General features: G+C 35.9%; 7 protein-coding genes and 3 pseudogenes across 10 annotated transcripts; 6 read left to right on the top strand and 4 right to left on the bottom strand.

Moving 5' to 3' along the window:
* The first annotated feature begins 2,686 nt into the window (after positions 1–2,686).
* Positions 2,687–5,082, top strand: LOC102621990 (cytochrome P450 71AU50-like). Its single transcript, XM_006464260.3, has 2 exons — positions 2,687–3,591; positions 4,291–5,082. Exons 1-2 carry the CDS (start codon positions 2,710–2,712, stop codon positions 4,903–4,905), a joined length of 1,497 nt encoding a protein of 498 aa, XP_006464323.1. The 5' UTR covers positions 2,687–2,709; the 3' UTR covers positions 4,906–5,082.
* A 7,925-nt stretch (positions 5,083–13,007) lies between these two features.
* On the bottom strand, positions 13,008–60,103 carry LOC127903723 (pollen-specific leucine-rich repeat extensin-like protein 2). 2 transcript variants are annotated; one of them, XM_052444354.1, is made up of 2 exons: positions 60,034–60,103; positions 13,008–21,043 (listed from the first exon to the last, which is right to left on the bottom strand). In XM_052444354.1, exon 2 carries the CDS (start codon positions 19,521–19,523, stop codon positions 18,111–18,113), a length of 1,413 nt encoding a protein of 470 aa, XP_052300314.1. In that variant the 5' UTR covers positions 19,524–21,043; positions 60,034–60,103; the 3' UTR covers positions 13,008–18,110. The 2 variants fall into 2 exon arrangements, with proteins under 2 accessions (XP_052300314.1, XP_052300313.1); XM_052444353.1 differs by lacking the exon at positions 60,034–60,103 and adding an exon at positions 22,757–22,921 and having other exon boundaries at positions 13,008–21,738.
* Positions 23,388–25,776, top strand: LOC102613052 (cytochrome P450 71AU50-like). Its single transcript, XM_006493807.4, has 2 exons — positions 23,388–24,465; positions 25,046–25,776. Exons 1-2 carry the CDS (start codon positions 23,584–23,586, stop codon positions 25,658–25,660), a joined length of 1,497 nt encoding a protein of 498 aa, XP_006493870.1. The 5' UTR covers positions 23,388–23,583; the 3' UTR covers positions 25,661–25,776.
* Positions 23,389–97,270, top strand: LOC102611953 (cytochrome P450 71AU50-like). 3 transcript variants are annotated; one of them, XR_003062890.2, is made up of 5 exons: positions 23,389–23,458; positions 93,308–94,314; positions 95,249–95,865; positions 95,996–96,749; positions 96,938–97,270. XR_003062890.2 is itself a non-coding variant. In XM_006493805.3 (4 exons), the coding sequence occupies exons 2-3, from the start codon at positions 93,433–93,435 to the stop codon at positions 95,861–95,863; spliced, it is 1,497 nt and encodes a 498-aa protein (XP_006493868.2). In that variant the 5' UTR covers positions 23,389–23,458; positions 93,308–93,432; the 3' UTR covers positions 95,864–95,865; positions 96,938–97,270. The 3 variants fall into 3 exon arrangements, 2 of the variants coding, with proteins under 2 accessions (XP_006493868.2, XP_024949483.2); XM_006493805.3 differs by lacking the exon at positions 95,996–96,749; XM_025093715.2 differs by lacking the exons at positions 95,996–96,749; positions 96,938–97,270 and having other exon boundaries at positions 95,249–95,977.
* On the bottom strand, positions 35,094–35,877 carry LOC107174721 (pentatricopeptide repeat-containing protein At4g19191, mitochondrial-like). The gene is made up of 3 exons (XM_015525837.1): positions 35,760–35,877; positions 35,533–35,671; positions 35,094–35,421 (listed from the first exon to the last, which is right to left on the bottom strand). Exons 1-3 carry the CDS (start codon positions 35,875–35,877, stop codon positions 35,094–35,096), a joined length of 585 nt encoding a protein of 194 aa, XP_015381323.1.
* Positions 43,864–56,054, top strand: LOC102617748 (cytochrome P450 71AU50-like; annotated as a pseudogene).
* On the top strand, positions 61,056–66,551 carry LOC102617462 (cytochrome P450 71AU50-like; annotated as a pseudogene).
* On the top strand, positions 69,344–71,456 carry LOC127898892 (uncharacterized). The gene is made up of 2 exons (XM_052431399.1): positions 69,344–70,181; positions 70,294–71,456. The coding sequence occupies exons 1-2, from the start codon at positions 69,344–69,346 to the stop codon at positions 71,454–71,456; spliced, it is 2,001 nt and encodes a 666-aa protein (XP_052287359.1).
* LOC102612441 (pentatricopeptide repeat-containing protein At4g19191, mitochondrial-like) lies at positions 79,161–81,417 on the bottom strand (annotated as a pseudogene).
* LOC102611459 (pentatricopeptide repeat-containing protein At4g19191, mitochondrial-like) lies at positions 96,757–99,716 on the bottom strand. Its single transcript, XM_052444352.1, has 2 exons — positions 97,806–99,716; positions 96,757–97,159 (listed from the first exon to the last, which is right to left on the bottom strand). Exons 1-2 carry the CDS (start codon positions 99,650–99,652, stop codon positions 96,988–96,990), a joined length of 2,019 nt encoding a protein of 672 aa, XP_052300312.1. The 5' UTR covers positions 99,653–99,716; the 3' UTR covers positions 96,757–96,987.
* Between the last annotated feature and the right edge of the window lie 13,228 nt (positions 99,717–112,944).

Genomic DNA, 112,944 nt, shown 5'->3' with positions numbered 1-112,944 from the left:
TTTTAGTTTTTAGTTGTAGCATGGATTATCAACATACTCTTTGTAACAGTTATAATTTTATTTTTACCCGCACAACTTTTGATGAAAAAAGTCTTTCGCCCCGACAATAGTCTTTATTCTTTATGTTTAATTACTATATTATCATTTTTTTTCAGTTTTTTTAAAGTAATATTTATTTAAGAATTTAAATTGACTGCAACATTTGTTTAACATGACAATAACAACTTTACATAAATTTTTTTCACTCTAAATTTTATTTTTCTCAAATAAGATTTAAAAAAGAAACACTAATGCACCATTATTACTTTTCAACTTCTTTTTTTAACCCCTCTCTTTTATTATGATATCTACAAATAATTTGAGGTTAATATGTCCTCTTAATTATCAGTAGAGTGGATTTAACTTATTTTGAACTTAGATTTTGATTTATATATTCAAATTACTTCGTATCATTGATTTAGTAGATTCAAATAATTTTTTAATTATAAATATTAATATTTTGTTAAGTAATTCAGTGACTAAAATTTATTTTTACTTGTATAATTTTTTTAATAAATTTAATGTATAGTAATGACTCCATAATTTTGTTCATAAACCTTTATTTTTTTTGGTTAATTATTTTCTTAGGAAAAAGATTAAACAAATATATAAAGGGTGATTGTGTTACAACTTACAAAGAGAATTTAATAAAGCACAAAAGAAGAAAAGGGACACTTATCCCCCTTAGAAGACGACTCACACTAGCACTGCTCATGTTTGAAAATATTAATAAAGAAGAAAAAAATTAAAATCTACGAGACAACTGAAGAAAATAGTTATTAGCAAGGAAGAGGGTATTGAGAATGTCATAAAAATTCAAAGAGCTATTTGAAAAATAAGAAAAACAAACTCAAATACGTACGATTAATAGACAACTAACTTCATAATTAGTAAACATAGTTGTAGTAGTTAACTAGTTGTGTTGTAAACGAATTATTCTGGAAAGTTTCGATAATTTTTTTCATTGCAAGTATTAATAGATTAGAACGATATTAAAAATAATGTTATTCAACAACTTGCAATGTTTTTAATTTACTGGTGGTCAAAATTAACCTGTCTTCACGTGACTCTTTCTGTTCCTCCGGCAGCACTTTAGAATCTTTTCACATAATTATCATCTGATTTTATTAATTAGTGTTCGGATTATCCTAGTGACCTAATTTTAGTATCGATTTCGAATAAGTTAATTTACATGAACCAGGAACAATAGGAAGAGCCGACGAGGGGAGTTATTTTCTTGATGTCTTCTAGTTGTCTTCAATTTCATTGTCAATTTGGCTTGAAAATTTTTGTTTTTATTATATATTAAAAGCAACCTGATTCCCTCTCCATCTACGAGGTTCAGAGATCTAGGCTATTTATTTTCACACAAGAAATTTTACTAAATAGCACCCACAGGCTTGAATCTTGAAACACATGAAAACAAATAAGTTTTCATTCTTCTCTAGCTAGTTCAATATGCATTGGAATTGAAAACCCCTCTTTAGCTCAATGGTTGACACCATTTTTTCTTGTACTTTTGACCAATGATTCAAATCTTGTGGTAGCAAGAATAAAATTTTTCTTTTGAGTTAATACTAAGTATCTCTCAATATTTATTTTTTTTGATACAAAAAGGGCTAAGTTAAAAACTAAGCAATGACCATTCGTGGATAAGCAGTCCCAGATACATCATGCAGCAGCCACTCTTCAGTTCCGGACGGAGGCGTGGGAAACACATGGACCCCAAGAGGCAAAAGAAGAGCTTGGTTGGCAAGATAATCAGCTGCAAAATTTGTTTCTCTATAGCTGTGAGACAGAGATACCTGCCACTCCATGTTAAGAAGTCTTTTTATACCCTGAATGAGAGAGGAGTTAGCATTGGGATGATTGGACTCTGTGGCTAGGATCACAGTAATGCATCGACTATCAACTTCAGCAAGTAACTGTCTAATCCCAATATTCCAGGCAAGCTGCAACCCTTGAAACAGACCCCAAAGCTCCGCCCCAGTAATAGTACAATTGCCAATATTCATACCAAAGCCGTGAACCCATTCTCCGCAATAATTTCTAATGAGGCCACCTGCACCTGCATTTCCTGCAATTTTCCGAGCACCATCTGTATTTAGTTTAAAAAAAGGCCAAGGTGGGGCCAACCATTTCAACCATTTGACTATCCTTTCATGGCCTGGTCTCAATATTTAAGTCTAAAATTGAATCACATCTAATATGTCATTCAACTCTTAGATGCTAAGTAAATTAATAACTAATTTAAAAAAATTATGAGATTCATCATCAAATAAGTGAATGTAAGTTCTTGACATACTCTTATTGTAATATTAAAAGAAAATAATATACTTGGATTTAGTTGAATTGGATCTCTGATTCAGTCAATGACTCATCAGTAAACTAAAACATAATAAAGTAAAATAAAACTCTAGAAAATTCTAACAGTTTTAACAATGCAACTGCTTAACCTTAACGAACACAGTACCCATACACAGCGCCAAAAACAAAGCAACTACTAGGAATTCAGACACCCATTAGTCCCATATTGAACTTATCTCCATTTTTGTTTTTTCTTTTGCCTTCAGTTATCCAACAAAAGAATAAATATCCCAGTTGCATCATTTCTGCCTCTTCATCACTTAAACCTAGGAGTCTTAATTTTCCTAGATTTGATATATCATTATGTCGTGGTTGTGGACTTCACTTGCTCTAGTTACAATTTTCTTTTTCCTCCAAGCATTTTCATGGAAAACAAGCACAAAGACCAATAAGAAATTGCCTCCTGGGCCAAAAGGGTTTCCAATTTTCGGATGCCTTCATTTGTTGGGCCAATTTCCTCATAGAGCTTTGCATAAACTCGCCGAAAGATATGGCCCCATCATGCACTTACGCTTAGGCTTAACGCCTACAATTGTCGTCTCCTCACCTCAAGCAGCTGAGCTTTTTCTAAAAACACATGACCTTATCTTTGCGAGCAGGCCTCCCCTTAAAGCAGCTAAGCATATTTCTTATGAGCAAAAGGGTTTAGCACTTTCTCCATACGGGTCTTATTGGCGAACAATCCGAAAAATATGCACTCTAGAGCTGTTGAGTAGCTTCAAGATCAATTCTTTTCAGGCGATGAGAAAAGAAGAGCTTGATCTTTTGATTGCATCCATCAAAGAGGCGGCGTGTGCTCGTTGTGTTGTAGATTTAAGTACCAAGGTTTCCGCTATGAGTGCTGACATGACTTGTAGAATGGTGTTTGGGAAGAAATATTCGGACGATGAATTCGATGAGAGAGGGTTTAAGACTGTGATTCAAGAGGGCATGGAATTGGCTGCAAAGCCAAATCTGGGTGATTACATTCCGCAAATTGCAGGACTTGATCTTCAGGGCCTGACAAAGCGTATGAAGTCTGTTGCCAAGGTGTTTGATGGGTTTCTAGAGAAGATTATTGATGAACATGTTCAATCTAAGGATGAAAATAGAACCAAGGATTTTGTTGATGTGATGTTGAGCTTTGAGGGATCGGAAGAAACCGAGCACAAGATAGAACGAGAGCATATTAAAGCCATAATCTTGGTAAGCAATATCAAATTGGCACCATTAACGTATCTTTGTCAATCAGGATGCTTTATACTATGGGTCGAGATTATTAACAGTAGAACACCGATGAACTGGACCTCCCGGTTCGGGTTGCTTTTTTTTTTTTTTTAACACTGATTTCCGGTCCTTGATGCGGTCTTTAAAGAATTGAATTATTTGGTCGGTTTTTATAATTGAAAAATTACGAACACATAGAACACATAGAAAGGGCACCGAGGGTTTTTTAATTACTAGCTAGTTTAAGTTATCTTGTTTTGAAATTGTAACAATTATTTGCATTTTGTTTATTTCATTTTTGTCTCCATTTTAGCTTGTTTATTGACTGAAGAATCCTATTTATTTTGCACGTTAAAGGGCATGTACGTTTAAATAATTCTTTAAAACTATATATCATAACTTCAACTTTTAGGTAAACCAATGATCCTCTTTATGTGTTGAGCTTATGTATTATCAAGGACCTAAATCCTCTCTTCGTGTGAGCTTTCGCATCAATAAATATAGATATGTGATTGATAGTAAATAACGGAATAGTTCTTGACTAAACATGACTGACAAAAGCCTGTGACAAAAGGATCAATCCTCAAAAGATTATGAAAACACAAACAAGAAGATTATCCTGATTCATTAATAGTTCTAAACATTAATTTTTGTGATACATGTTTACTTTATTTTCAGGACATGCTCTCAGCTGCAATGGACACTTCAGCAACAGCAGTCGAGTGGGCACTTTCAGAACTCATCAAGCATCCTAAAGTAATGAAGAAACTTCAAAAGGAGCTAGAAAAAATTGTGGGCTTATGCAGAATGGTTGAAGAATCAGATTTAGAAAACCTCGAATACCTTGACATGGTTGTCAAGGAAACCCTGAGGCTTCATCCTGTAGCGCCATTGCTAATTCCACACGAATCTACAGAAGACTGCACAGTTAACGGATTCTACATTCCTAAAAATTCACGAGTAATTGTAAACGTTTGGGCAATTGGAAGGGATACTGAATCTTGGAGTGATCCTGAAATATTTTTTCCAGAAAGGTTTGTTGGAAGTAGTATTGATCTACGTGGACACGACTTTCAGCTTTTGCCATTTGGTTCTGGCCGGAGAGGGTGCCCTGGAATGCAATTAGGACTCACCATCGTTAAGCAAGTGATTGCACAACTTGTGCATTGCTTTGATTGGGAGCTTCCCGGGGGGATGTTGCCAACTGAATTGGACTTGACAGAAGAGTTTAGTCTTGTCACTCCTAAGGCCAAACATCTTTTGGCTATTCCAAGTTATCGCCTTAACATTTAATTACAATGTTGTTTGTTTAATTATGGGTTAACATAAAATAGTTGTTAAGAAAACAAAAACAAAACAAAAAAATAAAATCATTTGTTACTCAACAATTACTTGAAAGAAGATTGTTCTTAATATTTGAAAGATTGTATCTAACTATTTGAGTGTGGGTTATAAAATGCGTGGCTATGTAAGATTTGTTCGAACAATTTAGAGGTGCCATAACCCTAGAAGACGACATGATGGAGCTTATGAGTCTCAAACAGGGCAAGGGCCGAGGAGATAACCCTTAGAGATTTTGTGAAAAGATACCATAGAATAGTTTTGGAGCTTGGTGTTTTCAATCATCCTCAAGCCTTAAAGGGATTAAAAGAAGGAGTGAAGATAGGTAGATCATGGTATAACTTGAGGGTGCCAACAATAAACTATTACTTAGCAGCCTATAGATAGATATACAGATTGAAGAAGAGAAAGTACTCAGAGTCAGAGGCAAGCAGCTTGAAGAATTAAGAATATGGGAAAGAAGAGCTCAAAAGGGAAGTATGCTATTTAGGTATTATAATACAATGATATCAAGCAAAAGCAAAGCCATAGGACCTACCCCCGTACTCACGGTAAAATGCGCATAGTAGATCTTCTTTATTTCACCAAACAGAAATCGGTTGAGATCCAATCATCAAAAGAATGCTCTTTCAAATTGTAAACTGATCATACTTGCTTGTTGATGGCGTGGTGAGCAGAAAAAACAAAATACATTATTTAAGGCAAGTAAAAGTTTCAAGTCTCAAAATCTGCTCGAGGTGAGACAAGAAGCCTAAAGTTGCCAATAAGCTCAACCAAAAGTAGACGTGCAGAAATATAATAGCACAAAATCTTTTCAAAGCAAGCACAAGTTTGAAGTCTCAAAACTACCCAGGTGAGATAAAGGGACTAAACTTGCTAATTTAGCTTGGCCATGAGTAGGTGATAACTCTATGAAATGAGAGTTATCATGGCATTTGTAAACTTAAATCATGATTACTTAGAGAGCAAATGACATGTTTTCATTGCATTTTAGTTATATTTTGCATAAACATCTATTTTAGTTTATCTTTAATCAATTTTGTTTGATTTAGAATAATTTGTGTGCTTAAATCTGATACATAATTATAGGTGACTAGAAGCTCAAATTTCAAGGAAGGAATGCTGCTACAATAGGCTTGCAAAAATGGGAAAAGAACTTGGCTACAGATTGAAACAAGTCTAAAACAATACAGATGTTGTAGCCGTTGCTTAGCACCCGTTGATGGAACAATCCTAGAGCATTGACAGAGAAAATTTTGTGTGAGATATTTAGAAAATTATGATCAGGAGTTTCCAAATTTGGAAGATTCGCGCTCTGTTGCTCTAATACTCAACTATAAAAAGAGCACACATACAAGGAAAAAAAGGAGCCGTCAACCAAGGAGAAAAACTGAAAAGAAACAATAAGAAAACAAAATTCAAGAGAGAGATTGAGGACTCTCACAGAAGAAAAATTACAGAGATCAACTAGAAAATCAGTCATTCTTCTTATTTTCGTGTTTTCTATATTATTATGCGAATGTATTTGATGGTTGAAATTCTTTCATTTATTTTTCTAATGGAAGTCATGAACTAAATTTGATTGTAGTTGAGTGATAAATGAACTTAATGGATGTTTGACTTACATAAGTGTGTTGCTCGGTGTTTGCTATTGTATTTTATCTTAATTGATTTATTTTCATTCTCTATTTTGGCTGACCACCCATTTAAGGATACTAGCTAAGAAAGAGCCTTAAAAATGTCTGACTTAGTGGATCTCATTAAGACAATACTTGGTTTTAGATTGAGTTTCTCAAGTTGAGTAATCTCAATTTGAATAGGGTCATGCTTAATATAAAATTAGTGATGAACTAGATATAAGGATTCACCTTGTAGGACAAATAAAACCTAGATCGTTTAATGTTATATTTAATGTTGGCATAACAATTGGTTACTGTTAGGTTGCATTAAATTAAAGATATTCAATAAGCGACAGCTGAGGATGCATGAATGATTCTATCCAGTGCTGTAGTAGATGATGTAGCAACGGTATTGTAAGTGAAATAATAGTCAACACCATTAAATGAGTTTATTCACTCAACCACTCTATTTCCATTGGTTTTATCCTTATGTTTGACGTGATAATTTTCTTTACTGCATTTTTTTATTGCATTTTTATTTTAATTAGTTTATTAGTTTTATTAGTCTCTTTATTTCCAATTAAAATAAAATTGCACTGTTAAGATTGCTGTAGCAAATCTAATAACATTAATTCATGTGGAGACGATCTGAATACTCATTAATATATTACTTACACTTGCATTGACACCAATAACATTAGAAATTACACACACTATAACGGCATGAAATCTTTCTAGGGAAAATGAAGGTTTCAAGTCTCAAATTCTACTTGAGTGAGACAAAGAACCCAAACTTTCTAATTTAGCTCGGCCAAGATTAGATGAGCAGAAATATAAAAGCATGAAACCTTTTTAAAGCAAGGGTTTAAAGTCAAAACTAGTTGGGTGACACAAGAAGTCTAAATTTGCTAAGTTTAATCGGCCTTGAATAGGCGAGTAAAAAGTTCCAGCTCCTTAAGCCTTTTCTACAAACTCTCTTTCTCCACTAAATCAACTTCTGCCCTCTTATCAAATTAAGCCCTGAGGGTCTCTATCTCTTTCTAAAACTTGTTTCCCATGGCTGGAACTTCTTCTCCTTGCTTAATTAGCTGGTTGAGTTGCTTTTTGAATTTGTAATGTAGATATTTGGCCTAACAAAATATACGGGCTGTTAAATGTTTTAATCTATGAGTAATATTTTAGTTAGGTAACATGATGCCTTACCTCTTGGTCGTGCTCCATCAATCGTTCTCAAGCCCCTATGGTAGATGACTTGTTCAGTTCCTCTGCCTTCTCTTTGGTCATATAAGCCTCTACATAATGCACCACATGCTGAGTATGTTCAATCCTCTCTCCTTTTTCTCTTCTTTCTACTTCTATAAAGTTCTGAACTGGACTTGTTGACGCAACACTGGGGATCAAGAGTTGGAAGAATTGTTACTGTTGTAGTCGAGCGAGCAATGATTGAAGATTTTTGTGTTGATGTCCCCGAGATCGGTAGAAATACGTTCTGATCTCTTTCTTCTAATTCCTTTCTACTTTTTTCTTCTTTTTTCTTTTGCTTTTCAACCTTTCTAGAATTCTAATGACATCTTGCCTACCTCATGGAAATAGTATTAGTCATATAAAAATCAAAGATTGAAATTTACTTTAAGAAAATTTTACCTTTTCTTTTTCTTTGAATAACTTGTTGCACTCTAGCCTCGTGCAAAGGGACTAATCTACATCCTGGAAGCTTTCTAACCTTAGAAGATCTATCGATATTGTCTTCGACTCATCCCCCTCACAAACCTGTGCAGGGCATTGAACAAGTCATTTCCTAAATACATTTTTGTTAAAATTAAAAGAAAAGAATTTATTTTTATAAGAATCAGACTTGGCTGCCCAAAAATACATGGTACCCCATACTTCAGATCCTCCGAAAACCAGCCCCATTCTTCATAAACCTAGAACCATCGATCTTTGAAGTCTTTGTTGGTAGTCGATAAATCAAGGATCAACTTTTTGGCTTTAGGTCATGCTGATAAGTAAAACTGGCCATTGTGCTTCTTCAGGTTACTTTTCAGTTTAAAGCATCTTTTTAGCTCCTGAAATGTGAGTTCGAGTAGACTACTTCTTGCCCGTAATACATACATACCACCTAAAACTCTCCACCCATTTAAAGCTAGCTGACAGAGAACTAAACCTAATAAACTTAGCATTTTCGCAAATATTGCATAGGTAATCTCAACCCACAGTCAAAGAATTTTCTGCAAATAGCTACTGTGTCATTCAAGGGGTTACTTGGTTTCTCTCCTCTCCTTGGTAATCTTATTTCTACCTCACTAGGGATGTGGTATTTCTCCTTTAGGACATATTGGTCACACTCCTGAAGGATAGACTCTATCTTATCCGCATAATAATAGTCTATGGGTTTAGTTTTAACGATAGGCACTAGATCTCGTTTTACTCGTCTTTTCTTTTTTCTCCGCCTCTTATTACCCTCATTGGTTCTTCATCCTCTTCTGTCGTGGTATCGTTAATTTCGTCTGTATATCATTTGTCTAAACATAGGGCCATCCTCGATTCCTTTAGAATCTAACTCCGTCCTACTTTCTATGGTTTCTTCACCAAAACCTCTCTTGTCAAAATCTCCAAAAGCCTAATCTGAGCACTATCCCAATATATTCTAGGAATCACTGCGTATAGAATCTCTATCGCTGTCATCCTATTAGCGAAAGCTGACAGTTTTTCCCAAATGGCACCCAAACACCCTTAGTATCTAAAATTGCACTATATCTTTCTCTATGATTTGAAATCAGAACAAAAAGGAGAGTAATATCCATAGGCTGAAATAGAAATTGGGAAGAAAGAAAACGGCACCAGTGAGTTCCATTAAGATTGATCCTCTCTATCTAAGTTGTTGAACACTTTTGATTTTCTCTGTTGTTCTTCCTTATCTTTCAATTGTATTTGAAATTCGAACTAATTTGGGTAACAAAAAAAAAAAAAAATGAAAGTAAATCGAGCCCTCTCGTTTTGAACATGTTTAGTTGTTTACTTCCAATGACCGGTTGAATTTTTAAATTAAATCGGCGTCTCTCGGTTACTTCCCCCCATTTTACTCTAGCCACTTGATTTTCAGTTATCGTTTAAGAACCTTCCACGTGGACATTATAATAGGATATGACATGTTCAAAGACGTGTTCATGTCATTTCATATTAGTGCGCACAAGTCCCAAAGTTCATGCCGCCTGATTTGTCCCACGTTACTTTTTCTCTGCCAAGTTTATTCCATGATGATTAAAATCTCTCTGGATTCTTCGTCTTGATAATCAATTTCTAACTTATCTTATCTGACTATTGCATCAGGTTATTAGTTTACTTGTCCTCGTACTCCGGGCATAGAACGGGCAATCCAAGGGACTAATTGTTGCATCTATTTTCCTGAACACTTTTGTTGGGTTCAAAAACCTAATATGATCATAATTGAAATATCATTCTTCGACTTTGATTATACATGTGTCGTATCCTCAAAGTGTTCCAACACGACATGGATTTAGAGAAATCTCCCTATAAGAGGTCATCCTGCTTATGAGGTAAGGTCATTAATCAATAATCAGGCATCCTATTTATTTTGCACGTTAAAGGGCATGTACGTTTAAAGAATTCTTTAAAACTATTTCAACTTTTAGGTAAACCAATGATCCTCTTTATGTGTTGAGCTTATGTATTATCAAGGACCTAAATCCTCTCTTCGCGTGAGCTTTCGCATCAATAAATATAGATATGTGATTGATAGTAAATAACGGAATAGTTCTTGACTAAACATGACTGACAAAAGCCTGTGACAAAAGGATCAATCCTCAAAAGATTATGAAAACACAAACAAGAAGATTATCCTGATTCATTAATAGTTCTAAACATTAATTTTTGTGATACATGTTTACTTTATTTTCAGGACATGCTCTCAGCTGCAATGGACACTTCAGCAACAGCAGTCGAGTGGGCACTTTCAGAACTCATCAAGCATCCAAAAGTAATGAAGAAACTACAAAACGAGCTAGAAAAAATTGTGGGCTTATGCAGAATGGTTGAAGAATCAGATTTAGAAAACCTCGAATACCTTGACATGGTTGTTAAGGAAACCCTGAGGCTTCATCCTGCAGGGCCATTGCTAATTCCACACGAATCTACCGAAGACTGCACAGTTAACAGATTCCACATTCCCAAAAAATCAAGAGTAATCATAAACGTTTGGGCAATTGGAAGAGATCCTGAAGCCTGGAATGATCCTGAAATATTTTTCCGGAAAGGTTTATTGGAAGTAGTATTGATCTACGTGGACACGACTTTCAGCTTTTGCCATTTGGTTCTGGCCGGAGAGGGTGCCCTGGAATGCAATTGGGACTCACCATTTTTAAGCAAGTGATTGCACAGCTTGTGCATTGCTTTGATTGGGAGCTTCCTGGGGGAATGTTGCTAACTGAATTGGACATGACAGAAGAGTTTGGTCTTGTTACTCCCAGGGCCAAACATCTTTTGGCCATTCCAAGTTATCGCCTTAAGACTTATAATTTTGTTTGTTTGATTTCTGGATTAATACAAAGTAGTTTTAAGAAAACAAAACAAAACAAATTAACACATAAAATCATTTGTTACTCAACAATTATTTCAAAGAAGATTGTTTCGTAATATTTGAAAGTAGATTTTGTACCTAGATATTTGAATTTTGCAGCATCATAATTATTCTACGAGGTTTTCATCAATTTTTAATATAAGTAGCAGTAGATTAAAATAATAGGCGGCCCCAAGCTTTTTTTTTTTTAATTTAAAAAGATTTAAAGACCAAATTAATTTCTTGGTCCCTATCTCTCCCAATTCTCAACCTTGGATAGCTAGTCAACTAAAACAACTTGATCACTCAGAGCTCAAACGTATTATTCATTCAATAAGCTTAAGCTTATTAAATAAATAATACGATTATCGGTTAACAATTTTTAGTGTTAGGGCCAATTTGTTGCTATTGGGAAACTTAAAACTGATTCTGAGATGTTAATGGTTAATTTTGAAAAGCAGTAGAGGATCTTCACATTTGTTACATTTAAAAGAAATATATATCCTTATCTAAATAGGAAATAAACTCAATGAACTAATGAGAATTAATTAATTTTTTATTATCAATTCTTTTAAGATAAAAAAATAAAAGAAATATAATTAACAATATACAAATATCAAACGTTACATAAAAATAATCGAAACTATTACATGCATACATGTTTACATTTTTTAGTTTTTTTAAAAGGTAAACGGGTTGGCATAGCCCGTAGCCCAAATCTATTGTTAAACAAAATTCCTTCAAAATCCACTTGGCCAACCCTGGGGACATATATATATATATATTTATTAATTTATAAATAAATTTTATTCAGCATTATATATATTTTAACTGTTTGCAATCTTACAACTATTTAATAATAAAATTTATCAATTATGTTTAATTATTTTTAAAACTCATATCACTTTTAAAAATAAAATTTATTTTATAAACAACTAATATTTTTCACATCTAATTATTTCTATAACACTAGTAAAATCAATTATTTTAGAAGCCATTATCACACTCACACTTATTTCATTTTTACAGGCGAGCTAAAAATCAATCTGTTTTCACATGACTATTTCCGTTTCTCCGGCAGCAATTAGAATCCTTTCACATAATTATCATCTAATGTTATTAAATAGCGCTTTGGATTTTCCTAGTGACCAAATTCAAGTATCGTTTTCGAGTAAATTAATTTACATGAAATGGGTCTCAATTTCATTGTCAATTAATTTGACTTGAAAGATACAAAAGGAAACAAGTTTAAAATATGGCTTGGAAGTTCAAGACAGGTTTCAACAGACTTCTTATTGTAATATTATGAAAAATATGCTTAGATTAATTCAGTGACTTAGGTGATAAGACTAAATAAAATAAAATAAAATAAAACTTGAGAAAATTCAATAATTGTGACAATGCAGCCGCGTTACCTTAATAAATATTGATACAGTGCAATATATACATTGATTCAAAAGACACCATTATTCACATGTTGAACTTATCGTCATCTTATCATCATTTTTGTTTCCTTTTTTCTTGTATCTTGAATTCTATTAAGAAACTGAAATTGATGGATGATGCAACTAAAGAGAAATTGAGGAAAATTTGGAAATGTAATGTCACACAAAGGGACATGAAAATTTATTTATGTCTACAAGCAAAGACAGAAGAAACCACTATTTAATTGAGGATTACAATACTTCTCCTAAATATAAGGAGAGAATAATTACATTACTTCTTATACTGGGAGAAAACAGCTCTATGATTTAAAACTAGAAGAATAAACCTTAAGGAGAGACTGATTTTTTTTTTTTAGATAAATGCTCGAATAGTCCCTATATTTTAGTTAAATTATCGGTTTAGTTTCTATATTTTAAAAAATATATGTTCAATCACTTTGGCATACTTACAAGAATGAATTAGAAGTATATTCATCATTATTATCAGAACTTAATGTTTTAATCTTTCTACCAATTTGAGTCTACAATAGTTTCTTACATTTTATGAAATCTATAAAACCTCATCATTTGCTCGCATGTTGTACACCCACACATGTCTAGACAAATCATCAACAAATAGAAGAAAATAATGGCTTTCAACCATTGATGCAGTTTTGGTTGGTCCACATACATTACTATGAACATATTTAAGGATCTTATGAGTATCGTAATTAGTTGAACCAAACTTAACCCTTGTTTTCTTGCCTCCCACACAATGCTCACAAAACTTCATTTTACAAGTATTGGTACATTTAAAAGGCCTCATTAAAGTTTGTAGATTTTTTTTCCAGCACGTCCTAGTCGTACATACCATAACTTAGTGGTGTCACTGTGTGCCTCAAAAACATTAGTTTTATCAGTTGTACTTCATTTCAAATAGTATAAATTATGACGTCAAACTCCTTATAGAATCACCATAGCTCTGTATGTAAATTTCATTGTGTCATCTTCAATGGTAACTTTTTATCCTTTAGCTTTTGAAGCACTTATAGAAATTAGATTTTTTCTTAATGCTGGAATCTATCAAACTTCTTTTAATTCTCTAACTATTCTATTGAACATTTTTAAGTCGAATTGTTCTTATCCCCATCATGCGGTAAGGTTGATCATTCCCTATTATAACTGCACTAGATTCTAAATTACAAAAATCCGTAAACCTTTCCCTCATGGAATACAAATGATAAATTGCTTCGGTATCAAGTATTTACTTGTTCAAATTAACCACATATGATGCAGGCATGATACTTAGTGCATAGTCATAATCTTTATCTTTACTTGCCATATTTACTGCCACTTGTTTCCTATCTCTCTTCTGAGCTTTAAGATAATCTTTCCTCCAATGACCCCTTTCATGACAAGAGGCACACTTGAGTTATATTTATGCTTTTTAGACTGCGAATTCTTTCTACCATCTTCTTCCTTTTCTCTACCGTCCTTTCTCTTATTAACAAAACCTCAAATGATGCTCTTTTGAAATGTTTATCATTATTACAAATTTTCAAATTGGTCAGTGTTGTGCAAACATCCATGAAGATGATTATGTTTTTCTCGTATAACAAAGTAGTCACAAAATGGTAATATTCTTCTAGAAGTAAGTGTAGTAGAATTATAACATTAACTTTATCATTAATATATTCATCAAGATTCTTCGAATCTGCAAGAAACTTTTCAAATCTTGAGATATGGTCGTGCATTTACACCCTAGGCTTTATTAAAAAGCCATATACCTAGCTTATTATATGAAGGCGATTTTCAAGACTTTTCAGTAGGTACTTTTCCTCTAATGTACGCCACAAAGTCATTGCACACTCCTTATTTTTCACCACATATTTTACCTCCTATGTCAAACAATATCTTATCTAACCACAGGCTTCCTTGTTCATACAATCTCAAGTTTTTTTTATCTTAGAAGTATCTTTCATTTTCAAAATAGCATCAAGATCGATTTAAATAAAGGCATCCATAACTTCACGCCTCAAACTTTTCAACATCGATCTTTTGGCCTCCTATAACATGTGTTGAATGGTAACGTGACAAGTCTCACCTTTCACCTGACATGTTTCCTGAAATAGTCTGAGTAGATCTCTGTCCACTTTTAGAAGTTTTACCTTCTACGATTTTCTTAATAAACTATTCCCACTTGATAAATCAGTACATATGGAAAAATGCAACAGGAAAGTTCTTAAGAAAGACAGTTGGAATCACACTAGTCCCACTTAAAACCCAAAATCCATAGCCTTTTATCGCCTTTGTGACAGAACTTTCACAAACATGCACAAGTCCACACCACTATATAAGCTACTAATCCTCCTAGGTACAAGCTCTCCGAATTCGTGAACAGTACCGTACACCCCAAGTATGAACCTTTCTCTGATACCACTTGTAGGCTCTAATGCAACTTATTGTGTGTGTAATGTGGAATCAAACGCACCAAATAATCACAAAAATAAAGGACACAAGAATTTAACATTGTTCAACAATTATACCTACGTGCATGGGAGCAAGATGAAATAATTGTATTACTAACAATTATTAAAGTATAATATTTGAGTAAAGAAACCTCACTTTCCAGAATTCAAATACACTCAGTACTCCACACACACTTGAAAGGAAAATCTCTCAATTGCTCGTACTTTCCAATTGCTCACTATAAAAAAATTCTTCACTTGAATTATTTCTTTTAAATTTGGGATACTTAGAATGAAAGAAGTGTCTTCTATTTATAGGAAAAATAATGACACTATTGCACCAACCTCGCCCTTGTCAATTTGACAAATCCACCAATATTTGGCTGATTTGTCAACAATGTTATGCACCGAATTTGGTCTACAATATTCTTGACTTCATAAGATGATTATGTCGTGATTATGGACTTTGCTTGTTCATGTCGCACTTATGGAACTTTGGTTGTTCTAGCTACAATTTTCTTTTTCCTCCAAGCATTTTCTTGGAAAACAAACACAAAGAACAGAAGGATAGTACCTCTAGGGCCAAAAGTTTTCTAATATTTTGATGCCTTCATTTGTGAGGCCAATTTCCTCATAGAGCTTTGCATAAACTAGCCAAAATATATGGCCCCATCATGCACTTACGCTTGGTCTTAGTGACTACAATTGTTGTTTTTTTACTACAAGCAGCTAAGAAATTACCCAAAACACATGACCTTATTGTTGCCAACAGGCCTCATCTTCAAGCTTCTAAGCATGTTTCTTATGACCCAAAGAATTTTGCAATTTCCCCATATGCATCTTATTGGAGAACAATCTAAAAAATATGTACTCTAAAATTGTTAAGTATTGAATAAGTTGAAGATATCTGACTAGCATGCAACCTTTGACTTTGGCACCAAAGTAGAATGTTGAATGAAAATTTATATTCTCTTTTAAAGCCCACCATTGTTGATTTGTGGACGTTACTTGGTCTATAGATTGGAGTGCAAAGGAAGAGTATTCGATCCCATTTTCTTGAGTTCCCAATCTATTTGAGAAGTGATAAAGTCAATGGTTAAAGATTGAGAGTATGTTGAGAGCTTTAAACTCTTGGTTTAATGAATGAGAGATTGGGTGTATTGGGGTTTTAGTGGTAAGCTAAAATACTCTAATATTTGTAATCTCCATTTAACTAGTAAGGCTTTACTTTTCTATCTTTGCCCATAGACGTAGGCAAAAAGGCAAACCATGTAAATTCTGGTGTCAATGTATGATTATAATTTCTCAATTTCAGTTTAATTGTGTGTCTGCTTCATCCATTAATTTCTTTACATTAAATAGTGTCAAGATCAATTATTTCCAACTTATAAGAAAAGAAGAGCTTGATGTTTTAACTGAGTACACGAAAGAGGCAACGTGTGCCCAATGTGTCGTCTACATAAGTGGCAAAGATTCCATTATAAATGCTAACATGACTAGTAAAATGGTCCTCAGGAAGATATATTAGAATGATGAATTCGAAGAGAGATGGTTTAAGAATGTGATTCAAGAGAGCATGGAATTGGCTGTAAAGCCTAACTTAGGTAATCCTCAAATTATAAGACATCATTTTCAAGGCATGAAAAAGCGTAAAAAGGTTGTTGCCAAGGTGTTTGATGCTTTTTTAGGGAAGATTATTGATGAATATTTTCAATCCAATGATGAAAATGGAACCAACGATTTTGTTGATGTTATGCTGGGCTATGAGGGATCAAAAGAAACCGAGCGCATGATCGAACGAGAGCAAACTAAAGCCACTATCTTGGTAAGTACAAAGTAAATCACATTCTTTAAGTAAATTAAATTTTCCCTTGCTAGGTATAAAGGTTTTGCCACATTTAAACAACTTGTGCATTGCTTTGATTGAGAGCTTCCTGAGGGAATATTGCCAACTAAATTAGACATGACAGAAAAGTTTAGTTCTATGACTCATCAATTGAGCCAAACATCTTTTGGCTATTCCAAGTTTTTTTTTTCACTCTATGGGGGGTTAGGCGAGACCCCTACCTGCCATTTAGAATATATAAAGAAAATACATGTGGAGGGGGACATAAACCAAAATCTCCAATCAAGAGAAATAAATATAACAGTAAATGAAATGATTTAGACATAACCTAACATAAGAAAAAAGACTAATGCAGACGGTGATAATATTTTTTACGATACTTGCGGCCGACAAGTAATTTAATGCCTTTTTTTGAATGACCGACAATGTTAAAATCAAGGCTAGAGTCAATTCTCTCAGAATTCTTAAGAGCAGACAAAAAAATTGTCATTATTCGCTAAGTGATCGTGAGAACTATCATCATTATCAGTATGAGAATTATAAAGCCTAAAATCTGTGTTGGATGCTCGATGAAGATGTGTATTGTACTCACCTGGTTCTTGGATCCTAGAATCATGAGTCGTGACATCTTGGCGAATCGGCTCCTGAATGGAAGTAGAGTTTATAGCGTTAGCTCAGCTCTCTGTAGGTACAATTGGAGACCCGTGTCAGCAATCTGCTTAGTGATGGATAGCTCAGGTCGTGGAGTATCCAAGGTTTGGGGAGTATGTGACGACAAAAATTCTAACTTCTTATTATCTATTCTGGTCTGCCAATTCCCACTGGGCCGCTGGAGACGGAGTCCCAGATTGGCCATGTAACACGTCTCAATGGTATGGCCAAGGTGTTTGCAGGAAGCATAGTACAATGGAATTTTCTCAAAAATTACACTCTGCCAAAATCTAGAATCTCCTATACCAATTCATATTCTTGGCAACAGAAGTTGAGTGACATCATACTCCACTAACACCCTGGCTACATAAGGGCGAGCTAAAGAGGCAATAGCTTGGTCAATTCACAATGGCTTACCAATAGCAGATGCAATAGAAAATAATGTTTCCTTACAATGCATGAGTGGATAGGCAAGTAAGGAAATGAAATCCAAACTGGGACTATAGGGGACTCCTCGGAACATCGAAAATCGGTGGTCCATTTAAAAATTCTCATGGCACTCCCATTGATGTATCATGTTTGCCTAACCCATAGGCGGGAGTAGTCCTCCTCAATATCCAATTGAATTAACACATGTCGATTATCTAAAGGGGACACCTTGAAAGTTCCCTTTAACCTCAAAGTATTAAAAAATTTATGAATTAATTCCATACTTGGTCTATTATAGGAAAATTTACCTACCAATATCAGCTTGAAAGGAATGACCATCGCTTGAATTTCTGTAGTGGAAAATTGCACATTAGGCTCTCCCTCGAACAAAGTGACGGTCTTGATCGGAATCCTCGAGTTGGATAGGCCGTTCATAATATCTACCAAAGATATTTTAGTGGGTTTATTTTGATTCAGATTAGGGACATATTTCAAATCTGAGGCATAGGAGAGTGCAGATGTGGGCTGATTGGTATTTTGGATTAATGGATCATTTTGGAGGTTATTTAATAAAAGTGTAGAGGGCATTCGTGAGGGCTGGGTGTTGGGATTTATTTTGGAAATGGATTGGGCTTGGGTTTGACTAGTAGGAAAAGTGTGTGGGGCATGGAAAGTGCTAGTTGGAGACATACATGGGGAACACAAATCTTGTGTTGCCGAAAGTGTTCCATGGGCATGGGAATTACCACCCACGTGCAGACTTTTGAGCTGGTGTTGGTTAGATGTTTGATGACTTTGGCTGGGTTCTGTGGTGGTTGTATGCAACTGGCTTTCGGTTGGTAGTTGTAGTTGGCCGTGAGCACTGTCCCAAATGCTTGCTTGTGATTTGCATGTGGTTTTTTGTCGTGTGGGAGTTGTTTGTGTATGTGGTGATTGTTGTTGGTTGGTGGTTGTAGCTTGAACCAAATCTTGAGGCAAATAGCCATAGAGTATAGGCTGGTTTTGATGGTGTATAGGGGCTGTGACAATAGGGTGATCTCCCGAATGGTGTGTGGCTTGTGTTGGTTGCGGGCTGGAGGCTGGTGGCTGGTTGGCTTGAGGTGAAAATCCATTCACCAAATCTGGTGCGACAGTAGGGTGCTCTCCCGAATGGTGTATGGCTTGTATTGGTTGCGGGCTGGAGGCTGGTGGCTGGTTGGCTTGAGATGAAAGCTTGGAGTTGGCTGTTGAAGGGGTGGCGATGACGGTTGGAGATGGCTGTTGAGGGGATGACAATGGCGGTGTGTTTGCGGAAGTTGGGGGCTGTTGGGGTTGGGCTAGCGTTTGACTCTTGTATTTTGATTGAGTTTGCCTTTGGGATCTCCTAAGAAATGGAGGTTCATTTCTGGAAGTGGGGGGAGGAGCCGGTGGTGGATGGTTGCCATTTTCGTTAGCCGGCGAGATGAGAATCAGCTTGTCTCGAGCAATGCTTTCTCCTCCATTTTCAAGTGAATGGAGAGGAGATTTTGCTATCTCACGGCAGCATTCATGGTCATTGATGTCACAAGTGATTGCCATTTCTTTTTGTTCACTTACGGCATTAGATGTGAGTGAAGGTTGTTGAATTTTCAAGAGGATAGCGGCAGTGGACGTTGGTGGTTGGTGTGCATGGGGTTGAATTTGAGATGGAGGGTCTGTATGAGAGTGGTTTGGTTTGATTCGCGGTGATGGCAATTGGACATCCGGCGGTGGTTTGTTGTTGAATTTTGGGGGTTGTCTAAATGATTTCTTAGGAGGGTACAAACTCCTGATAATTCATTCTTCGGCGGAGAGGGTGTAGACTAGTGATGGCTGGTTGCCATCACCGGCGGCCGGGGAGGCCATTAAGGCCGGTTAAGGCTTTTTGGTGGGGGGGGGGGGGGGGGGGGCATGTGGGCTTTACAACTATTTTTGGCTATTCCAAGTTATTGTCTGAACATTTAGTGATAATGTTGTTTGTTTGATCTCTAGATTAGCATAAGGTAGGTGTTAAGAGAAACAAAAACAAAACAAATTAATAAATTAAATCATTTGCGACCCAACAATTATTTTAAAGAAGATTCCTTACTAATATTTGAAAGTAGATATTGTACCTAAATAGTTAAGTTGTTCGGCATCATAATTATTATAGAAGGTTTTGGTAAATTTTTAATTTCATAAAATCATGTAACTCCCGCGAGTCGAACTAAGGTGGCCAGCCAAATTAAACCACTTGAACTTAGAACTTTAACAATATAATTCATTCAATAAACTTAAAGCTTATGAAATAATTTATACGATTGTTACTCAATAATTTTTAATGTTAGGGCCCATTTGTGACTGCTATTGAAAAATTCAAAAATGATTTTAAGAAGTAAAAAATCATTTTAATAGTTATTTTTCTTGTCTATCATTTTTTGAAAAAAAAAAAAAAAGATAAGAGGGGTAGGCAAAGTCAAAATCCATTTTTAAATCGGGTGACTAGCTAAATAAAGCTACTTAGAAGTCACCTAGCCAAGCTCCTCAAGACTTATATTTGCATGCTTATTTATGTTTGTAAGTCGATTTCTTTTGACATTATGTCCTTATTAACCATTTGTGATTTTACAATAATAAAATAATAAGATTTACTAAATATATGTAATTACTTTCAAAACTCACGATACCTTTAAAATAAAATTTATTTAACACATAACGAATACTTTTCACTTTTAATTATTGTTATGACACAGCTAACAACAATAATTTTAAAAATTATTATCAAACTCTCACCCTTGTTTCATATATACAGGTGAGCAATCTATCTGTCTTTACATTACTTCTTTCCCTTTCTCCAGCAGCAATTAGAATCTTTTCACATAATTATCATCTAATGTAATTAACTGGCGTTTTGGATTTTCTTAGCGACGAGTTCAAGTACCGGTTTCCAATAAATTGATTTACATGAAATGTGACCAATAGGAAAAGAAGAGCCATTATCAAACTCACCCCTAGGATTTGGCTTGAAACATATAACAAAAATAATAAATTGAAAATATGGCTTTGAACTATCGATCATTCCTTATCCTAATAGTTGACACCTCTATTCATTACTGTTAAGAATGATCGTTCAAATTACTAGGTTGTCATAGTAAAACTTTTCTTCGGTTACAGCCCAGTAAAATGTTAGGGAAATTGATGGGTGAAGTAGAGTTACAGTTAAAATGAAATTGGAAGAAAATAAAGAATAAGCATAAGGAGGACACTAGAAAATTACGTGGTTTGGCTTTTAGCTTACGTCCATGAGCGAAGACAGAATAAAAATATTTTACTAATGAAATGAGAATTACAAGTATTGTAATATTGTAACTCACTTCCCAAAACCCCAATATACCCAATCTCTCACTCACTAATTACACAAAAGTATTAGAGCTTTTAATCTCTCACACAACTCATAATTTTTTTTCTCTCTCTCACAAAATGGAATTTCTCTCAAATCTTGGATGCAGGAACCAAAATGGGAGCTTCCTTCATATAGCCAAAATTGAATATTATTTTAATATTTTGTTCACTCTTCTCGTGGCTTCTTTAAAGCCGTGTTCCATCCCTCTTTTTTTCTTTCCATTTTAGCGTGCCAACCACCATTTGTCGAGATCAACTTTTGCAGCATCTTCTTCATTCTTTTTTCTTCTTCTTTCTAAAATGCATCTTCAACGTCAAAGTCGTGTGCCACCACTTTTGCTTCTTCAAAGTTCCTACAGCTCTCTTTGATTTTTCATTGTTGACAGCCACTTTTCTTGACAACCAACAGGAAAAGAAGAGCCATTATCAAACTCACCCCTATGATTTGGCTTGAAACATATAACAAAAATAATAAATTGAAAATGTCTTGGAACTATCGACCATTCCTTATCCCAATAGTTGACGCCTCTATTCATTACTGTTAACAATGATAATTCAAATTACTAGGTTGTCGTAGTAAAACGTCTCTTCGGTTAGAAATGGGCTTCTCCATAATTTTTTGGAATTAATCTTTAAACTGAGTTTCAGATGAACTACATATCAAGATAGGTTTCCACAAACTTCTTACTGTAATATTAACAAGAATAGGCTTGGAATTAGTTTTATTGGAAATGTGATTAATTTAATGACTAGTAATAAAAAAAATAAAATAAAGTAAAACTTGATAAAACTCAATTATTGTAACAACGCAGCCGGGCGCTTCACCTTAATGAATATTAATACAACGCTATATGTACATTGCTTCGGAGGTCACCAGTCACCATACTAATATTTCCCTCTCTCACTTAAAACTGGGGAAAAAATTTTTATAAAAGAGGAACTAATTTTTCCCTCTTTGTAAGCTCACAGCCCTCTCTGCTTTTCTTGTCTCTCTGTCGACTATAAAGAATTGGAATGCAGAGCTCTGAAAAGAGCCGTCCTTCATAGCCAAAGCGTTGGCTTCAATTTCAATAATTTCAGCTTCATGATTCAAAGGATGCGGCACCCTGGGGCAGAATTTTGATTTGGTAGTTGCTAAAAAGTTATAATGTAAGTTCAGAATTTTGGTTAGGGGGCTAATTCGATCATGGCACAAAAATTGAAGTTTATGTTAAATATTTTTAATATATAAACAAAAAGATTTTGCAACATAAATAAAATAAATACTATTCAAATCTCAAATGTATAAAAGTAAAAAATAATTATATCTTTTACCATCTAATTCAATCATAGATCAAGAACGATTTAAAGAAATAAGTGCAAATAATATAAACTTTAAAAAAGATGAAAAGAATAAGACAAGGTAACCAAACCTTGAATCTTGAGGTGCAATTGGTGATCTTGTGTGGGAGAATCAGAAATTGTTAATTTATGTGAAATGAACTTGAAAAAAGAAATAGAAATGAAGATGAAGACGCCAAATCTAGAGTCTTGATTTTCATTGAAGCTTTGTCATTGCCTGATTGAGGAGAAAAAAAAAGTTGGATAATTTTATATAAATAAAAAGTAAAATATAAGGCAAATTTTTTCCAAGGGGTTGCCAGTCATTAATGGGTACTTACTTTCTATCATTTAGGATGTGTTTGAGATTGAGGTGTTGTAGCTTTTAAGTTGCAGCTACTGTGAAAAAAAAGATATAACTATGAAACAAAAATTAATAAAATATGTAGTAAATATAAATTTTAAATAATAATTTTAACAAAATTATTAAAGATATAAAAAATTTTCATGATACAAGTGAAAAAATACATTAACATAGTTTACAAGGTACAACAGTTAGTGTTTACCAAACACTTTAGCACTGTAACTTGGAAGCTACAACTGCCTAACCTCAATCTCAAATGTACCCTTAATCTATTATTTTAAAATTTTCCGAAAATTTGGGTACAAGAGTAGTTATGCCTCTCGCTGCAACTCTTTCTTTAAAATTGTCACTTTCTCCTATGAAGTCCGACAAAAACGGCAACAAATAACAACAATGGAAGCAAAAGAAGGATATCACAAAAGCTAAACACCTTCACTAACTCTCTTGACTGCAAACAAATTCTCCAACTATAAAAATAAATGTCCCAGTTGCACCATTTCTGCATCTTCATCAATGAAAACTGGAGTCTCAATTTCCTAGCATTAATAGATCATCATGTCGTGGTTATCGACTTTACTTGCTCTAGCTGCAACTTTCTTTTTCCTCCAAGCATTTTATTCGAAAGCAAACAAAAAGAATAGAAAAATATTACCTCCAGGGCCAAAAGGGTTCCCAATTTTCGGATGCCTTCATTTGTTAGGCAAATTTCCTCCCAGAGCTTTGCATAAACTAGCCAAAATATATGGCCCCATCATGCACCTACGCTTGGGCTTAATGACTACAATTGTTGTCTCTTCACCACAAGCAGCTGAGCAATTTCTCAAAACACATGACCTTATCTTTGCCAGCAGGCCTCCCCTTCAAGCTAGTAAGTATATGTCTTATCAGCAAAAGAATTTTGCAATGGCCCCATATGGGTCTTACTGGAGAAAAGTCCGAAAAATTTGCACCCAAAATCTGTTGAGTAATGCCAAGATCAATTATTTTCAGCCTATAAGAAAAGAAGAGCTTGATCTTTTGATTGAGTACTTCAAAGAGGCGGTGCGTGCCCGTTGTGTGGTTGACATAAGTGCCAAGCTTTCGGCTTTGAGTGCTAACATGACCTGTAGAATGGTACTTGGGAAGAAATGTTCGGATGATGAATTCGATGAGAGAGGGTTTGAGAATGTGGTTCAAGAGGGCATGGAATTGGTTGGAAAGCCTAATTTGGGTGATTACATTCCTCAAATTACAGGACTTGATCTTCAGGGCCTCACAAAGCGTTCGAAGGCTGTTGCCAAGGCATATGATGCGTTTTTAGAGAAGATTATTGATGAGCATGTTCAATCTAAGGATGAAAATAGAACCGAGGATTTCGTTGATGTGATGTTGAGCTTCGAGGGATCAGAAGACACCGAGAAAAAGATCGAACGAGAGCATATCAAAGCCATACTCTTGGTAAGCACATCAAATCGCATTCTTCAAGTAAATTAAATTTGCCCCGCTATGTATAAAATCTGGCTACGCCTAGGACACTGGATTTTCGTACAATTAAGTAATTCTTTAATCCCATAACCAACATAAGTTTCAAGAGAACCGATGATTTCTAGACTCTTGCTGCACATATTTTGAATAATTTTTCCCCCTGCTTGAGGGGACCCATTATAAGCTCTTAGATTAAGTCTAAAACGAAAAGGTATTTTTATTTTAGCTACAAAATTATCCGATTCACGTTTCTTTCGAAGGAGAATTAATTGTCAAATTTTGGGTCATCTATTTTTTTATCAGTTTCTTGGATGTTCTACGTACTTTATTAACAAACCGATATTTCCTCTTCATATGAGATAATAGAACCAGAATCCATCTTCGTGTTGGCTTTCACATGAGTAAATACAGACATGTGATTCATACATAATATCAGAATTGATCTTGACCAGTAAACATGAATAGCAAAATACATATGACAGAAGATCATCTGCATGAGTCATTTTTAACCCTAAACATCTGCTTCATTTATTTATGGTTTCCTCAATTTCAGGACATGCTTGCGGGAGCGATGGACACTTCACCAACGGTAGTCGAGTGGGCACTTTCAGAACTCATCAAGCATCCTGCTGTGATGAAGAAACTACAAAGAGAGCTAGAAAATATTGTGGGCTTAAAAAGAATGGTTGAAGAATCAGATTTGGAAATCCTAGAATACCTAGACATGGTTGTCAAGGAAACCCTGCGACTTCATCCTGTAGCGCCATTGATGGCTCCACACGAATCTATGGAAGACTGCACGGTTAATGGATTCCACATACCCAAAAAATCGCGAGTAATTGTAAACGCTTGGGCAATTGGAAGGGATCCTAAAGCCTGGAATGATCCTGAGAAGTTTTTTCCGGAAAGATTTATTGGGAGTAGTGTTGATGTTCGCGGACGTGACTTCCAGCTTTTGCCATTTGGTTCTGGCCGCAGGGCTTGCCCTGGAATGCAATTGGCACTCACCGTCGTTAAGCAAGTGACCGCACAGCTGGTGCATTGCTTTGATTGGGAGCTTCCCGAGGGAATGTTGCCAACTGAATTGGACATGACAGAAGAGTTTGGTCTTGTGACTTATCGGGCCAAACATCTTTTGGCCGTTCCAAGCTATCGCCTTAGCACTTAATGATAATGTTGTTTGTTCCATCTCTGGATTAGCCTAACGCAGTTGTTAATAAATAAAATTAAAATAAAACAAACTCAAATATAAAAGGTAATAAAGTTTTTATTTTGTTTTTATTATTTTTCCGCCACAGTGTATTCACAAGCAAAAGTGAGGGATCTAGCAGTTGGTAATAAAGAAAATTAAAATAAAGCAAACAACTAAAATATAAAAGGTAATAAAGTTTTTATTTTGTTTTTATTATTTTTCCGCCACAGTGTATTTACAAGCAAAAGTGAGGGATCTATTCAGAGCCTACTCCCAAGCCATTTCCTCAGCATTCTGAGGAAGAACAATAACATAGTAAACGAGATGAAAACACCAAAAGACTAGTGCATCCCATTTTGTATGTGTGTGGGGTTGGGGTCAGGTAACCTAGATAAAAATAATAATAACAATAATAAAAAATTCATGTTCATATCATGATAGAATCACATGTCAATTTCATTTTCCCCTTAAAGGTTTGAATAGGATGAGAAATTTTAGCCACTTAATATCTTCTACTGTTACTAGAATTCAAGTAATCATGACGGCAAAGCATCCCCGGGCTAAATCACGGTGTTTCCAAGTCAATACTCACACACAAAATATAAATATTTTTTATTCTAGAATCCCAACAGAGATAATGAAACAAACACTTCCTGTCAAGAAGATAGGTCATGAATTTAATGACTGATTCTAAAAACTTCTAGAGAACAAGTAATATGTTGTTGCATGGGGAAAAAAATCAGCGTTATAAATCAGCGTTATATAATACAAACAGATGACCTAAAAGAAAAGCGAAAGCTAGACTTTTTCAAACCCGAAAACCATGCTTCTTGAGAAAGACCCCCCCTCCACCGATAATTGACGGTCGTTCAACTAAGAAAGCAAGGTTTAGGGCTCAAGGTGAAGATGGAGATAAACCGGAGACCCTCTCCTTTCGAGATAAGTTGATGGAGTCACAGAAATTTATTAAAGAGGATTTGGTGGGACGGACGGACGATCTTGATTTCGAACCTGAGGATCCATCTCTTTCTCTCAAAAGGTCCATGCCCAGTTAGTTAAGCCGTGCCAGAACTCGGTTGTGATCAAGCTTTTAGGAAGACGCATAGGGTATAGAGCACTTGCGTCTCGACTGGAATCGCTTTGGAGTTCAACCCTAAGATTCCATATCATTGACCTGGAGAATGTTTACTTTCTAGTCAGATTTAAATCGGAAGGGGATGTTGATTTTGTTCTGGCACAAGGACCATGGACAATCATGGGACACTATCTTATTGTTAAACCATGGAACCCTCACTTTGATTGTTCTACGGAGGAAATTGAGTCGGTCATAGCTTGGATCCGGTTGCCTGGGATGGCTCTCCACTACTACCACAAGAGCATTCTAAGGATGCTTGGCCAAATCATCGATTCAGTTGTTAGAATAGATTATAACACCGAACCTGCGGCACGAGGGAAATTCACTCTCATTACGGTGGAGGTTGCACTTAATAAACCCCTGGTTGCACAGTTCCTTCTGGATGGCAAAATCCAAAAGGTGGAATATGAGTGCCACTCAAATATATGTTTTACTTGTGGAAAATATGGACAAAACAAAGATTTGTGCGTCGGATAACTTTAAGGACGGGTGAAACTTGGAGGATATGGCTGGTGATGCTCAGACTATCAATAATTGCACACGGCCATTAACGGTGGCCGGAAATGTTACCCAAGGTAGCCTAAAGTTTGGCCCTTGGATGGTGGTAACCAAAAAAGGGAGGTCTCGAACTGAGAAAGGCAAGAAGATTTTGCGAGATGTGACATGCGGCCATCAGGAAAGTTTCGGTAAGGAATCCCGGTTCGAAATTTTGGCTACCATGAATGAGGGGGTGACGGATCCCGATGAGAATATGGCATTATCTGCTTCCATTACTGAAACCCACGTACCAACAAATAAAATCCCTAGAAAAGCGACCTTCCCAAAGAACCAGCCTCTAAAAATGAAATCCCCACCTCATAAGCCCACTGTTGACATTCTAGAGAGAGATCACCTTCCCCAAGACAAGTCCAACACAGATACCCTGCCAAATAAAATTTTTGACCACACCCATGCAATTTCCACGTCAAGCGACCAAGCCCCATGCACCAAGCTAACCCAAGGGTTACCACTTCGGCATCCACTACCCTGAATCCCATGTAACATTCACGTAAGTCTACCAAGTCCCACGCAACGCAAACCAACTCACCTGTTTCCATTTCCAACATCCCCAGTAGCCTCAATCCCATGATCATACGGCCATCTCTTTTGCCGATAGTTGACCAAAAGTTGACTCGAGTCTTTCCCAAAGTTTTTTGACGTGCCGGATCCATCCGTGCATTCAGAATCTCAAAATTCTTACTCAATTTGGGAGTTATGGCAAATGGTGGTATGATGTCATTTCAAGTTCCATAATTAAAAGGAAGTAAGTTTGACAATTGGAGTGTTAAAATGAAGGCTCTATTGGGTGCACATAACGTATGAGATGTCGTGAAGAAAGGCTTTATTGTGCCAGAAAATGAAGCCACTTTAACTGCGGCGCAGAAGGAGAATTTAAAAGACTTGAAGAAGAAAGATAATAAAGTAAAGTATCTCATTTTTCAATCATTAGATGAAAATACTTTTGAAAAAATTGCTGGTACAACATCCTCAAAAGAAGTATAGGAGAAACTAGAGACCTCTTACAAAGGAGCAAAGCAAGTAAAAAATGTTCGTCTCCAAACATTACGAGGAGAATTTGAGTCCTTACACATGAAGGCGTCGTAGTCAATTTCTGACTATTTTACTCAGGTTTTGACTATTTCCTATGAATTAAAAAGAAATGGCGAGGAGTTAAAAGAGATAAGGATCTTTGAAAAAATACTTCGATCAGTAGACTCGAAGTTTGACCATATTGTTGTGACAATTGAGGAAACAAGAGATCTAGAGGATATGACAATCGAGCAACTTCAAGGAAGGTTGCAAGCCTATAAAGAAAAACTAAAAAAGAAGCAAGGAATCGAAGAACAACTTGTCAAGATGGAAGTCAATCCAAAGAAAAGAGAAGAAAGTTCCGACAATGAGAGAAGACATTATGTCCGAGGTAGAGGTCAAGGACGAGATAGATGACATGGTCATGGTCATGGACGAGGTGGGAATTTCAACAACTCCAATTATGCCAAAGGAGAAAGCTCAAGCAGAGGATGAGGTAGAGGCAATCCAAGATCGAGGTATGACAAATCCCAAGTACAGTGCTATAATTGTCAAAAGTTTGGGCATTATGCTTCAGAATGTAGAGCTCCAAGCACCAGAATTGAGAAGAGGGTGAACTATACTGAAGAGAAAAATGGTGAAGATGTCACACTTTTACTAGCACGCAATGATACAAGTGGAGGTCAAGAAAATACATGGTATCTTGATACAGGTGCTAGCAATCATATGAGTGGAAACAGAAGCATGTTCGTGCAACTAAGTAAATATGTGAATGGTAGTGTCGCTTTTGGAGATGATTCAAAAGTACCAGTGAAGGGTAGAGGTAACATTCTTTTTCGTACAAAAGATGGTAGTCACCAAATAATTTCGAATGTTTACTATATGCCCAATATGAAAAACAACATCCTTAGTTTGGGTCAACTTTTAGAAAAAGGCTATGATATTCACTTAAAAGATTATAGTCTTTTCCTAAGAGATAACAAAGGAAATCTAATTAAAAAGGTGAAAATGTCGAAGAATAAAATATTTCCTTTAAATATTCAAAATGATGTTGCAAAATGTCTCAAAGCCTGTCGCAAAGATCTATCCTGGATTTGACATCTTCGATATGGGCATCTTAACTTTGGAGGATTAGAGCTACTATTCAAGAAAAACATGGTGAAAGACTTACCATACATCAATCACCCTGATCAACTTTGTGAAGGATGTTTACTTGGCAAGCAGTTCAGAAAGAGCTTTCCAAAGAAGTCAAACTCAAGAGCTCAGAAGCCACTCGAGCTCATTCATACTGATGTGTGTGGTCCATTCAAACCAAACTCTTTTGGTAAAAGTAACTACTTCCTTCTCTTCGTAGATGATTTTTCAAGAAAAACTTGGGTGTATTTTTTTAAGTAGAAATCAGAAGTCTTTAAAGTTTTCAAGAAGTTTAAAGCTGCAGTGAAAAAAGAAAGTGGATACCAAATTAAAGCCATAAGATCTTATTGAAGTGGAGAGTTCACTTCTAAAGAATTTTTAGAGTTTTGTGAAGCAAATGGAATTCGACGCCCTTTGACGGTTCCAAGATCCCCTCAACAAAATGGTATTGCAGAAAAGAAGAACATAACCATCTTCAACATGACAAGAAGCATGCTCAAGAGTAAGAGGCTACCTAAAGAATTTTGGGCCGAAACTATTGCATGTGCAGTCTACATATCCAATCGATCTCCAACAAAAAGCGTGTGGGGCAAGACACCACAAAAAGCTTGGAGTGGAAGAAAACCTAGCATCACCTATCTAAGAGTTTTCGGAAGCATTGGCCATATACATGTACCGGACGAGAGTAGAGCGAAGCTGGATGACAAAAGTGAGAAGTTCATCTTCATTGGCTACGACAACAACTCTAAAGGATACAAGCTTTACAATCCAAACAACGGGAAGATCGTGATCAGTCGAGATGTAGTTTTTGATAAAGAAGGAAAATGAGATTTTGGCTCTGGTGTGGATGACTTCAACTTCTTTCCCATTGAAGAAAATGATTATACACAAATAAAATAAGTAGAAGAACAACAAGAGCTAGCTACTCGACCTATGTCACCAGCATTAAACACATGCGGAGATTCATCGCCATCTTTCTTAAATGAAAGAACTGAAGAACGTATAATGAGTCTTCAAGATCTCTATGAGATAACTGAAAAACATGATAATCTCACTCTTTTTTGCCTTTTTGCTAATTGTGAGCCAGTCAACTTCCAAGAAGTTGCACTAGATGAGAAGTGGAGAATTGCAATGGAGGAAGAAATCAAAGCCATTGTGAAGAATGATACTTGGGAGCTTACTACTCTTCCCAAAGGTTACAAGGCGATCGGTGTCAAATGGGTGTACAAAATAAAAAGAAATGTGAAGGGAGAAATTGAAAGGCACGAGGCGAGGCTAGTTGCAAAAGGCTATAGTTAAAAGGATGGCATAAACTACGACGAGGTATTTGCTCTTATAGCCAGACTTGAAACTATTAGACTTATTATTTCTTTGGCTGCTCAGAACAAAAGGAGGATTTTTCAAATGGATGTAAAGTCTGCTTTCTTGAATGGATTCCTTGAAGAAGAAGTTTACATTGAACAATCATTAGGCTATTTGGTGAAAGGACATGAAGACAAAGTTTTAAGATTGAAGAAAGCTCTTTACGGGTTAAAGCAAGCACCAAGGGTATGGAATAGCATAATTGACAAGTATTTTCAAGAGAAAGGCTTCACCAAATGCCCATATGAACATGCTCTCTACGTCAAAGAAAATTATGGAGACATTTTGATTGTGTACCTGTATGTGGATGATCTCATCTTCACTGGAAGTAATCCAAGCTTGTTTGAAGAGTTCAAGAGAGTGATGATCAAAGAGTTCGAGATGACTGACATCGGACTGATGGCATATTACCTCGGCATTGAAATCAAGCACAAGGAAGAAGGCATATTTATCTCCCAAGAAAGCTATGCAAAGGAGACTCTCAAAAGGTTCAAGATGAATGATTGCAATCCTATAAGCACACCAGTGGAATGCGGAGTCAAGTTATCAAAACATGATGAAGGCGAAGATATAGATCCAACATTCTTTAAAAGTTTAGTTGGAAGCCTATGTTATTTGACATGCACGAGACCAGATATCCTTCATGCTGTTGGACTTGTGAGTCGATACATGGAGAATCCAAAAACCATTCATTTTAAAGCTGCAAAAAGAATCATTCGCTACATCAAAGGTATAATTAATTTCGACTTGTTATACTCATTTTCTAATGACTACAAGCTTGTTGGATATAGCGATAGTGATTGGGGTGGAGATGTAGATGATCGAAAAAGCACTACATGATTTGTGTTCTTCATGGGAGATACTGCTTTCACATGGATGTCAAAGAAGCAACCTATTGTCATGATATCCACTTGTGAAGCTGAGTATGTAGCTGCCACATCAAGTGTTTGTCATGCAATTTGGCTCAGAAATTTACTGAAGGAGTTGGGTTTGACACAAGAAGAGCCAACCGAGATTTGTGTTGATAACAAATCAGCAATTGCCCTATCCAAGAATCCAATCTTTCATGATCGAAGCAAACACATAAACACTCGCTATCATTTCATAAAAGTGTATTGCAAGAAAAGAAGTGCAAATCAAGTATGTAAAATCACAATATCAAGCAGCTGATATCTTTACTAAGTCACTCAACCAAGATGACTTCGTAAAATTCAGAAGTTTGCTTGGTGTGGGTTGTTGGGTCATAAACTTGATCCAAAATGAATAAATTCAAGCCCAACTCATGGAAAATTCCATGAGTAGGTATGGTTGGTGAGGTTTGAATTACTTGTGGTAGGTGTGGTTAGTGAAGTAGGTGAGTGGTAGATTTTAATGAATGGTGATGATTTATGTAGTAGTTAAATAAATGAATGGTTGTGATTAATTTGTATCATGTATAATACCCCCTCTCCCCTTTGGTTTAAGCATCAAGTGAAGTAACAAAATCTCTAAGGTGTAGAGAGTGAAAAATAAGAGTTGTAATTGGTGAGGAGTGTTATTGAATAAATAAAATAGTGTGTTTTTTGTGTGTTTTATTTATTAATTCTCCAACACCCACACCACTCTTTTCTCAGCCCCCTTTTCTAAAATGAGTTTCATCACAAAACATTCATTTTTGTCCATTAAATATCCAATATATTATTTTTTGCACGAGCAATATATTGTTTCTTTGTAGCCTTGCAACATTTAAGAGTATTTTGATTTGCTTTCGTTGATACACAATACAAGTAAACAAACAATTGCTTCATTATATCCTAGAGACATATTTGCTTAACCCATGTACATCACTCAATTGGTAGGGGTGAAACAACGTCTTAAGGAAAGTGACATTTGTACCGTGCCTTGAAATACACATATTTTCTATAGTTTACCTATTACTATTATTTTCTTCCTACATAAAGAGTTGTAAACACAATACTTTACACAATAAAGTTCCGCCAATATTATTATTGTAATTATCTACATTTGCCATTTGTTGTGAAAAAAAATTTAATATACTCGCAAGTGCACGAATATAAAAATAGAATAGTGATAACGAGGTCGAACTCATAAGGATTACTATAAATTGAAAAGTCTAATTTAAATCTAAAATTAATATTCATCATAACCTAGTTGAGCAAATTGAGTTTTTAAGGGAAATAAAACTAATTAAAATAAGAAAACAATTAATTGAAGCAAAGAAGGATTCAATAAGATAAAAATTACTAAAGTTTCAGAATCTACCACTATTCAATTAATAATTATCTAATTGTTAATTAATTTCCAATTTTAGAGTGACAATTCAAAATCAATCTATATCATCCCATGGATATAACAATTAAGATCAATTAAAATTAATCTTGTGTAGGTTCTTTTTTTGCTTAATAGTATGATATCTAAACATCTCATGTAAACATATTGAATAATAAAGAGTTAAAGTTTTACTAAGCACTCTGTGTAAACCATTTAATAAAAGACATAGAATCAAAGATAATCATTTATCAACTTTATAGATCCAAGCATAGATTTCGTCAAATATTAATCCTAACAATAAAAAATGCATGACAGAATTGGTGAAAAAATTCCAACAAATCATGTGAAACAAGAATCATAAACATTAAAGAATATGTGTAGGGAATTAATTAAATGAATTTCATTGAATAGAATTTCATCCTTAACCTCAGTAAAAAAAAATTAGCTACATATATTTGAATTGGGAGCAACGCAAAACAAAAATTCAGCCATGGGGAATTAAACTGCTACTGCCGTTATTTTCTTCTCTACCGAATGCTCCTCTCTCTTTTGGCTTCCACGTTTCTCTTGCTTCCTCCGGTGGCTACTCCCCCTCAAAAGCCAAAGTTTCGTTTTCTTTTTATAGTCTCCAAAATGGGCCACCGACCTTTTCAATTCTAAAGCCGAAAGGCTTGGTCTTTTAATTTGTTTTGTTCTCACTCACGTGCTCACCACTTGGAATTGTAATAACCCATTTAATTTAGCTAATATTTCTCATGTCATTTAGCTATTAATTCGGCTAATGGATTTAATTTTTTTTTTGGACTTTATCATTGCGGCAACGAGCATAAGTAATCTTCAACTCTCTCCAGTTTTGATCCCTTTAAGCACAAATTATTCTCAACCATCAATTTATTACCCTGTTCCATAAACTAAATTAATTAATTAAAAATAACTAGAAAACATATAATAAAGATAAATTATGTCCTATCACCACTCCCCACAAGCACATACGACCAACAATTTATACATAAAACTCACTTTATTAAACATTAACAAGTTTTGAAACTCATATATCTGAGTTTTATAATTGTCCACACTATCTTTTCGTTTTGGCAAACCTCGAGAAAGTTTATTTAAAAATTATCAAAACAATAAAACTTTATTTAGATCCTATATATGACTAGTTTGAGCTTGTTACAGGTGAAAGCCAGAGATGGTTGCATGTATGCAAAAATGAGAAGGTATCAGGCTCACCCTCTCCATGCGACCAACCAGAATGTCATCAATTTTGCACTCATTTGCATCCCAAAACAACTGCTTGGGGTGCATGCCATCAACCAAATTGCCATTGTTATTATCTTTGCAAGGAAGGTGCTCATCCTCCAAAATATTCCAAGACAGCTAACCAGCTTCCTCTTAATCCTTAGGATTAGAAACATGTTAAAAATAAACTTCCTTACATGGGTGGGAAGACTTTTTGTCATGCTACTAATAATTGAAAGACTCAGAAGAAAATTGAATGTGATTTGATTCGTTACTGAATTTTGTTAGCGGTTCTATTTTTCTTCCTTTTGTAAGTTTAATGAAGATGATCTATACTTCCCTTCGTTATACTTTTATTTATCCTACAAAAGAATGTAACTTAAAAAAAAAATAGCTGCAATACTATCATATTTTTAATGGATGAAGCCATAGAAATGCCCTCGTATAAATGACTGTAATTGTACGTGCTATACAGTAGTAATACTGTACACTTCAATCTCCCCAAAGAAACTGGAAGTGTAGTAATACTATAAAACATCAGAAATAATTCAATTATACTTCTTCTGTAATTGTACGAGCTATAAAATCCGATCATAAAATTCCTTTAACATCAGAATGTGAAATGAAACATGGTTCACAAGCAATTTTCTACATGTATCTATCTCCAAAATCCAGATGCTAAATTTCCAATGCCTAAGGTATACCGGTCAAAATGATAAAAGAGTCATCCTGCTTCATGTTCTGGTCTCCTTTCTGAGCATATCCCCTAATCATTGCAGTCCAAGGAAAACCAGTTGTGGCACACATGCCATCAAACAAAAATCTAGCGGAATCAATATGTCCACACTTGCAATACATTGAAATCAGTGTAATAATCACAGATACATCTAAATCAAAGCCAAAATGAATTCCATGAGAGTGAACCAACCTTCGTTGCACTAACGCCTCTAGGCACACACATGATGAAAGTATGCTAACAACTGTAGTTACATCAGGACTAAATCCATCATACATCATGTCCCTATAAAATTTAAGAGAATCATCAAACTCATCACCATACGTGCATCAGGCAATAATAGAATTCCATGAAACAATAGTCCTTAAACCTTCTTCTATCACACGAAACACCAACTCCGCCGTCTTCAAATCATCACATTTAACATAGGCAGAAATCCATCTATTACAAACTGACACATCAGCATCAACTTCGATACGAATGCCAAACGAATGAACGCTTTTCAAAGGTTCAAATGCTTTGCATGTATGGCCGCCTGTGTCAACCCCATAACCGTGACAAAATCAGCTTGGATTCCAACAAGCCTCATATTATGAAAAAGACACAATACTTTTTCAAGAAACCCATCTGAGCAAACCCCACAAGCATCGCATTCCACGACGCCACGTCTCTATAAGGCATTTCGTCAAATATATTAAACGTGCAATCTAACCGATTACGTTTCACATACATATCCACCATTGTTGTTTGCACAAGGATATCGGACCAAAAGGGTGATTTCACGATGTGGCCGTGAATCATTTGGAAGCATATAAGATCAGAGAGCTTAGCACAAGCCTTGGCTATGAAGGGAAATGTTAAGTTGTTTGGTTCGATGTCGTTTTGTTTCAATTGGCGAAAGAGAAGAAGGGCTTTGTGGGCTTCGTTTTTGTTCACAGCTTCTCTTATTTGTGAGGTCCACTGATTAATCGTTGAACTTCTCTAAATTTTGTTGAGACGTGGTGGAAGTGAAGATGCGGCCATCATTCATTGTGCTGGCGGTAAAATTAAGTCTGTTACTAACCGCTTCTAAACGTTTGGGATCTTAAAGTGTGGGAAAAATTCGGAAAAATTTTAAAACTGCAAGGTTTTAAAAACTTACAACTTAAAGCGTTTAAACCGTACGGTTTATGTGTTTTCCCAACGCTCCCCACTTTATACTTTCGGATTAGAGCATTTATATATATATATATATATATAGGACAAGGTTTTTCTGATTTTAATTATTTCGCTTAAAACATTTTGACCCATAATTTTAGCCATTGATTATTTTAAATCTAATGGCGGTGATAGAGCAATATCAAATTAGCATTATAAGTTTGTCTTTGTTAATTAGGATGCTTAATAATATGGTTCTAGCTGATTACCTGGGGGTGAGTTGAAAAGCGATGAACTAGTCTGAACCTGCCGGTTCGGTCGTTTTTCAATGATTTTAGTCAGGTCGTTGTTCGGTTCTTGAAGAATCGAACTCCTTGGTCGGTTTTTATAATTGAAATATTGCCAACACATAAAAGGGCACTAAAGATTTATTGATTGCTAGTTTCATTTTTTTTTTTAAACAGTAATTATTATTTACATTTTTTTAATTCATTTTAGTCTCTGCAATAACTTGGTTGCTTTACCAACCCTTTTAATTTGAAATCAATTTCTCACGCTGGAATGCACATTTAACTAATTCATACAAAACCATATATCATACCTTAACTTTTAGGTGAAACCAATGATCCCTCTTTTATATGAGCTTATGAATCATTAAAGGACCAAATCTTCTCATGTTTCGAGCCTTCACATCGACAAATATAGATATGTGATTGATAGTAAATAACAGAATAGATCTTGAGTACACATGATCAATTAAAAATATGTGACAAAAAGCATATTGTTAAAAGATTTTGTTAACACATATAAGAAGATGATCCCGATTCATTAATAACTCTAAACATTAGTTTTTGTGTTTTCTTTATTTTCAGGACATGCTTGCAGTAGCAATGGACACTTCAGCAACAACAGTCGAGTGGGCACTTTCAGAACTCCTCCAGCATCCTAAAGTAATGAAGAAACTACAAAAGGAGCTAGAAAAAAATTGTGGGCCTAAGCAGAATGATTGAAGAATCAGATTTAGAAAACCTCTAATACCTTGACATGGTTGTCAAGGAAACCCTGAGGCTTTATCCTATAGCGCCATTGCTAATTCCACACGAATCTACCGAAGACTGCATAGTTAACGGATTCCACATTCCCAAAAAATCAAGAGTAATTACATACGTTTGAGCAATTAGAAGAGATCCTGAAGCTTGGAATGATCCTGAATTTATTTATTTTTTTTTTTCCGGAAAGATTTGTTGGGAGAAGTATTGATCTCCGTGGACGCGACTTTCAGCTTTTGCCATTTGGTTCTGGCCGCAGAGTGTGCCCTGGAATGCAATTGGGACTCACCATTGTAAAGCAAGTGATTGCACAGCTTGTGCATTGCTTTGAATGGGAGCTTCCTAGGGGAATGTTGCCAATTGAATTGGACATGACAGAAGAGTTTGGCCTTATAACACTTAGGGCCAAACATCTTTTGGCTATTGCAAGTTATTGCCTTAAGATTTAATTATAATTTTGTTTGTTTGATTTCTGGATTAATACAAAGTACTTTTAGGAGAAAAAAGTTAAACAAATTAACATGTAAAATCATTTTTCACTCAACAATTACTTCAAAGAAGATTCTTTTGTAATATTTGAAAGTAGATTTATTACCCAGATATTTGAGTTTTGTAGCATTATAATTATTCTAGAAGGTTTTCATAAAATTTTAATTATAAGTAGCAGCAAATTAAAATAATATTAAAAATAATTGGACAGCTGAGAGCTTTATATATATTTTTTTAAAGTTTAGAAAGGTAAGGGAATGGGCAAACACCAAATTAATTTTTTGGCACCAATATTCTCTCCCAATTTTAAAATTTGGATTGCTAGTTAAAAAAAAAAAAACAACCTGATCACTCAGAGCATCAATGTTATTATTCATTCAATAAACCTAAGCTTATTAAATAATTGATATGATTATTACTTAATAATTTTTAGTGATAGGGCCCATTTTTTATTATTGGGAAGCTTAAAAATGATTTTGATAAGTTAATGGTTAATTTTGAAAACCAGTAGAGAATCTTCACATTTGTTACATTTAAAAAAAAAATATCCTTATTTAAATAGAAATAAACTCAGTGAATTAACGAAAATCAGTTAATCTTTTAGAGTGATGATACAGCCACAAATTCTTGTACAAACTAATGTGGTATTAATTCATTGGTTGAATGAAAATATAAAATAATAGAAATAAATCATGTGGGTCAAGAGATATTTAATTCAACCAATGAATTAATGTCACAACAGTTTATACAAATTAAATTTATACAAGAGTTTGTGGCTATATCATTACTCAATCTTTTATTATCAATTCTTTTAAGATGAAAAAATAAAAGAACTATAATTAACAAAATAAAAAAATCATATTTTTTTTTTTCAAATGTTATATAAAAATAATCAAAAGTATTACATACATACATGGTTACATTTTTTAAATTTTTTTTTTAAATGTATAGGGGCTGGCATGGCATAAATCTATTGTTAACCATCTGTCTCCCCGGGATTTGAAAAGGATGGTCGGCTAAATTAAATTTCTTGAAATCTAATTGGGCTAGCCCCTGGGAACATATAAATATGTATATAAATCTGTAAATAAAATTTGTTTAACATTATATACATTTTAATCGTTTGCAATCTTACAATAGTTTAATAGTAAAATTTATGAAATATATTTAGTTATTTTTAAAATTCACAGCACTTTTAAAGACAATTTATTTTAAAACTGTTAAAAAGTCAAAGCCGTATGGTGGCTTTGCCACGCACACGGTTTGGACACTTTTTGCACGCGGTTTGAATGTGTTTTGAACGTGGTTGGGACACATTTGGGACGCAGTTTTCTTGATATTTGTTTCATGAATAGTGCCAACATTTTTTTCTATAAATAACTAAGCATTCTTTATTTGTTTAGTATCCCAAAAATTTGTTAAGCTTATAAATCTCTAAGCTTTTGAGAGAAGTATGTCTGGGGAATTTATTTTTCCTGCAGAGTGTGAGAGAACTAGGTATATTTGGATTTTTGGGAAGTGAGATTTGTTAGTCAAATATTTTTACTCTATTAATTGTTAAATAAACAATTATTCTTTTTTGCCTCCGTGTATGTAGGTTTAATTACCGAACCACATTAAATAATTGTGTCCTTTATTTTTCTGTAATTAGTTGGTGCGCTTAATTCCGCATTCTGTGCACAATAAGTGGTATCAGAGCTGACGGTTCGTACTTGGGGGATATGGTATTGTTCACGTAAACAATATTGTTCACGTAGATGAAACTATTGCCATATACATTACTGTTCATGTATGGTACTAGTCACGAATACGATGGAGACGACCATTTGTACTTGGGAGACAGTCTATTGTAAAGTAGTGTGTAGTTTTGCATGTTTAGGAAAGTTCTGTCAACAAAGCGATAAGAGCCAAAGGAGTCTGGGTTTTAAGTGGGATCATTGTGACCCCTCCATTCTCCTACGAAATTTCCAAATGCATTTATTCATGCAAAATTAACATCATAGAGGTTGTTTTTCAAGTGAAATAGTTCGTTGAGAAAATGGTAGAATGTGAAACTTCCAGAACTAGGGAGAGATCTACTGAAACTATTTCAGGAGACACTTTAGGTGGGAGGTGAGATTTGTCAAATCATCATTCAACATCTGTTATAAGAGGCCAAAAGATCAATGTTGAAAAATTTGATGGGAAAATCAACTTCGGCATGTGGAGGAGCGAAGTTATGGATGTCCTTATTCAAATCGATCACGATATTGTTCTAAAAAATAAAAGACACTTGTATGATGAAGAAACTTGGGATCGTATGAACAAGAAAGTTTGTCGTCAGATCAGATCTGGTTTGACCAAGGAGGTGAAATACTTGGTGAAAAATGAGGAGTCTGCGATGACTTTGTAAGGTACATTGGAGAAGAAGTACCTATATGGCTTTCGAATGAAGCCAGGGGTGTCAATGCACGATCATGTCTCAAGATTTGAAAAGTTACTTGCTGATTTGAAAAATCTTGATGAAGATATTAAAGATGAAGTCAAGGCTATGACTCTGTTACACTCACTACCAAATGAATATAGTCATTTTGTGAGTACCTTAATATATAAAAAAAGCGTGATCATCTTCAAAGATGTTTGCACAGCATTGACCAATTTAGAAATTCAGAATAATGATAAACATTCTGAAAGTGCATCGTCTGAAGCTTTGTTTGCTAAAGAAATGACGATAGAGAAAAAGAAGAAGCGTGGTGGAAAGAATTCTGGATCCAAATCGAGAAGTAGAAATTAGCTTGGGATTAGTGTGCCTTTGGTCATGAAAAGAGTCATTGGAGGAAAGATTGTCCAAAGGCTCAAAAGAGAGATGGGAAGAAACCAGTAGCAGCAAACATGGGACGTGAGGATGGAGACTTAGACTACTCACTATCTATTACATTTCGGCATATGTTGCAAGTTCAAGCGAATAGATACTTGATACCGGAGCAACCTACCATTTGTGTCCCGATAGGGAATGGTTTACAGATTTCAGCGAATTGGAATATGGTGTAGTTGTGATAGGGAATTATTAACTTTGTCGCACGATAGGGATAAGTACAGTTCGACTCAAGTTATTCGATGGAATGGTCAAAGAACTTAAAGAGGTTAGATTTATTCCAGATTTAAAGAAAAATCTAATTTCTGTGGGTGTTTTGAAAGGTAAAGGTTACAAGATTACTATCGAAAATGGCACAATAAAGTTTACCCATGGGGCTATGGTTATTCTGCAAGGAGTTCGACGTAACAATTTGTACTATTTGAAGGAGGTACAACTGGTGAAGCAAATGTTGTTAAAGAGCACAGTGACACCACTAAGCTATGACATGTACAATTAGGACATACTGCAAAGAAATTTTTGCAAACTCTGATGAGGTATGGACTCTTAAAATGTACCAAAACCTGTAAATTAAAGTTTTATGAGCATTGTGTAATAGGCAAGAAAACAATTGTCAAAATTTGGTACGGCTAATCACGATACTTGTGAGATCCTTGAATATGTTTTTAGTGATGTATAAGGACCAACCAAAACTGCATCAATTGGTGGAAGCCATTATTTTGTTACATTTGTTGATAATTTCTCTAGACATGTGTGGGTGTATACCATGCGAGCAAAGGATGAGGTTCTAGAGATTTTCATGAAATAGAAGAAACTGGTGGAGATTCAAACTAGCAGAAAGATCAAAGTATTGCATTCTGACAATGGGGGTGAATATACTTCTGATCCATTTCTTACAAGTATGCTAGAGTGAGGGTATAAAAAGACATTTAACGGTGAGACATACTCCGCAACAGAACAGTGTGGCTGAGCGTATGAATCGTACTTTGCTGGAGAAAGTACGGTGTATGTTATCTAATACTGGTTTAGATAAAAAGTTTTAGGCTGAGGTTGTGAGTTACACAAGTCATTTAATAAATCGGTTGCCTTTTGCTGCAATTGGATGTAAAACTCCTATGCAAATGTGGTCTGGTAAATATGCACAAGACTATGATTTCCTTCGTATATTTAGGTGTCCAAGTTTTTATTATGTCAAAGATGGTAAACTAGATCCTCGTGCTAGAAAAGCTATCTTTGTGGGATTTAAATGTGCAGTAAAAGGCTTCAAGCTATTTAGGATCTCGAAAATAAAAAGTTTGTGTATAGCAGAGATGTCACGTTTGATGAAACTTCAATGATGAAAGCTTCAAGTTCTCAACAGGTGGATAAGAAGACCACAAAGGTATTGCAGCGGTAGAGTTTGATGCAACTCCATATGTACCAGTTAGTACTACATTAGAGAAGGGTTCAACTATAGATGTGACACACAGAGTTTAAGAATAGATTGTTTATTCTAATGTCCCACAAAATAAAGAAATAATTGGTGATGTAGATAATGATGATTCTATAGCAACAAGGAGGCTAAGAAGAGAGATAAAGAAACTCGAATGGCTTACTAAAGACATGATGATAGCCTATACACTTCTAGTCATTGAAGATGACATCTCCAATACTTTTGGTGAAGCATTACGTAGCAGTGAAAGTAATTAGTGGAAGTTAACCATGGAGGAAGAGATGAAATCTCTCCATCAAAATCAGACTTAGGAACTTGCAAAGTTACCAAAGGGGAAAATGGTTATTGGCAACAAATAGGTCTGCACTAAAAAGTAAGGATCTCCAAATTAATCAACTCTTCGATACAAGGCAAGGCTCGTTGAAAAAGGTTTTGCTCAAAATAAAGATATTGATTACAATGAAGTTTTCTCTCTAATTGTGAAACATATTTCCATTTATATCCTACTTGCCTTAACTGTAGAATATGAGTTAGAGTTGGCTTAATTAGATGTTAAGACGGCGTTCTTACATGAAGATTTAAAGGAGGAAATCTATACGACTCAGCCTTGTGGTTTCAAAGTTGCTGAAAAGGAGAATCATGTATGTAGATTGATTAAATCTTTGTACGGACTGAAACATTCACTAAGGCAGTAGTACAAGAGATTTGATCAATTCATACAAGGGCAGAAATTCACCAGAAGTGAACACGATCACTGTGTTTACTTTAAAAGACTACTAGATAGAGCTTTCATCTATTTGTTATTCTATGTCTACGATATGCTTATAACTTCGAAGAATAGAGATGAGATTTAAAGACTGAAGAAGCAATTGGCTTATGAGTTCGAGATGAAGGACTTGGGTGATGCACAAAGAATAATTGGGATGGAGATTTGTAGAGACAAGAAGAATATGAGCATGTGATTGACTCAAAAGCCTTATTTGAAGAAAGTGCTAGAAAGATTCGATATGGGTGACAAAACTAACTCGGTGTGTACACCTCTAACTCCTCACTTTAAATTGAGCTCTTCTTCATGTCCTTCTTCCCAAGAGGAGCACGATTACATGGCTCGTGTTCCATATGCTAGTGCTGTGGGTAGTCTTATGTATGTTATGGTTTGTATAAGGCCTGATATATCTCAAGCAGTGAACATGGTTAGTAGACACATGCACAATTCGGGTAAAAACTATTGGCTTGCAGTAAAGTGGATTCTTTGGTATTTGTATGGCACAATTAATATTGGGTTATGGTTTAAGAATGATGGTGGTCAACAATGTATTGAGTATTGTGATTCTGATTTCACTGGAGACCTAGACAAGCGAAGATCAATAACAAACTACGTGTTCACATTTTGTGGAGGTCTGATTAACTGGAGGTCAGTTTTGCAATCGACAATTGCTCTGTCCTCTACGGAAGTACAATATATGGCAGCAACTGAGGCTGTCAAGGAGGCTATATGGTTGAGAAGCTTGTTGGGTGATTTTGGAAAGATCCAAAAAAACATTGAGGTCTTTGTGATAACCAAAGTGCGATATTCCTTACAAAGAATTAGACGTATCATGCTCGAACGAAGTACATAGATGTGAGATATCATTATGTTAGGGAGATTATCAAGAGCGGTAATGTGTTATTAAAGAAGATCGATGCCAGAGATAACCCATTAGATATGTTGACAAAGGTGATTTCGAGAATTAAGTTTCAACATAGCTTGAAATTGATTTAAATCCATGGATTATGTTGAGGTGTTTCCTTTGGGAAACAAGAACTACGGCAGGCTTGATCCCAACTATTGGGTACGTAAGCAGTCGGATAGATGCAGCCAATGTAGATCCTTTTGAGGATCATGTGAGAGATGAAGTTTGGAGGATTATTGTCAATCGGCTTATATTTGGATAAATTTTTGCCGAGATGGAGATTTGTTGAAAAGTCAAAGCCGCATGGTGGCTTTGCCACACACACGGTTTGGACACTTTTTGCATGCGGTTTGAATGCATTTTGAACGCTGTTTTCTTGATATTTGTTTCATGATTAGTGCCAACATTTTTCCTATAAATAACTAAGCATTCTTCATTTGTTTAGTATCCTAAAAATTTGTTAAGCTTATAAGTTTCTAAACTTTTGAGAGAAGTAAGAAAAGTATGTTTAGGGAATTTATCTTTCTTGCAGAGTGTGAGAGAACTAGGTATATTTGGATTTTTGGGAAGTGAGATTCGTTACTCAAATATTTGTACTCTATTTATTGTTAAATAAACAATTATTCTTTCTTACCTCCGTGGATATAGGTTTAATTACCGAACCACGCTAAATAATTGTGTCCTTTATTTTTTTGTAATTAGTTGGTGCGCTTGATTCCGCATTCCGTGCACAACAAAAACAACCAATACTTTTCACATCTAATTATTCTATAGCACTAATAAAATCAATTATTTTAAAAGACATGATCAAACTCACACTTATTTCACATTTACAGGTGAGCTAAAAATCAATCTGTTTTCACATGATTATTTCCGTTTCTCCGGCACCACTTAGATCCGTTCACATAATTATCATCTAATGTTATTAAATAGCTTTTTGGATTTTCCTAGCGACCAAATTCAAGTATTAAATTAATTTACATGAAATGGGACCAACGAGAAGAGAAGAGTAATTTCATTGTCAATTAATTTGACTTGAAAGATACAAAAGTAAATAAGTTGAAAATATGGCTTGGAAGTTCAATACAGGTTTCAACAGACTTGTTATTGTGATATTAGCAAAAAAAAATGTTTAGAATTGTGATTAATTCAATGAGTTAGGTAATAAGACAAAATAAAATGAAATAAAACAAAACTTGAGAAAATTCAATAATTGTAACAATGCAGCCGCTTTACCTTAAGAAATATTGAAACAGTGCCATATATCCAATGCTTCAAAAGACAGCATTATCCACATGTTGAACTTATCGCCATCTTATCGTCATTTTTGTTTCTTTTTTTTTTCCTTGTATCTTCAATTATATTAGGAAATTGAAACTGATGGGTGATGTAGTTGAAGAGAAATTTAATTAGGAAAATCTGGAGAAGCAATGCCATACATAGGGATACAAAAACTTATCTATGCCTACGGGTAAAGATAGAAAGATTTATTATTTAATTAACGATTACAATACTTCTTCCAAATACAAGGAGAGAACAACTGCACTATTTCTCATTTTAGGAGAAACAACTTTATTATTTAAAACTAGAAGAATAAACCTTACAAAGCAGAAATTGATTCTTTTATCAGGTAAAAGCTCGAATAGTCTCTATATTTTAGTTTAAATACTTTTAGTTTCTATATTTTGGAAAATATCTCAAGACACACTTACTAGTAAATATATGACACCCTGAACCTTATTTTTTCTTTTCTTTTACAATAATACCCTTACTACAATTTTGAGGACATAATAATTAATCAATGGAAAATTTTAATTAACATAATAATCCATAATTATTTATTCCTAAATTAACCAATAATTGTTAATCTGCATGAACTGTATTTTTCAAACCCTTACAGCAATCTTCTAATTATTTAAAATAAATTAATTGTAGCTAACTTAAAGTAATGTTTAATACTCTTACAATTATAATCTTGCTAATAATTATTTATAAAAAATAATTTACCAAATTAATTTTAAAAGTAAAATAGTAAAAAATTACATTATTTTACTTTAATTTTTATTGATAAATTAATTAATATCCCCAAGAATATTGTTGCAAGAGTATTATTATAAAAGAAAAGAAAAAGTAAGGGCATGAGTGTAATATATTTAATAGTAGGGGTCTCTGTGATATTTTTTAAAATATAGGGACTAGACCAACACTTAAGTTAAAATATTTAAGTTAAAATATAAAGACTAAATGAGCATTTACCTTTTTTTTTTTTTTTAGAAGCTCACAACTCTCTGCTTTCTTCTCTCTTTATCGAATATATATAAAAAAAAAATTGGGATGCAAAGCTCTCAAGAGAGCCTTCCTTTTATAGCGAAAATATTGGCTTCAATTTCTTCAGCTTCATAACTCAAAGAATGCGGCACCTAGAGCAGAACAAAGATTTTGATTTGATGTTTGTTCAAATGTATATTGCAACTTTTGATTTTCAGTTAGTATAAAATTTGAAGTCCATGTTAAAATTTATGAATATATAAAAAAAAAACTATTGCAATAAAAATAAAATAAATGCTATTCAAATCTTAAATATATGAAAATACAAAATAAGTGTATCTTATGTCGTGTAATTCAATTACATAGAAAAAAAAATTATAAATAAGTAAAAATAATATAAATTCAATTATAAGAATAAAGGAGAAGACAAGGAAACCAAACGTTGAATCTGAAGGTACAAGGCTTTGTAGGAGAGAATCAAAGAGAAAATTGAATGGCTCGTCAGTTTATGTGAAGTAAACTTGAAATAAAAAATAGAGATGAAGACGACAAATCTTGAGACTTGAGTTGCAATAAGGATCTTTGATTGTAGAGAAAAATGTTAGATCATTTACTTTTTGTATTAGTAAGAAGTAAAATAATAAAGACGACTATAAAATATAAGGTAAAATTTTCAAATTGAAGGACTTGCCAGTCATTAATGTGTAATCTCACTTTGTAATATTTTATCTAATATTTTAAAATTTTCCAAAATTTTGGGCTCTAGAGTAGTTTACGCCTCTGGTAGTAACTCTCTTTCTTTAAAATTAACAAAATGTGGCTCCACTTTCTCTTTAAAATTCAGCAAAGACAGCAACAAATGATAAGAGTGGAAGCAAAAGAAAGAGATCACGAAAGCTTACCACCTTCACTAACTCCTCTTGACTACCAAGAAATTATCCAAACATAAAAAGAAATGTCCTAATTGCATCATTTCTGCATCTTCATCACTGGAAGCTGGAGTCTTAACTTTCCTAGCACTGATAGATCTGTTGTGCTTTGATACGAATTGCTCTGTGCATAATGTGGAATCAAACGCACTAAATAATCACAAAAATAAAGGACACATGAATTTAACATGGTTCGGTAATTATGTCTACGTCCACAGGAGCAAGAGGAAATAATTGTATTATTAACAATTATTAGAGCAAAATATTTAAGTAAAGAAACTTGACTTGCCAGAACCCAAATACACAAAGTACACTCTCACACCACTACTACAATAAGTGAGATAGATGACATTCAATAGACGACTCACATCTAAACAATTGTTATCTTTTCTTTTAGATGACTTTTTCTATAGTTAGAGAGTCATCTATAATAATTTTAATTTGATAGGAAGTTAAAAGATGACTCATTATACAAAAACACGTCATATTTTATAAGGTAAACATATGACTCGTAATTTAAAAAACGTCATTTTTATATAGATGCATAAATAAAAAAATCACCCTAAGTTCCCTCAAATCCCTAATTTCTTCGAGTTGTACCTCTTTCTCTCTCTCTCTCTCTCTCTCTCTTTCGTCTTTCTCTTCTCAAAATTCCTTCTCAAAACTTATCACTAAAAATACCACCTTTTACAACTGTCCCCAAATAATCAACCCTAATTTCATCTCTTCTACCGTTACTATTCTAAATTTACAGCCGCCGCTCTTGAAGAGTGAAGAAACGCAAAGTGGGAGTGAAGAGAGAGAAAATGGTGAAGTAAATCTCAATCACGAACCGTGAAGAACAAGTCAAAAATTGAAGATTGGGAAGTTTGGGTTCACATCTTCCAGAAAAGAAATAAAGCATTTGACACTTTTGTTTTTAAAAAGCTTGGATCTTTACAATGAGGTGTTTTCTATTTCTTTAATTTGTTTAATTCATTGAAAAATAATGATGATTCGTTTATTTGGGGATAGTCACGTGAATGAGATCTTTGTTTTTCCTTTCTTCATGATTCATGTTTGAATGTTAGATCTGGAATCAATACAGTGAAATAGAAATAGTAGATTTTGAAAATTTGAGTAAATGTCGGGTATTTCAAGGATGGGGTTTTTCATTTATTAGTATAGTTATTGTTGTTGCTATAATTATTATTATTTAGATTGATTGAAATTTGGATATATATTTAAAGGGAAAGGAGAAAATTGGATATTTAGATATTTATTTTACTGTAGTAAAAATTGATTAATTGTTTATAAATTATAACAATCAATATGTTGATTCTTTAGTGTAAGTAGTCATAGTTTCATAAAAATGAAATCTACTTTGATTTAGTACATGATTTGTGACTCTCGAGATGATGAAATCCTTGCTAAGAATAGTTTTATAATGCCATTGTTATCACTTAAGTTGATAAGAGAAACAAAAATTATGAAGGCTAGTTGAATTACTAACTTCGCAATACTAGAAAAAATTAAATTCAGGTTACTAATGATTATCGGATTTGGTAAGTCTAGTCTCTAAAAGGTAAGAGCAAGAAATCGCATTATAACAATATCAAGTTTATTAATTATGCTTAGCATTTAAATTTTTGTTATAAAGAAATGCTATTATATTTTGACATATATAGTGCACATCTCTTTATGAACTTAACCAATGTTTGAAGAACTTTGTATTACTGTAAGTTCTAATCATCCCTTCTTCTTTTTTTTTTTAATAATTATATTGTTAATCGTAATGCACTTTTATGTATATTGTACATGGTTGGATAAGGTATTTATTTAAAATGTTTTGAAAACTTTAATAGTGTTGTGTCCATTGATATTGGCTATTTTGCATATGGTAGTTGGTTGGATAAGATGCTTGCACCTAAAGACAATGTTCATAAAGTCAATAGCAACTTAACGAGCAAAGTAGATATAGAAGAATAGTTTTGCCTAAATTCAACAGATAGCTCAATGAGTTTGGCAAGATATGTATATAAATTATAAGTAATTTTTATTTATTTGTATCTTTCATATTGGTTATGTGCACACATAATTGTTGTATTATTTTTAACTATTTTAATTTAGTGTTGCAGTATTGTTGCTGGATTAAGAATGTTGATAGTTGCCTCGGAGATGGAGTTTTGATGCTTGTGAAGAATGTACTTTTCTTTGTAAAGAATTTTTTTTTTAATGTACAATGTAATGGATACCCAATTTGGGATGTGTCAAAATGATAGACTTTTTATTGTGATACAGGAATTATTAGTAATTTGAATTTTAAATACTATTTGTTGTACAATAAATTTATGTACTTCTCCAGAGGCTTGATAATGCAGTTTTTGCTAATCCATATTAGCTTAATACGAAAATTAGGCAGTAGATTCAGATATTTCAAAATATTTTATAATTTAAAATGACATTAATTAATTTAAAAATATTACCTTTATTATTCAAAGATGACCCCCAATACAAAAGCTAGTCATTTGTTCAAATAAAGTTGACAGCTGCTAAAAAAAAGAGTCATCTCTTTAGGAATTATGGAGTACAAATATATTATTTGATGACTGCTATTTTATATAATGAGTCATCTATAAAGCAATATAGATAACTCATAAAAGACGTCATCTATTATTATCCACTTTAGATGACTGTTATAAAGATGACTTTTTTTATTAGGTCATTTAATACTTATTTTAAAAGTCATATGTATCGTTTATTGTAGTAGTGCACACTTGAAAGAAAAATCTCTCAATCACTCGCACTCTCCAATTGCTCACCATAAAAAATTCTTCACTTGAATTGTTTCTCTCAAATGTGGGATAATTAAAATAAAAGAAGTGCCTTCTATTTATAAGGAAAAAAATAGCACTATTGCACCAACCTCACCCCTGTCAATTTGACAAATTCGCCAACATTTGGCTAATTTTCAACAATATCATGCACCGAATTCGGTCTACAATATTCGTGACTTCACAAGATCATTATGTCGTGGTTATGGACTTTGCTTGTTCATGTCGTACTTATGGACTTTGCTTGTTCTAGCTACAATTTTCTTTTTCCTCCAAGCATTTTCTTGGAAACAAATGCAAAGAACATAAGGATATTATCTCCAAGGCCAAAAGTTTTTCAATTTTTGGATGCCTTCATTTGTTAGGCCAATTTCCTCCTAGAGCTTTGCATAAACTAGCCAAAACATATGGCCCCATCATGCACTTACGCTTGGTCATGATGACTATAATTGTTATTTTTTCACCACAAGCAGCTAAGTAGTTTCTCAAAATACATGACCTTATTGTTGCCAGCAGGCATCCGATTCAAGCTTCTAAGCATGTTTCTTATGACCCAATGAATTTTGCAATTACCCTATATGGATCTTATTGGAGAACAATCTAAAAAATATGCACTCTAGAATTGTTAAGTATTTAGTAAGTTGAAGACGTGTGGCTAGCATGTAATACTTTGGCACCAAAGTAGGATGTTGAAGAAAAATTTATATTCATTTTTAAAGCCCATCATTGTTGATTTGTGGGCATTGTTTGGTCTAAGAATTGGAGTGCAAAGGAAGAGTATTCAATCCCATTTTCTTGAATTCTCGATCTATTTGAGAAGTGATAGAGCCAATAGTTGGAAATTAAGAGAATGTTGAGAGCTTTAAGCTCATGGTTTACTAAATGAGAGATTAGGTGTATTGGGGTTTTGGTGGTAAGATAAAATACTCTAATTTTTGTAATTTTTGTTTAACTAGTAAGGTTTTACTCTTTTATCTTTGCCCATAGACAGAGGCTAAAAGGCAAATCACGTAAATTCTGGTGTCAATTGATTATAATTTCTCAATTTCATTTTAGTTGTGTGCCTGCTTCATTTATTAATTTCTTAATATTAAGTAGTGTCAAGATCAATTATTTCCATCTTATAAGAAAAGAAGAGCTTGATCTTTTAATTGAGTACACCAAAGAGGCGACGTGTACCTGATGTTTCGTTGACATAAGTGGCAAGGATTCTGCAATGAATGCTAACATGACTAGTAAAACGGTCCTCACAAAGAGATATTTTATTGATGAATTCATTGAGAGTGGGTTTAAGACTCTGATTCAAGAGAGCATGAAATTGGTTGTAAAGCCTAACTTAGGTGATTACACTCCTCAAATTGCAGGACTTCATCTTCAAGGCATGACAAAGCATAAAAAGGATGTTGCCAAGGTGTTTGATGCATTTTTAGAGAAGATTATTGATTAATATGTTCAATCCAAGGATGAAAATAGAACTAAGGATTTTGTTGATGTTATGTTGAGCTTTGAGGAATAAGAAGAAACCCAGTGCATGATCGAATGAGAGCAAACTAAAGCCCCAATCTTGGTAAATACACATCAAATTACATTTTTTAAGTAAATTAAATTTGCCTCTATTAGATATAAAGGTTTTAACACATTTAAGTAACTCTTTAAGCCATAATCTACATTATAATTTAAAATTTCAAGAGAACTAACGATTTCTAAACATTTGCTTATGTTATTTATGCTTTCCATAATTTCAAGACATGCTTTCAGTAGCAATAGACACTTTATCAATGGTAATTGAGTAGGCACTTTCAAAACTCATCAAGCATCCTACAGCCTGCAAAGAGAGGTGTTGCGGAAGACGGGTTGAGTAATTACCAATATTCTGGTGACTGGGACTTCTAGAGAAATATAAGCAAATTTCAAGAGAACTAATGATTTCTAAACATTTGCTTATGTTATTTATGGTTTCCATAATTTCAAGACATGCTTTCAGTAGCAATAGACACTTTATCAATGGTAATTGAGTAGGCACTTTCAAAACTCATCAAGCATCCTACAGCATGCAAAGAGAGGTGTTGCGGAAGACAGGTTGAGTAATTACCAATATTCTGGTGACTGGGACTTCTAGAGAAATATAAGTATGGTAATAAACAAATGCAAAGAAAATATGACATAGTAATTTACGTGGTTTGGCGTAATGCCTACGTCCACGGGCAAAGACTGCAAGATAAGTTTACTAACAAATAGGAATTTACAATAGTGAAAAAAGCTCTCAAAACCCACAACCCCAATACACCCAAGTAGAAACCTTACTAGAACACTAAGTGGAAGCTCTCTCAAATCTCTCAAATTGCTTCACTTGTAATTGCTCTCAACACTCTCAATCAGGATGTGTAACAAATGAAGAATGATCATTTTATTTATATGGAACATTGCCCACCTAACACAAGTTTCAATTTGGCTTCAATTTGCCAAATTAAAAAAATTTGGCAATCGGTGCCAACTTTGTCATGGAATTGTAGTCAAAGTCTACATGCTAGCTCAATAAGTATATGCTTGAAATTTGCATGCTAGCTGTCTCATGCAACTACTCAACAATTGTATTCTTGAAGCTTGACTTTTCAACAATTCTCCACCTCAGTGAAAATTTTTAAATTTGCCTTCAGTCTCTACTTTCTCCAACTACTTTTAAACTCGTAAGATATTGATCAAGTTTAGACAATGCTAAAACTTGCTCACTGTCACTACCTTGATCAAGATATATGTGGGATTCTCTACAGTCATGATTTTCTGAAGAAGCATCTTTCCCTTATCAATAATTTCCCGCATAAAGTGAAATTGTACATCAATATGCTTCATATGTGCATGATTAACTTGGTGTTTTGTTAAGTGAATATCACTTTGACTCTCAAATTATACATTAATGTACTCTTATACCAATCTTAAGTTCTCAAGCAAGCCTTGTAACCAAATAGCCTCTTTAACAGCCTCTGTAATTGCCATGTACTTGGTCTCTATGTGGTCGATAGTACAATTATAGATTGTAGTGAAGACTTCCAATTGATTGGCCCTCCAACAAAAGTAAATACATATCCAGTGATTGACCGTCATTTGTCCAAATTACCAATATAATGAAAATCAACGTATCCAATCACACGTTGACCAAGTTTATCATTTCGTTTAAATAGTAAGGCAACATCCATTGTCTTCTGAATGTACCGCAAAATCCATTTCACAACTTGCCAATATCTTTTACCAGGATTATGCATAAACCAGCTCACTCTACCAACTGCATCTGAAATGTTAGGGCTTGTACACACCATTGCATACATCAAGCTGCTCATTGCATTTGAATAAGGAACTTGTAACATGTATTCTTGTTCCACATCTGTCGAAGGAGATAATTGTGTAGAAAGCTTGAAATAAGAAGCCAACAGAGTATTCACAGGTTTTATTTGCTCAATCATTCCAAACTATTGTAGTACCTTCTTCAAATATTACTTCTGAGACAAGCTAATTTTGCTACAATCTCTGCATATCTCCATGCCAAGATCTTTTATCTCAAATTCTTGATTGAGTTTGAGTCTTCAACTTTTCAATCCCAATCTTTGCTCTTGGATGCTATTAGTACACCACCGACATACAATAGCAAATATATAAAGGATCCCTTTTGTGGCTTGCGAAAATAGTGCATACCTCTCAAAATAATGCATACCTCCTAAAGAAACTGTTTTGGTAAGTCCCCGTACATCACTATGAACATAGTCCAGAATCCCTTTTGAATCGTGAATTGTAGAACCAAACTTCACATATGTCTGCTTGTCCATAACACAATGTTCAAAAACTTCTAATTTGCAAGAATTTACACTTTTTAATAAGGTTTGATTCACTAAAATCTGTAAAGCTTTTTCACCAGCATGTCCCAAACGCATATACTACAACTTGGTTGCTTCTGAATCTACATCATTTTTAGTAATTGTTGATATTGATCTAATAATTGTATTATTTGGAAATAGTATAAGTTATTTCTTCTTGTGCCTTTCAGTTATTACTTTTAAAAATCCATCTCTCAGAGTAATTATAAGCCATTGAGATTTTAGGACTCCTAACGAGATGAGATTTTTCTTCGAACTTGGTATGTAGCGAACGCCTGTCAAGACTTGGATTGAGTCACCATGATTCTTCAACTCGATTAAACCTATTCTCATGGTTTTACAGGCATTGTCATTGCCCATAAAAGCAACTCCACTGTCCAGCTCTTTGAAGCTAGAAAATCAGCCCTTGTTAGGATACGTATGATAAGTACAACCTGAATCCAAAATCCACTCTTTTGAGTGACATGTCAACGTCATGCCAACCAGACTAAAGTCTGACTCCTCATCATGATTTGCCACACATGCATCAGAAGTTGTCTTGCCCTTTTGTAACTTAGGACAATTCTTTTTCTAATATTCTTTCTCACAACAAAAAACACACTCATCTTTGGCATGCCTCCCTTTAAACTTGCTTATTTTTTCAAGTTTGTGGCTTTATAAAGGACCTCGTGCTGTCAATGCTTCTGTAACTATAACTCTATGATCCTTTCAATCTTTCTTTTTTGTCTCAGAATTGTACAACGCACCACTTAGAACATCGAATGTGGCACTGTTCTTCCCATGAAGCAAAGTGGTAGTGAGATGATCATATTCATCGGGAAAGGAATTCAACAGCAATAATGCATTATCTTCATCCTCAAATTTCTCATCGAAATTTAGTGAATCCACTAATATCTTGTTGAATGAGTTCACATGGTCATTCATCGACACGTCAGGTGCATACGTAAATCGATAGAGTTTTTTCTTCATATAAAGCTTATTTTCAAAGCATTTCTTCATGTATTTTTCTTCCAACGCCTCCCATAATTTCTTTGCTAATATCTCCCTCATGACAGAGTACTTCTGATCTTTAGCCAGACATAAGCGAATAATATCATATGCCTGTCAATTAATTTTTATCCACTCCTTACCATCCATCTTGTTAGATTTTTCTTCAAGAGCAATTTCCAACTCTTACTAACATAAGACATCCAACACCTCACATTGCCACATACCAAAATTATTGGTACCATCGAATTTCATCACTTCAAACTTTACATTAGTCATAGTAGTCCACGTTGATGAAGATGATGACGACGGCTTTGCCATCCTTCTTAACTCAAATAATAAGTGCCTTCAACAACTATTTACACTTGAAAAACACCCTCTATGATGTTAATTTCACTTGAACAAAGTCCCCAGGAGAATGGAGGGGTCACAACGGTCCCACTTAAAACCCAGACTCCTTAGGTTCTTATCGCTTTGTTGACAGAACTTTCTTAGACATGCAAAAAATACACACTACTTACAATAGACAGCCTCTCAAGTATAAATGGTTGTTTGTACCGTATCAATGAACAGTACCGTAAACATAAACAATACCGCATCTATGAAAAGTTTCGTATATGTGAACAATGTCGTATGCCCCAAGCATGAACCTTCGACTCTGGTACCAATTGTTGCAGAAGCGCGGGTTGAACAATTACCAATTTTTTGGTGACTACGACTTTTGGAGAAATATGAATGCAGTAATAAACAAATGCAAATAAAATAAGACACAATAATTTATTTGGTTCAACATTATGCCTACGTCTACGGGCAAAGACTGAAAGATAATTTTACTAACAAATGAAAATTTACAATTGTGGGAAAAGCTCACAAAACCTAATACACCTAAATGGAACCTCACTAGAACACTCAAGTGAAAGGTCTCTCAAATCTCTCAAATTGTTTCACTTGTAATTACTCGCAACACTCTCAACTGGGATGTGTAACAAATGAAGAATGACTCTTTTATTTATAGGGAGCATTGCCCACCTACAACAAGTTTCAATTTGGCTTCAATTTGCCAAATTAGAAAATTTTGGCAATTAGTGCCAACTTTGTCATGGAATTATAGTCAAACTCCACATGCTAGCTCAACAATTGCATACTTGAAATTTGCATGCTAGCTGTCTCATGCAACTACTCAACAATTGCAAGCTTGAAACTTGGCTTTTCAACAAGAGGTATGAAATATTGTGGGCTTAAAAAGAATGGTTGAAGAGTCAAATTTAGAAACAAAACCTCGAATAATTGTAAGTGGTTGTCAAGGAAACCATGCGGCTTCATCTAGTAGTGCCATTGTTAGTTCCACGTGAATCTACTGAGACTGAACAATTAATGGATTCCATATACCCAAAAAATTGCAAGTAATTATAAATGATTGACAATTGAAAGAGATCCTGAATCCTGGAATTATCCTGAGAAGTTTTTTTTTTTTGGAAAGATTTGTTTGGAGTAATGTTGATGTTTGAGTGCAATTTATGCACTAGTTTTGTAATGTTTACTTCCTTTAATATCGATGTTTTGTACTTAATAATAGTGATTTACTTGTGTCTTATTTTTGTAGGTGCAATTCTATTGATTGGTGCTAAAATTGAGATACAACATGATTTTTTAGGATGATTGTTTTCCTTGAGAAATTATGAGTTTCAGAAGAACTTCATTGATAAGGCTTGGGCGCGTGCTGTCAACTAAGGACCTGCAGTTTTTAGTTTAACGTGTTTTGTCTTTTTGGGTATTTTTGTAATTTTGAATCTAATATTTAGATAATATTTTAGATATTAGTATTTCATTTTAGGAAAAACTCTATAAGAGAGAGGAGACGTGAAAAATGGGTAGGGGTAGATTTTTGAAAAAGGAAGAAAAAGAAACCCTAAATCTAAATTTTTCTCCTCTCTATGAAGAACTAAACCTATTATTTTGGTTGAAAGTTAATGAAGCTTTGATTCAACATTACTGTGAGATCTTTCTTATATTTTAATTGTTTTATTACTTTTTGGGTATTTGTTTATTCTCTAAATTATTGTCATGATTATGTTTGTTAATTAGATAATTGGCCACTATTTAATTATCAACTTAATCTATTGTCAATTAAAAGATTTATCATGTGAAGATTTTAATGTTTGTGACAAATAGCATAGCAGTGCGTTGTGTTATGAGAATAAACAATCTAATTTAAATGAACCATCGTATGCGTTTGTTGATTAGGATTTGGGTCTCTCTAGTTTTTCAGACTGTCAATTGATTAAATCCTATAATCATATCTAGGGTTGTCTATTGATTAGGGAAATAACCAATGGTCGTACCTTGGTTATCGACTAGTTAAGGAGAGATTGGCTATTAAAAGGTCTCAATAGCTATAACCGGTCTATTCATAAGTAGTAATGATTTATATTTGAATCAATAATCAATAGTCGAATCAAGTTGAGTTAATTCCTTCAACCAGAGCTTCTCCCAATTTGAATTACAATTTTAATTTGTATTCTTGTTATTTTAATTTGATTTTATTATTGTCAACAATCCCCCCATTTTGCATTTTTCATTTTAAAATGATTTAAATAATTATCGATCTCTGTGGATACGACCCTGTTCAATCACTATACATAATTTATTTAGAGTATGTATTTATTTTTACTAGCTTCGACAACCATCAGTTGATCTTCGTGGATGTGACTTTCGACTTTTGCCATTTTTTGTTGGCCTCAGCTTGGACTCACCATCGTTAAGCAAGTGACTACACAGCTTGTTCATTGCTTTGATTGGGAGCTTCCTGAGGGAATGTTGCCAACTGAATTGGACATGACAGAAGAGTTTAGTCTTGTGACTCCTTGGACCAAACATCTTTTGGCTATTCCAAGTTATTGCCTGAACATTTAGTGATAATGTTATTTGTTCAATTTTTGGATTAGCATAGAGAAGCCGTTAAGAGAAACAAAAACAAAAGTATATTGTTGTGCAAATTTTATTTAAAGAAGATTGCTTACTGTTATGCAAATTTTATTGAACTCGCAAGTGCACGAATCTTTTGTAGAATAGAGTAATGGAGACAAATGTCGATCCCACGAGGAGGTGGATTTTAATTGTGTATAGAATTAATTTTGTAAATGGGTGGTTGGATTTGTGGTGAAAATGATTTGGATTATCCTAAAATTGGAATTGAAATGGCGAAAATAAATTCTAAAATTGGAATTGAAATGGCGAGAATAAATTGAAGAGAAATCTATTGAGATGACGTACTTGGGTATCTGGATCCGTATCAACATGCATCATGGGCTAAATAATCCTTATTAATGCCAATTAAATCATGAGGGGGGAATCCACACCTCATGAACCATGCTCTAATCAATATGGTGCTAAGGGCTTATCGTGCCAAATAATAATAACATTGTACTAGGGGGCCGGTGAAACTAAGGCGGTACTAGACAAGATTAGTATTATTTATCGACGAGAAGTCAAAACATCCACAAAAATTAGAGGGGAAGAGAAAGTAAATTTACCAAATAAAGCCCATGACACATGTTGAGACTTCACCTTCAACCCAAACTTGAAAGAAAATTAGCTACTCATAATTGAACTATGGGTAAAATAGAAATTTATTAAAATACATAGAAAATACAAGATGGAGAAGGAATTACAGAAAATGGATCCCAAAAATAGATTCAGAGATATCAAATTAGGGGGGGAGGGCCCTTTTTTATAGATACATGGAGTAAATCATGGCCATCGGATTAAAAACAGTTTAGACGCTCAGGATTGCACCACGTCATCAGTCAACAGTACGCGGTTTGACCATGTGGATGAACAGTAACACGGTTTGACCCAGGTTAAACAGTGACGCAGTTTGGTTAAAAATAATTCTGTGTGATGCATGTATCGTACGCAAGATTTTTGGTCCACCGATATGCTGCCATGTCACCATCAACAGTACATAAGAATTTTAGTCCAACAGGATCGTGACACCTCATCAGTCAATGCCATATCATCAGTCAATGCCACATCATCGATCTGTCTATGTGAACAATGTCGTGAACAGTAACGTAGACAGTACCGTACACGTGAATAGTACCGTACATGTGAACAGTGCCATTTTTCCTTTTATGCCCCTCTTAAGGTTTTCGACCGTCCTGAGTTCAAAAGTGATGTCCGTTTTGCCGTCTGATCTCTCGTTTATTGTGAAATGACTATGATGCCCCTAAAATACATAAAATACTTAATTAAAATATACACGGAATTAAATCAAAAGAAGGTTAAATACATAAAAGTAAAGGTGTTAGTAAAACTTGAAATGTAAAATGACGATTTTCTCCTTTATAAATATACATTTTCTAACACTCAACACTTACTAATATTTGAAAGTAGATATTGAACCTAAATATTTGAGTTGTGCGGCATCATAATTATTATAGAAGGCTTTGGTAAATTTTTAATTTCATATAATCTTGTAACTCTTGCGAGTCAAACTAAGGTGGCCAGACAAATTAAACTATTTGAACTTAGAACTTTAAAAATATAATTCATTCAATGAGCTTAAAGCTTATGAAATAATTTGTACGATTGTTACTCAATAATTTTTAATGTTGGGGCTGTTTGTGACTGCAATTGAGAAATTCAAAAATGATTTTGAGAAGTTAAAAATGATTTCAATAGTTAGTACTCTTTTAGATCATTTTTTGAAAAATTATCTCATTTTGTAGTAGATTTAAGAAGGGGGGGGGGGGGAGACATAGGGGTAGGCAAAGTCAAAATCAAATTTTAAATCGGGTGACTAGCTAAATAAAGTTGTTTAGAAATCACTTGGCCAGGCTTTTGGAGACTTATATATGCATGTTTATTTGTGTTTGTAAGTAGATTTCATTTAACATTATGTCCTTATTAACCATTTGCAATCTTACAATAATAAAATAGTAAGATTTATGAAATCTATGGAGTCACTTTCAAAACTCACAATACTTTTAAAATAAAATTTATTTAACGCATAACAAATACTTTTCACTTCTAGTTATTGTTATAGCACAACTAACAATAATAATTTTAAAAATTATTATCAAACACCCACCCTTGTTTCATATTTACAGGTGAGCTATCTATCTATCTTTAGATGACTTCTTCCCTTTCTCCAACAGCAATTAGAATCTTTTCACATAATTATCATCTAGACTAATTAACTAGCGTTTTGGATTTTCTTAACGACCAAGTTCAATTACCGGTTTCGAATAAATTGATTTACATAAAATGTGACCAACAGGAAAAGAAGAGCCATTATCAAACTCACCCCTATGATTTGGCTTGAAACATATAACAAAAATAATAAAGTGAAAATATGGCTTGGAACTATCGACCATTCCTTATCCTAATAGTTGACACCTCTATTCATTACTGTTAAGAATGATAGTTCAAATTACTAGGTTATCATAGTAAAACTTCTCTTCGGTTAGAAATGGGCTTCTCCATATTTTTTTGGAATTAATCTCTAAACTGAGTTTCAGATGAACTACATATCAAGATAGGTTTCCGCAAACTTCTTGCTGTAATATTATTAACAAGAATAGGCTTGGAATTAGTTTAATTGGAACTTTGATTAATTTAATGACTAGTAATAATAAAAAATAAAATAAAGTAACACTTGATAAAACTCAACTATTGTAACAACGCGCAGCCGCGCGCTTCACCTTAATAAATATTAATACAATGCCATATATACGTTTCTTCACAGGACACCATTCTAATATTCCCCTCTCTCACTTAAAACTGGGAAAGTAAAATTTATAAAAGAGGAACTAATTTTTCCCTCTTTATAAGATCACAGCCCTCTCTACTTTTCTTGTCTCTCTGTCGAGAAAAAAGAATTGGAATGCTGAGCTCTGAAAAGAGCCGTCCTTCATAGCCAAAATGTTGGCTTCAATTTCAATAACTTCAGCTTCGTGATTCAAAGGATGCGGCACCTTGGGGCAGAATTTTGATTTGGTAGGTTCTAAAAAGTTATGTTGTAAGTTCAGAATTTTGGTTAGGGGGCTAATTCGATCATAGCACAAAATTTGAAGTTTATGATAAAAAAATTTAATACATAAACAAAAAAGAGTTGGCAACATTAATAAAATAAATACTATTCAAATCTTAATTGTATGAAAATAAAAAAAATAATTATATCTTATACCATCTAATTCAAGGAATAAGATCCTCTCCTAATCTGAGCTTTTAAAGATCTTCTGTCATGTGTCTTTTAGTGATAGTGTATGGGTAAAATTTAACTTCTTTTAATTTTTTATTTATTAATAATCAATCAGCAATTGAGTTATTTTTTCAAGAGAGAATCTTAATCCCTAATTCAATCATAAATCAATAACGATTTAAAGAAATAAGTACAAATAATAAAAACTTTAAAAAAGATGAAAAGAATAAGACAGGGTAACCAAACCTTGAATCTTGAGGTACGATTGGCAGTCCTGTGTGGGAGAATCAGAAATTGTTAATTTATGTGAAATGAACTTGAAAAAAAAAAGCCACTAGGCTTTATCCTAGTGGTTACAACCCATACCTCACAATTGTGAGGTAATGGGTTCGAACCCCCACAATACATTGTGGGAGTTTAATTTTCTTTCTCAATTTAAGTGAAGACAGTCTTCTCCCCTTCAAAATATGGAGTAGAAGTCCTTCGAATATTAGAGAGAGTAAAAATATGGGCGGGTTTCATAAGAATTTATGTAAATTAGTCACAGTAATAGTCTAATTTTTAAATATCAGTTGTAATCTCATGTAATATAAGTTATACTCTTGAGTAGGGATGGCAATTTCCGAGTCCAAGTCTGGGTTCTGCTGTTCCGGATCCGGACCCGGACACAAAATTCTCATAACCGGACCCGTATTAAACCCGGTTATTTTTAATCCGGGTCCAGTCCGGGCTCAACCCGAAAAAATCTGGGTTTCCGGATTCTGGGTTTTGAACCCAGATTGTTTTACTTAAGCTGCTGGAAAAAACACAAAAAAACAGAACACAAATAAGATTTCTAGAACCAGATTGCTTACTTTATCCTCCTTTCCAACAAACAAACAAACAAGCAGACCTTTTCATCCAAATTGCACATACAACAATTGGAAACTAAAATCTACGAAAGTAAAAGCGCTACAAACTTAAAAAGATTAGAATGCTAAAGCACCATTATTATCAACAAGAGGGCAGTACAGTTCTCATTAAATTAGCACTAAATTTACAGTAACCAACAACTAAAGCAAAGCCGAGACTCACAAATATTCACAGCGGTAGCTTAAGGATATGCTGATGAACACAGAACACAACCGCGACTGAGGTGGATTTCAACCACTTTTGCTGGCCGCGACAGAGTGAGAGATGAGACGAGTGATGCTGATGAGTGATGACAGCCGCACCATAAAGGTGATGACAGGCCACGCCGTGAAGGATCTGATCTAATCTAAAGAAGAGAAATTACGGAGAGTTGAAGAGAGAGTGAGAGAGATTAAGTGAGGAACGGGTGAGAGAGATTGAGAGAGGATTAGAGGAACATATGAGAGATTGAGAGAAGAGAAATTACAGTTGAAGAGAGTGAGAGATCGAGAGAGGAACCGAACGAGAGAGATTGAGAGATCTAGGGCTCCATTTTGTTTTTTTTTTCTATTTATATTTAATAAATAATATCCGGATCCGGGTTCCAGATTTGCGAGTTCACCTGAAACCGGACCCGGACCCGGAAGTATGCGGGTTCTCAAAAACTGATTCGGATTCTGCATAAAAATTATTGCGGTGCGGGTTGAATCCGGACCGAATTTTCCGGGTTCAGTCTGGGTCCGGGTTTGGTTGCCATCCCTACTCTTGAGTAATAGTCTCATGCAATAAAAACAAAACTTGAAAAAAGAAATAGAATTGAAGATGAAGACACCAAATATCTAGGCGGACTTCATAAGAAATAATGTAAACTAGTCATAGTAATAGTCTAATTTGTAATCTCATGTAATAGGAGTTGTACTCTTAAACAATAGTCTCATGTAATAAAAAAAACTTGAAAAAAGAAATAGAACTGAAGATGAAAATGCCAAATCTAAAGTCCTGATTGAAGTAAAAAAAAGTTGGATAATTTTATATAAATAAAAGGAAAATTATCATTGCACCACTTTTATTTTGTCTTATGTTCATCCAACCACTACAAAATTCTGGCCACTTTTGCATTAACACTATTAAATAATTTTAATAAAATGATAATTTTATCCCCAAATAAATTAAAAGATCATTTTATTTTATAAAAACTTCAAAAAATAAAAAAATATATAATGATAAAAACATCCCTAAATTTAATAAAAATAAATCCCAAAATTAGAATTTTATTTTTAATATAAAAATATAATTATAAAACTAATTACAAAATTTTGGGGTTTAATAAAAATCACCTAAGTTATTAAAATTTTAGGATTTATTCTTTTAAGAAATAAATTCAGTTATTTTAATAAAATTTTACAAAATTATAATTTTCAATAAATAAATTCATTTATTTTTATTAAAATTTTGTAAAATTATAATTTTTAATCAAAATAATTGTTAAAATTTTATAAAATCTAAATTTAGTAAAAATCCATTGAGCACCTCTATTTGGGATTTATTTTTTTATGAAATTTAGGGATATTTTTATGATTATAATTTTTAATTTTAAAAGTTTTTATAAGATAAAATAGTCTTTTAATTTATTTAGGGGTAAAATTATCATTTTATTAAAATTATTTAATAGTATTAATGCAAGAGTGACTAGTTGATACAAATGTGAAAAGAAATGTGGTGCAAAATTCATGTTAAAACTTTATAATGGTTGAATAAACATAAGATAAAATAAAGGTGGTGCAATGATAATTTTTCAAAATAAAAAATAAAATAATAAGGACGCGAGACTAAAATATAAGGGAAATTTTTTCGAAGGGGTTGCCAGTCATTAATGGGCACTTACTTTCTATTATTTAATCTATTATTTTAAAATTTTCTGAAATTTTGGGTACAAGTGTAATCATGCCTCTCGCTGCAACTCTTTCTTTAAAATTGTCTCTTTGAAGTCCAACAAATAACAACAATGGAAGCAAAAGAAGCATATCACAAAAGCTAAACACCTTCACTACTAAACACCTTCACTAAGGGATATCACAAAAGCTAAGCACCTTCACTAAACCCCTTCACTAAGGGATATCACAAAAGTTAAACACCTTCACTACTAAACCGCTTCACTAACTCTCTTGACTGCGAACAAATTCTCCAACTATAAAAATAAACGTCCCGGTTGCACCAATTCTGCATCTTCATCACTGAAAACTGGAGTCTCAATTTTCTAGCATTACTAGATCATCATTTCATGGTTATGGACTTTGCTTACTCTAGCTGCAATTTTCTTTTTCCTCCAAGCATTTTCTTCGAAACCACACACAAAGAACAGAAAGATATTGCCTCCAGGGCCAAAAGGGTTTCCAATTGTCGGATGCCTTCATTTGTTAGGCAAATTTCCTCCCAGAGCTTTGCATAAACTAGCCAAAATATATGGCCCCATCATGCACTTACGCTTGGGCTTAATGACTACAATTGTTGTCTCTTCACCACAAGCAGCTGAATTTCTCAAAACACATGACCTTATCTTTGCCAGCAGGCCTCCCCTTCAAGCTACCAAGTATATTTCTTATCAGCAAAAGAATTTTGCAATGGCCCCATATGGGTCTTATTGGAGAAAAATCCGAAAACTTTGCACCCAAAATCTGTTGACTAATGCCAAGATCAATTATTTTCAGCCTATAAGAAAAGAAGAGCTTGATCTTTTGATTGAGTACTTCAAAGAGGCGGCGCGTGCCCCTTGTGTGGTTGACATAAGTGCCAAGCTTTCGGCTGTGAGTGCTAACATGACCTGTAGAATGGTACTTGGGAAGAAACGTTCGGATGATGAATTCGATGAGAGAGGGTTTGAGACTGTGATTCAAGAGGACTTCGAATTGGTTGGAAAGCCTAATTTGGGTGATTACATTCCTCAAATTGCAGGACTTGATCTTCAGGGCCTGACAAAGCGTTTGAAGGCTGTTGCCAAGGTGTTTGATGCGTTTATGGAGAAGATTATCGATGAGCATATTCAATCTAAGGATGAAAATAGAACCCAGGATTTCGTTGATGTGATGTTGAGCTTCGAGGGATCAGAAGACACCGAGAAAAAAGATCGAACGAGAGCATATCAAAGCCGTAGTTATGGTAAGCACATCAAATCGCATTCTTTAAGTAAATTAAATTTGCCCTCGCTATGTATAAAATATGGCCACGCCTACGCCACTGGGTTTTCGTACGATTAAGCAATTCTTTAATCCCATAACCAACATAAGTTTCAAGAGAACCTATGATTTCTAGACTCTTGCTGCACATATTTAGCTTGTAAAAAAAAAAAAAAATCCTGGTTTCCGGATTCCGGGTTTTGAACCCGGATTGCTTTGCTTAAATTAAACAATAATGTCTTGGTTAGCTAATTTAGCTTGATAAATTTATTTAGAATGATAAAAGAAATTTGAAATTGATTTTTTTTTTATTTATGCACTGAAGATTCATTTTTAATAATAAAATGGATAAGGGAAGTATGAGGGGGTTTGAAAGTTGGGAAGCCAAAATTTTCAAAACCGTGTGGGCATGTCTTGTGCTGGACAGAAGACAGCTGCGATTGAGAGGATTTCAACCCTTTTTGCTGGTCGCGACAAAGAAGGCTAGTGATGCTGACGAGACAAAGAGAGCCGCGTCCCGAAAGTGGTGACAGCCACGTCGCAAAGGTGGTGACAGCCGCGCCGCGAAGGTGGTGATAGCCATGCGATTTGAAGAAGAGAAATCAGAGGAGAGTTGAAGAGAGAGTGAGAGATGCTAGGCGGCTAGGGCTTCTTTTTGTTTTTTTAATTTTTCTATTTATATTTAATAATTTCCAAAAAATTAATATTAAAATAAATAATATTCGGATCCAGGTTCCGGATTTACGGGTTCACCGAAACCCGGATCCAGACTTGGAAGTCTGCAAAATTTCATTCGGATTCCGCATGAAAATTGTTCCGGTGCGGGTTGAACCCGGTCAAGATTTTGCGGGTTCAGTCTGGGTCCGGGCGGGGTCCTGGTTTGGTTGTCATCCCTATCTGCATGAGTCAATTTTAACCCTAAATATCTGCTTCAGTTATTTATGGTTTCCTCAATTTCAGGACTTGCTTGCGGGAGCGATAGACACTTCACCAACGGTAGTCGAGTGGGCACTTTCAGAACTCATCAAGCATCCTACGGTGATGAAGAAACTACAAAGAGAGCTAGAAAATATTGTGGGCTTAAAAAGAATGGTTGAAGAATAAGATTTGGAAAACCTAGAATACCTAGACATGGTTGTCAAGGAAACTCTGCGGCTTCATCCTGTAACGCCATTGTTAGTTCCATGCGAATCTATGGAAGACTGCACAGTTAACGGATTCCACATACCCAGAAAATCGCGAGTAATTATAAATGCTTGGGCAATTGGAAGGGATCCTAAAGCCTGGAATGATCCTGAGAAGTTTTTTCCAGAAAGATTTGTTGGGAGTAGTGTTGATGTTCGCGGACGTAACTTCCAGCTTTTGCCATTTGGTTCTGGCCGCAGGGGTTGCCCTGGAATACAATTGGGACTCACCGTCGTTAAGCAAGTGACCGCACAGCTGGTACATTGCTTTGATTGGGAGCTTCCTGAGGGAATGTTGCCAACTGAATTGGACATGACAAAAGAGTTTGGTTTGGTGACTCCTCGGGCCAAACATCTTTTGGTTGTTCCAAGCTATCGCCTTAGCACTTAATAGTAATGTTGTTTGTTCGATCTCTGGATTAGCCTAAAGCAGTTGTTAATAAATAAAACAAACGAATAAAATATATATGGTAATGAAGTTTTTATTTTGTTTTAATTATTTTTCCGCCACAGTGTATGCACAAGCACAAGTAATGGATCTATTCAGAGTCTACTCCCAAGCTATTTCCTCAGCATTTTGAGGAAGAACAATAACATAGTCAACGAGATGACAACACCAAAAGACTAGTGCATCCCATTTTGTATGTGTGTGGGGTTAGTTGGGGTCTGGTAACCTAAATAAAAATAATAAAAATAATAATTAAAAATTCATGTTGATATCATGGTAGAATCACATGTCAGAATTTTAATTTCTTTTTTCCCTTAAAAGGTTTGAATAGGATGAGAAATTTTAGCCACTTGATATCTTCTATGGTTACTAGAATTCAACTTGTCATGAGGGCAAAGTACCCCGGGGCTAACATCACGGTGTTTCCAAGTCAATACTCACACAAAATATAAATAATCTTTGTGTTACTCAAATGATCTCTAAGCAGGTGGTCGTTCCCAACATTTTCTATGCTTTAGTTGTTGCTGTTAGGGAATTATTAAGTAGAAACTGACAGATTGCTATCACTCACATCTTTCGGGAAGCAAATTCAGCTGCGGACTTCATGGCTAATATGGCTCATTCAATTCCTCTTGGATTGCACGTATTCTCTAGTCCACCTGTAAGTATTGATTCTATTATTTCGCAAGACATGTTTGAGGTTACTCAACCCCGTTTTGTTCCTGTTTAGCTCGTCTTGACGAGCCCCCTCTAATAAAAAAAATGTATATAAACATTTTTTTTATTTTAGCACTTCCTGTCAAGTAGATAGGTCATGAACTTAATGATTGATTCTAAAAACTTCTAGAGAACAAGTAATATGTTATTACACGGGGAAAAAATCAGCGTTATATAAATTATTGCAGCAATTTAGGCACTAGAACTTCAAGATATGCTACGCCAGATCATTTTCATAAATTTCTCGGATTTGCCTTCCTTTAATAAATATAATTTACTCGAAGCCAAAGCACGCACTCGCCCTTGTATATAAGGGAACGCTTTCTCTTAATTTCTTCAATTTTATCCGGAATAATTCAAATTCGTTTCAATCAAAGATGAGGCCTCTTTCTGTAGCTTTAATCCTCTTCATCACTTTCATCTCCTTTAATCAAGGTAATTATTTATACATAAAACTCACTTTATTAAACATTAACACGTTTTGAAACTCATATATCTGAGCTTTATACTTGTCGACACTATCTTTCCGTTTTGGAAAACCTGGAGAAAGTTTGTTTAAAAATTATCAAAACAATAAACTTATTTAGATCCTATATATGACTAGTTTGAGGTGTTGTTACAGGTGAAAGCCATAGATGGTTGCATGTATGCCAAAATGAGAAAGTACCAGGCTCACCCTCTCCATACAAGCAACCAGAATGCCATCAATTTTGCACTCATTTGCATCCCACAACACCTGCTTGGGGTGCATGTCATCAACTAAATTGCCATTGTTATTATCTTTGCAAGGAAGGTGCTTGTTGATGCTGAAATCTGCTCGTCCTTAGACCGACCAGATTCTTTCACCAACGTTTACGTTATTGACTGTTGCTCGAACCACTCAGGCTGGAATCACCTTCTTTTCCCTCGCTAGACCTGCGTTCACCAAAAACGGATCAGAGACGCCGGTGGTTTTGCCGGCGTAAACCCTCCGATGCCTAAGTTAGCACAAGGTGTTTACGGGAAAACAGTGTAATATGATTTCAAGAAATTTGTAAGGAAATGGCCTGGTTGCAATTTGGCAGCGTTTCCCCTCTCTCCCTTTTTTTTTTTCTATCTTCTTCGATGTCTTTCTCTTTTATAGCCGCCCTTTGTCCCACGTTTTCCGTTTGCCCCTGATTCCTCCTTTTTCGGGTGGTGGTAGCCCCTCATGGGACTCTAACTGTTAGATTGTGGGCAAACGTGGATCTCGCGTGTCCTTCAACCGTTCTGGGAGAAACGCAACTACCGCGGTTTTGTGGGATCGTGTTCCCGCTTTCCTGGGGATGAGTATTGGCTCGGCATATATTTCTGGTCGGTATGTTTCCCTGGTTGTTCTCTCCTCTGATCGGCTCATGCTTGCCCATATGCTCTGCTCGTATATAAGAGATGAAGCAATCCGTTCTGGGATGGAACTAGTTGCATGGCCGACCTGGTGTTCTTCATGCACTCAACACCAGTCCCCCAGTTTCTGGTCTGGCGAGTGAAATGAGTTAAGAGTAGAAACTGATGGTCAAATCACACCAGCCCAGGGAGCTTCTCATCTGACCCTCTTTTTACTGAGACGGGCCTGACCTGATGTATTATTTTTCTACTGAGGAGGCCCCGATCTGAGCATGGGCCTAAGTGACCTGTACATAGCATATCTGGGCTTACATCTAACCTGGCCCCTTGTAACGGTTGGTGACGCGGCATCTCCAGACTCTTCGTATTTGAAATTTGAAACGACGGGCTATCCGTCCTCGATATATGGGGGGGGTGAGCTGGCATATCCCATCACTTAAATGCTTCCCTTTTCCCCTTTTCGTTTTAAATCCCTAAACTGGGGTCTTCATCATTTTGTTATTCGTTTCTCCGCCGTCAACCAAATTCTCTCTGTACTTTGCTCACACTTCCAGCGTCTGGAGTATCCATTCGCCGGGTGTTTTCTGTGTCACGGCGGCGCTATCAGTGTCAGTCTATTCCAGGTATAGTCCTTTTAACTTCTCCTCTGGTTGTTGTTGATTGGGTTCTGTGTTGCCTTCTTTGTGTCCATATACTCGAGTTTTCTCTGTTTCCTTTCTGGGATTCCGGTATGTCAAATCGGAAGAGGAAGTTGATTGTTGATGAGGGTGATGAAGAGTCAGGGGACTCAGGCTTCGATGTGCCAATACCCACTGATAACTTAGGACCCTCCAGTAGTGTAGGTCATTCCCATGGCAGGAGTACCCTTGAATACCCACGCCCTTTGGTTATCTCTCCTTCCCCCGAATTAGAGCTTGTAGGGAATAGAGGTGGACCTGCGTCGGGCTCTGGTGAGAATCACAGTTCTGGTGGGGTTGGGTTCCCTGAAGGAGTAGGTGATGGTGAGGGAAGCAGCTCCGGACCGAGCCGACCTGCTCAGAAAAGGCACCTAGGTCATAGGGTGGAGGCTGATTCCTACCCTATTGATTTCCTGGCTTGCGCCACTACCCCCACCGATTTATTTAAACTTAGGAATCTCTACAACATCCCCAACGAGATTCTTCTTGTAGTTCCTGGAAAAGGGGATGTCCCCAGTCGGCCTCCGAAAGGGTATGTGACGATGCACTTGGAGAGTTTCAAACTAGGAGCTCGGCTGCCCCTCCAACCTTATTTTGCTAAGATACTGAGCGGTATGCACCTGGCCCCAGGTCAGCTACACCCAAATGGGTGGAGGGTTCTCTCGGCAATGTTTGTGTTGTGGGAGAGGTGCGGGTTGGAGGAGCCTTCCCTTGTTGAAGTGCAATATCTGTATCAGCTGCGGAGTAGCCCGAAGGAGGCGGGCTGGTACTACTTTATGTCCAGTTCTGCAAAGAGGAAACCGATCACTGGGTTTCCATCTTCTTGCAAAAATTGGAAGAACAAATTCTTCTTTGCTGGAGGGAAATGGTGCCCAGCAGTTCGGTCGCTTGGTGGGGATCTTTATCTTCCCACCCATTTTGTCACCCCAGGTCGCTCATTTTTGCCTATATTCTTAATTAAATTGCTACTTATTGGGTTCTTTAACCTTTTGTGCTATTTCAGAGTCGTGGGGTCTGATCGGGGGGCTTGAAGATCGACCCTTGCTTCAGGTGGAAACTGCTCTGGTGAACGCTTCTACCTGCCAAGACCTCCTGTCTCCAACAAACCTGGTCGGTTCGGGCCTAGTGGATTTAGCCGCTGGAATGGATAACAAGATCCTCAGCGCGATGAGCAGGAAGCGTGGTCGGGCTCCGAGCAGCTCTAGCAACCCTCCTCCTCCTCCGAAGAAACCTAGCGTTGGTCCTTCTAAGGCGTCTATTCCTGCTCTGCCTCCTCCTCCACCTCGTAAGAGTGGTGGGGATAAAACCTCCGACAAGGGCCCTGAGGTCAGCTTGCAGTCTGGGGACCGATCTTCTCCTCTCCCGTCTCGGGATCAAGGTGACTACCTGAGTCCATATCAGAAAGACTATAAAAGATCGGTTGGGCCCAAGATGGTGAAGGACATCGAGAGCATGAGCCTCTCCGAGTTGGCTGCTTCTGTTCAGAGAGTTTCCTTCAGGCTGGCCACAATGGTCTCGTGCTACAAGACCGGGTCCGCGCGTCATGAGAAGAAGCTTCAAGCCGACAATCAGGAGTTGAAGAAGAAGGCTGACTCTGCTGATCGCTCCAAGGAGAAGCTGGCTGAGCTGAACAAGCTGAATATGGAGCTAGAGGAGAAAGTTGCAGTTGCTGAGTCCACTTCCTCCCAGCTTGAGGGCGAGTTGGGTGACCTGAGATCTGATCTTCAGGCTACTCAAGTTGAAAGGGATACTCTGAGGGCCACCCTTGAGGAGGAAATTAAATCCTTGGGTGAGCAGCTGGCTGAGGAGAAAGGCAAATCCGCTGATGTGGACGACCGGCTGGATGCCGAGTATGATTCTGGGGTTGCCTTCTCCTATAAGTGTATCATGTCTGTGCTTAAGGATGAATATCCCGAGCTGGACATGAGCAAGCTGGAGGCCGGAGTGCAGCGGTATATGGCGGGGGTCGACCAAGCAGATAAGGAGCAAGGTGAGCAGGAACAGGTGGATGCTCCTTCGGATGGGGTGCAGGAGGGAGAAGCTGGGCTGCGTGTCTTTGAAGTGGGACAGGGGTCCGTGCCCCCTCCTCCCGAGATTGCTGACCTCCCACCTCCCGGGACAACAGATCCTTCACCTGCTGAAGCCGCTGTCCCTCCTAATCCTTAGGTCTATTTTTGTATAGACTTTAGATTTTCATTAGTTTTGTAACCAACTGAACATTAATAAATTTTTAGATGTTCTTTATTGGCTCCCTTGTTTAATGTCTACTCATAGACTGCTTCTGCAAAATAATTGCACGACTTATCTGATCTTGCCTGCTGGTTTCTTAGTGGACCGAGTAGGTGTAGGTATTTACTTGCCTTAGTAAACTTCTCGTAGAATTAGCTGCTGGTCTTTCGTTGACCGAGCAGAAACAGGCACTTTGTTGCCTTAGTGGAATTTTCGAAGCTTTAGCTGCTGGTCTTCGTTGACCGAGCAGAAGTAGGCACTCGCTTGCCTTAGTAAAATTAGCTGCTGGTCTTCACTGACCGAACAGAAATAGGCACTCGCTGGCCTTAGTAAAATTAGCTGCTGGTCTTCACTGACCGAACAGAAGTAGGCACTCACTGGCCTTAGTAAAATTAGCTGCTGGTCTTCACTGACCGAACAGAAATAGGCACTCGCTGGCCTTAGGAAAATTAGCTGCTGGTCTTTGCTGACCGAACAGAAATAGGCACTCGCTGGCCTTAGGAAAATTAGCTGCTGGTCTTCACTGACCGAACAGAAATAGGCACTCGCTGGCCTTAGGAGAATTAGCTGCTGGTCTTCACTGACCGAACAGAAATAGGCACTCGCTGGCCTTAGTAAAATTCTTGTTGAGCTTGTTAGCAAAGGGATTTCGTGCTGAATTCATCTTTATTTCAAATTTGAGTGTATTACAAAACTACTGAATATTTGCATGCGCATCAAGCCGTCATGCGGTTAACAGAAATAACTTATCAAAATGGGAATTCAGTAGAGGACTCTGCTTACTGGAAATATTTCTTCAAGTGTTCGGCGTTCCACGACCTTTTCACGTCTCGTCCATCCTGGTACGCTAACTTATAAGCTCCCGGTCCAGTGGCTCGTATCACCCTGTACGGACCTTCCCACTTTGGGCCAAGAGCGCCATGGTTAGGATTTCTGGTGTTCTGGTTCACCCTCCTAAGTACCCAATCTCCTGCTCGGAACTGCCTTACGCGTACGTTCTTGTTGTAATAACGCATGACCCTTTGCTGGCACTGGGCCACTTTCTGTGCTGCTCCTTCCCTTCTCTCCTCCAGCAGGTCCAGACTTAAGCAAATCTGCTCGTCATTTTGCTCCTCAATGAAATATTCCGTCCGATGTGTTCCCACTCCAATCTCTGCTGGGATTACCGCCTCATGACCAAAGGCTAAAGCGAACGGTGTTTCTCCTGTGGCGGTTTTGTGAGTTGTCCTGTAGGCCCACAGTACTCCTGCTAGCTCGTCGACCCAAGCTCCCTTCTTCTCTCCCAATCTAGTCTTTAGGAGCTTCTTTATCACCTTGTTGGCCGCTTCCACTTGTCCGTTTGCCTGGGGGTGTGCGGGGGTGCAAAACTTCAGGTCCACCCCCAGGTTTCGGCAAAATTCCCTGAAGTTGCCGTTGTCAAATTGCCTCCCATTGTCTGTGATGATGGCGTAGGGGATCCCATATCTGCAGATGATATTTTTCCAAATGAAATCTGTTGTCTTCCTCTCTGTGATTTGGCTGAGGACTCCTACTTCCACCCATTTGGTGAAGTAATCTATTGCCACAATTGCATATGTCGCCGCTCCTCGTCCCTTAGGCAATGGACCAATCAAATCGATTCCCCATTGGGCGAAAGGCCATGGGGATGTCATCGCCGTCAGCTTTTCCGGGGGTTGTGCAGGAACCTCGGAGAAGCTTTGGCATGTTTTACAATTCTTTGCCATCCTTTTGGCGTCCTGGTGTATGGTTGGCCAGAAGTATCCTTGCCGGAGTGCCTTGAAGGCTAAAGTTCTTGCTCCCGAGTGATTGCCGCATATTCCCTCATGAATCTCTCTCAGCACATAATCCGCCTCCTCATCATCCAAACATCTCAAAAGGGGCAAGGTGAACCCTCGGCGGTACAGCACTCCATCCAGTAGCGTATACCTTGCTGCTCGGCATTTTAATTTCCTTGCTTGCCTTTTGTCCTCTGGTAAAACTCCATCGCGGACATATGCGCGAATCGGGTCCATCCAGGACTCTCCAATACTTACTCTCATCACCTCTGCTTCTTCCTCAATACTTGGTGAGGTCCTTACCTCTAATGGAACCGATTTCGGTAATTTTGGGTCTGCAATGGCTGCCATCCTAGCCAGCATATCTGCTCGGAAATTTTCATTCCGGGATATCTGCTTTACCTCCACTGCTTGGAAAAGCCTAACCATCTGCTTCGCCTTCTTCAAATAAAGGCCCATCTTTTCTCCCCTCGCTTGAAACTGATCATTGAGCTGATTACACACCAATTGGGAATCTGCTCGAATTTCAACTCTTTCTGCTCTGAGAGCGTGTGCAAGTCCGAGCCCGGTGATAAAGGCTTCATACTCAGCTTGGTTGTTTGTGAGTTGAAATTCGAACTTCACCGCATATGTTATCTCGGTTCCCTCTGGGCTCCGTATTACCACTCCTGCTCCGGACCCTTGCTCACTACATGACCCGTCAACCATTACCAGCCATGTCCCCTTTGAATCCTCTTGCTCCTCCGGTTGTTCCTCTTGGACCTCTTCCCCCGGTTCAACACAATCCACCATAAAATCTACCAGGGCTTGCGCCTTGGTTGCTCCTCGGGGCCTATAGGACAGGTCAAATTCGCTCAGCTCCACGGACCATTTTACTAACCGACCAGACGCATCTGGTTTTTGGAGTACTTGCCGAAGTGGCTGGTCGGTCATTACAACGATCTGGTGGGCTTGGAAGTATGGTCGGAGTTTACGTGCTGCTGTTATCAGAGCCAACGCCCACTTCTCCATTGGTGGATATCGGGTTTCTGCGTCCACCAGGGCCTTGCTCGTGTAGTATACCGGGTGTTGCTTCCCTTCTTCCTCCCTCACTAAGACCGAGCTGGTAGCCCGCTTGGAGATTGCTAAGTACAAAAGCAGCTGGTCACCCTCTCTCGGAGTTGATAGTAACGGGGCGCGGGCTAGGTATTCCTTCAACTGTCCAAATGCCTCCTCGCATTCTGGTGTCCATTCCATCTTGTTTCCTTTCTTTATGATTTGGAAGAAAGGGTGGCACTTATCAGTGGCTCGTGAAATGAATCGGTTCAATGCTGCCAGCTTCCCCGTAAGGCTCTGCACCTCCTTAACTGTTCGTGGGGACCTCATTTCTATCACCGCCCGTATCTTCTCCGGGTTGGCCTCAATACCTCGATGGCTCACCAGGTATCCCAAGAATTTGCCCGAGCTGACCCCAAATGCACATTTCTCCGGGTTCAGCTTCATTTTGTACCTCCTCAGCAATTCGAAAGTCTCTTCCAAGTGCTTCACATGATCCCTCGGTTCTCTTGACTTGGTGATCATATCGTCCACATATACTTCCATAGTGCGACCGATCAATGGTTTGAAGACCTTGTTCACCAACCTTTGATAGGTAGCTCCTGCATTTTTCAGGCCAAAGGGCATCACCCTGTAACAAAATAAACCCATGTTAGTTATAAAGGTGGTGCTTTCCTCATCCTGCTCGTTCATGGGTATCTGGTTGTATCCGGAGAATGCATCCATGAAACTGAGCAGACTATGACCCGCGGTTGAGTCCACCAGCTGATCTATTTTCGGCAGGGGGAAGCTGTCCTTCGGGCATGCCTTATTGAGGTCCGTGAAGTCTACACACATTCTCCACTTCCCATTGGCCTTCTTTACCAGTACCACATTGGAAATCCACTCCGGGTACTTAGCTTCCCTTATAAATCCTGCTTTCAGTAGCTTTTCCACCTCGGCATTTATGGCCTCGTACCTTTCGTGGTTGAAGCACCTCCTTTTCTGCCTCACCGGCCTTGCCCCTCTTTTGACCGCCAGCTTGTGACAAGCTATCCCGCGGTCAATACCTGGCATATCCTCATGAGACCAGGCAAATATGTCCGCATGGGACTGTAGACACTTCACCAGCTCGCCTTTTATTGCTTCGCCTAATTCTGATCCGACCTTAACCACTTTGCTAGGGTCGCTCCTGCTTACAACAACTTCCTTCAGCTTCTCAACAGGTTCCTGGCGGCCATTTTTTGAATCCCCTCGATTATCCAGAGAGGTCACCTGCAGCGTTTCCTTGGCCGCTGTAGCATAACAGCTCCTGGCCATTCTCTGGTCGCCCTTCACTACACCCACAACTCCATTTATTCGGTACTTCAGCGCCAGATAATGCGTGGATATTACGCATTGGCTTATCCTCATGAATGGTCTCCCCAATATCATCTGATAAGGACTTCTTTCCTCTACCACTACAAAGTCCAGCATCATCGTTCTTTCAAATGGCTTTGTCCCCACAGTAATCGGGAGTTCAATGACCCCCATGGGAGTTAACCGTCCCCCTCCAAATCCCTTCAAGGATGTATTCGTTCGCTCCAGCTTTAAGTCTGAAATCCCCATATCATCTAAGGCCGACTTAAACAGAATGTCTACTGAGCTGCCCGTATCTACCAGTATTCGCCGTAATTCTGTACTGGCCACCAACGCTTTAATTACCAGTGCATCCTCGTGAGGGTACAAAATGCCCTCTTCGTCATTCTCTGTCCACATAATAGGAACTTGCCGTACTTTTGCCCTCTTGGCTGCTGGCAAATTGAAAAGCACTTCTTTGCTAGTCAGGGCGTATCTCCCATAGTTCTTCCGCGCCCTGTTCGAATCTCCGGCCAATGTTGGCCCTCCTGCTATCACACGGACGGTCGGCTGCTCACGTTCTAAACTCCTCTCAACTCCTTCATCCCGTGTGTACTGTGATTCCGTGGCAGGGGATATTCCATCTACATACTCGTCCAAGTATCGGTTCCTCACTAAATCCTCCACCTGAGTCTTCAGGTCACGGCATTGGTTGATAGTGTGACCGTGAGTGTCGTGGAACTTGCAGAATCTGCTCTTATCCCGTCGGTGAGTTGGTTTTGTTATTGGGGCCGGGGGGTATAGCAGGCCTCGTCCCTCAATCCTCTCATACAATTCCTCCATGGAGATCTTTAGTGGAGTGTGTTGTCTATATGTCAAGCTCTGGTCTACCAGCTGAACGGCTCGGCTATCATGAACGTCATCTCGGGCTGGCATAGTTGCTAACTGATCTGGTCGTCTGGCCCTGGGATTGGTTGCATGTGATGCTCTGGGAGTGTTATGATAGGGGTCGGCAGCTATCTGCCGGAATTCTCGCTGCCGATCTGGGAATGGGAGACGTGGAGGCTGAGCCCGATTGTGCTGGAACTGTTGTGATCTTGTAGCTATGGGGTAAGGGCGGGATCTAGCTGATGTTCCGCCCCTTTCTGAGGGTTCCCCAGCTCGCTTTCCCGACCTGCTCCCATTGGGAGTTCTCCTTTCCCTTCGTCTTAGCTCCTCCAGCTGTTCACTCTTTATCTTTGCCGATTTTTCTTCCTCTATTTCGATATCTCTCTTTGCCTGCTCATATCCTGCTGAATAATTCTGCACCAGGGGGCTTCTCAGGTTATACCATAGCCGGCCTATCCTCACACCCTCCTTTAAACCCTTCAACGCCTGCGGGTGATTGAAAGCTCCCAAATCAAGTACGGCTCGGTGGTATCGCTTTATAAAATCTCGTAGGGACTCGTGCTCCTCCTGTCTCATCCCCATCAATTCCATCATGTCATCCTCTGGGGCCACTGCCCCCCGAAACTGCTCGGCCAACTCCTGGCATATCTGCTCATACCCCTTTATTCCTCCTCGGGGCAGCTTGCGGTACCATTCTCGGGCTCGTCCCTCTAGGGTCAACGGGAGCACCCTACATCTCTGAGCTGGTGTCAGCCCCTGCACACCCGTCATGTCGTTGAAACGCTCAATGTGTACCAACGGGTCACTTCGCCCGGAGTATTTGAGGTCGGGGAAGCGGAAATCCTTTAGGATTATGGTACTCATGATCTCCGTTGACAACGGAGATTCTTCATCTAGCATTATCCTCCAGCTCGGGGGCTTTCTCTTGCCCTGCATCTCCTCTATCACCTGCGCCAATCTGCGCACCTCCCCCTCCAATTCTACAGCACGATCAGGATCACGTGCAGCTATCTGGTCTCGCTCCTGCTCGGCGTTCTGCAATCGCTGTCTGAGCTCTCCTTCATCAACACTGGCCCCTCGGCCATTTATTTCCAGTGTCCGTCCGGGGCGAGGTTGGTCTCTCCCTTCATCAACGTGTTCCCCTAGGACCCGACCAGTACTTCGGTGGGGATGCACCCCGTTAGGTTGGTCTCCGTACGGGGGGATTTCCCCGACTCTACGCCCCCGGAGGCTGGGTTCTGCTCCAACTCCATCTCTTCCCACGGGGGTTTCGCAATCTCTTCTCCGCTCGTCCCTCAGCTCAAACAATACGGCCGCAAGAGTCTCCATTTGTTTCTCCATCCGCTCCAGTCTATCTTGCGTCATCCTCTCTCGGGCTTCATTTGCAATTTCCCGAAGAGTGATTGTCTCCCCAGCTTCGTTATCCTCCCTCAGAGCGTCCTTCCTCGTCACATCCATGTTTAACCGTTCGCTGTTTCTCCGGTACTTCCTAATTCGGTGGTAGCTTTTTATCCAGCTCCCCACAGACGGCGCCAAAATGTTGATGCTGAAATCTGCTCGTCCTTAGACCGACCAGATTCTTTCACCAACGTTTACGTTATTGACTGTTGCTCGAACCACTCAGGCTGGAATCACCTTCTTTTCCCTCGCTAGACCTGCGTTCACCAAAAACGGATCAGAGACGCCGGTGGTTTTGCCGGCGTAAACCCTCCGATGCCTAAGTTAGCACAAGGTGTTTACGGGAAAACAGTGTAATATGATTTCAGGAAATTTGTAAGGAAATGGCCTGGTTGCAATTTGGCAGCGTTTCCCCTCTCTCCCTTTTTTTTTTTCTATCTTCTTCGATGTCTTTCTCTTTTATAGCCGCCCTTTGTCCCACGTTTTCCGTTTGCCCCTGATTCCTCCTTTTTCGGGTGGTGGTAGCCCCTCATGGGACTCTAACTGTTAGATTGTGGGCAAACGTGGATCTCGCGTGTCCTTCAACCGTTCTGGGAGAAACGCAACTACCGCGGTTTTGTGGGATCGTGTTCCCGCTTTCCTGGGGATGAGTATTGGCTCGGCATATATTTCTGGTCGGTATGTTTCCCTGGTTGTTCTCTCCTCTGATCGGCTCATGCTTGCCCATATGCTCTGCTCGTATATAAGAGATGAAGCAATCCGTTCTGGGATGGAACTAGTTGCATGGCCGACCTGGTGTTCTTCATGCACTCAACAGTGCTCATCCTCCAAAATATACCAAGACAGCTAACCATTTTCCTCTTAATCCTTAGGATTAAAAACATGTTAAAAATAAACTTCCTTACATAGGTGGGAAGAAGATTTGTCATGCTACTAATAATTGAAAGAATGAGAAGAAAATTGAATGTGATTATTGTCTATTGATTCGTTTCTGAATTTTGATAGCGGTTTTATTTTTCTTCCTTATGTAAGTTTAATGAAGATGATCTGTATCTGAACTTCCCTTCGTATACTTTTATTTATCCTACAAAAGAATGTAACTTAAAAAAATAAATAAATAAATAAATAGCTGCAATACTATCATATTTTTAATGGATGAAGCTATAGAAATGCCCCTATATATATGACTTTCTACACTTCAATCTCCCGAAAGAAACCAGAAGTGTGATAATACTATAAAACATCTGAAATAATTCAATTATATTTCTTCTGTAATTGTACGTGCTATAAAATTTCATCCTAAAATTCCTTTAACATCAGAATGTGAAATGAAAAATGGTTCATAAGCAATTTTCTACATGAATCTCTCTCCAAAATCCAGATTCTAAATTTCCAATGCCTAATTTGTACGGGTCAAAATGATAAAGGAGTCATCCTGCTTCATGTTCTGGAATCCACTTTAAATGCGATGAATATGCTTCCCCCCTAGAGTGCAATGCTAAACAATCTAATACTGGGTATGTTAGTTCAGATTCAGCATGATATCTATCCTCAGCTGTAAACGTACAAGTCTTCCCATTAATATGAACAAGGCTTTGCCCTGGAAACTTCTTCACCTGGTTGCGTTTCATCATCGTTCTTATATTTGCTACTCCATCCCATCTTCCTCCCAAAGCATATTTATTGGCCATTTCCACATATGGAGCTGCAGGGTGGGGCTCCAATTTGAACAGGCGATAAGCCACGTATTCACCAATCTCTATGTTTCGGTGAATCTTGCAAGCACAAAGCAATGTACCCCATATTCCAGCATCAGATTTGATAGGCATGCTTTGAACAAAATCTAATGCTTCCTTCAGCTTCCCTTTTCTTCCAAGAAGGTCTGCCATGCAAGAGTAATGGTCTAATTCCGGATTATATGATATACCTTTGTCATCATATTGAATTATTGAAATAGCCCATCCTTTCTCAAGGAAGCCTGTGTGAGTGCAAGCTTGAAGCACAGCCAAAAATGTTACGCGATTTGGTCTCAAATCCAATTCCATCATCTGATGGAAAAGGTCTAAAGCTTCTACGAATTCTCCATTTAAAGCACAACCGGCAATCATTGTTGTCCAAGAGACAACAGTTTTCTCAGGTAAAGCGTAGAAGAGCTCTCGAGCATCGCCAATACTTCCACATTTAGAGTACATGTCTATCAATGCATTACAGACCAATACATTGTCTTTTAATCCACCAGAACAGGCATAATTGTCAAACCACTTTCCAAGCTCAAGTGCACCGCTTTGCCCACAGCCTGAAATCATTGACAGCACAGTGACCAAATCAGGTAATTCACCTGCAGCTTCCATAGCGAAAAACAATCTCAACGCTTCATCCAGGTATCGTTTCTGAGCATACCCACTAATCATTGCAGTCCAAGAAACACGAGTCCTGTCACATATGCCATCAAACAAAACTCTAGCGGAATCAATATCTCCACACTTGGAATACATTGAAATCAGTGTATTAATCACCGATACATCTAAATCAAAGCCATAATGAATTCCATGAGAGTGAACCAACCTACCTTGCACTAATGCCTCTGGGCACACAAATGATGAAAGAAGGCTAACAACTGTAGTTACATCAAGCCTAAATCCATTATACATCATGTGCCTATAAAAATTAAGAGAATCATCAAACTTATCACCATACGTGCATCCGGCGACCATAGAATTCCATGAAACTACAGTCCTTAAACGTTCTTCTATCCCACAAAACACCAACTCCGCCATCTTCAAATCATCACATTTAGCATAGGAAGAAATCCATGTATTACAAACTGACACATCAGCATCAACCCCAATATGAATGCCAAACGAATGAACGCTTTTCAGAAGGCTCAAATGCTTTGCATGTATGGCCGCCTGCGTCAACCCCATAACCGTGACAAAATCAGCTTGGATTCCAACAAGCCTCATATTATAAAAAAGACGCAAAACGTTTTCAAGAAACCCCATCTGAGCAAACCCCACAAGCATCGCATTCCACGACGCGACGTCTCTGACAGCCATTTCGTCAAATATTTTATACGCGCAATCTAACCGATCACATTTCACTTACATATCCACCATTGTTGTTTGCTCAAAGATATCGGACCAAAGGGTGATTTCACGATGTGGCCATGAATCATTTGGGAGTATATAAGGTCAGAGAGCTTAGCACAAGCTTTGGCTATGAAGGGAAATGTTAAGTTGTTTGGTTCGATGTCGTTTTGTTTCATTTGGCGAAAGAGAAGAAGAGTTTTGTGGGCTTCGTTTTTGTTCACTGCTTCTCTTATTTGTGAGTTCCACTGATTAATCGTTGAACTTCTATAAATTCTGTTGAGACGTGGTGGAAGTGAAGATACGGCCATCACTCATTGTGTTGGCGGTAAAATTAAGTCCGTTACTAACCGCTTCTAAAAGTTTTGATTTTATTGTACTTTTTATTGATAGAGAATCATTGAAGCATTTTGTGCTGCTGGCCAACCCAAAATTCTTTACCTACTAACCATTTCATTCCATCCATAGCCCAATTTTTTTGGGCTGAAAAAGGTCCAATTTATTTTAACATTTTTCGGAAGTAGGATTAACAGAAGAGTTGGACTATTGACATCCTTCATTAATCTCATAAAATTTTTGTTATATTACAATTACATTTAAGGATAAATATAAATATAATTAAAATCATTTATATTTTCTTTTTCTCCTCAATTTTCTTTTGCTAGCACAATATAAATTTTTTATTATCATTAAAATAATTTAAGAAGTAATCCTCTAAGCCAAAATATAGTTCTTGTAACCAAAAAGAAAAAAAAAACAACTTAATTAAGATACAACATAGTGAAAAAATAAATTAAATAAAATTTTACCCCAATTTAACTAATTTCTTAAAGATTCTCAAACTAGTTTTTGAATCCAATTAACCCAAAATTTATAAGTAAGATAATTATATTAAACTCATAAAATATTCAGAAATATGGGTACTGTTGGCCCAACACAAATTCTTTACCTAGCCTAATTGTTTTGGGCTGCAAAAGGCTCAATGTATTTTAACCTTTTTCAGAAGTGGGATTAACAAAAGAATTGGACTATTGGCACCCCTTCATTAATCTCATAGTTCATAAATAAGGGTACTGCTGGCCCAACCCAAAATTCTTTATCTACCAACCATTTCATTCCATCCAATAGCCCAATTATTTTGGGCTGAAAAAGGCCCAAGTTATTTTAACCTTTTTTTGAAGTAATTTTTGAAAATAAAATTTTTATTATCATTAAAATAATTTAAGAAGTAATCTTCTAAGCCAAAATATAATTCTTGTAACCAAAAAGAAAAAAAAAAGAACTTAATAAGATACAACATAGTGAAAAAATAAATTAAATAAAATTTTACCCCAATTTAACTAATTTCTTAAAAATTCTCAAACTAATTTTTGAACCCAATGAACTCAAAATTTATAGGTAAGATAATTGTATTAAACTCATAAAATATTCATTATTTTGTAAGTATGAGTTTTTCTTACTTTTTCTTTTAGTTTTTCTTTTAGATTTTATAATTTTTTTCTTACTCTTTCGTTTAGTTTTTCTTTTAGATTTTTTGCTTTAGAAATTAAATAATAAAGAAAGTTTGAAGAGAGGAAACTGAAAAATCCATAAATGAAAAGAGTGTTAAATTAAAAAAAGGATAGTTTTGGTATTACATGGAATAAAATTGAAAAAACAATTTCAATAGGATTTTGGAGGTGTGCTAATAGTCTGACTCTTAACAAAAACATCCGGGCTAACCGGCCTTTCACATAACGACTTGGGTAAGGGTTTAAAAAGAAAAAGAAAAAAAATCAAGACCTCTATTTTTTAAAATTATAAATTTATGAATTTAAATTTAAAAAATAGTAAAAAATTAAAAAACTTAAAATTATAACAACTAAACTCTCTCTTAAGCTATAATTAATTAAGAACATCTGCTTGAACTATAGTATTAATAATAAATTAAATTTATAAACTTTTATTTACGTTATTTTTTATTTTATTTTAAAATAATCATTTTTTTCTAATTCGTTATCGATGATTAACTCGTTAAAAGTTTATAATAATTTCAAAAAAATAATTAAAAAATATGTGAAAACCCAGACCCAACCTACACATAACTCTTTGTATTCTTCCTGATATGAACTTACGCTTAGAATCGAAAAAGTCCACCCAGACTCATCAATTCACTATCACTCTAAAGTCTAATCATCAGAAATAAGAAGAGCCCCTGTGCTGTAGTTGGATCCCGCACGTTATTGCGGATGACAAATTAAGGACCATACTTGTTGATAGTTGACGCTCCTTCTCCGCCGCGTCCCAAATCCAACTAACGCATGATATGATGATCAGTTCACACCAAACTCTGAAAGAGTTCGATTCCGTTTTCTTTTTGTGTGTAAATTTATCTCTTATAACGCCGTTCATTGGCATTGCTTGTTATAATTATTTTGTGCTCACTGCTTCAATGCTTCAGGAACGATCGAATTGTCGGAATTTATAGATATATGGGGTAAGGTTTTCCTGACTTTAATATTAGCCATTGATTATATTGAATCTAATGGTGATGATAGATTAGTTGATGTGTGGCGTACTTTTGTGTGGGATTAACAATGCATATTAAATTAAAGTTATGATCCAACCTGATATCTCTTATCAAAACAAAGAAAAAAAGTGTCGAACATAGAAAATTTTTAAACAACCATTTAGTCATTTATGTGTCAAATTATTCTACAAATTTCTACACCTTTTCAAATGCAAAATTGGCCTATATTATTGGGAATCTTCATTTTTCATTAAACACTTTCTCAAGCCCAAACACTGAAAAATACAATTTTGATCAACAAGTTTTTTCAATTTTTATCCTTTTTTGTTAAACAATAACCGGTTCTGGGAATAAGAAAAAAATAATCTCCTTACAGGGCAGTTCACTATTTGATTGATGCTTTCATCTCTTCCAATACGTAGCCAGATATGACCATAAACTAGCTCTGAAAAACTTGGCTGCTCAAACACATAGCATACCCATTAATCATTGCAGTCTAAGAAACATGAGTTCTATCATACACAGAAATGGCGGGCACCGCCCGCTGAGGTGTTACCATTGTTAAACTTACTCCCACAAAAAAATTAAATTACCAAACTCGCCGCAACCTATAATGGGTTTTTATTTTTTTAAAAAACCTGTCTGCTGTGGGTTTTAACAATTACCAAACCCACCTCATTTAAAATCAATAATATAAAAAATATTTTTAATAGTACATAAAAACTTAAATTATATAATTCAAACTATAAATATATAATAATAGCTTAAAATATTGGCAAACAATATTCAATTCTAGATTTTATCAATGTAAATAAGAAATTAAAATTTCAACATTAAAAAATACATAAAAAATATTAATCCAACACAAAAATATTTCTATTGTAGGCAAATCATCATCACTAATATCAATACTTTGCTTCATTTTTTAATCAATAAATAAGTATTATCAATAATATTAACAAGTAGATTTTATACAATTATTGTTAAGGCTTATACAATTATTGTTAAGGCAAAACAAACAAAATGAATTAAAGTAAAATAAAATATTAGTAATAAAAATTATAAAATTTCGACTTATTAAAAGTTTATTGTATATATGTTGCAGTGAGATAAGTTACGTCTAGAAATTAGAAACTTTAATTTAATATATTTATGATTAAATTTTTTAATGTAATTTTTGTGATTAAAATAAAAATATAAATAATTAAAATAAAGAATGGAGGTTGGTGGATCCTCGCGTTGGTATCCAGCGGAATTGCTTCCAACACCAAACCCACCAGCAATTCACAATGGATCGATTTAAGTTTGCAATACAAAAGCCGCTCGCAACCTGCAAAATTACCCGCAGCGGGCAGATTTTTGCGAATGGGTTTGGGTTGGTTTATGAATTGGTGGGTAATTTTTTCATCCCTAAAGACTCATACATGCCATCAAACAAAAATATGGCAGAATCAATATCTCCACACTTGGAATACATTGAAATCAGCGTAATAACCACAAATATATCTAAATCAAAGCTACAATGAAAACTATGCTGCTCAAACACATAGCAGCAAGAACATTTGAAATGCCCAAAAATCACTTCATGAATGGTGAAACAAACCAATGGGTGTTACATTGCATACTATCACCCACTCTCAAAACCTTCTGTTACTGTGCCAAAAAATACATCAGACTTAGAGGTTTATGTTAGGCAAAACAACCGTCCTCATTGCAATAGTTGGTCTCTAGAAAAAGAACCCAACTTGTGGCCCTTGTAAGCATGGAACAACTCCTCTGCATCATCTTCAAAACTAAGCACAAACTTCTTCAAGAAATTCTCCTCACTCAAAATCAGAAACAATGGAAAACTTCATCCTTTCTTCAACATCTCCCTTGACATAACAATTTGAAAAACCCTATGTCGAGGAATCACTCAATTTTCTATACTAAGCGTTAAACAAACCGGAATATGAAACACGGCCTTTCCAAATTCAATCTTTTTTAGAAAAAACTCAAGTTCACAGATGTTGCAGGCAAAATACTTAGTGAATAGTTAAAATCTTCATCTTTACATGCCATATTCACTGCTACTGGTTTCTTCTCATCTCTCTTCTAAGCTTTCAGACAATCTTGCCTCCAATGGCCCCTTTCATGACAAAAGGCACACTTAAGCTATATTTTTGCTTTTTAGACTAAGAATTCTTTCCACTGCCTTTTTCCTTTTCTCCATCATCCAATGTCTTATTAACAAAGCCTTAAATGATGGTCTTTCGGAATGTTTACCATTATTCTAAATTTTCAAATTGATAAGTACTGTGCAAACATCCTTGAAAATGATTATATTTTTCCCATATAAAAAAGTAGTCACAAAATAGTTATATTCTTCTAGAAGTGAGTGCAGTAGAATTATAGCATTGACTTCATCCTTCATATCTTTATCAAGATTCTTCGAATATAGAAGTAACTTTTCAAAGCTTGAGATATTGTGGTGCATTTGAAACCCTGGGCTTCATTCAAAAACCATATACCTAGCTGATTACATGAAGACGATTTTTAAGACTTTTTAGTAGGTATTTTTCCTCTAATGTACACCGTAAAATCATTGCACACTCCTAATTTTTCATCAGATATTTTACCTCCTTGGTCAAGTAAGATCTGATCTAACCACAGGCTTTCTTGTTCATACGATCCTAAATTTCTTTATTTTACAAGTGTCTTTTATTTTTTAAAACAACATCAAAATCGATTTGAATAAAGGCATCCATAACCTCACGCCTCTACATGCCGAAGTTAATTTTTCCATCAAACTTTTCAACATCAATCTTCTGGCCTCCTATAACAGGTGTTGAATAGTGATATGACAAGTTTCACCTCCCATCTGAAGTGCCTCTTAGAATAATCTGAGTAGATCTCTCTCCACTTTTGGAAGTTTCATTTTTTACCATTTTCTTAATAAACTATTCTCACTTGGGAGATCAATACATATGGAAAAACGTGCAAGGAAAGTTCCTAGGAAAGATTGTAGGAGTCATAGTAGTCCCTCTTAAAACCTAGACTCTTTAAACTCTTATTGCCATTGTGACATAACTTTCCTAAACATGCACAAATCTACACCACTATATAAGCTACTAATCCTCGTAAGTACAAACTCCCTAAATTCGTGAACAGTACCGTATCTGTGAACAGTATTGTACACCCCAAGTGCAAACCTGTCTCTGACACCACATGTAGGCTCTGGTGCCACTTATTCTATGTGTAATGTGGAATCAAACGCACTAAATAATCACAAAAATAAAGGACACGAGAATTTAACGTGGTTCGATAATTATGCCTACGTCCACGAAAGCGAGAGAAAATAATTGTATTACTAACAATTATTAAAGTATAATATTTGAGTAAAGAAACTTCACTTTTTAGAACCCAAATACACCCAATAATCTCACACATACTTGAAAGAAAATTCTCTCAATTGCTCACTATAGAAAATTCTTCATTTGAAATATTTCTCTCAAATTTAAGATACTTAAAATGAAAGAAGTGTCTTCTATTTATAGGAAAAACAATGGCACTATTGCATTAAGCTCACCCTTGTCAATTTGAAAAATTGGGCAACATTTGGCTAATTTGTCAACATTGTTATGCACCAAATTCGGTCCACAACATTCTTGACTTCACAAGATCATTAAGTTGTGGTTATGGACTTTACTTGTTCTAGCTGCAATTTTCTTTTTCCTCCAAGCATTTTCTTAGAAAACAAACACAAAGAATAGAAGGATATTACCTCCAGGGCCAAAAGTTTTCCAATTTTCGGATGCCTTCATTTGTTAGGCCAATTTCCACCTAGAGCTTTGCATAAACTAGCCAAAGTATATGGCCACATCATGCACTTACGCTTGGTCTTAGTGACTACAATTGTTGTTTTTTCACCATAAGCAACCAAGTAATTTCTCAAAACACGTGACCTTATTATTGCCATCAGGCCTCCTCTTTAAGCTTCTAAGCATGTTTCTTATTACCTAAAGAATTTTACAATTTCCCCATATGGGTCTTATTGGAGAACAATCTAAAAAATATGCACTCTAGAATTATTAAGTGTTGAGTAAATTGGAGACGTGTGGCTAGCATGCAACATTTGACTTTGGCACCAAACGAGAATGTTAGTGAAAAATTATATTCTCTTTTAAAGCCCATCATTGTTGATTTGCATCCCTAGATAAGAGGGACATTCTTTCTCAGTTATGATTATCCGCCAATGAAAACTAGGAAAGTGGGCATTGCTTGGTCTATAGATTGGAGTGCAAAGGAAGAGTATCCGATCCCATTTTCTTGAATTCCCAATCTATTTGATAAGTGATAGAGCCAATAGTTGGAGATTGAGAGTATCGTAAGAGCTTTAAGCTCTTGGTTTAATGAATGAGAGATTAGGTGTATTGGGGTTTTGGCGGTAAGCTAAAATACTTTAACATTTGTAATCTCCATTTAACTAGTAAACTTTTACCTTTATATCTTGCCCATAGACGTAGGCTAAAAGACAAACCACGTAAATTCCAATGTCAATAGATGATTATTATTTCTCAATTTCACTTTAGTTGTGTCTACGTCATCCATTAATTTCCTAACATTAGGTATAGTCAAGATAAATTATTTCCATCTTATGACAAAAGAAGCGCTTGATCTTTTAACTGAGTACACCAAAGAGGCAACGTGCGTCCAATGTGTCGTTGACATAAGTGGTAAGGATTCTGCTATGAATGCTGACATGGCTAGTAAAATGGTCCTCAGGAAGAGATATTAGAGTGATGAATTCGATGAGAAAGGGTTTAAGACTATGATTCAAGAGAGAATGGAATTGGCTATAAAGCCTAACTTAGGTGATTACACTTTTCAAATTCCAAGACTTCATCTTCAAGGCATGAAAAAGCATAAAAAGGTTGTTGCCAAGGTGTTTGATGCATTTTTAGAGAAGATTATTAATGAATATATTCAATCCAAGGATGAAAATAGAACCAAATATTTTGTTGACGTTACGTTGTGCTTTAAGGGATCAGAAGAAACCGAGCGCATGATTGAACGAGAGCAAACTAAAGGCACAATCTTGGTAAGTACACATCAAATCACATTCTTTAAGTAAATTAATTTTGCCCCCACTAGGTATAAAGGTTTTGGCACATTTAAGTAACTCTTTAAGGCATAATCTACGTTATAATTTAAAATTTCAAGAGAACTGATGATTTCTAAACATCTGCTTCTGTTATTTATGGTTTCCTTAATTTTTGCACATGCTTTCGAAGGCAATAAACACTTTACCAATGGTAATCAAGTAGGCACTTTCAGCACTTATAGAGCATCCCACAGTTTGCAAAGAGAGGTAGAAAATATTATGTGCTTAAAAAGAATGGTTGAACAATTAGATTTAGATAAAACTTCAAATAATTGGACGTGGTTGTCAAGGAAACCATGCAGTTTTTATCAAGTAGCACCATTGCTAATTCCACACGAATCTATTGAGACTACACAATTAACGGATTCCAAATACCCAATAAATCGCAAGTAATTATAAATGATTGGGCAATTGAAAGATATCCTGAAGCTTAGAGTGATCCTGAGAAATTGTTTTTTTGGAAAGATTTGCTGGGAGTAATGTTGATCTTTGTGGATGTGACTTTCCACTTTTGCCATTTGTTGTTGGCCGTAGCTGGGACTCACCATCGTTAAGCAAGGGACTGCACATCTTGTGCATTGCTTTGATTGGGAGCTTCATGAGGGAATGTTGCCAACTGGATTGGACATGTTAGAAGAGTTTAGTCTGGTGACTCCTTGGGCCAAACATCTTTCGGCTATTCCAAGTTATTGCCTAAACATTTAGTGATAATGTTGTTTGTTCAATCTCTGGATTAGCATAGAGGAGGTGTTAAGAGAAACAAAAAAAAAACAAATTAATAAATTAAATCATTTGCGACCCAACAATTATTTTAAAGAAGATTGCTTACTAATATTTGAAAGTAGATATTGTACCTCAATATTTGATTTGTGCGGTATCATAATTATTCTAAAAGGTTTTGGTAAATTTTTAATTTCATATAATCTTGTAATTCCCGCGAGTCGAACTAAGGTGGTCAGCCAAATTAAACTTTTTGAACTTAGAACTTTAACAATAAAATTTATTCAATAAGCTTAAAGCTTATGAAATAATTTATATGATCGTTACTCAATAATTTTTAACATTAGGGCCTGTTTGTGACTGCTATTGAGAAATTCAAAAATGATTTTGAGAAGTTAAAAATCATTTCAATAGTTAGTATTCTTTTAGATCATTTTTTGAAAAATTATCCCATTTGGTAGTAGATTTAAGGAAAAAAAGATAGAGGGGTACCAAAGCCAAAATCAATTTTTAAATCAGGTGACTAGCTAAATTAAGTTACTTAAAAATCAACTGGCCTGGCTCCTGGAGACTTATATATGCATGTTTATTTGAATCTTTAAGTAGATTTCATTTAACATTATGTCCCCATTAACCATTTGCAATCTTACAATAATAAAATAGTAAGATTTACTAAATATATGCAATTACTTTTAAAACTCACGATACTTTTAAAATAAAATTTGTTTAACACATAACGAGTACTTTTCACTTCTAATTATTGCTATAGCGCAGCTAACAACAATAATTTTAAAAACAGTTATCAAACACTCACTCTTTTCTCATATTTACAGGTGAGCTATCTATCTGTCTCTACATGACTTCTTTCCCTTTCTCCAGCAGCAATTAGAATTTTTTTTCACATAATTATCATCTAATGTAATTAAGTAGCGTTTTGGATTTTCTTAGCGACCAAGTTCAAGTACCGGTTTCGAATAAATTGATTTACATGAAATGTGACCAACAAGAAAAAAAGAGCCATTATCAAACTCACCCCTATGATTTGGCTTGAAACATATAACAAAAATAATAAATTGAAAAAATGGCTTTGAACTATCGACCATTCCTTATCCTAATGGTTGACACCTCTATTCATTACTGTTAAGAGTGATAGTTCAAATTACTAGGTTGTCATAGTAAAACTTCTCTTCGGTTACAACCTAGTAAAACTTCTCTTAGGTTAGAAATGGGCTTCTCCATAATTTTTTGGAATTAATCTCTAAACTGAGTTTCAGATGAACTACATATCAAGATAGGTTTCCACAAACTTCTTCCTGTAATATTAACAAGAGTAGGCTTGGAATTAGTTTAATTGGAATAGTGATTAATTTAATGACTAGTAATAATAAAAAATAAAATAAAGTAAAACTTGATAAAACTCAATTATTGTAACAACGCAGCCGCGCGCTTCACCTTAACGAATATTAATACAATGCCATATGTACATTGCTTCGTAGGACCCCATACTAATATTTCCCTCTCTCACTTAAAACTGGGGGAAAAAAAATTTATAAAAGAGGAACTAATTTTTCTCTCTTTATAAGCTCACAGCCCTCTCTGCTTTTCTTGTCTCTCTGTCGAGAATAAAGAATTGGAATGCAGAGCTCTGAAAAGAGCCGTCCTTCATAGCACAAGATTTGATTTGGTAGTTGCTAAAAAGTTATGTTGTAAGTTCAGAATTTTGGTTAGGGGACTAATTCGATCATAGCACAAGATTTGAAGTTTATGTTAAAATTTTTAATACATAAACAAAAAAAGATTTTGCAACATAAATAAAATAAATACTATTCAAATCTTAAATGTATGAAAATAAAAAATAATTATATCTTATACCATCTAATTCAATCATAGATCAATAACGGTTTAAAGAAACAAGCACAAATAATATAAACTTTAAAAAAGATGAAAAGGATAAGACAGGGTAACCAAACCTTCAATCTTGAGGTACAGTTGGCGGTCTTGTGTGGGAGAATCAGAAATTGTTAATTTATGTGAAATGAACTTGAAAAAAGAAATAGAAATGAAGAGGAAGACGCCAAATCTAGAGTCTCGATTTACAGTGAAGCTTTGTCACTGCCTGATTGGGAGAAAAAAAAAAGTTGGATAATTTTATATCAATAAAAAGTAGAATAATAAAGACGCGCGACTAAAACGTAAGTCAAATTAATTTTTTCCAAGGGGTTGCCAGTCATTAATGGGCACTCACTTTCTATCATTTAATCTATTATTTTAAAACGGCAACCGATAACAACGGAAGCAAAAGAAGGATATCACAAAAGCTAAACACCTTCACTAATTCTCTTGACTGCGAACAAATTCTCCATCTATAAAAATAAATTAAACGAAGACGCGCGACTAAAACATAAGGCAATTTTTTTCCAAGGGGTTGCCAGTCATTAATGGGCACTCACTTTCTATCACTTAATCTATTATTTCAAAATTTTCCGAAATTTTGGGTACGAGTGTCGTGACGACACTGCAACTCTTTCTTTTAAACTTGTCACTTTCTCTTGTGAAGTCCGACAAAAACGGCAACCAATAACAACAATGGAAGCAAAAGAAGGATATCACAAAAGCTAAATGTCGTGAAAAATTTTTATATACTCACAAACGCACGAATTTAGAAATAGAGTAGTGGTAACGAGATCGATCTTACGAGAATTGTTATAAATTAAAAAGTCTAATTTAAATCTAAAATTAATATTAATGCTAACCTAGTTGACCAAATTGAGTTTCTAAGAAAATTAAACCAATTAAACTAAGGAAACAATTAAAATAAAGGAGAATTCAATAAGATAAAAATTACCAAGGTTTCAGAATTTACCACTATTCAACTAGTAATTATCTAATTATTAATTAATCCCCAATTTTAGAGTGACAACTTGAAATCAATCTATGTCATCTCATGGATATAACAATTAAGCCCAAGTAATTAAATCTAATGTAGATTCTTTTTCTGCTTAATAGTATGATATTTAAGCATCCCATGTAAGCATCTTAAATAACAAAGAGTCAAAGTTTCCCTAAGCACTCTATGTAAACAATTTAATAAAAGATATAGAATCAAAGATAATCATGTATAAACTTTATAGATCCAAACATAGATTTAATCGAATATTAATCCTAACAATCAACAATGCATGACAGAATTGATGAAAAGACTTTAATAACATCCAACTAATCATGTGAAATAAAAACCACAATCATCAAAAATATATATATAGGGAATTAATTAAATAAAAAGATAATTATTTCATTGAATATGGTTTCATCCTTAACCTCAGTATAAGAAAATTAGCTAGATATACTTGAATTGAGAGCAACAAAAAAAATAAAATCAGCCATGGAAAAAGTAAATTGCTGCAGCTCTTCGTTTTCCTCTCTACCGAATCGCCTTTGCTTCCTTTTTCTTCCTCTAGCGGCCGCCCTCCTTTTATAATGCAAATTGACCGAATTCTTCTCCAACAATTCTAAAGAAATCATTTTTCAATTCTAATTGAAATCTTTTTTCCAATTTAACGCTACCATAAGCCATTAATTCTAACTTTTGAAAGTCAACTGCGGGCCCCTTTAACATAGTGCAATGCCAAAATGCCATGCACGTGCAACTAAATTGGAGAATTGAAATTCCTTTTAAATGCAAATTGCTCTTGGCTTCACATGCTTGGCTTTCATATGCTCTTGGTTCTTAACTCTATCACGGCTTCGACTAATACTCCCTTAAATTGTTATTCTTTTTGTACTTTTTATTTCTAATCCCCAATTAATTCCCTATTCAATAAAATCATTCAATTAATTAAAAATAATAAATAAACATAACTAGCAATTATATAATTAAGGGTAAAATATGTATGTATTATATGCTCATCACTAAACACCTTCACTAACTCTCTTGACTGCGAACAAATTCTCCAACTATAAAAATAAATGTCCCAGTTGCACCATTTCTGCATCTTCATCACTGAAAACTGGATTCTCAACTTCCTAGCATTAATAGATCATCATGTCGTGGTTATCGACTTTACTTGCTCTAGCTGCAATTTTCTTTTTCCTCCAAGCATTTTCTTCGAAAACAAACAAAAAGAACAGAAAATTATTACCTCCAGGGCCAAAAGGGTTTCCAATTTTCGGATGCCTTCATTTGTTGGGCAAATTTCCTCCCAGAGCTTTACATAAACTAGCCAAAATATATGGCCCCATCATGCACTTACGCTTGGGCTTAATGACTACAATTGTTGTCTCTTCACCACAAGCAGCTGAGCAATTTCTCAAAACACATGACCTTATCTTTGCCAGCAGGCCTCCCCTTCAAGCTACTAAGTATATGTCTTATCAGCAAAAGAATTTTGCAATGGCCCCATATGGGTCTTATTGGAGAAAAATCCGAAAAATTTGCACCCAAAATCTGTTGAGTAATGCCAAGATCAATTATTTTCAACCAACAAGAAAAGAAGACCTTGATCTTTTGATTGAGTACTTCAAAGAGGCGGCGCATGCCCGTTGTGTGGTTGACATAAGTGCCAAGCTTTCGGCTTTGAGTACTAACATGACCTGTAGAATGGTACTTGGGAAGAAACGTTCGGATAATGAATTCGATTCGGGAGGGTTTGAGACTGTGATTCGAGAGGGCTTCGAATTGGTTGGGAAGCCTAATTTGGGTGATTACATTCCTCAAATTGCAGGACTTGATCTTCAGGGCCTGACAAAGCGTTCGAAGGCTGTTGCCAAGGTGTTTGATGCGTTTATGGAGAAGATTATCGATGAGCATATTCAATCTAAGGATGAAAATAGAACCGAGGATTTCGTTGACGTGATGTTGAGCTTCGAGGGATCAGAAGACACTGAGAAAAAGATCGATCGAGAGCATATCAAAGCCGTAGTTATGGTAAGCACATCAAATCGCATTCTTTAAGTATATTAAATTTGCCCTCGCTATGTATAAAATATGGCCACGCCTACGCCACTGGGTTTTCGTACGATTAAGTAATTCTTTAATCCCATAACCAACATAAGTTTCAAGAGAACCGATGATTTCTAGACTCTTGCTGCACATATTTTGAATAATTTGTCCCCCCTTCTAGAGGGGACCCATTATAAGTTCTTAGATTAAGTGTAAAACGAAAAGGTATCAGAGACTGAATTTTGTATTTTAGCTACAAAATTATCCGATTCATGTTTCTTACGAAGGAGTATTAATTGTCAATTTTTGGGTCATCTATTTTTTAATCAGTTTCTTGGATGTTCTACGTACTTTATTAGCAAACCGATATTTCCTCTTTTTATTTGTATTTCATTCTTTTAGGTTTTTAATTTTACCAAGAGTAATTAAATTTACAAGAAAAAAATTTGCCAAGTACGCTACTCCAAAGAAAAAAATTATTGGAAGTTATGGCTGTGGGCTTGTGGTTTTAGTACTCTACTTCAAAGACCGAAGTGTGTAAATTTTGGGGTGCTTCTAGTTAAGTCTAGCAAGCATTTTCGACAAAGCATTCATTATCATCAAGGGCAAATTGCCCTCGGGAATATTGATTATATTTTCATCCTTATCCGACGGCCATCTTACACCTTAGGAAAAAGTATTTATTATCAAAGGTATTTTACGCCCTCGGATATATTTCATCGGTGATATAACTGTTTGTTGTAGTGTTCGTGTTGGCTTTCACATGAGTAAATATAGACATGTGATTGATACATAATATCAGAATTGATCTTGGCCAGTAAACATAAATAGCAATATACATGCCATAGAAGATCATCTGCATGAGTCATTTTTAACCCTAGATATATGCTTCAGTCATTTATGGTTTCCTCAATTTCAGGACATGCTTGCGGGAGCAATAGACACTTCACCAACGGTAGTCGAGTGGGCACTTTCAGAACTCATCAAGCATCCTACGGTGATGAAGAAACTACAAAGAGAGCTAGAAAATATTGTGGGCTTAAAAAGAATGGTTGAAGAATCAGATTTGGAAAACCTAGAATACCTAGACATGGTTGTCAGGGAAACCCTGCGGCTTCATCCTGTAACGCCATTGATGGCTCCACACGAATCTATGGAAGATTGCACAGTTAACGGATTCCACATACCCAAAAAATCGCGAGTAATTGTAAACGCTTGGGCAATTGGAAGAGATCCTGAAGCCTGGACTGATCCTGAGACGTTTTTTCCGGAAAGATTTGTTGGGAGTAGTGTTGATGTTCTCGGACATGACTTCCAGCTTTTGCCATTTGGTTCTGGCCGCAGGGGTTGCCCTGGAATCCAATTGGCACTCACCGTCGTTAAGCAAGTGACCGCACAGCTGGTGCATTGCTTTGATTGGGAGCTTCCTGAGGGAATGTTGCCAACTGAATTGGACATGACAGAAGAGTTTGGTCTTGTGACTCCTCGGGCCAAACATCTTTTGGCTGTTCCAAGCTATCGCCTTAGCACTTAATGGTAATGTTGTTTGTTCGATCTCTGGATTAGCCTAAAGCAGTTACTAATAAATAAAATTAAAATAAAACAAACAAATAAAATATATATGGTAATAAAGTTTTTATTTGTTTTTATTATTTTTCCGCCACAGTGTATGCACAGGCAAAAGCAAGGGATCTATTCAGAGTCTACTCCCAAGCCATTTCCTCAGCATTTTGAGGAAGAACAAAAACATAGTCAACGAGATGACAACACCAAAAGACTAGTGCATCCCATTTTGTATGTGTGTGGGGTTGGTTGGGGTCTGGTAACCTAAATAAAAATAATAATTAAAAATTCATGTCGATATCGTGATAGAATCACATGTCAGAATTTTAATTTCTTTTTTTCCTTAAAGGTTTGAATAGGATGAGAAATTTTAGCCACTTAATACCTTCTATTGTTACTAGAGTTCAACTTATCATGAGGGTAAGGCACCCCGGGGCTAAAGTCACGGTGTTTCCAAGTCAATACTCACACACAAAATATAAATATTTTTTATTTCAGAATCCCAACAAAGGTCATGAAACAAGCACTTCCTGTCGAGTAGATTGGTCATGAACTTAATGACTGATTCTAAAACTAATATGTTATTGCACGGGGAAAAAAATCAGCGTTATATAAATTATTGCAGCAATTTAGGCACTAGAACTTCAATAAATTTTCATAAATTTCTCAGATTTACCTTCCTTTAATAAATATAATTTACTCGAAGCCAAAGCACGCACTCGCCCTTGTATGTAAGGGAACTCTTTCTCTTAATTTCTTCAATTTTATCCGGAATAATTCAAATTCGTTTCAATCAAAGATGAGGCCTCTTTCTGTAGCTTTAATCCTCTTCATCACTTTTATCTCCTTTAATCAAGGTAATTATTTATACATAAAACTCACTTTATTAAACATTAACACGTTTTGAAACTCATATATCTGAGCTTTATAATTGTCGACACTATCTTTCCGTTTTGGAAAACCTGGAGAAAGTTTGTTTAAAAATTATCAAAACAATAAAACTTATTTAGATCCTATATATGACTAGTTTGAGGTGTTGTTACAGGTGAAAGCCATAGATGGTTGCATGTATGCAAAAATGAGAAGGTACCAGGCTCACCCTCTCCATGCAAGCAACCAGAATGCCATCAATTTTGCACTCATTTGCATCCCACAACACCTGCCTGGGGTGCATGCCATCAACCAAATTGTCATTGTTATTATCTTTGCAAGGAAGGTGCTCATCCTCCAAAATATACCAAGACAGCTAACCAGTTTCCTCTTAATCCTGAGGATTAAAAACATGTCAAAAATAAACTTCCTTACATAGGTGGGAAGAAGATTTGTCATGCTACTAATAATTGAAAGAATGAGAAGGAAATTGAATGTGATTGTTGTCTATTGATTTGTTTCTGAATTTTGTTAGTGGTTTTATTTTTCTTCCTTATGTAAGTTTAATGAAGATGATCTATACTTCCCTTCGTTATACTTTTATTTATCCTACAAAAGAATGTAACTTAAAAAAATAAATAAATAGCTGCAGTACTATCATATAGAAATGCCCCTATATATATGACTTTCTACACTTCAATCTCCCCAAAGAAACCAGAAGTGTGATAATACTAAAAAACATCTGAAATAATTCAATTATATTTCTTCTGTAATTGTACGTGCTATAAAATTTCATCCTAAAATTCCTTTAACATCAGAATGTGAAATGAAAAATGGTTCATAAGAAATTTTCTACATGTATCTCCCTCCAAAATCCAGATACTAAAATTCCAATGCCTAATGTATGCGGGTCAAAATGATAAAAGTGTCATCCAGCTTCATGCTCCGGAATCCCCTTTAAATGTGATGAATATGCTTCCTCCTTAGAGTGCAATGCTAAACAATCTAATATTGGGTATGTTAGTTCAGATTCAGAGTGATACCTATCTTCAACTGTAAACGTACAAGTCTTCCCATTAATATGAACAAGGCTTTGCCCTGGAAACTTTTTCACCTGGTTACGTTTCATCATCGTTCTTAAATTTGCTACTCCATCCCATCTTCCTCCCAAAGCATATATATTGGCCATTTCCACATATGGGGCTGCAGAGTGGGGCTCCAATTCGAACAGACGATAAGCCACGTATTCACCTATCTCTATGTTTCGGTGAATCTTGCAAGCACAAAGCAATGTACCCCATATACCAGCATCAGATTTGATAGGCATGCTTTGAACAAAATCTAATGCTTCCTTCAGCTTCCCTTTTCTTCCAAGAAGGTCTGCCATACAAGAGTAATGGTTTAATTCAGGATTTACCTGATATACCTTTGTCATCAGATTGAAATAGCCCCATCCTTTCTCAAGGAAGCCTGCGTGAGTGCAAGCTTGAAGCACAGCCAAAAATGTTACGCGATTTGGTCTCAAATCCAATTCCATCATCTGATGGAAAAGGTCTAAAGCTTCTACGAATTCTCCATTTAAAGCACAACCGGCAATCATTGTTGTCCAAGAAACAACAGTTTTCTCAGGTAAAGCATAGAAGAGCTCTCGAGCATCACCAATACTTCCACATTTAGAGTACATGTCTATCAATGCATTACAGACCATTACATTGTCTTTTAATCCACCAGAACAGGCATAATTGTCAAACCACTTTCCAAGTTCAAGTGCACCACTTTGCCCACAGCCTGAAATCATTGACAGCACAGTGACCAAATCAGGTATTTCACCTGCTGCTTCCATAACAAAAAACAATCTCAACGCTTCATCCAGGTCTCCTTTCTGAGCATACCCACTAATCATTGCAGTCCAAGAAACACGAGTTCTGTCACACATGCCATCAAACAAAAATCTAGCGGAATCAATATCTCCACACTTGGAATACATTGAAATCAGTGTATTAATCACCGATACATCTAAATCAAAGCCATAATGAATTCCATGAGAGTGAACCAACCTACCTTGCACTAATGCCTCTGGGCACACACATGATGAAAGAAGGCTAACAACTGTAGTTACATCAGGCCTAAATCCATCATAGATCATGTGCCTGTAAAAATTAAGAGAATCATCAAACTTATCACCATACGTGCATCCGCCGATAATAGAATTCCATGAAACTACAGTCCTTAAACCTTCTTCTATCCCACGAAACACCAACTCCGCCATCTTCAAATCATTACATTTAGCATAGGCGGAAATCCATGTATTACAAACTGACACATCAGCATCAACCCCAATATGAATGCCAAACGAATGAACGCTTTTCAGAAGGCTCAAATGCTTTGCATGTATGGCCGCCTGCGTCAACCCCATAACCGTGACAAAATCAGCTTGGATTCCAACAAGCCTCATATTATAAAAAAGACACAAAACTTTTTCAAGAAACCCCATCTGAGCAAACCCCACAATCATCGCATTCCACGAGGCGACATCTCTGTCAGGCATTTTGTCAAATAGTTTATACGCGCAATCTAACCGATCACATTTCGCATACATATCCACCATTGTTGTTTGCACAAAGATATCGGACCAAAAGGGTGATTTCACGATGTGGCCATGAATCATTTGGGAGTATAAAAAGTCAGAGAGCTTAGCACAAGCTTTGGCTATGAAGGGAAATGTTAAGTTGTTTGGTTCGATGTCGTTTTTTTTCATTCGGCGAAAGAGAAGAAGGGCTTTGTGGGCTTCGTTTTTGTCCACTGCCTCTCTTATTTGTGAGTTCCATTGATTAATCGTTGAACTTCTATAAATTTTGTTGAGACGTGGTGGAAGTGAAGATGCGGCCATCACTCAATGTGTTGGCGGTAAAATTAAGTCCGTTACTAACCGCTTCAAAGAGTTTTGATTTTATTATACTTTTTATTGATAGAATTGTGCGTTAATATATATATATATATTTTATATATTGGGAAAGGTTTTTCTAACTTTAATTATTTCGCTTAAAAATTTTTGACCCATAATTTTAGCCATTGATTGTATTAAATCTAATGGTGATGATAAGAAAATAAAATTGTTAAAAAAAAAAGACTTTTTAGGATTAACAATAGATAGAGGAACAATAGAATTACAACCGCATATAGTCAGTAAAATATTAGAATTTCCAGATAAAATAAAAGACATAAAAGAATTGTAAAAAATTTTAGGATTATTAAATTATAGTAGAAAATTTATACCAAATCTTAGTACATTAACAAGGCGGTCCTTGTTATCATTCAGGGGCAATGAGTATTTGGAGAGAAACTTTTTAATGAAAATTAAGGTTTTTGTTTTTGACAAAAATAATAAGAACTTAATAAAAATTCCTGCTGATTTTCTGAAAGCTTCTTTTTAAACAGGGTATCCATTGGCCCGTTTAGCCGTTGATGTGTTGAGAAGACGTTTTTAGGGCGTTGATCAGGAGTTGAAAGTGTTTTTGATTTGCATGTTTTCAGAAACAGTTAAATGAATTTTGAAATGCCAGTTTTTGGCAAAGCATCTTCCACAATTTTCATAAAGCTTTTTTAGGAAATACTCTGTATATAGGCGGGAAACCAGCGATGTATATTCTGATGGTCAATCTGAATGGGGACTAGATCAGTTTGCACTACTGATATAACAAGCCACGTACAAGTTTTCCTTAGACAGAACCTAAGGTCCTTTAAACACTACGCATTTACAAATTTACCAGTATTTAATTATAGAAGAAATAATTTGCAATATTATAATATAAATAAACAGAATAGATTATTAGACAAATACGAGACGTTAGCATTAAAAATTAGGAATAAATTAGAAGACTTAGCAAATTAGTTTATGATTTTTTAGAGATTAGATTATTTAGACTTAGAAATTAGTCATCATAAAAAGCAAAAATTAAATTTTTCAGAAAGAATAAAAATTAGTTGTAACATCGAACACTTAGAAAATCAGTATAAACATATTCCACACACTAGCAATAGTCAACAAAACTTCATAGTAGATTTATTAATCAATTTACGACAACACTAACAAGCCACGTACAAGTTTCCCTTGGACATAACCTAGCGTCCTTTTTCTCTTGAGAAAATATCCACCGTCCACCCGTTTTTTCCGACTTTATCAAAAATACACAATTCTTCTTTTTTTTTTTGTCTGAAATCCACCTAAAATTACGTTTCGTTTCACTTATCCACTTCCATTTACAGTCCGTTATAACATTACTAATGTCGTAGGGGTAAATCGGTTATTTCAGCAGAGCATTCCTTTCAACAACTCTAAATCACCCACATCACTCTCGAAATTCTTCTCCCTTTTCACTTCCTCCACTTTCTCAACCTCTCAATCCCAATCTTGTTCACGATCAAACATGGCATTTTAACCTCAGAATCCACAGGCAAATTCACTCCCCACCTCAAATTCATCATTATCCTTTTAGTCACCGGCAACACTGTTCTTGCTTTTACAGCAATCCCACCTTTTTTATCATCATCTTTCAACAATGACATTATATCTCTAACAAACCCAATTCCATCACTACGAATTGAATCAACCCCATTAAAGAAACTACCATTCCCATGGCCAATACGCGGCTCCAATTTCAAATCTTGCCACCTGCACGATTCATCCGAAATCGACCTATTTGCAAACTCAGTATTGGAAGGCGACCCAGATTGCAAATGGGGCCCAAAATTTGCAGGATTAGGGTTTGAAGATGACGTAGTTTTGTGAAGAGAAAAGTTGCCAAATTGAGGCTTGAAATGGAGCAAAAACGTAGGAGTGAAATTGGTTAGGTTTGTGTAGGAAAGAGAGAAGTGGGCAGAGAAGATAAGAGGAGAGTCCTAGGGTTAACCAAATAAACCAAGGCCTAATTTCAAAGAAAAAGAGAAAGGGGTTGTGCTTGTGCACGTTGTAGAGAGAGGTGTATAGTTGAGTTTGAAAGAAGGGCCTGATGGAAAGTTAGTGCTAAGAGAAAAGGAAAGGTGTTGACTGCCGGCGGCAACGGTTTTGGTGGTGGTAGTAGTGGTGGTGAGAGAAGAAATGAAAGGTTGATTGAAAATGGTGATGGGTATTTTGACCTTTAGGATTGGTGGGTTTTGGGAATCATCTGGGAGTTTCAGAGACAGCTTCATCTCTCTGTGACTGTGTGTGTGACTGAGGATTGTGGAAGATGGTGATGGCTTTCAGTGATGAGGATAGTGGGTTAATTTTTTTTTAATATTTCTTATGCTTGTTTGCTTTTTTAGGGTAAAATTGTAATTTTTGCATTGGAGCCAAAATAGTCATTTCACTAAATTTCCGTTAGATTTCGTAACAAGCTGCAAAACAGAAGTGGAGAAGTGAAACAAAACGTAATTTTAGGTAGATTTCAGACAAAAAAAAAGAGGAATTGTGTATTTTTGATAAAGTCGAAAAAAACGAGTGGACAGTGAATATTTTCCCTTTTCTCTTTCCTTCTCTTTGGTATTAGAGCACCTCTTTTGTTCTTGTTTTAAATATTTTTTATATGAGTAGTTACACGGCAGACTTCATTTGTTATATGATATTTTTCCACGATTGCTAATTTTGACCAAAATCTTGATAGTTATTATAAAAATCCTCTTGCTGTACTAGAAAAAGATGCTGATATTTGGATAGAAAACAACCCTTACGTAGAAATTTTAGAAAGTGCTTTAGAGATTCTAGAAATAGAATTAAATAGAATTAATACTGAACAAGTTTTTTTAGACACTGCAATAGAAGAAAGGTTAGGAAATTTAAAACTCCTAGTAGATTACACATCTCCTGGTAGTGTCGTTAAGGTGCACCAAATTTAAAACCTTACCACTAATATAAATAATTAGCACAGAGCGAGTAAGGATCGATCCCACAGAGACTATGCTAGTTATATTTATTATTAACTCCAAAGCAAGATTTAAAATAAAATAATAGTAATAGTAATAATAATATAAATTAATCTAACTAAAGAAAATGTCAATTAAAAATAAAAGGGGGTTTATGAATTTTTAACTAAATAGTAAGAAGTAAATAAATTAAAACTACGAACAAGAATTTAATAAAAACTCTAATTAAATGAGAAAGAAATAATAATGATAAACACTTTGGTTAAAGGATCATTCGCCACCACCAAACATGCACATAATATATCAATTTATATTGAAATTATCAACTGTCGACAAAAAAAAGCTCTGGTAGTCTCAATATATCCTTAGTGTGTTGAATGATAGAATTTAAATTTAATTGCATATTATGTTTAGGGTTTTGAATTCACCCTTAACCAAATAAAAATCTAGCCTAACATAATTGAATTGGGAATAAGAGAATTGGCAAAACCAATCATGGAGATTAATTCAAACGGCTGCCTTTTTTCTTCAATTGAATTCCTTCTGGCGTCTTCCTTGTTTTTTTTTTCCTTCTTGCAACTGCAATCTCAAATTCTCTTGCTCCAATTGCGTCTGCCCTCCTCTGTTTCCATCCAGCGGCTGTTGGCTTTTTTCTTTTCTTTTCCTTGCATCTGCCCTCTTTTATATTGTGCCTTAAATCCTCACATGAAAAGGATTAAAGACAAAAGTCAAGCCCCCACTTTTCTTTGGATTCACGTGCAAGGCAATTTTCCCTTTTTGTTTCACTTTGCTTTCCATAATTCAATGCCATGCACGTGACATATTTAATTAATAAGCCAATAACAATTTGGCCAAAGTCCATCACAAGAAGTGTTTGCCTTATTAATTAAATTATTTCCAATGCTAATTCTTCTCATCTTCACGTATGAACTTCAATTAGGCATTGGCTGCTTTGATTTTCTTCCATTTTAACTCTCATTACTTTCTTTAAATTTCTAATTAGTTTCTTCTTTAAGCTCTCCTTACTTGAATATTCTGATTTAATTCCTCTTTATTCCCAAAATGCACCTAAAATAACAAAATATAAAAATTAACATAAAATTAACATAATAAAATATAATTTACTAAATTAAAAATTAACTAAAATAACTAGAATATTTAAGACCAAAACAAGAAAAAGATAGAGAAATTAATAGCAAAATATATGGAAAATATGCACTTATCAAATTCCCCCACACTTACCCTTTGCTCGTCCTCGAGTAAACCTAGAACAAAAATAAAAAGAAAACCTCAACTAGTCCACTTTCGTAGGAAATCACGATTGCATTTACCGTATGTAACAAGCCTTTAAACCCCTAGGCGGCCCTAGTGGACGAGTTATAGTCTCGTGAGGGCTTCAGCGATGATACCCACAAACATCATTGCAAATTTTTTTTTCTTAGAACAAAGAACAAAAGAATTTAAAATAAAAATAGCCTCAAATATTGTATAAGTCATATAGCTCAAAGAAAATTTCAAATATTATCGAAGTTCTAACTTTAATTCAATAGTCAATCACATCTCTCTTTTGATTCTCATAGTGTGTGTGTGAATCAATTCAATTAAAATTCATTCCCAAAATCTTCAATATCAACAGTTTTTGCCTCGAACAAAGAAAAGAGTAGGTCAAACTAATCTTATCATTTTGATCTCCAATTTTTTTTCTTCTTTTACAGGCATTTGTGTGCATTTTTTTTTTTTAGTCAGGAGCTTTCACTCTACCCCTTAAGGTAGCCTTCTTCTCATGGTAGATTATCCTCTATATACTGGTGGTACATAGGCCCAAATTACTCAAGGATAGCTTCACTCTTAAAGGTTATAGGTAGCTATTTCTGACTATGGTGCCTGTGTATACTACACTGTAATGTGGAGATAAGAATCAAGACAAACAGTCATTTACTTAATCTAAAATTCTTAACTCAGACTGCGTCAATCTCAAATTCTAAGTCAAAATTATGAAAGAATTGATATTAGTGCTCATGGTTTAAAAAATCTCAATTAAGAGGAAATCAACACAAGAATCAAGTATAAACTAAGGTAATATTCAACCCTTTCTAAGAACCATATTCATTGTCAATCAAATTCTTATCACTGGCTAATATTCAAAACAATATTTTTTTTTTAGAAAAAGTAAAAGACGAAGTAACAAAAACTAAGTTCGAAATCCACCCCCCACACTTAATTCTTACATTGTCCTCAATGGAAGCCTAAGCTAACAAAAGACAGAATTAAACATGGGAAAATGAGATGAGACACACAAACAAAAACAAACAAAATTCAACACAACGTAGGTAAAGTAAATGAGAAGGAGAAGGAGAAAAATCAAATTTGTTATGGCGTGCTCTCAAAATCTTTTCTCCAGCCATTGGTTTTGCCTCCCAATAAGCGCTTAGTTTATTGTCCTCAACCTGACCTGGTTCTCAAGTTTCACTCATCAACGTACGCAGGTTCATAAAGTGGAGCCTCATCTACATTGAGTGCCTGAAAGTTTTCATAGTAAGGCTTCAACCTATGACCATTAACTTTGAACTCTTAACCTATCTTTAAGCTCCTGATCGCAACTGCACCATGAGAAAAAACATTAATAACAACAAAATGCCCAACCCATCGAGAACGTAACTTACCTGGAAACAACTTAAGGCGAGAATGGAATATCAGAACTTTCTGTCCAACTTCAAAATTCTTTCTCAAGATCTGCTTGTCATGAAAAGCCTTAGTCTTTTCCTTATAGATTCATGAACTCTCATAGGCATCATTTCGAATTTCCTCTAATTCTTGCAATTGGAGCTATCTATGTTGACCGGCGACGTCCAGTTCCATGTTACATTGTTTCACAGCCCACCATGCTTTATGTTCAAGTTCCACTGGAAGATGACAAGGCTTACCATATACCAACCTGTAGGGTGATATACCTACCGATAAGAGTTTTGTATGCGGTCCTATATGCCCAAAGTGCATCATCAAGTCGTAAGCTCCAGTCCTTTCTATTTGGATTAACTGTCTTTTCAAGGATTGATTTCACTTCCCTATTAGACACCTCAACTTGCCCACTAGTTTGTGGATGGTAGGATGTAGACACCTTGTGAGTGATGTTGTATTTTCGAAAGAGGGCTTCTACTGACCTGTTACAAAAGTGAGTGCCTCTGTCGCTGATAATTGCCTTTGGTGTTCCAAACCTTATAAAGATGTTACTTTTTATAAAATCTACCACAACCTTAGAATCGTTAGTTCGGGTGGCTTTTGCTTTTACCCATTTTGAAACATAATCAACCGTAAGAACAATATAGAGATTATCAAACGATGAAGGAAATGGTCCCATGAAGTCGATGCCCCAAACATCAAAAATCTCAACTATAAGAATGGGAGATTGTGGCATCTGATTTCTAGGTCCTAAATTACCTGTTCTCTGACAACGATCACAAGATTTGCAAAACAAATATGCATCCTTACATAGTGATGGCCAATAAAAACCGCTTGCAAGTACCTTAAGGGCTGTTCTCTTTGGTCCAAAATGTCCTCCACAAGCCAAAGTATGACAAAAGGTGAGAATAGAAGTAAATTCAGTTTCGGGGACGCACCTTCTAATAACTTGATCAGAACAATGCTTCCACAAGTATAGCTCATCCCACACATAGTACTTGGCATCACTCTTGATCTTGGCCTTTTGTGCACGGGTTATCTCTTTCGGTACTGTCCTGGTAACCAAGTAATTGACAATATTTGCATACCAAGGAGTAACTATACCTACATGTAATAACTGCTCATCTGGAAAGTTCTCATGCAATGGAAGTGCATCTTCGTTATAGGTAAGTCGACTCAAATGATCTGCCACCAAATTCTCAGAACCTCTCTTATCTAGAATCTCTATGTCAAATTCTTGCAATAGAAGTATCCATCGTATAAGGCGCGGTTTGGCATCCTTTTTGGTGAGCAAGTACCTAATAGCTGCATGGTTAGAGTAAACGATTACCTTAGATCCAATTAAATAAGAACGAAATTTCTCTAAGGCAAAGATAACTGCTAAAAGTTCTTTCTCTGTGATGGAGTAGTTAAGTTGTGCATCATTTAATGTACGAAAGGCATAATAGATGACATGAGGAAGCTTGCCCACACGCTGGCCCAACACGGCTCCAACAGCATAGTCACTGGCATCGCACATAATCTCAAATGGTAAATCCCAGTTTGGTGGTTGAATCACAGGGGCCGATGTCAAAACTTCTTTTAACGTCTTAAAAGCTCTTTGGCACTCTTTATTGAAGTCAAACATTGCATCCTTTTGAAGTAAATTGCAGAGAGGTAAAGCTATCTTGGAGAAGTCCTTGATAAACTTGCGATAGAAACCTGCATGACCAAGAAAAGAACGAATCTCCCTCACACTAGTGGGAGGTGGTAAGGAGCGTATAAGATCTATCTTAAATTTATCAACTTCAATCCCCCTTTTCAGAAATAACATGGCCTAGTACAATACCTTGATTAACCATAAAATGACATTTTTCCCAAATAAGCACAAGGTTAGTGTCAATGCATCGTTTAAGAACAAGTGTAAGGTTATCTAAACATTTATCAAAAGAATCACCATAAACTGTAAAATCATCCATAAATACCTCAATGATGTTCTCCACATAATCAGAAAAAATACTCATCATACACCTTTGGAAAGTGGCAGGAGCGTTACAGAGACCAAACGGCATGCGTCGGTAAGCAAATGTTCCAAAGGGGCATGTGAAGGTCGTTTTCTCTTGGTCTTCCGGAGTGATAACGATCTGATTATAACCTGAGTAACCATCAAGAAAACAATAATGAGAGTGACCACTTAACCTTTCAAGCATTTGATCAATGAATGGCAGAGGAAAATGATCCTTGCGAGTGGCTGCATTCAGTTTACGATAGTCAATACAAACTCTCCACCCAGTTTGAACTCTAGTTGGCACAAGCTCGTTTTCTTCATTCTTGACCACTGTGATACCTGATTTTTTCGGAACTACCTGCACAGGACTCACCCATTTACTATCAGAAATGGGATAAATAATCCCCACATTAAGGAGTTTCAGTATCTCCTTTTTTACTACTTCCATCATTGGTGGATTAAGGCGGCGTTGTGCATCTCTCGTTGGTTTAGACCCTTCCTCTAGCAAAATGCGATGCATGCACATGGAAGGACTAATTCCCTTAATGTCGGCAATGGTCCAGCCAATCATCGTCTTGTGATCCCGAAGCACCCGAATTAACTTTTCTTGTTGAACTGGGGTGAGAGTTTTAGCAATTATGACTGGAAGTGTTTCATTCTCACCCAAGTAAATATATTGCAGGTGTTCTGGGAGTGGTTTAAGTTCTAAGGTAGGTGCCTGCACAATTGAAGGTAAAAGTTTCTCGTTTAATAAAGGCAATTCAAGGTAAGAAACACTATACCCATTAGTGCGTAATGTGATTGCTCCATCTAAGATCGCCATAGCTTCCTCTACCTCATCATCCAACTTTATCAAATTTGCATGTTCCTTAGAAATATCTTTCGTAAGATTTTTGCTTATGGCAATTTCAAAACTGTCATTACTAAATAATTCAAAGAAATCCTGCACCAAAGTATTAATATCATCTATGGCAAAGATAGAATGTACATCACTAGGATACCTTATTGCCTTAAAAATATTGAAGCGGATCACTTCACCATCGAATTCCATTGTGAGGGTTCCATCATGAACATCAATCTTGGTTCGGGCTATCTTAAGAAATGGCCGCCCCAACAGAATAGGAGTGGGATTGGGCGACAACTCATCCTCCATTTTAAGGATATAAAAATCAGCTGGAAAGACTAATTCATTGACCTGCACAAGAACATCTTCCATAACCCCCTTCGGGTAAGCATTAGATCTGTCAGCCAATTGAATAATTATACAAGTTTCTTCCATTGGACCTAAATTCAAGGAGTTATAAATTGAATATGGCATAACATTAATTGAGGCCCCTAAATCTAGCATACATCTTTTGAATCTGGTATTACCAATAGTGCAGGGGATAGTGAAAGTACCTGGATCCTTGCACTTAGGCGGAAGTTTTCTTTGAAGTACAGCAGAAACATTCTCTCCAACACTTACCTTTTCGTTACCGCTCAACTTTCGCTTGTTGCTGCATAATTTCTTCAAAAACTTTGCATAACGCGGCACTTGTTTAATAGCATCAAGTAGAGGAATATTTACCTCTACTTTACGAAAGGTCTCAAGGATCCCTTTTTCTTGCTCCTCTTTCTTGGGTTGTTTAAATCTGCTAGGAAATGGTGGAGGAATGGAGAGAGTCTTAATTCGAGGTGAGGGGATACTTACCTGGCCAGATGGATCGACTGGCAATGCCGAGTGGGAATCATCTTTCCTTGTTAAAGGAAGAGCCTCAGGTGAGGAATTGGTCACAGAGGGCGCTGATGTTGTGGATACTTTTGATGGTTTAGCTAATAATGGTTCCAATTGCTTTCCGCTCCTAAGAGACATAACACTAGCATTCTCCTTTGGATTAATTTCTGGTTGAGAAGGTAACTTTCCTGAAGTTCTACCCTCTATCCTACTCATAGATGTAGGCAGTTGGCCAATTTGATTCTCTAAATGTTGGAGCTGTGTCTGGGTAGTCTGTTGGAATTGCATAGAGTTAGTAGCGAGAGTTTTTACAAAATCTTCCAAAGACGTACCTTGATTTTGAGGAGGTGGAGGTGGCCGAACTTGGTAAGGCTGTTGCACCCGGTGTTGGGGGTAGCCCGGTGGTCGAGACGGTGCCACATTAGAAATGCCATGTTGTTGGTTCCCATACCTAAAATTAGGGTAATCATTCCACCCTTCATTGTAAAAATTAGAGTAAGGATCATACCTTTGTCTTGGTTGGCCTAGGAACCCCTCAACTGCGTTGGCCTGCTCATGTGAATCCTCTTGGATGGCAGGGCACATGTCAGTCGCATGTCCGACCATAGAACATACGCCACACGGTCTCATTTGTTGCCCTAGAGCTAATTGTTGCACTAAAGAAGTAAGATTTGAAACTTGTTTTTCTAGAGAAGTAGTACTTACTTCATTGACTCGCTTAGGTGGCGGCAGTAGATCGTTCCTAGTGTTGAACTGTTGGGAATTAACAGCCATGTTAGCAATGAGATTTCGGGCTGCTTCTGGTGTCTTATCCACGTGTGCTCCTCCACTAGCAGCATCAATCATACTCTTATCCATAGGCAGTAGACCCTCATAAAAGTATTGAATAAGAAATTGATCACTTATTTGATGGTGGGGGCAACCAGCACATAGCTTTTTGAATCGTTCCCAATAGTCGTAGAGTGGCTCTCCATTATACTGTCGGATTCCACAAATTTCTTTTCGAATGCTGCCAGCTTTTGATGCTGGAAAATATTTCTCCAAAAATAGCTGACGCATCTCATTCCATGTAGTGACAGTACCGGAGGGAAGATAGTACAACCATTCCTTGGCTGAATCCGCCAAAGAGAATGGGAAGGCCATTAGCTTAACTTGCTCTTCAGAAACTCCGGCTAGTTTCATTGTGGAGCATACCACATGGAACTCCTTCAAGTGCTTATTTGGATCCTCTCCTGCAAGACCATGAAAAGTAGGAAGAAGATGAATCATCCCAGATTTGAGTTCAAAGTTTACCTGAGGGTTTGGATTCTCAATGCATAAGGGTTGCTGGTCCAAGTTAGGAGCTGCCAACTCTTTAAGTGTTCGGTTGTTATTTTGAGCCATTGGTTCGGGTTCTGGGCTGCTTGGCTCTGTCTTCGGGAGTGGAATGTGGATGGCAAAATCGAGTTCTGAATATGATGAGGTTGCTCTAAGTTGTTCGAGTTTCAATCGAATGTCCTCTATGCTCATGAAAATCTAAATATAGAACAAAAACATAACTAATTAAAATAAAATAAATAAATAAAATGAGAAAAGAAATAAAAAAATAAAAATAAAAAAATGAAAATAAAACGAGTGATAATAAACAAACTAGACGCTAGTCCCCGACAACGGCGCCAAAAATTTGGTAGTGTCGTTAAGGTGCACCAAATTTAAAACCTTACCACTAATATAAATAATTAGTACAGAGCGAGTAAGGATCGATCCCACAGAGACTATGCTAGTTATATTTATTATTAACTCCAAAGCAAGATTTAAAATAAAATAATAGTAATAGTAATAATAATATAAATTAATCTAACTAAAGAAAATGTCAATTAAAAATAAAAGGGGGTTTATGAATTTTTAACTAAATAGTAAGAAGTAAAGAAATTAAAACTATGAACAAGAATTTAATAAAAACTCTAATTAAATGAGAAAGAAATAATAATGATAAACACTTTGGTTAAAGGATCATTCGCCACCACCAAACATGCACATAATATATCAATTCTATTATCAATTTATATTGAAATTATCAACTGTAGACAAAAATAAGCTATGTTAGTCTCAATATATCCTTAGTGTGTTGAATGATAGAATTTAAATTTAATTGCATATCATGTTTAGGGTTTTGAATTCACCCTTAACCAAATAAAAATCTAGCCTAACATAATTGAATTGGGAATAAGAGAATTGACAAAACCAATCATGGAGATTAATTCAAACGGCTGCCTTTTTTCTTCAATTGAATTCCTTCTAGCGTCTTCCTTGTTTTTTTTTCCTTCTTGCGGCTGCAATCTCAAATTCTCTTGCTCCAATTGCGTCTGCCCTCCTCTGTTTCCATCCAGCGGCTGTTGGCTTTTTTCTTTTCTTTTCCTTGCATCTGCCCTCTTTATATTGTGCCTTAAATCCTCACATGAAAAGGATTAAAGACAAAAGTCAAGCCCCCACTTTTCTTTGGATTCACGTGCAAGACAATTTTCCCTTTTTGTTTCACTTTGCTTTCCATAATTCAATGCCATGCACGTGACATATTTAATTAATAAGCCAATAACAATTTGGCCAAAGCCCATCACAAGAAGTGTTTGCCTTATTAATTAAATTATTTCCAATGCTAATTCTTCTCATCTTCACGTATGAACTTCAATTAGGCATTGGCTGCTTTGATTTTCTTCCATTTTAACTCCCATTACTTTCTTTAAATTTCTAATTAGTTTCTTCTTTAAACTCTCCTTACTTGAATATTCTGATTTAATTCCTCTTTATTCCCAAAATGCATCTAAAATAACAAAATATAAAAATTAACATAAAATTAACATAATAAAATATAATTTACTAAATTAAAAATTAACTAAAATAACTAGAATATTTAAGACCAAAACAAGAAAAAGATAGAGAAATTAATAGCAAAATATATGGAAAATATGCACTTATCATCTCCTTTACCACCTAAAATAGAAAGAAGAATTAATATTAAACACTACACATTTACAAATTTACCAGTATTTAATTTTAGAAGAAATAATTTGCAATATTATAATATAAATAAACAAAATAGATTATTAGACAAATACGAGACGTTAGCATTAAAAATTAGGAATAAATTAGAAGACTTAGCAAATTAGTTTATGAATTTTCAGAGATTAGATTATTTAGACTTAGAAATTAGTCATCATAAAAAGCAAAAATTAAATTTGATAGAAAGAATAAAAATTAGTTGTAACATCGAACACTTAGAAAATCAGTATAAACATATTCCACACGCTAGCAATAGTCAACAAAACTTCATAGTAGATTCACTAATTAGGACAACACTTAGAAGTCAACATAGAAAGGCTGAAAGAGGTAGCATTAGGACTAGGCAAATTCTTCGAGACAAGTAATACAAATATGCTAAGAAATTAAAGAATTATTAACAGAATTTAATAGTCAAGTTAAAAGATTCCCTAGCAAGAAAGAAATAGTAGAATTAATTCATTTATTAGACATAAAAACACCCAATCCTATAGAATTAGAAATTAAACAAATCGTAGAAAGTTTAAAATTAGAAATAGAAAATATTAAATATACACAATGCGATTTACAAGTCCAATTAGACGCTATAAAAATAATAGTTAGTGAATGAATTCAAACAAAATAGTAGTCGAGTCGTTAGCAGAATTAAAAGGAGAAATTCCACACCTAAACCCAGTAGGATATAGTAGTAGAAATTTAGTCAAGAGAGTAACAATATTCAACAAGCGCAAGCTAACACAATAGTCAAATTATCAGTCAAAATCAATAATAGACTAGAAGACTTAGACAATAGACTTAATAAACTAGAAGACAATTTAGAAACCCTTACAAAAAATAAAGAATTCGTATCTCACCTAGAGCTTAG

This window comes from Citrus sinensis, chromosome 7 (genome assembly GCF_022201045.2).
Source record: "Citrus sinensis cultivar Valencia sweet orange chromosome 7, DVS_A1.0, whole genome shotgun sequence".
Taxonomy (NCBI): Eukaryota; Viridiplantae; Streptophyta; class Magnoliopsida; order Sapindales; family Rutaceae; genus Citrus; species Citrus sinensis.
Note: the sequence above shows the minus strand (reverse complement) of the source record. Positions and strands in the feature narration are given on the sequence as shown.

Coding starts and splice junctions, on each gene's coding strand:
- LOC102621990 (XM_006464260.3), top strand. CDS start 2,710: ATGTCGTGGTTGTGGACTTCACTTGCTCTAGTTACAATTTTCTTTTTC. Junction 3,592..4,290: donor ATATTAAAGCCATAATCTTG/GTAAGCAATATC, acceptor CTTTATTTTCAG/GACATGCTCTCAGCTGCAAT.
- LOC127903723 (XM_052444354.1), bottom strand. CDS start 19,523: ATGGCAATCACTTGTGACATCAATGACCATGAATGCTGCCGTGAGATA.
- LOC102613052 (XM_006493807.4), top strand. CDS start 23,584: ATGTCGTGGTTATCGACTTTACTTGCTCTAGCTGCAACTTTCTTTTTC. Junction 24,466..25,045: donor ATATCAAAGCCATACTCTTG/GTAAGCACATCA, acceptor CCTCAATTTCAG/GACATGCTTGCGGGAGCGAT.
- LOC107174721 (XM_015525837.1), bottom strand. CDS start 35,877: ATGGTGGATATGTATGTGAAACGTAATCGGTTAGATTGCACGTTTAAT. Junction 35,672..35,759: donor TGTGGGGTTTGCTCAGATGG/GTTTCTTGAAAA, acceptor GGGTTGACACAG/GCGGCCATACATGCAAAGCA. Junction 35,422..35,532: donor GATGATTTGAAGACGGCGGA/GTTGGTGTTTCG, acceptor TAAATTTTATAG/GGACATGATGTATGATGGAT.
- LOC127898892 (XM_052431399.1), top strand. CDS start 69,344: ATGTCAAATCGGAAGAGGAAGTTGATTGTTGATGAGGGTGATGAAGAG. Junction 70,182..70,293: donor CCCAGCAGTTCGGTCGCTTG/GTGGGGATCTTT, acceptor GTGCTATTTCAG/AGTCGTGGGGTCTGATCGGG.
- LOC102611953 (XM_006493805.3), top strand. CDS start 93,433: ATGTCGTGGTTATCGACTTTACTTGCTCTAGCTGCAATTTTCTTTTTC. Junction 94,315..95,248: donor ATATCAAAGCCGTAGTTATG/GTAAGCACATCA, acceptor CCTCAATTTCAG/GACATGCTTGCGGGAGCAAT.
- LOC102611459 (XM_052444352.1), bottom strand. CDS start 99,652: ATGGCCGCATCTTCACTTCCACCACGTCTCAACAAAATTTATAGAAGT. Junction 97,160..97,805: donor ACGTTTACAGTTGAAGATAG/GTATCACTCTGA, acceptor TTTAATCCTCAG/GATTAAGAGGAAACTGGTTA.